Here is a 104,518-nt window from a genome sequence, read left to right as displayed (position 1 = left end):
TTTTGGGTGTGTGACTCTGTCCAGAGTCACCTAACCAGGGTGTGTGGTGTGAGCCACCTAACCATTGGTCTGTGGTGTGAGCCATGGGCTGCTGAAAGAGTAGTGTGGCTTTGCAGCCCAAATTTGGTCATCAATACCTTAATGGACCATTTCCTGACCAAGTTTACATAAGTTACGCTGAATTCATTTAAATATCTAAGTACTTCTTAATTGGGATCGGAAATCCCGTATTTCCAGGGGGGAAATAAAACAAGGGCAGTATCTCTAACATCCTGGCAAGGAGCACAGAGCAACACTACAGCACAGAAGAAAGACTTAATCTTTCTTAAGAAGAAACACACTCACCTATGTGGTGCCTGTTAGGAGCTTTCCTGAGCTGTTTCAGTTTTGGAGAGTTGCCTGACCTACTGAGCCCAGCTCCATTCGGACCCTCTGCCACCTCTCCATTGCAAACACACAATCCCTTGAAAAATAACCAGACACCTTTCTCTTGGAGCATTCACACTCCAGAATAAAATCAGCTACCACAAGCTGGTTTATAAAGAATAGAGGAGCAGGGAAGAGCAGAGCAGTAAAGCCCAGCCCAGGCAGCGGTTGAGGGGCAGAGATGTGGCTGCTCCACAGAGTCCCAGGGCTGTCCCTGCCTCCCCTCTCACCACAGGCAAACAGGCAGCATCAGATCTGCATGGGAGGAGAAGAGGAAGAATTTGTGCAAATATGTATATATGTATTTTTAACTCCCACAAAAATACCAGCCATGAAAACTCCGGGAGCAGCATTTTTTATCTTGGCACGAAAGCTAGAGTGTATCTGGAAAGCTTTCAGCTGATTTGTGAGGTACAAAAGTTGTTATTCAACACTTCTGTTTCTGGACATTCAACTGATTACATTAAAAGCCAATAAAGCCTCTATTTTTTTTTGTCTAGAGATCCAGGTAGTAGATGTGCTCAGTGCTGGGAAGCACCTGTCTTACCTGCCCTCCATTTACTGCTGAGAATGTTTCAGTCTTACTTAAATGTATGTAGTTCAACACCCACAACTGCTGCTATTCTCACATGGCTGTCGAAAACAGATAAGTAAATAAAACAAGTAATCATCCCAGAAAATGCCTAACAGAATCCTCTTGCCCACTCACAGGTGCTAGTTGAAAAATTACCAATTACCAGTGAAACCCCAAAAAATAATGCTTCAGTCTTGTAGCTGCAAATCTTTTTAATAGAATCTGGCTATTTCATGCCTTTCATCATAAATCAGTGCCCCTGATGAGTGGGCTCTGAATGGCTGGACAAAAATAATTAATCAAGATTAAATCAAAAGCAGCAGGATGCATGCAAAGGTAGTCTTAGCCAGGATGCATTTCTAGGAACAAAATCACTCAGAAATGGCCCATAAATCTGGGGCATGGCTGAGTTTAATGTGAGGAAATGTGACTGGTATGGATTTTCAGGTTTTATGCTGCATAGATATTGCATATGATTAAGCTTTGCTGCTGCTGCAACAGCATCAGATTTCAGGCCATGTATACTTTGTACCTTTATCTACCAAACAAAATAGGTGACCATAGTGGGCTGAAGAACCACTCTCATACCCCTCCTAGAATCATGCAGTCATAGAAACATAGAATATGCTGAGTTGGAAGGGACCCATCAGGATCCTCAAGTCCAAATCCTGGCCTGCAGCAGTGTCTGATTAATAGCAGCAGAAATACAGGAGGGCCACAAACAACAGAAAGAAATCTGGTGAGATCAGACACTACTGGTGATTTTACTGAGTAGATGAACGACTTGCAAAATCTAGAAACGTCAGCCTTGCTAGGATAATTTTGTGTCATTTTATCTGATGCTCTCACTTGTGGTGTCTGAACTTGGCCTCACGTATGTTCTCAAGCAAATTGGAAGTGACAGTGTTCTAAATAGCTACAATGCTGACAACTGGCCCAATCATTGAGGCTTTATCTGGTTTTTCTCTTGTATTTATTGACCGTTAATGAATCAGAAATTATTCCTCAGAGAGACTGAGCTAAAGATGCATCTCTGATGCAACCAGGAGTAATAATCAGAAATACAAGATATCAACAGGAAAATTAAACAGACATCAGAGATGGTCTAAGTACCTAATGCAAAATAATGCCCTATTTCAAATTCATCCTTAATATCCTCTCTTTAAACTGGTCTAATACATTTTTAACATGTAACATTCCTGTCTGGAATATTTTCTATCTTATTTCTCCAGCTCTTCTCCAGGGGAGCAAAGATTTGCACATTAGGTCAAAAAAGCCAGCTGAGGATATACTACATGGAAATTTTGTAAAAGAGACTCATCCCTGTGTTGGTTTTGCACAGCCTGGTTTTTGCTGGAAGCTTCCACCATGTCCGGCAGAGCCAATCTCTGATGGCTCTGAAGATGGACATGCTGCTGGCCCAATTAGAGAAACTGGTAATGCCTCTGTGATGACATATTTAAGAAGGAAATCAAAACAGCGCGCGCGCAGTTTTCTTTCCAGGACTGGCGAGGTGTTGCCAGCGCAGCCCACAGTGTTGCACAGCTGCTGCCATCTCAGCACAGCCCGTGGCAAGCCTTGCCTGCCTGGCTGCCCCAGCCAGCCATGAGCAGAAGGGCAGGGGCAGTAGCGGCGGCTTCTCCTTCCCTGCACCCTGCATGAGGAGAAGCCTTAAACAGCAGTGGCACCACAGCAGCTGCCACTGCCCACACAGTGGCAGCAGGACCGCATGGCCGACAGCAGAAACACGGCAAGCGATTTCCCAAGGCAGAACCTAGACAAGATCAAGCTCTCAGTGCTGCGGGATGCAAGAATCTTTGAATTAGTGGAACTTGTTGGCAACAGTACATATGAGCAGCAATTTTTCTTCTAGATAGAGAAGAGGAGGAAGTGAGGACAGGTAAGAGAGAACAACGTGGCAGCAGCCAGGTTAGTGGAGAAAGAGGAGAAGGAGGTGCTCCAAGAGTCGGAGCCAAAATTCCTCTGCAAGCCATGGTGAGGACCATGGTGAAACTGTCACCCTGTAATTCATGAAGTCCACGGGGGATGCAGAGATCCACTCACAGCCCATGAGAAGAGTGCTCACGCCGGAGCGAGTGGATGCCAGAGGAAGCTGTGATCCAGTGGGAGACCCAAATAGAGAGAGAGAGGGCCCCTTCTCCAAGAAATAGAGAAAGAGGGCCCTTGCTTCCAAACTAAAGCAGCCTATCCTTAAAAGACTACACCCTGTGGACAAGTGACCCACGCCACAGCAGTTTTGGGAAAACTGTTTTGCCTGTGGGAGGGACTCATGGCATAACAGAGGAAAGACTCCTTTCCCTGAGCGAACTGAAAAAGATCTCAGGTGACAAACTGACCAAAACCCCCCCACGCCCTGTCTGCCTGTGCTGTCGGTGGGAGAGAGGGAGGGGCTGGGGAGAAAAAAGGTCTTTTAAAGGCTTATTTTACTTCTCATTATCCTCTTCTGACTCTGTTAATAGCAAATTTACTTTGTACCTTTAAATTTGAACCTGTTGTGCCCTTAGAGTGTTTTTGTCCCAGTCCTCATCTCAACTCATGAGCCCTTTGTTATTTTTTTTTCTGAGCAAATGGCTTTCTTGGGTTCCCGGTGTTTGGCCAGTGTCAAATCACGGCAATCCCCTGTCTGTGAAGGGGAACCAGGCTCAGAGAAGTTTTACAAAGGCACCAAAAGCCAGACAATACCCAGAGGTTCTGCTTGATACCAACAGTGCCCGGCAGGAAACATGAACGCACTGAATAGTTAATAGAACCTATCACATAAAGCAGACAGTGCCAGGGCAGTATAAAATTTCCCCAGAAGAATGATAAGGTGGTTCCCAAAAAGTGATTATTATTTATAAGCTCACAGAAAGGGCAAGGCTGGGGCTAAATGTCCCAGCATGGCTGAGTCACCTTTAATGTAGTAGTTGAACACCTACTACTCGGTAACAGGGCACACCTTGTTACCCACAATTCCCATCTCTCATCATAGGTAAAAATTTATGTTTCTGGATAATTTTTAACTGTAAAATATTGAATACTATACATTTTCATGGAATTCCACCTTTCAGCAAAAGAACAGTAAGTTCAACTTTTTTAATAGCTTTCATCATTCAAGCCAAGAAGTAACGAAATGCTCACAGCTTGCTCAGTCATTCAGCTCACCGTTCAGTGCCTTGGAAAGCCCCGAGCTGCCTAGAGAGACAGCACAGGCAATACAGCAACTCAGTAGCTCCGAAAAGCGGCAAGTGATAGCTGCAAAACTAATATCAAGAGCAGAAGCAAAGAGGTAGCAATACAGCTCTTGCTCTATGCTTTAATCCTGCCAGTAGATTGCTCTTATCCCAAGACAGAGAGATGCAGAAGCTGCTAGCAGAAGGTAGCAGAGCCAAAGAGGGCAGGCCACCCTGGGCTCTTTCTTTTATTCCAGGGAAGGGAGAGGGGAAGGCAGAGGGCAGACCAGGGGTAAGTGACCAATTGGCCACTGCTCCGGAGAGTCAGTGCTTTTTTCAACTTTTACCCAAGCTGGGAACAAAGGAGGTCTCAGAGCACATGGCAGAGACAGGTCCTGACCTGCCTGGGCAGGTCCTGGGGTGGGGAGGGCAGCCCCTTCAGGCAGGCAGCAACAAAGAAGATTAATAGTAACAGCCATATTTTATTATTTTTATAGCAGGTTGTAGAGGAAATGATTTTTGGTTTCTGTGTCAAGTGAAGGTCTCTCCGACCACCACTTGTTCTAGGGCAACTTCTGTGCAACTGGTTCTGTAGTCCAACCTTAGCAAACATCATTACTGAAGAAGGGGAAAAAACAGCCTTAAAAATTCAGTGCACAAAAAAAATCTGTAGTGCCCAAACAAAATCAATAGCACAGTATGAAAAATAGCATAGGAAGTAAAGTAGCTGATCTACTAGCTGTTTGAGAAATGCTTCATTCTGACCTGAAGTTTCAGCTAAAAAAATTACAGGTTTTGCCCCTAAACTTGTGTTCATGTGACCAAAAAGGGCCAATGTCTGGGCCTCATTTTGAGGCAGTTGCTCACACTAAGCATCTGTGAAGGCTTTTGAGGTAGTTTTACTTCCCCCTGTGTATATAATCATTTAGGTGGAAAAAGACCCTTAAGATCATCAAGTCCAACCCTTAACCCAGTGTAGCCAAGCCACCATTAAACCATGTCCCCAGGTACCACATGTACATATCTTTTAAATCTTTCAGGGCATAGTGACTTCACCACTTCCCTGGGCATGCAACCTTATGAGCAGACTACTGTGGTTTTTGTCTTAGTTTGTTCTGAAAATGTGCTTTTGCAGCCTGAGTCAGCCTGACTCCTCAGCTGAAGACAAGCTGCTTGAATTAATTCCTCTCCCAAAACCATCAGTTGCACCAGCTGCTGAGAAGAAAAGGGGCCACAGGAGATTCTCATGAGTGCCCAGTGACCACATGTTCTTCCCAGCCTGATCATTAGCTTTTAAATAGAACAAGAAAGAAAGGAGGTGGATGTAATTCCCTCACTCTGAAGATGCTAGGGAGGAAGTGAGAACGTGCTTTGTACTGCCAGCATCATCTTCTCAGCAGGATGGTGAGTGAAGGCTGTTGGTTGTGCAGCCCTTCCTTTGTACCCCAGTACCAGATCAGCTTGAATTGTGTTGAACTTCATCCGAGATTAAACCAGGAAGTTTGTTGCTGCCAACTTTGGGTTGTGTTCCATAAACATATCTTCCCTTATCAGGTATGGTTTGTCTATCCTGCTGCCAATTAGCATTTTTATAATAGAGCCTGCTGAATCATAGGCAATATGAAAACAATGTAGTGGTCATGCAAGTATAGAAATGATCTTTAAAATATGTTGGGGTGAAACAAGGATTGGAAGAGGATAGCAACTGTCTCTTTGTCTGAAAGAGTTTTCCCCATCCAGGATCAAAATCCTGCCTTTTTTCAAAAATAAAGGCTATCTTATATCCAAAACACTTCAGAGTTATTTCATCTCTTGTTTAACTCCAGGCTAATAATTTCATCTTTCATTTCCTCCTATTGTTCACCCTGGCATGTATCCCATCTATTATAAGTCCCAGATATCAGAAAGTAATTATTTAAGATTTAGGGAGAGAGAAGTAAGAGTCAGCTGGTTTGAAGTAAGGTTTTTATAGCAGCACAAATTCTGAAAGTGTTGTGCAGAGACTGGTATTAAAGAAATAGCTCCATGGGACAAAACTGGAGTGAGGAGACAAAGCTTTCTGTAAGAGCTGTATTACTGCCAAAGCAGGGGTAATTGCTTCTATTTAGGACTCTAATACAAAATGGTGTTTTGCAGACACTGAGGAGAGATCTGAAGTTTTCACAGGCATGAAGTAGCCACTAGATAAACACTCACGGGAGCTGGCCTTTTCTGAAAATCTCCAGCTAATTACTGCACTGAAGTAGTTGTTTGCAAAGAAGCCTTTTAAGAAAATTAAAATGTTTGTAAATATGGCTTTTGGCTCTGTGTCTGCACACACAGAGACACAAACTGCAGAGTCCATCAACTGGCCTAGACGACATGTCTCGCATCAGGGGCTCAGCCCGTTGCATCTCTGGTGCTGTGCTGCTTCCACACCTTCCTTTTTTCTGCTGAGAGAGGCTGCTTTATGTTCCTTTTGCCTCGTGAAGGTGGGTCAGATTCCCAAAAATATTAGCAAAGCCTGGGCTAGAAGTCATGTCTGAGAGTGCTGGGTGTAGCCTTGCAGCTCTGGTAATGAACCCATCTGCATCTCTTTTCCCTCCTACACCCATACCAGAATGCTTTGCCTACGAGAATGCACAAAGGTGTGTGAGTGCTCTTTGGCCATTTAAGCAGGGCAGGTTGATGGCGCTTTCTGGAAGACACATAAAACTGATCCTTCTGGCAAATCTATTGAGGACGTGGCTAAAGGAACAGAAGGTGTAAATATTGACGTTTTCTTTGCACTGGTGGTCCTCGTTCAGTTCAGAAACAAAATATAAGGCATGTGGGGAATGGGATAGTACATCACAAAATTGTTCAAGGAGTCCCAAATCATAAGAGAGACTCTACAGATTAGATTAGGAGCAGGATATCTGGTTGTTGTCCTGGACTGGCAGAGCTGTCTCATTCACTGACTTTTCTTTCCTTGCCCTGAAATGTAAGGGATGCCTTCTAATCTGTCATGCTCATAGCTGGTTATGCTTTGATGTGTAGAACTCAAGGTTAATATTCCTCTAAATCACAGCTTTTCACTAAACTCTTCATCTCCCCTCCCTCAGGTTCCAGAAGGAAGGACTGATGCTTTACAGGCATCTCCTGCTGTTGCGGGTTTGAATATTATAAGAGCAATTCTGCCAGTCCCAGAGAGCCTAATGTTGTTCTTAAGGGTATCTCTCACAGGTCACCCTGCCTCTTGCACCAAAGGCGGCCATGGCAGGAACTGAAGGTCAAAAAATTTTAGTCTGCTTTTTCTGAAGACTTTTTTTATGGAAAGGCTGTAGGAGAGCTGCTAAGTTTAAAAAGGGAATAAGGACAATAAGGATAGGCAGTGGCTCTACCAAGTCAGTGCAAGATCCAGCTCATTTGAATGTGGGATATCAATACCAGAGAAAAAGATAAAGGTATCAGAAAAAGATGGAAGGTGCCTCAGAAAGAGTTAGGAAATAAATAACCCATGATGTGTGTTTGCCAGTAGCTAGTCCACTGTGGTGCCCAGTGAGCCAGTGGTACAAGGGACAAAGAGAGTCTGCAGGTGAGACAGTCCCTGGTATCAGAGATCCTCCCCAGGTTAGGGTGAACAGAAAAGGCTTCCCCTAGGATGCTTTGCCCTGTTATGTTAATGAACCCCAGCTCCGTTTTCCTGGTTGGCCTGTGGCCCTTCTGGCCCCTTGCTACCTTGGATGTTCCATGCCTTAAAAGGTTCTCCAGTCCAGGTTCCCCCCTTGGCCCTTGTCCCTCACCACTCCCCCAGAGCTTCCCCACTGGCTCCCATTCCCTAATCCTGCCTTTGTGCCACCCTCATGCCCTCAGATCATTGGTCTCTGATGCTCACCCCGCTCCCTTACTTAAACCCGAACCCTCTGTTGTCTTTTGTCTTTGTCTCTGGATCCCTTTATGGTGTGGCTGTAATAAACCTCTGTCCATGGAACTCTATACAGAGACCCTTCCTGCCTCTTTGCCGTCAACCCATATTACTGAAGCTATCCTTGTGTGTGTGCATAGCAATAGTCCACAACACAAATCTTTCTCTCATCAGTCCCAAATATTGACAATGAATTGAACCCTGTTGCAACTTTGTTTAAATGTATGTTTTCATACAGAACTACCACGGGGATAAACGTTCTCTTCTCCCTGAAGGATTATTAGAGCTAATAATCTCTTTAGAGGAGGCGTGACAACTGTTTTGCACCAGTTGTCTGAACCTCTTTGAGGGGATACAGGAATAAGTTTTCTTGTGGCACATGCTATGGCAACTTGCAGATTGATGGTTCATTGTGCTAATGCACTGCACGTTATTAATGACCTCTATTTCCAGCAGCTCCCTAGGACTTGCACTCACTGCACGGTTCAGGTGTAATACAAAATCTTCCAGCACTTCCAGTGACTCTGGTGTGCTTAAGATTGTTCTGGATTAATTACTGTTCACCTGTAGCTGTGTTTTGGATTTGATGAACATTTATGATGATAGCCAGGTTCTCACCCTTTATGGAAAGGCAGCACTTCATAAATACTGAACTGTGCTCTTTCTACGTTGGTGCTGGTTTCCTACAAGCCTGGAAATGAAATTACGTGGCTGTTGTCTTGAGTGTAACTATTGAACAGCTATTATGAAGAGGTCATTCCGAAATACATAAATAAGGAAAGGAATTCCATATGGTCCAGAAAAACAAACAATTGCTACATGGTGTTTCTGAAGAGGAAGAGTGTATTTTCTTTTTTTCTTGCAGTATAAAGACAGAGCAGTGCCTGGTGAGAGAAGCAAGAACTGGTGTAATATCCCCAACTGGGGCTCCCTAAAGAACCTTGGGATCAGAGAAGATATGGATATGCTGGTCTGAAGGTTCACTGAAGCTGTTACACAGCTCTAAATGGTAGTGCAAAGAAGTCACTGCTAAACAGGTAGAGACCCAGAAAGGTGACCAGAACTCAATATTCTCCTTCAACTCTTCTGTTAGTAGTCTGTTATAAAGAAGTGGCTGGTCTGAGGCAGCAAAGAGTTAAAAACTACAACAAAAACTCTAGACAGATTAAACATTAAATTATTCTGACACTGATTATATTAAACAGTTAATTATTTACTAGTGGCACTAGAGAGAGTACATGAATTCTCTAGATCAGAACAAATGCAATGATGCAGTCCAGGCTATTTTTAATAGCAGAGCCTGGGACACAGTGTGCTGAATCTGCTGTGTCCCGTCACTGTGTGCATCATTGAAAGCTTTTATAAACAGCCATGTTTTTTCAGGAGTCAGACATTAGGCAAGCACTCAAGCAGCATCACGGAGGAGTGACATAGCAGTGTCATAAACATTCATAGATATCCAAGCAGGGCCTTGAGATGGCTAAATGTTTGAGAAAACAGATTATCTGGGGTGGATGGGTTGTTATGGGACTTGGAAGGCTTCACTGGCTGTGCCAGCAGTGTGTAAAAAGTAAATTCTCTCAAGCTTCCAAATTCCCGGAATCCTTCCGAGGTCTGTGCCATTGAAAATAGCAGCAGTTTGCTGGAGAACCCTTTCAGCAAAGGGCAATGTATTTCTTCTGCTCCTTGCATGAACACACTAATAGCAGAGGAAAGTCCTGTGAGTATCAGGAGGCAGCTGTACAAGGCAGGATGCCACTTCTTCCTCTATCCCAAGCTGGCTGTGTGGAGATGAGTGGAACTTCCAAGTTCATGGACTTCCTCTCTCCTGCAAGGCTGCTGCATTCAAATTGTGCATGCAGGATTGATGGCATGAAAATCTTGTCAGAGTTGTAGAGGGAGTGATTTTAACTTACAGAGTGTTCTAGTGCAGGCAACTCTGTTTTTTAAGTAGCTGCACCTCTTGTGTAACAGCAGTACAGCTCAGAACCCATTTCCTTGGAAACATTTCACTGCCAGCAGCTGCTTGGTGCTTTCCTGGTATAGAAAGGGGTGTGGGTAATTGGGAAGTATGGTGGTGGCTTAGGTTCCCTATTTTTCTTCTTAAATGTGAGCTCTGGAGCTGACCTGCAATACAAAGATGAGCTGTAAGGAATTAGTGCAGCTGATGTGGGACCCTGTATATGTACTATAGTGACCTGCTTTTTGGGAATCTAACTGCTGGGGATCCTTGGAGGGGAGGAGCTGGTGTGTCCTGTAGGGAGGCAGTGCATCAAATGAGGGAGGAGTATTTTGTGTATGAATGAGACATAACCACCCTGTTACCTCTGTGCCCGCTGCAAACCCTTTACAGCTGGGATGGGTTTTGGCTGGTTTGAATGCAGTGGCTAGTGGAGTGGACCCTTATCCCTACCTGAATTAGAGAGACAAACTGAATATGAGTAACATCAGGAAATGTGTTATCTAACTGACCTTCAAATGGTATTATTTAACAGCAGTGACAAATGCACTGACAAACCTTTGGGAAAAAACCCTAAAACATAAGCAGTAACCGTATTACTTAAACACAAAAGGGAAATGCAGAACTGATGTTCAGAGTCTGTTCCCTGTGCTGTACACACGTCCAACTGATGCAATTCCCATGGACATCTTGGCAGTACTTGTTACATCCTACCCCAAGGGAGATGACCCTTGCTTCACTGAGAGGGGAATAAAACGTCCTTCCCAGAATTCAACAGCGCAGTTCCAGTTTGACCGTGTACTTTCTAATGACTTGCTGAGGTCTTATGCGTTTACTTACCCAATTCCTGCGTAATAAAACTTTGCAAACTTCTTTGGAGAGAGCCCATGACTCTGCACTTACTGAGCAGCATCAGACTGCTGAGCAGTGCCTCTTGTTTTGACAGCTCACATGATGCTGTGAGTTATTTCCACATGCTAGAGCCAAGAGAGATCTAAGGCAGAGAGGCCCAAATGGAACAGGGAGAAGCTGCTACCTCTTGCCATGAAAAGCCATCCTAAACAATTTTTGTGGGATTAGAAAGGTCACATTTTGGAGTAAGTGGAGTCATTGCTGACAGCAGTTCTTTCCTACCAGCACAAAGGAAGAGAACATGTGTTCTTGAAGCCTGTGTCATCATTAGTAAGGGATTTTTTGGTGAAAAGTGGGGTTTATAAGTGCTGCCTTGCAAAATGTAAAGATCAAAAATATGGGGAGAGAGTGAGAGATTGTTGTTGCTATCTCAGTCTGTTGAGAACACTGATAATAGAGTAAGGAGAAGGAAAAAAAATCTGAAATTTGACTCTGAATATTAGCACAGAAATCAGAACTTTTATAAATTTTCTTAATGCTTTTTCCCAGATGAAAGTTACAGAGAACTTTAAATGAAAACAACTGAAATATGGTGTAACTAAAACTTCTTTCATGTACTGCTCTCCAAATAGAGCACTGCACAATGTCACAGGGCCATGCCTCTATCTTCTTTCTAATGACTTTTTAAGCATATATAGTGTGAAACACCTCTACAAAAGTCAAAATGTGAATGCTGTACCCTGTCATGGCTTCGTTTACACACAAGGAAATAGAAGCTTACACTGAGAGCTCTGCTATTGCCCTCAGTCCTTGAAGCAGCTTTCCCTTCAGCAGGCATCTCTTGCTGCTGCTTGATGAATCACATCAGCTCCATTGGCAGAGAAACTTTTGTAAAAGTATTCAGATATGGAGAGGCAAATGGATAATAGGGTAGGCTCAGAGCACCTGAGGAGGCTGGCTTAGTTTTAGGAGCCACACAAATATTTGCACCTCTTAGAGCTTTAAATAATGTGTCTTTTCTATGGTGCAATGTGTGTATGGTGCACTGTGGCAGTGTTTCAGAGGGATCCAACGGAATGAGCAGCCCTCAAGACTGGGATCACTGAGGGCATGGCAGTGGGATTTGGGTGCTGCCCCAATGAAGCTGCTGGTGTAGGGGGGGCTGGTTCATCATGGGGTGCTGTCACCTCGGTGTAGAAGTGCCAAATGACAAAGGGGGTCTGTCTTGCAGCATCCAGCAAAAAGAGCATGAGGACAGGAGAGTGATGGAGCAGTAAGGCAGAAAAGGGAAAACACAGAAGGCCCACAGGAAAAGCAAGTGAGGTATTTTCTGTCTGGATATACACTGTGGTAACTGGCAGCAGCCCTTTTGAGATTTAATAAATCCAAATAGTGAGTGTGATAGAAGTTTTGAGCTCTCTCTTGTCTTAAAATAAAACTGTTGATTTTTTTTTTAATGAAACCCTCTATTATAAAAACAGGCTTTTGCTTGCCCTGCCTCTGGGATATCTGCTGATATACTGAACCTGGGACACAGCAAAGGACTTGCATCTCATTAAAAAATGCTAGATGGGAGATGAACATAACAGAACGCAGGTTTGCTCAAAACCCAGAGCACTCAAAAATGCAGCATGTCGTCTGTTTGCCTATCCTCCCTGTTTTGATATTCATCCAGAGCTCTATATTCCCTACTGGTTTCATTTTGCCAAATTTAAAAACTTTGGCATTGCAAAACTACCAATGATGCACTAGGACTCTAAAATGAATCATTATTTTTTGGCTGCTCTGGAAAGACCATAAACTAAACTCGATTCTTTCTCCATATATTAAGCTCAGCTGCTGCTTCCCTTTCTGATCTAATCTGCAATAGGTGGTTTTTATATCCTGAATACTTCTCCACCTGGATCTATCCGTGGTTTCCTGAAAGTCAGGCATTCTTACAGGAGAAATGCAATATGCACATAAATCCAGCATACTATTCTTTACAGAAGGCTGAATCCTTTATCATCCGTCCCATGACAAAGCCTGAGTGGTTACAGCAATGTTCCCTCACAGATTGCATCTCCAGAATATAAGCATAACAAACTTTGTGCTTTCTGGAATAAACACCACAGTTAAAATGTGAATATATTTCTGCAGATGCTGCAGTGTCACTGCAGTGAAAAACAAGCAGTTACTGATTCAGCTGAAATGCTTCTTGCAGAGCAAGCATCAAAGCAAGGCTGTTTTATCAGTTTACATACTTTGAGCAGAGAGTTTATTTCTATTGTAATTCTCCCTTAGGCACTCCAGTGGCTGAGCAGAACCCTTGCAGAAGCGTCCACTTCCTGCTCTGTAAATGTAATTTCTTCTCCCTTCCCTCTGTTTTTTGGCCAACTTCTGTGAGTTCTTTGGATGTGCTGTTGCTGAATCTGAGAGAGCTCTGTTTTATGAAGAAAACATGGATTTGGAATTTTAAAGGATTCCTGGCTTTAGATAAAAATGGCTGATTTGCTTTGAGATAGCCTTATCTCACTGGGAAGGTGAGCTGAAACAAACAGGCTGGAACAAGGGCTGATTTTTTTTCCTTGTGCAGGGATCACACCAGGACTGAAAGCTGTGTGTTGCTCAGCTGCAGGTCTGCAGCATTGCACTTGAGCCATCTGTTCCTCAGGCCCTCTGGTTGTGAGAGTGCCTTGGTGAAATCAATGAGCTGTGGGCAGTGTGAGATAGGTTGGTCTCTATACCAGGCAGAATTGACTTTAAATAGTGCACTTTAATGCAGGGCTCCTGCCGTACATATCCTTGGAGAATTCTTCTGTTTTTGTGCTCTCCTCCTGGTATTAAGATGAACATCTTGTAAAGGTAACTTACACTCTGAACCAATAGTGAGGACTATAAAAAGCAGCTTATTAGTTATATTTTTTCATTAATTCCAGCTCAGGGAATCTTCCTTGTGTGAACTTCACGGGAGACCAAGAAAAAGATAAAACTGTTTTAGGATGTGGGTAAGATGGGTTCATAGCTCTCAAGGGTGAGATACCTGTCTTGGGTGGGAAGCCCATTGCAGTTCCAGCAGAGCAGGTGTTTAGTGTTTAAAGGCCTTTCCCCTGGTAATATTCATAGGGCATGGAATGGCTGGATGTTTCTGCTGCTTATAGTAAAACCTGGGCAGTGCAGATCGAGTCATGCTAAGAGATGTGCTTCAGCACCAAGCAGTGTCTGTCTCCTGTTGTTTCCTATCCCCGTGCCCTGCTTCCAAAATGAGGTTGAGGTTCCCCTTTGGATGTTTTGGTTTACACACAATTAATGTAGTGGCTTTCAGGTAATAATGATGCTGCCTAAACTGGGAAATAGTGTGAGACCCACTATTAACTTGATTTCCTACTTGTATTGAAGTAAGACTTGTGTTTGATGGTTGGTCTTGTTGATTTTAAAGGTCTTTTTCAACCTTAAAAATTGTAAGAAACCCATGGCTTTGGTTGCTGTGGGACTGAATCATCATCACGCTCCAGTGGTGATGCACTCAATGGGAAGTGTCCTTCATTCCCTTTCTTGGTCTGGGGTCTGTTTTCACCTCTGCTGTTCTTCTCACCCCTACTCCCACCTGTGCTATTTCTCTTCCAAATGAAGCTGCCAACATCAGCTTTTGTCGTGCCAGCTAAGCCGATGTGGCAGTTTTGAATTTTGAAAAAAAATTCTTTTTTTGAGACACTTTGTTCCTAAGCACAGGAAGTTGTAAAATTGCTGATAATGAGTTAGTTCATTCATAGCTGATGCCAGAAATGACTACCTTCTGTCAAGGCAATGCCTTAGTGAAAAGGAGTTGTGATTGAGTAAAGCAGGGAGTTGTCAGTTCTCTTTCAGTTACAGTGGATGCTTTTTTTTTGCCTAGAAGTCTGTTATCTTCAACCATTTCCCTTAGAGGAAAGCGTTTATCAATGTTGGCTGTTATTTTTAGTAATTAACAATGCTTTTCCAGTGCCATTTCTCTGTTGTGGTTTCTACTGACTAAATGCTAAAGGTTATTTCCTGAGCTGTTGTAAATCGTTGACATTTCAGCTCCTGTATTGTTACTGAGATCTTTTGAGAATTATTTTCTAGATGTATTTCCCAACACCACACTAATGGTATATTTACTTCTAGAGATGCAAGAAGGTATGTTAGTCCACAGAAGAAAACATCCCAAGACTGAAACATGATTCCTGGAACTAAATAGCCGTGCTACTTTTATGCTTATAGTTTAAATCAAATGAAGTTATGGACGAGTGACAGGATGTCTCTTGTTTCAGTGAAAACCCATTTTGTGGTTTTTTTTGCATTTGGCATAGAAATACAAGGATTAATTTTGTTGACGAGTTTCCTATTTAATGTTCTTCACATACTTGTGGAAAACAAATTATCTAGGGGGGTGGATTTTGGTATTAATTCCATTCTCCTGGTTTTGGTTCTACCCAATATCTCTGTAACATCAGGAAATATGTCATGACTGCAGGGAGGATGGTTCATGGCTGTTTCTGGTTGCAGTCATGTCCAGGAATTCAGACACGATTACAGGACATGCTGGAGCACAGATTATTTGCAGCAAGGGTTCATTGACCCAAACATTGGTTTTTGTTACCCCTTTTATTTTTTGTGGGCATTTTTCAGGTGTGACCTTGACTATAAAATGCTGCTAGTTCATTCCCCCTCTGGTTTGTGGCTTTCCTCCTGAGACTTGCACTGAGGGTTGTAATTATATTGGCTGAAAGACTAACATAGGGCAGATGTCATAAGGAGGTGGCTCTGTGAGTCAGTCTCCTTTCCAGGGTTCTGTGTCCTCTTTCCACGAGGTATCACCTAAAGTTTCATGGAAGTAGGAAGCATCTTGTGCAATGCATAACCGTGACTCTAAATGCTACTACTTTTCTATTCACCTACACCTGTTGGGAAGAGGGCTTAGGGGACTTGAGGGCAAAATCATTGCAGACACTCATTCTGGTAGTCTCCTTGCTGCGTTAAAGGGCCCTGGCTCAGCTGTGAGAGGAGTGCAACTTGTTGTGACTGTCCCCTATATCTCGTCCCGTCTGTCTTTCTACAATTGGTTTTGGATTGTGTTGGGGAGGATGAAAGTTTGGTAAGAAAGTTTCACAGTATGTAGGCTTGGCAGAAAGATCACTGAATGTAGAAACTGAGGATGAGATAGAAATGAAAGCAAGTTTTGATACAGAGTAAAAGATGTTTTGCTGAAACACTGATCACTGAATAACTGAGAAGGCAAAGGTTGGAGATGAGTTGGAAGGAGATTTTTATTAATAGGACAAAGGTATGTGACTACAAACAAAGAGATGTTTTTCACCAAGTAAATAGTCTCAAGAAGAGCATAAGTAAATAGAAAACATGTCTTTACCAAAAAGAGAGATATGGCAGGCAAACAAGTAATGTCAATGTAAGAAGAAGAAGAGAGGTCTGAGAATTTTCCACTGTAAGCTTAAATTGTAACTTACTTACTCTTGTGATTGGATAATAATGACTATAATTTGGTCATGGTAGTAGTTATGATAGGCTATAGGCAAATGTAAAGGTATTGTGTATGGTGCTTATTGGTTGTTATGTGTTAAGATACTCTGCAAAGAAAAGTATAAAATGCTTTGTAACTTGAACAGAAAGGGGCTTCAGGTATGCCTACAGCTGGAGCTGGCAGCTGTAGGGCTGGCTCTGGATACCCATTCCCTGAAATGCTGTAACTTTGCCTATGCAATAAACAGCTTTCAAGAGAGCCACCTGAAGTCCAGACAGCCTTCGTGAAACTTTCTCCTGTAGATTGATAAAGAATTGTTCTTCAAGGCAGATATCCTGAATAAAGGTTTTTCAGCCAGAGCAAAAAAAATTATAGTCTTCCCAAACAGGCTAAGGTTCTTGCTGGCCCAGATTTGCTGTTGCAACAATTCTATTTACCACTCTGTCTTTGGGATGATAAATGGCAATGAAATTGTAATGGCTACTTTAAATTGTGCCATGTTGATTTGGTAAACACAATGTATGTAACTCTACCCAGGGCTGTACTTGATGTTATACAATCTAGAGATTCAGTCTAGGGATTCAACCATAATGGTTTGGCATCTTTGTTCTTATCCCTTTTTATTTAAGTAGGAGCTTTAGAAGACGATTCTTAAAATAAATATCTGTGGCTCTTTGTGTTATTGAGATAGAAGGGTTAGAGGATTTCTTCAGTTTAAAAGAAGTTGTAGTATTCTTGGCTCCTCTGGGGAATCTGAAGCTGGGGTCTGCTCTAGTTCTCTGTGGGGAAACACAAAAGGTGGAAAAGATTTCAGGTGTGAGAAATAAAAGCAGGTTTCAGAAAATAAGGCAAAAAAGAAGTTAGGATTTAGCTCTGGCTGTGAAAAGATAGAAGAAGATACAGTTATACAGCAAGCAAGGACATTAAAAACAATGGTTAGAGTTTCTAGGTTTGGCCTAGATAGATTTTGAAGTTGCAAAAAAAATATGCTTAGCAAGATAGGTAAGTATAAGCTTAATAATGGAATATTGTGTATTGTTCTATAAAAGGCATAACAAGGGAGCATTGTGCATAGCAGAAGTACGTGCACTGATTGGGGACTGGTTAAGACAGCTGTTTGTAACTTTTAGAAGCACGCTATTGGCTAAAAAGCTTTTAAGAATGCTCTGTAACCAGGAAGCCTTTAGATGCCCTTGACGGTGTGAGCTCTGTACCATCTCTGTCTTAACTCTGTGAGACTGATAACGGAATAAAATAATAAAAGGCTCCTGGAGAGCCTGTCCAGGCTCCCTGTCCTGTTTGTCGCCAAAAACACCGACATACTTCTAAAGCACAGCCAGCCACTGGGGGAGAGGGAAATCTGCTGTCACTCCAGCAAACTCTGAGAGACTCTGGGTCCTCCTACAAGCTCTTACTGGGTCCCTGAAGTTGGTTTATACTTCTAAACAGAAATATCCAGCTATGTGCCAAGAAGTGAATGGGTCTTCACCCTTAACAGTCTACACAGATAAGGACTGTTTGCTACCAGAGACCCTGTTTTCCCAAGGAATGAAGTAAAGCCAACAGGATTGGTGATAAGGGCTTCCTTTTCCTAGACAGGATTCTTCCCAGGAGAGCATGGTGCACAGTAGTCAAGAGCTCTAACACTGCTGCAGTAGAATAACCCTTCGTCTGAGGTACTTCCTGGCCTGTGAGTACTACAGAGATTTTTTCTGTAGCCCCTAGGAATGATTTTTAGATGGAGTCATTAGATGTGGTGCAAGTAATTTAATGGTAAAATTTTAGTAGTGTGTGTGCATGCTATTACTCTAGTTGAGAAAGGGATACAATCCTTATAATAGCACAGGGAGTTGAAATCCTCCTAAATGTGCCTTGCATATGTTTTTAAGAAAATTAAATCGCAGGACTGGATTTTCCCATGGAGAACATTGCTCAGAAAACAAATCGGGGTGTAATGTTACACATACTGTAGGCCTTGTGTATGTCGAGTTTGTGCCTCTCGTGACAAGCCTGTTCAGTTATGGGCAGCTTTCTGCATAAATCTCACTGTGTGTGCCACCACAGCCACATGCTTCTGCGGTTTTAGTTGCTGGGTTTTGCTGATATAAATGTAAGCAGGATTTGTCCATGTAAAAAGAAAATGTGTGCGTATCTAATCAAATTCCACCTTGTTTTATACTCCTGTTCAGCTCTAGTGATTCCTGCAAAGCTATGACTAACATCAGCTTTGGCTTTGCTGAGTGGTTTTGCAGTAGGTTTCAGCAGAGTAAGAATCTTCCATTACTCACTGCAGAACTTCCGTCACTGGTAAAAGATTTTATATTCATGAAGGGAAAGGCTTCAGTTAGAAGCTGGTTGTGTTCCTGTTGGTTATTTTTGTTTTCCGTGATGTTCAGAGCAGCACAGTTCACAGAATTAACTGTCCCCCTTTAATGGAATGTGAGTGTGAAGCTGCTGAAAGCAGCTGAAGGACCAGGATAGCTGGGAAATCTGCAGCCTATTGGCTGCACGAACAGTGCTGAGAAACATCTGCCCTGCCAGTCCCTCAATTCTGCTGGTTTCGCTTCATTATTTAGAGCAGAACGAACACTTGAGTCCGGGTTTTTTTTCTTCCTCAGAGAGTGGCTGCAGTAACATTTTTCCTGGTGATTTGTACAGATAAGGTAGTGATTCCAAGTGTGTTTCATGATGCAAGAATTGCTTTTGGAGACTTTCAGATAATTAAGTGAAGAACACAAAATTGTCTTGTTATTTCATCAATCAGTGTAAAATGCTGCCTGTGATTAACATCTCCATTAAAAGTAATCTCTTGAACTGCTCAAAAAAAACGTTTCAAGTGTGACATATTGGTATATTAAAAATAAAGTACTGAGCCGTGCAGTGTAGTGCCACAGTCAGTTTGCAGGTTTGATGGTTACAATGTAGATCAGGCTGGGGATAGTGCTGAACACCAGAACTACTTTTTTCTCTAAAGAAGCAAGCATGTAGAAAATAGTATATTTTTCTGGTTATAACAACCCCTATATTTGTAGACTTTGTGCAGTGGAAACTAAAGCTGTTTGTCCGACTGAAACACAATGAATAATGAAACACATACAGCTGAGAGTAGCATGACATTCTATAATAATTTATTAAATATTTCCAATAAGCCATATACAGATGCATAACATCCATTAGAGGGCAGGAGCTTCAGGGTTTTTATTCCCAGACTGGGCACTTACCTTCTTTTTGCTTGGAATAAATCTTTTGAATTTTCCATTGTGTTATTGCCTCTAGGGGTCACTTTCTTTCCTGACACTACTGTTGTAAAGGCCACTCAGTGTCAGTCTGTAGAGTTAATTAAGGAACAAAGCTACCACAGAAGACGGGAATCAGGTACAAACAAGTGTTTATATGTTGTATATTTGAAGCACAGCACATTAAACTGTGCTGAAGTGTCATCAATCACACAATTTTGCACGTCCCCCAGAATGGCACTTGGAGGTCAGCCTGTATTGCTCCAGGAAAGCACTGACCTGACCAGGTTACAAATATAATCTGCTCAAAGTGAATCATGTGACAAGAAACATGGCCATGGTAGAAATGACAGAATAAAAAGAAAACTTTGTACTCAATTGCTCCAATTTCATCTTTGAGAACAATCAGCTATAGATTGTCTGCCAGTGTGCTCTCCTGCTCTTCTTCAAAGCAGCAGCTGCCCTGTGTTGATGTGCTCTGGTTGGAGGATGTGACTAGTCATTATTTCCTGGAGTTTGGGATGAGGAAACCCTTGGGGCCATTGCATCTTCCCATTAAGTACAAAGTACCATGCTCCTGACTGACTCCTCTGAAATCACCCATGTCCTAGGCTGGTTCTTCAACAGCTGAACAAGCTCTTCATGCCTATATTGGGGCATCCATAAGGACAAAATGCTGATAGTTTGGAAAATTTAGCACAGGATGACAAAATAAATGGTGGGTGTAGTTATTTTGAGCATCATGACAAGTTTATCTCATCTGAAGGCCTAGTTCAGAGCCTGATGGCACCAACAATGCAATGTCATGAATGTACTCCAACTTTGCTTGTTGGTTCATAATAATGTGCTGAATCTTCGCTGAATGAGCTGTGCCATCCCTTGGATTTGTTAATCTAATGCAGCATGATGTTTGTTTTACAAAGAAAATGCAGGTGAGGCTTTGTCTAACTGACTTTAATAATTGAATGTTGGAGGGAACATTTCTGGCTGGAGTGTCCCCCTGAGGTGTCAATGAGAGAAAACATAACATATTTCATACAAAAGGCTATAGTTACAAATAACCATGGAAATGGTATCATTTGAGCCTGCCAGATGGTGCTAACAGGCTCCCCCCATCTTGCATTATCACAGCCCCTGTGTGGTGGGAGGAAAGCAGGGGACCAGGCCACAGGACACCTGTGGGGTGTGAAGGAGCTCAGTTCTGTGAAGCAAAGGAAGTGCTCCATGGCATTGCTGTTCCTTCTGCATCCAGACTGTCGAATGGGCCATGCCCAGAGGATTAAGGCCATTTTTCCAGCAGCAGCAGAGAGAGGGGGTGTGATTACATCACTCAGGGATGTTCACTACTATCCAGGCTTGCAGGGATGGTTTATCCAAAACCCACGTATGGGAGCAAGTGCTGGAGGGGGAAAGAAAGCAATTTGAATGTCCTGAGCATTATTAGATGAGTAAAAGGGACTCCATTTCTCATTTGCCTGGTCCTGTTAATAAAGTGTATTATCAGATAACCTGAGGATCTCCTAACCCATTCACTGGAAAAAAGTTCTCATTAAATCTGCAATCAATTACAGAAGTGCCAAGGACGTTGAAAATTAATTTCACTGGGGGTTGACCTTCAAATTTTCTTCTTTGCCTTGAAGGAGAATGGATCAGGGAAGAGTAGGGTAATAACTCTATAGAAAAGAAACTATTACAAATTAATTAAGGTACAGCTCTCCTCAGGTATAGGATAGCTGACCAATTAAATGGGAAGAACACACACAGTCATGAAGCCATCAGGAGAGCTGAAGAATAGGAGGATACTTTAGAGGATGGACACCAAAGGTACATGGAGATGTCTTTGGGAAGGTATGTAATTCAGGAGAAGAGCCTAGATGGGATATGTTAGGGAACCACTCAGGTTTCAGGCAAGACAACAAGAGCAGGTACTGGTGAGGTAGCTTAATGTCACCAGTGGAGAGATGTGGTATGAAATGCCTACCAAGAGGAAGAGTTCTGTTGCTCACCCAAGCTCTTTTCTAAGCAGCAAATTTAGTGAAATTTAGTTATACTTGCTTGGTTTCCAGGTAAATTTTTGTGTTTGAGTATGGGAAAAAGAATAGTGTTGGTTCCAGGCTCTATTTGCTCCCCTGCTAGTCTTCCATGCACACATTTCCTCCTGCAAGTGAAGGCTTTGGGAGGCTTTCTCCTAACGTCCCATAGTCTTTGGGTTTCTCTATAATTTACAAGCTTGTCTTGTCTTAGGGGCTTGCACATCAGCCTTTGCAACATTAAGCCAATGACTCCAGCTCAGGTAGAAACATCCCACTGCATTGGTTCCAAACATTGTAAGAGGCTAACTCCAAAGTGCTTAAAAAGGGCAAATTTATAAATAGCTGGACCTGGGAAAGGTCTACAGGGACAGAAGGGAGAAAGGCATTTAAGGAAAGAGCTGTTAAAGTAAGATCTCAATTTCTCTGTTTAGAAGAAACCAAAATTTCAAGAGGGAATTGATTTTGAAATGTTTTGGAGTAGACTTTGTTTCTGATTAATCTGTTCCTTGATAGCTATGTCCAGAAAAAAAAAATTCTGTTTAAATCTTTTGAGTGATATTAGAAAATAAACATTTCAATTTGATTTGAAGGAATTAAACAATGTGGTCACACTTGAAGACACAATATTAAAGTGCTGACAGATATCCAGGTCCACTTTCCTCCATAATGAAAGCCCTACTTGAATAAAACCTGAAAGGTTGTTGCCAGATCTCTTCTTTCAGCCTTCTTTCATTACATTTGAGGTTCAGGTTTTGTATAAACCTTGGCAGAAACTTGAGAACCACAGTGAAATCCAGACTGTATTTAACAAATAGAAATGAGCATGGCTGGGCACTTGTGGCTGAGTGCATTTTGGAGTTTTATGACTCTTTGCAATGGAGACTTCAGTCACCAGTTGTGGTATTCTTTGAAAATTAGTTTGTCTCTCTTTTTGTCCCCGAAATTAGGATGTTTGCAATCTAAAATTCAAATATTTTTATTTCTGTTGCAATATTGTACCCAAAGCTTTCAACACAAATATTCTACTTCCTTCATATGGTTCTCACTCAAAAGTGGGAACTTTTTGCTATATTTACTTCAAAGCACTGGTTTTGAAGTAAAATCTTGGTTATTTTGTTACAGATGCTCATTCTAACAGCATGGTCAAGCTGATATGCTTTGTTCATGACCACACTTCATAAGGTCCCACAAAGAAATCTATGTCTTCTACTGTAGCTAGAATCTGTCACACTTTTTCTGCTGTATGGCTTTGTACCAAGATCTTATCAGCCAAAGCTGTGTTCTTCTATGGCTATTATCTTCCATGAAACCCCTGACTGAGGTTTATTGATCCCTGACTCCTGTTCCAACTCTGTCAGAAGCAGGGCCTCCATTTATTTGGAGTGCTCCCAGAACTTCCCAGGGGAAGAGGTGGGTCTGGGGAACTGTTCCTAAGCAGTTACAATGCTGTGTGTTAAATTAGCTGTGACATCCTAAGTTTTTGCAGTGAGTGAAAGGTATTTGCAATGCTTCTTTCTGCAAGTGTAGATTAGGTACCTCATACATGCTCTGTTCCTTGGGGAATGCAGATGACATGTCATCTTTGGAAGGCAAGGTAATAATCACTGAAGTCAGGTAGAAACTTGTTTTATCTGCTGAACACCCTGAAGAAGGGTGTCTCAATGACTTTGTTGCTGCTAAATACCCCAAGCACAAGAACCACAGGCAGAGTGCTTTGGCAGTGTAGGGAAAGCAGCTGAGAAGCAGACTAGCATTTTTCCGTGATCCAAAAAAAAAACTTCAGGCATTTGTGATCTGTCTGAGAGTACACAATTCTAAAAATATTGCTGGGATGGACTGGGGGTCCTTGCTGTGATACTGCACCAAATCACTGTGGGATATCTGCAGTACGTGATTATCTCTGTGTCACCTTTTATTAAGACTGCAGAGTCTCTACTCTTCTGAGATGAAATTTTCCCCTGGCTGTCTCAAAAGGCTTAAGCATGAAGCAGGCTGGGTTGAACACTTTATCCTGAAGTGAACTGTGCTCTTAGGAAACACCCTGTAATTGTACCCAGCCTGCGCTGGTTTTTGTCCTATTGCAGTGATGTGTGTCTATGTTTTAGTGTAACTGGGTGAGGGCTGTAAGATGTGTAAAAGTTGGTAACTGAACACTTATGGGGGGGGGATTGCAATTATTTAGCAGTTTTGGGAATCTGATTTGCTTGCTGACAGATATTCATTTGCTACATTTGAAAGAGAACTATTTCTGCTAGAAATTGTTGTGTTATATAGTTATTTTAATGCCTGCGCTTTCTTAGTACTTTTAGAGAGAAGGGACGTAATCTTTTCTTACTCTTCATTCATTAAAACCTTTCTTCTAATTGTGGAAGAGTGCTTGTATCATGAACAGGTTGGGGCTACTCCAATACAGTATCACCTTGACAGCTGAATATCTACAAGTCTACACATTTTCTGCAAATCCATCCACGGGAATCCTAATAAATGAGGCTGTGTCTAAAAACTCTTGATTCCTGACTGTAAAGGGAACAAACCCAACTGTCAGTCAATACACATAGAAAAGAAATATTGACAAAAGCAGGGCATTAAGCAGAAGCAAATTTCAGAATTTCAAAATTCAGAAATGTGGATGCTCGTGTGAGGGAAAGGGATTCCCAGCTCAATGAGGCTGATGGCATGTGGGGGGGATACATGCCTTGGAAAAAGAGCAGTGCAGACATCTGGAACCCAGAAATGGGATCCAAACTGTGGAAAGAACAGAGTATGAATGAGTTTTGACACCTCAATACTTGGGGTTATGGACTGGTGCTGGTAGGGAGCACCTGCAGGCATTTATGCAAGAAGCTGTTATGATGAGTAATTAAATAAAAACTCAGTGTTTATTCCTAACACATTTCAGTTAGACTTTATCTCATACTGTTATTTTGGAAATAACATAAACCATGCTTGAAGTTGTTCTAAACTTAAAGACACAAACCCCCAAAAATACTTGATGGCAGTGCATTATCTAAATTTACTCTTGTGTTGAGCATTTTAAATTTTTTTTTTTAGCTTTATTGCAGCTTCATTGCAGTTTTATTTTTAGTTCGTTCCTAGTGAGAATGAATAAATAGAAGGCCATATCCAAGATTTCTACATAGGTTATCTTAGACATAATTTTTTTCTTTGCTGCTTGTAATAACTCGTAAGTAATGCTGTAGGTACTGCAGAAAATAAATAGTGCATGTTTAATTTTAGAGGAATTATGTAAATATGGCAAAATAACCAGAAAGCAGCAGGGGAAAAAAGGTTGCTGGTTCAAATGTTGAAGGCAGGATAGGTGAGAGACTCCCTGAGCAGGGAGGCAAAGCCCAACAGCTCACCTAGAACAGGGTTTGTAGGGCATGACTTTAAACCATTTTTTGGACCTAGGCTGTCCAGGCAGAAGCTAGGCTGAGCCTAATTCTCTTCTCTGGGGGAATGCTTAGCTGCTGTAGGGCATCCTGCAGGCTGTTCTGGTAATCCTGCTTTCTGAGAGGAGCAAACATTTTGCAGACATGCCAAACTTAGCTATGTAGGTCTCCTTTCAGGAAAACGAAAACCCACAGTTACCACGTATTTAAATTCCCGATCTGAAACCTCAGATACCATTCAAATTTTTCCTTTCATTTTAATTTAGGCAATCTTCATGTTGCAAATAGAATCTATTAAATCTCTGCACAACAGGAGCATCTAAGATTGAAGTTTCTTCTGGTCTGTCCCAGCTGCAGAAAAAAAGCCAACCCATACTGGAAGGTTATTTTCGAAGCTCCTGTGAGTGAAGGAAATAATGCAAAGGGTTTGTGGAGTTCTTAGAGTCCAAAGTATTGGGAAGCTGGAGAGCCTCACTTGCTTTAAAATGGTCATCTTTCACTGCACAGACCTCCTGACGTGTGGAGTAGTATCAGCTTCAAATGTAGTGTCAGAATTCGTCAGGCTTTCTCTTTTTGTGTGCACTGCTTTTGTGTCACTCCTGTATCATATTTTTTCTTGGCACCCTATGGTTTTTATACTGCTGCAAATGCTTTGTGGATGTCTATTCTCAGTGCTTCTTTTGACTTTTTTTTTTAACTTACGTCTGCATGGCAAAGCTCTGTTTTTGAGGTTAAACCGATTCTACTGGTCACTTCATGGGAATTCATGAAAAAGAGTCTGTTGTAAGTCAAACAACGAATTTGTTCTCTGATGCTATGATTATGTTCCTGTTCAAAAACTTTTGCAACTTTCTTGATGACACTGGTCTGAATTTTCTTTACAGATGACTCAGGGCTTTGCTGTAAAACTATTACAGATCTAATTGGATAATTTACAGACTGTTCTTCTGGAATAAACTGGAGTCACTTGGCCTTTGGGGGTTTATGCTGGGAAAATGATTTACGTATTTGTTTGTAGGGCTTCAGATTAGAGGCAGTGCTGAACTTTGGTAGATGTGGAAATAGTTTTTTGAATGTTTTACTATGTGTTTCAATACTGCAGTGGGAAGCTACTCACAGCTTCTGTAAGAAATGAAAGAAAAAGGTTTTTCCATAATGGGATTCATTGCCTTTTATAAACTCATGTGCTGAAAATTTCTCTCTCTGCAGTGGAGCAGGGGCACAGATTGCCATTTTGCAGTAAAAGACTTGCATTTAGATGGCTGAAGGTAGGGGGATTCCTCTCTGCCCCTGCTGCTTCTGGGTGGAAGAAGGATTTCAATTGCAAAGGAAGAATGATGCTCAACAGGATGAAGAAGGGTAGCATTAGGGCCTAGAGTATATTCTGGACTGATTATTGAAAGCCACAGGGATAAAATTCTGGTGATTTTAATAAGGCAATGTTCTCCTTTTAAGACTGGCTAACTTAAGCTGAACCTAAGAAGGTCATCTTCCAGCAAGATAATGTCTGTGAAAGGGAAATGGTGCCCTGAAGTGGAGGGAAAAGATCATTACCTTGAATAAATAAGCAATACGTAGGACTAGGAGTGCCCTACAACTGACTACAGACTTTTCATGTGTGCAGCAGACAGTAGAAGCTGAGCCAAAGTTTGCTCAGGGCAGGCACACATTTGAGAGGTAAGCCAGGATTTAACAATGATGAAGATTGAACACCAGTGCCTCTCACTTTCTTCTGTCACAGCATGATGAAGTCTACACATAATCTGCTCTTTCTGTGATTTAAAACCAGCTTCCTCCAACTCTCCTCCCTCCTCTCTGCTGTCAGCGATAGCATTTTCCAGATCCCTTCCCAGGACTTAACTCACATTCTGAGCCTGAGCAGTCCTGGCTCTTGGGCCTTGGATGGAGATGTTGTACAGTAGTCTGTTTTATTTACAGGAATGTGTCTGTAATGAGGAATGCCCTCTAGAATTTCCCTCAAAGAATAGTCTGGCTGTTGATGCTTCCTGTTCTCTGGGAGACCCATGGACAGGGCATACGGATTTTTCACTGCCTTGAGTGAAAAATATTCCTGTGAATGTAAATTTCTTCTGAAGTTATTAGGTATATTGGGATCTGTGGTCATTTTGTTTGGAGTGCTGCTCTGCTCTTTGTCCTCTGGAAGAGGGAGTTGTGATTCATAGTGGTTCTTTGTGAGAAATGGTAATGTGTAATTTATAATGGTACTCAGCACACAACAATTATTTCCCAAATGCTCATTTAAGAAAAAAACCCTAGAAGTGCAGGGAGATGCTCATGCTGCCTGATAGGTTCAAGACAGTCTTCATTGTGCCCAAAATAATCTGTGGGTACTGGTGGGAAGGTCTGAAAGAGAGACATAGCTTTCTACTGCAAAATTTGACAGAGGCACCCTATAAGCAGCCCAAAAATCCTTAGGAAAAGCTACAACCCTTTATGCACCCTCCTGAAAGGGCTGGGCAGGCTGTTGGCCTTCCCCCTACCTTGCCCTCCCTAACTGTGGGGAGTGCCTGTGAAATTCAAACCTGGATTCACAGCACCTGTGCCCTGAGCAGTGGGTTTGATCCAGCCTTTGCCTGTGGAAGCTGCAGCTCTTGCTCAGGTCAGACAAAAACAGTGGAGGAGCTGGCCCATAACACTTGAGCAGTCTGAATGCGTTATGTACTGTGACTTCAGAATGCATGCCCTTCTGCATTTGGATAAAACCAGGTGTCTTCTTAGGTCCGTGATAGCTTTGCATCTGACTGCCAGATCAAATGCTTTGGGAGCCTCTGGACACTGCTTGGGTGTGGGAAGAGCTGTTGCACACTGTCATTTTGGTGTTGATCAGTAATTTCCTTCATCTTGCATTTCGGATAAGATCTCTTTCTCTTTTCACTTAATCCCCTTCCCTTGGTGTGTGAGCTAGTGTCAGAATAAAAATGTATAGGTGCCCTTTAATCTGTCTCTTTTCTGAAAGCTCAATTGGTGCTAACACCTTGTCTGAGAGAAACAGACCCCTCGGGGTGAATAAATACTTTTTTAATAAAGGGAAAAAATACTTCACTCTCCCTGATGCCAAAGGGCTGTGCTTGCAACAGCAGCAGGCAGTCCCCGCCTGATTCTCTGCCAGCACCTCCTTAGCCCAGGGTTTCCTAGAGGGGAGCTTTTGGCTTCAGTGATGTATTACTTGCAAAAATAAGGAATTGTGGCCTTTACTGACTAAGCATAGCAAGTTTCTCTTGTTAAGAATATTTCATTAAAACTTCATTCCCATGTGCTGCAAACTGCTCTTGTCGGAGCAGTGTCCAGATGTGTATTTAAAGTTGTCTGTATCTATTGGTTTTGATAACCTCCTCTGGCAACTTATCCTCTGTGCTGAACACTCTATTCATTATCATGAGAAGTTCTGCTTGAGTGCCTGGGTCTCTCCTGGTGTGGTTTTTACTCTGTTTTGGTCTGTTTTTTTTTTTAGTGAGACGCTCAATAAACTCAAATTTATTCCATGTTGGCGAAGGCTTTAGAGTTACTGTTCTCTGGTTGGAGACCAAACAAGTTAAAACAAACCCCAGTCATTTTGCCTTATCTCGCTGATGAAACTGTCTGCAGGAGGTGAATTCATCCTCTTGTTTCTGCTGGTTTAGCTGTTTGTTGTTCCCCCTGCCTTTTCCATTCAATGCATCCCAGCCTCCCAGCACAGCACAGCTCTTCTTTCCCATGCTTTGATTGAAACTTCCTCCCATTTCAGCTGTGCTTTACCAAGAGTACTTTGTCCCGGGCAGTAAAGGAAAGATGCAGCTCCTCGATGCTGCCTTGTGAAACCCATGCTGGGAATTCTTGTTCCCATACAATACCAGCCTTCCCAAGGAAGGCAGTGGGAATGGCAGGCACATGTCATCTGTGCCCTGGCAGGCAATGGCATTACTAGGGCTGGGATGATGTCCTTTGTTTGTGCACCCTCTGGACCTATTTGCATTCATGCATATGCTGGGAAATTGTAAGGACTTCATGAGAGCTATAACTAATAACATTTCTCAGGAGGAGGTTCCAGGGAGGTCAATGTTCTTTCCGATTTGGGAGGTTTGCATTTTGTCTTTTTGCTTGCAAATACTTTACATCAGTCTTGCATTTTTGGTTTTTGTTCTGTTAAGAAGGCATATTTTGAATTCTCAGCAGGATTTTTCTTTATGGTACTCAAGAGTCACAGCCACAGATAAAGTAAACTTTGAATCTTCAGTTTTTAAGTTATCAGTAATCTTTAGTATCTTATTTTCCTTTTCTCCCTAATGATGTATAAATCTATAAAAAGGGCTTTTCCTGATTTTTCACTTACAATCTTTCACCAGTGGTTGCTACTGCTTTTGGCCACTTGCATCATCCTGCATGTGAGACTCTTTTTTGCGAGGATATTGGTTTGCATGACCTGGATGCTGACATCCCTCTGGTATGGGAAGAGCTGGACTTAAAACCACAATCTGTCTCAGTAATGACACTCATCAGTTCCAGGGGAGTCCTTAAATTGGCAGCTTTGGCATCTTTGTCACCTCACATCTGTGGCTTGCAGCTGTGCCAAGGAGAACTAAGTTCAGCAAACCACATGCTTTACTTCATCCTTGTGTATCTGGAGAAGTAGTTTTTTGGATGTTCTTGTGTCCTACTCTGCTTCTCTGACTAAGTCTTCCTCTTGCAAATCTATTTATGATGCAAGTGATACCCTCTTGCATGTGTTCTTGAATATTTTTCCATCATTGATTTTCAGTTTTATCCAATGCCAGGCCTATTGCTGAAAATTCAATGCCTAGAGATGTAAAATAAGTGAATGTGGAGGTTTTAATAGGGACTTATAGCATAAATCCTTGAATTCACTTTGTTTTTTATCTTCTGTGGCAAGAAAAGGTGACATTATGTAGGAGTAGAATTAAGGGGTTACGGTTCTGGCTTGCTTGATGTATGGAAGATAAGAATTTCAGAGCTTCCCAGATTCCATTATTCTCCAGTCTATCATTTGTCATTTCAAATGGATCAGCATCCTGTCAATGATGCAGTTTTGCTCTATTATTGCAAGAACAGCATGAGTCAATATGAGTTCAAGCAGATAAGCAACACTTCAGTAATGTCAGCAGACAGAAACAGCAAGTGCTGCCTGTGTCAGTCCAAGGCTTGGCTGAAGACCTGCTCAGTGCTGCTCGTTCCAGCCTCTTGCTGTCCTGAAAACCAGACTGACCCTTTTCATGGGTACCTGAAGTGCTGCCAATGTCCAGAAATGACCAAAGTACTGATTTCTATCAAATTTTTGTCATCACCAGAAAAACTGTTTTGTTACCTATGGAAAGATTGCAAGTTAAAGAATGGACTACCCGTAGTTGTGGTCTTGCCTTTGTTATGTGAAGTAATTTTCTAGTTTCTTGTAGTTTTATTTACTTTATTTCCAACTGCAGTGGAATTAAAAGTGGGTTTAAAAAAAACCAAAACACTTTTGTTTTCTGATGATTACAGTATAACCATTGCATAATACTCTAAAATTTCCCCTGGAGTAAATGGTGCTGTTGCTGTGAGGCAAATGTCTTATACTCTGGAGTGAACCTTCAACTATCCAGCACAGGAGAGTCCCAGTAACCTCACAGAGCAGGGAAGAGGAAAACTGGGAAGATAAATCCTTGGGCTGCCCATGCTAATGGCCTCTATCTTCTGCATGCCTTGCAAAATGGGTAAAATGTGTGCATCCTTTTTTCTAAATGACAAAAGAATCTGACTCTTTCATCCTCTTTCTCTAATTACCTTACATCTTTACCTTGCTTGATTTCAGTCTTAATGCAGCAAAGCTTTTTAAGCCTGTTAAATAGTCTTCCTTAATCAGATCCTTGGGTTCTAATTCAAATACTCCCAGACACCTTCTTTTTCTGGTTTGGACAGTGTTTCCACATTTCCAGACAGAAGCAAAACATGGTAAAATTTTTGCCTACTTGGCGTGACTCATAGAAACCTCTTATCAGTGTTTGAAAGTATTTGGGCTGTTTTTCTGTAAGTAGTGGCAATAAGATTGGTCTGATATGTAGGTACAGTCAGGACAGGCCTTTCCATAGGGCTCAGGAGCTGCTGCTCACACTGCTGAGAGTGCACCAGGGTGAGCACTAGACATGCAGCTGTGTCCCACTGCCTATCCTCCCTGCTGGGGGGCTCCCCAGGGCTCTCCACATCCTACTGCCTGTGAACTGGCAGTGCCTTGCATATGCAGCCACCTCCCTTTCTTCCTCTTCCAAGGCAAAGGACTTGGAATTTGACTATGTGCTTTAGTTTTCATGGCACTTCAAAGCTACTGCAGGAAGTTGATTTGCTGTTTTACCACCCAAAGTTCGTTCCCACCATCCTCCTATGACTGTACCAGCAAATGGTAGCCCTTCTCCTGTTCTGCAGCACCTCCAATTTATATTTGGTGCCAGACTGGGTTCTGATAGACTTTGTGTGGTACAGTTAGTTCTCACTGCAGGCAAGTGACAAGCACATTTGGCCTGTTCTGCCCATGTGTATGACCCTCCCATGCCCCTGCCCTTCCTCATCATCTCTTTTCCTGGTCTCCTTCTCCAGCTAATTTGCTCCTAAGACTTGCACCCATCCACACACAAGAATCCCAGACAGGACGCACAGGTCTCCTGGTACTTCCAAACAGTTTCTGTATTGCCTCTGCCACTGAGCAACTTTCCTGCTATCTTCATCTCTGTCTTCTCTACTGTGGCAGCAGAGCAGAGATCCCATCTCTCTTTTCAAAGATGATTGTGGTTTTGACTGAGCCCTGCAGGCTTCTGCATAATACAGAATAATATTTGTTTTAATTAATTTAACTATTAGTATTCTCTTGATGTGATGCAGTCTACACTGAAATTTTTGTGTTTCTATTGCCAAACAACCTGGTGGTACTGAGGAGCAGCCCCATACCTGTTAAGAGGGGTAGTTCAGGCAATGTGGAAGAGCGTGTCATGATGTGCAGCATATTCCTTCTACGGTAAATCTGGATCATTTATATGCCTATAGAACCCCCTCTATGAGAGTCTGTGTGCTTTTAAAGGGAGCTTTATGATTCCGCTCAGGTTTTATAGAATTGTTGTCCATGTTCAAAATTTTATTGGTCATCTTCATTGTGACAGAAAATTGAGTTTCACTTTTATTGGTGTATAATGGTGGCTGGTATATGTCACACCACTCACAGTAAAAGGAAAAAAAAACAAAGTCTACTTTGAAGCAGGAGACTGCTGTATTTCATATTTCCACTGCCCCAAGGAAATAGCTTAACATTGCCTTACTGCTTTAGAAAGAAGAATGTTCTGGCTGGATTGGGGACTGAATTGGATTGTTGTATCCCTAGTTCACATAAAAGAAGCTAAACTGTAAGGAAGAGCTGCTTCTATGCTTGTCACAAATCTGTGGCAGAGCACCACAGGTTATGAAGTGCAGATGAATACTGACAAAGTCTCTCTCTAATAAAAAGTGTGGAACCAATTTCACCACCTCTTTGTCCATAGAATGGCCAGTGGGCATACAAGACAAAAGGCATCCTGAGATAATTGATACAGGTGAAAAGAGCACCCGGAGTGACAGTGGCATGGCAGTCATGCCCCACATCTGAGAGACACGGTACATACCCAGATTTGCAGGCTGAAGCTTCAGAGAGCAATTCTTATTTTTCCCCTCATGTTCATATTCCCTTGTTCACCTTGGGTCCTGTTTCAGCTTGTGCTGAAGTTGAGAGCAAAGTCCTGGCTGAAGGCCTCAGGGCAGGTTTCATCCTTTACCTTCCCAGCCATTGGCCTCTGGGGTTGAATGAAGGGGCTGGCTTTTTCCCACTAGTCTCCTCTTTTCTAGAATGCAGCAGGCACTCTGGAAGCCAGGCAGGCTTGGGTTTTCCATATGTTTATGGTATTTAACCTGTCAGCTCTGCATCTCAACTGGAAATTTGAGGTGTTACTGTGATATTATCATAATTATCACAGGTAAATGGGCAAAGGATTCTTGGCTCAGTAGAGGTTTCCTCTTGGGTTTGGCCACTGGCATCCCCTACACATGTTCTGTTGGCATAATCTTGTCTGAGCATATCACAAGTCTGCCCAGAGTTTACTTTTGGGATTCATAAAATTACTTTGTCAGGTTAATTGAAGGAGCTACACAAGTTCAGGTGTTAGGATGGAGCTGAGTGTTAATCCCCTTGGTGTGTTCTGAAAGCTCCTCTCAAAATCAATAAGTATGCAGTTATTTTCTCCTTTTAAATAAATATTGCCACAAAGGGCCCTGTCCTTTCAGGTGTAGACAGTGCTTCTTGGGCAGTTGTGTGAAGATATCTTTTGGAGGAGGACACAAAAGGACAAACAATACACTCAAAAAAACCACTTTTATAGAGCAATAACTGGAGCTTCTGGCTATTTAAAGGATGTGATCCAATAACATCCCTGAGCAAAAGACTTGCTTTTGGGAATTTTAACGCTTTAAAATCACCCCTCTCTGATGACCAGTATTTGTGACAAGAGTCAGTGTAAGATGGCCAGGACAGAGGATGTGTGATGTCTCTCTCCTTAGATGGAGACACCATGATGCAAGTGAGAGTGAACATGGAAATGCCAGAACTGACTGTTCTCTTGGATCCATCTCCCCGCAGTCAAGTGTTTGCACAGCCCTAGAAGAATCCAGGGTTGGACAAAGTGCTTTAAAGTTGATTCATTTGCTTTTTAAACAAAATCCTTTGGAGGTCTTGCTTCAGCTGCAAATCTATTGGGTGTCTCTTCTTCCACTCCCAGCTGTGGTATTTGGTGTGAGGTGCAGGACCAGACTCAGTCTCTAAGTGCTGCAATAATCTAACTTCCCAAAGCAAAGGTATTGATGATCAGACATCACTTTAAGCCTACTCTGCCTCCATGGCAGCAAATGAATGGGACTGTGGCTGGCAGATTGTCAAATTAAAACACTCTGACACCCAATATTTTATCAAGAAGGAAGGGATGAGATTGATCAGTCTGGGTAATCTGAATGCAGAGACTGTTTAACTGAGCAGTAGGAAAAAGAAGGCTTCCATGTTTCTGATAAGGTCTTAAAAGAGGCTTTGCAGATCCTGAGGAATCATTGATATCTGGCTGGAGAGAAGCTGAGAAAAATTAATTGCTGCTGTGTGAAGGGAGGCCCTTTCACTACCAGCAGTGTGCAGCATGCTGCCTCTGAGAAAGAGTGAGTGAAGAAGGAAACAAAGCATGTGGGTGAGATGCACAACAAATTAAACCTCTGGATAACCCCATGTCAGTAAATCACTTGCCTCAAACACCAGTACTTCATTCCTCAACATGCCGTGAAATCGTGTAAAAGCAGGGCTTCACATCCTGTGTATTTGAAGCTGAAGCTTTACTTAAATGCAGAAAATAGCAGATCTTGGGAAAACTCTGCAGGGTCATTCCATACCACAGGGTGTACCTGAAAGTGGTGTTGGAGTCAAAACATCCCATGGTTAAGGTGGAAGTGGGGAAATACCTTTGCTATGGTATTTGGGTACATGGTAATTTGGGCAGGTTATATTGAATCTCTACAGAAAGTCAAACCAAGCTCCATCCACAGGGGACCAGCCTCAGTTCTGTACATTTGTGGCAAGCTGGAACCTTTCTGTGCAATGTAAGGTCCCTTTCCAGACCCTCATACACAAAAAAATATGTCTAATTCTAAAAAAACTCCCATTAGTTACTAAATAACCAAGATAACTATTGCCATACAGTGGCTATGGGTAATACAGAATTCCCAATTAAATTATACATGTGCTGGAATTGGGCCAGAAAGAGCACTTTGGGCAATCTTTCCTCTGCCTCCCTGCGCTGTCCCCACTGCGCAGCCCCCCAGAGAGCCCAGGCCAGATGCAGCCCATGTGTTTGGATAGATTTGCTCCTTTGCACTTCCTTTGGTAGGCAGGGCAGAAGTAGAGAGGATCTCTGTGTGTGCATATGTGTATTTCCAGGCACATGAAGGAATTCAATGTCTTTATTAATGCTGTTTTATTAGAGGACTTAAAACACACTGACGAGCTCTTGAATGGGCTCAAAAATGCAAATTCTTCTGCCTCTTGCATCTTTTTGTGATAGTGGTTGCTCAGAAATCCTGTGATTAAGGCAGTAAAATGTGGCTTCCAGCTGAAGCTGAATTGTGGTGTAATACTGCTGCAGACTCCTGGGTGCTGCTGCATGGAAACGCAGTTCTAGGTAATTGCATGTGTTTTCCAAATGGTGTTAAATTTCAAATCCAGATGCAAATTCTGGTAATGCCCACTGTCCTTTAGGCATTAACAGAACCACCAGGTCCAGCCAACTGTGGCCACACATAAAAGAAAATCGTGCAAATAGCTGTGTTATGTATTGCTTCTTGTATGAAATGTTGACATTTGGATGTGTTTATGATGCACGGATGCTGGTAGGAAGGAAAAGGGGTGAAGTGGGTGGGTGGGCACAGTGTTGGACAGCTGCCCCTGCACAACTGACTGCACTCAAGTGTGACCCATTGTAGGCAAGAGGAGTTGAGCAGAGGGATATCCCCACTGTGAATTCAAGGAAACTGTGCTTTGGATTTGCTTTATTTCAGAATGAAAGTTTGGTTGTAAACTGGATAAAGTCCACTTTGTGTTTTACCAGTAGCATCCCTGAATCTGCAGGGACAAGGCAAATGGGGGAAAAACAAGCATACAGAGGGCTTTCTCTTAACAGAGGTTGTAGATCAGCAGTAAACAAGTGCAAACTGTTTTGGAGGGTCTGCTTTTGTGCACCAGAGGCAAGCTCTCATCCCTGGATGTCCCTGCGAAGCTGAATGCTGAGAGCTCAGAGCTGCTTCTCTGGAGGGTCCTTGAGCAGCCTTCCACCAGGAGTAGCTGGTTGGGGCTATGCCTGGAGAGCTCTGAGTCTCCTGACCTTCAGCTCAGCTCTAGGGTTTAATCTCCTCTCTACTGTGGAAGAAGCTTTGTCTGGTTTGTTTTACTCAGCACAGAAATGTGCACATCTCTTTCTTCCAGCCTGAGACTGTTCTCATCTTTAAGTCTTGCTGAACAAATGAGCTATTGTTCACTAGTTCTGAGAGCTGTTTGTTAGTTAAGAAAAATAAAAAATCTCCTTTTTCTCTTGTAGCAGAGAAAGTTAATTGTAGTAACAACTGGGTTTACACTATCTTGTTTAAAAAAAATTCTAATAAATGTTTAACACTTTAACAAAGTTCAATACACGCTCCAGCGGCATTGCATCTGTTTCCTATGCTCTTTTTTTAAGCTTGGCATACAAAGTACCATTTAAAGACCATGGTGAAAAGGGCAAGCATTCGATTTAATGCCTTTGAAATAATTCTGGAATTAAATCCTGGGCAATGTATCTCAGTCGAGCAGTATTGCATGTAGCCACATGCAGCTAATGAGCCATCAAAAGCAAGGCTTTAAATCCCTTTATTTCTGCTGTCATAACACAAATCATGAACCTTGATTCTAAATCAAACACAGGTAAAAGAAAAAAAGGGAAAAATAAAATGAGGAAAAAGGAGGGAGTAGTTTCGTGGCTAATTGGAAAGAAATTTGAAACAGTGGGGGCTTCTTTCAACACTATTAATCACCTCTGCTGGAACATCCTTCACAAACCAAGCTTTTCTTGTCCCTGTTGCTATTTTCCCTCTTTAACACGGTACAAAATGTACATAATCATTGTTGTTCTTGAAAGCCATTTCTCTCATGCTGTGGTGGAAGGGCTCAGAGTACAGGCCTGTCACAGATCCCTTTGGGCTTGGTGAGGGCTACAGGTTTCCTGCCTTCACCTGGTGCCCTGAACTCACCAGTAAGGACATGGCTGCTCCTGCCTCGTGGCCTGTGGGGGAAAGATGCTGATGTTTTTTACACAGTCCAGCACAGCACAGCTGAGACACCAACGAGGTAATGCAGTGAATGTAAGAATCTGGAATGGGAGGTGGGGGGAAGAGGATATTTGTGTACAGAGTCAAGACCTGGGTTCTGCCAGCACTTCTCCTACCTTGTTTTCCCCTTGGCAAGGTAAACATATGCAGCAGCTTTAGATCCATGCTGGTTGCCTCCAGGCAGCTTAATGGCCAGTGTAAAATGAGTGATGGATGTTAGCCAGCTCCATAACCATGAGCATTCACCTTGCTAAAATCCTTGAGATACTTGGAAGGAGGAGAAGTCTCTGCTGAGGGCTGTCCAGGGCTCCTGCTGCCCTCGAGCAGAGGATCAGCACTGGCAATGTATGGATAGCACCAGTGACCTTGGCCACCTTGATTTTCACAGGGACTATAGGGACATCAAAGTATTCCCACCCTGTTTTCCACTTGGTTAAGCTACTTGCTGGCAAAACAGCTGGATGGGTACTCAGTGTGTATAATTACTACTATTACTACTAGTAGTAGTATTTTAAAGGAGAGAAGTCACTGCACCTAAGCAGGCTAGTAGCTGTGAAGTGAGGGGCTGTGTACTCCACATATGCCATTCCCAGTGTCCTTTCTTAGCTGGTTTATGTTTTGAACAGCTTCATGGGGAGGGGTTTTAATGACTCATGTCAGAGATCCTTTAATTGCATGATGCTGATGGAAGCTGGAAAATGAGCAGCTGTAACAAGCACCATTGTGTTGGGTGAAAGGGGTTTGAAGGATTACAGACAGTGCTTGCCTTAAAACGCCCAAAGTAAAAAATGGGGGAGCAGGGAAAGGTTGTTACTGCTGGTACAGCTGCATCAGTGGGGCACAGAGGAATTAACCTCTGCTGAGATGTCATGCAGGGGATCAGTCCTGGAGTTGTGTTGGAATGTTGTGGCTCAGCATCCCCACACTGCTCCCACATGCACAAAGCCACGTGCACATGTGGATCACAGTCACATGTGGAAAGGTGCTCCTTTGCAGTATTCTCAAGTGGTGAGTGAAGAAGCCTGAGTAGGAATTTGTAACTACAATAATCCTTTCAAAAATAACTCATAATCTAGTAAGCAATAATGAAAAATACTTAGGAGAGTGGAGGAGAGATCTGTATAAGTCCTTCAGGCTGCTGTGTTAACCAGGGTATTCCCAAACTCTTATTGTTTATCTTTGTAATGTAATTTTTGAGCAAAACAATGCTTTTACATTCTTATTTAAATGTTATCATCAGCTCTCACTAATGGAGTGGTTAAGAGGTTATAGCATTTTACCAGGATTTACCAGAGTTTTCTCTGGTTTTGATCCTCAGGCAATATGACTCAGATTTTTGTGAGATGCTTAACTTCCTGGCAAAAGAGGTATAGAAAATAAATCAAGCTTTACCATTGTAATTAAAATAGTATTTTCAACTTTAAAGTGTTTTTGTCTATGTGTTTATACAGCATACACAAATTCTGCTGGCTTTTTCCTACGGTGGAAATTCTATTCATGTCTTAAAAAAAAAACCTGGTCCTCTGTATTGAGCATACATTAATATGATCAATAGAGATATTTTTCACATTCCATTGCAAATATTTATAAACTACGCACCACTGCAATTTACTCTAAAATGTATTTTCTCTCACAAGGGTTTCCTGTTTGTCATGGTATTTATCCAACTGGAAAACACTGAAAAACGGGAATGTGTTAACAGAACAAGCTAGAAGGATACAAATCATCCTCTTTCTTCCCCTCTGTGGGAATAATGTGAATATTTATAGATCTGGAAAGCTTACAGGAGTCTGTAATAAGTAAGAGCAGAGCCAGTCTTTGTGCTGATGTAATTTCTTGCTTTGACCTGAACATCCATCAGTTAGGAGCTGTAGCACCAAGGAGACCGAATCAAATCAGTCATTTGCACTTAAGCCAAATTTGTGGGTGTGTTTTCCATTAAAATTGCAGTAGAGCAGGAAAAAGTTACAGAGCCCCACAAGGATAACGCTGTTTGCAGCACAAGGCAAAAAAGACACTTGAATGCCATTGTCCTGGGGAGGGGGAAGAAAGTGGCTGCTTGTTTTTAGACATTGCTGTGAAGTTGCCTGGGTCAAACACAAGACCTATCTGACAGGCTTGTCTGGGGCAGCTAGCGGTGCTCCCGTGTGGAATTTAGCAGGGTTCCCAGGCCTTGGAAGCCGTCATCTTTTGCCAAACTGTTCTATGTGCAAGGTGGGTAGGATTTTATGAGAAGTGAGAGCATGCTGATAACACAAAAGAGGAGGTTCCAGTGAGCTCCTCTCACTTATTGAAGCCAACTGATGGAGCGGGGAAAGGAGGAGGGTTAGCACAATCCAGTGGGAAAGCAGAGAGCAGAAAAAGCACTTCAAAGCAAAGGCTGAGCAGGGGTCAGGAGCAGTGTCAGGTCCAAAGAGAAATGGAGAGGGGAAAACCTGAACTCCCTGCAACTTCCCTGACAATGAGAGCAGTGTCGGGTACTAAAGGGAAGAGGGGAGGCTGGCTAAAACGGATACACCACAGGGAAAACATTAGAGAAATCTGAAAGAAAGAAAACTTATTGTGATTTTAAAAGTAGGGAAAGGAAAAAAAGACAAGCAGGGTATCTCACAAAAAAAAAAGCCAGTGAAAGCTGTCGTGTTGTCTTGTCTTTTCTGAGTTTCCAGGAAGCAGGTAGGAGCAGGGCTCCTGAAAGTGAGTGGGAATGTGCATGTGTCTTGTAAGAGGAGATGCAAGGTTGGGGTTTAGCATAGCTCATTCTTCATACAACTCTGTCATGCAAAGGTTACACTGGAGTTTGTTGTTGTTGGCTTTAGGACTGAAAGCCTAATTCTGACTGGGACAAAAGTCACTCTTTCTGTAATATGAGAACAGCCCAAGTTAAAGCTGCAGGATAGCTCCTCAGTTCCTTGTTCATATATAGCCAAAACTAATCAATAAAATATATTTAAAGACTCACTTGGGATCATAGATCTTATAAAACCTTTCTAGAATGTTTAGCTTTTACCGAAGTGTATTGCCTGAGGATGTTCTGTGGGCATGAAGCAACTGCATCCTACAGCAGCAGGTCATAGAAGAATTGGGAAGCTATCTGTTATAAAATGTCCTTAGTAAAATAATGTATTGTCTCAGGATGGAGGCAAAGCAGCCTCAAGCAAAGAACATAGGGCAGGAGTAATGGATTGTGTTAAATCTGGCTTTGGAAGGGGAGACAAAATAAGTGTCGAGCGTGACACAAGATGCACTGGGGTCACATCCCCACAACTGACTGCTGTGTCCACATGCAAGGGCTGATAGGAACTGGGGTATAGGGCATGTATGTGGCCACACATGCAGGAATGACAAGCATTCCCTTCAGGAGAAGTCTGACTAGCTGATACCAAAGCAGAGAGGAGGTTCCTACTGACTTGTACCAAAGCACTGGTCCTTTGCCTGGCTGCTGGCAAGCTGCTTGGCAAGCTCTCAGGGAGTCTGGGTTTCCAGGGCCTGCTGGCTCGGTGCCTCTCAGCCATTCAGACTGCTCCTGGCTCTAGTATACAGAGGTTTAGATAGATGTGTGTCCCAGCAGCTGCCTGGGTTGAGGGTACCCAGCTCCATGGTTTCCATTTGGAGAAGCCAGCAGTCTGGCAACCTCTGCTGTGCCCTTCTGACAGCCTGGGGACAGGCTTGAGGACACCTGGCTCCCTCTTGGGCTACTGGAGAGAAAAGATGAGTGCCTGGCAGCTCAAGGGACCAAAAAATAGGAATCTCAGCCATTCTCTAATTTGGAAAAACTTAATATTGTTTTGATGGGTTTTCTTTCTCATTTCCTATCTATAAAGAATGCTCTAATTTCTGGTCTTCTCTCCAAAACAGAATGATGATAATTTTATTCCAAACTTCCCATGGACTAAATTTCAGTCATTCTACCCTCCAGATTAATCAGATTCTCTTTTGCATGTCTGTTGTCCAGACCACAGTCTCTGTTTTTCTGTGCTTGTCCAACTGATCCCTCTGGCCGAGAACAACCCCAAAATACAATAAGATCTTATGGTTAAGAGAAAATTCCAAGTTACGGAGCAAATTGACACAGAAAAATTCAGTGTCTGAGAGCATCAGTTATGTTAATAATTATCGAAGGAGGAAGAATCAGTATGGGAGATTGTGGCTTCCCCTCTCATTGTGATGATTTCTGAGCCAGAATCTCAATGATGAGGTCATACTGTCCCCAATGAAAAGGTGAAATACATAAAAATTTAAGAGAATGGCTGTGCACCAGTGTTCTGCAGTGTGGTGATGCGATGTTGTTACTGTATTTTTGTATGTTTGCACACTAATGGTTCATCCCTACCTTCCCCACTTTGATTCCCAGTTGGTTTGCCCCAGATCCAAGCCTCTCCCCCAGTGCTCCCAGTATGGTTATCCCCTCCCTTTGTTCTGGCTCCTTCCCTCCCAATTGCCCAAACCTCTCGTGGAGTTCTGGATTGTTCTGTGTCTGTCACCCGAGCCCTCCCTAATTACCCTAATATGGTCCCCGTCAATCCCCCAAGACCCTGCTCCCTCGGATACCTCCCCTCTTGAAAATCCCCTAAACCTTGACGCCCCATTGGGGCTTTTGACCCCTCTCCCTCCACCCACCAAGACCATTGGACCAGATGTGAGTCCTTCCCTCCACCATCCCTCCCTCCTGATCCGCCTATTGGTCCCTGGTTGGGTTACTCCCCTTGTTCAACCCTCCTTATGGTCGCTCTGCAACTGTTGCTTGTTTACCATGGATCCCCTTCAATAAACCTGGACTACCTCCCGGGGCAAGCCTCCCTGCTACTTTTTGTCTTTCCCTTGGTGGAGGGCTGCTGATTGCCACAGTGCCTGGAGCCCTAGCTCCCCCGGGTAGAGCGGAGGCTTCAGAGGAGCAGCTTTAAAGCTCCGTGCCTCCAGCTGCTCCCCACTCCTGCCGCACACCGCTGGAGCCGGCCTGGGCAGTGGACAGCAGCGGTCACTGCGACACTGCAGTGTATTGGTTGTTAAGAAATCTTCAGCTACAAGGGAGTCAGGAACGACTATCTTGGTTTGTTTTAATGTTGTGGACTGCTAGATACCTGCAGGAGGAAAACATGCTGTGTGTTCAGAGCAAATGCATGGACCTTGGAGATTGCTGGGTGTCTTGACCCTGGAAATAACACCTGGGATGGTAGTTCATCACTCCTGTGCAGACAATAGCCTTGTCCAAAATCTTCAGTTTTCCCCATGCTAGTGTGGGTGTCCTGACTCAATTCTCTCTGCCTTTCCTTGCTACCAGGGGAAGTGGTAACATGCTCAAGAATCTCATCTGTGTCCTGGCTGACATGCCTTGTCCTGGGATTGCCAGTCTGGTGCCTGCAATAACTCACAGCAATCTTAATCTGTGGCTTTTGGGAGCTGATGAGGTTTGCACCTTAGACAGGCAGCACCTTAGACATGACAGGATGTTCTAGAGAGTCTATGCTGTATCAAAAAAAGAAAGGATCCAAAAATGCTCCTCCACATTAAGAAGTTCAATTATTAAAGGCTCTCCATTTCAGGGGATCTGTGATAGAGCTTTTGGGAATTTAAGTTAGTAGGTCAGGTTGACATGTCATGAGTGCCCCTTCTCACACTGCAGTATTATTTTTAATCAAACTGTTAAAAAATAATGCTTTTAAAAGAAACAAAAGCCACTTCAGGAGAACATTGTGTTCTGAAGTACCCCAAATAATAATGCTGCTCCAAATTCCTGCTCGGTGAGGAGACCAGGACAAGCTTGGGACTTCCTGTTATGAGACCTGAGCCACCGCCACTGATGAGAAATGGATGGGAGTCTGTAACAACACAGGCAAGGCTGCTCTCTAAAACTGGCCCTTTACATAACCTGGGGTGTCAGCAATACCTTTGCTGGGGTTTGTTTTAATAGCTCTCAGTAGATAGGACTGATTGGCAGTGGCGGGGCTCACACCCTGCCTTGGAGGAGTAGTCTGGAGCGGGCAGTGGCACTGTGAACCTCCACACCCTGCCACCAGCATGCCCAGGCCTGCCACCAGCACGCCCAGCCCCGAGGAGACCACATTCCACTCATCCCCCATGCCCTTTGGCTCCTGCTCTGCCTGCTGAGCCTGGCAAAAAGGCCTCCAATTACTTCTAATTGCAGTGACGGTTTTGCACGAGGTCGGACACCGTCCACTGCGGCTGGGAAGGAGCAGCCACCTCATTAGGCCACTGCTGCCTGTCAGTGGTGGCTGCTCTGTCACAGCTAATGGGGCTCTGTGCTGCACAGATCTGCATCCCCACGACAGCTGCATGGAGACCATCATACAGAGGTGGTCAGAGACCTTTGGGTGGCCCCACTGCACCCACATGCTCCTCAATCCTGAGGTTTCTTTTCTTTACGGGGCGCAGCGCTGTATAAAATTGAGTGGTCCAAGGACAGATCCACTACAAGCCAAATTAAGTTGTAACCTCTGACGTGGTGAAGAAGCAGTCCCCTTTCCATTTTTATGTTGTACCTGCAAAAAAGGCTTGTGAACAATATAGTACAGCTTGAGTTTGTTCAGGTTAGAAGAAATCTGGGGATTGGTGGGTTGTCTGAGGGATGGATACATACACAAGCAAACAAGGGTTGTGGAAAGGTGGGAAGCTGGAAGAGGAGTAAAATCATGTGTGGAGGAGAGCTGGCCTGATCTCCCACCCCCAAGAGAAAGAACAGTTCTCTAGTCCCTAGAATTACTTCACCTAAAATCATGGCTAAATAGTCTCAGAGGAGCTGGGAGAAGGAGCCAGAGAAGTGTAAATTACCATTGCTTCAAAAAGCCATGGTTCTAGAAAGAAAAGCATGTTCTACAGAGAATGGCAGCACTGAGAACAGCTCTCTTACTTTTGTGCAGCATAACTACACAGGGATGATTTTTGTGCTGTAGGATTTTGAGTCACTTGCTGAAGTTTGAGGTGTCCAAAAGTGAATGGGGTTTATGCATCTGATTTCAGGAACAGGATTTTGCACTCCCTAAGATCAGACATTCATTTCAGAAATGGTTACTCAGGGAAAGTATGATTGCACACCTTGTTGTTGCAGAAATTTTAGTTGCATGTCAGTTAAAAGTTGCAGAATGCAAACACAGCTTTGGGGTACCCTGCTATGGGCTCTGTGTGTCTCAACACACAGGGAGATGTTAATCCCATTTCTAATGGCCTCTAAGCAACTGTGTGCCTGCTAGCAGCAGCTTCCTAAAATGTAGTCACAGAGATGTTTCAGGCGTCTTCCCTATTCTTCTGAGGCATTGGATAACACAAATGCCTCTTACAATGGTATTTAATAGCTCACTGCTTTGCAATTCAAAAGCAGGCAGTAATAAAACACCCCTAGAATGTAGAAGCTCTTTCTCCACCCTGCCAATAAACTCTTGAATTACTTGCACATCACATTTAATTCTTTTATTGTAGCAAAAAGAAAGTTCAGCTGATGTGCTCATTTAAGCAAGATGTTGGTGCCACTCTTTTCTACCCCTTGGTGCTGCATCCATCCTTAGTCTCTAGGAATGTGTTTTTCGATGCAATTGGATTTAGGTTGTTCACTGGTTGGTTTTTATGACCTTCCTTCTACTCCAGCAATTTGGTTCCTGGGGGCAGCAGGTTTCCTCTGGAGACAGGTCCTTACGACATTCTGTTGGTTCCCTTCTCCCTTCTGTCATTGCCGTCTGCTCCCTCTCCTGTTACTTCTTCCTTTGTAATGGCTGTTAAAGGAGGAAGGGGCCATACAATACACTGGACCCTCAGCCTGGATTGTTGCTCTTAATTTTGTAGAATTGTTGTGTAATGCTGAAAGAATGTGAGCAATATTTATGGTATTGTGTATTACAATAGCAGCCAGAGGCCCAAAGCAAACACAAGGGCCTTTGTGCTTCCCATCATGCAAACAGAAGTCCTACACCATGAAACATCAAAATGTACAAGACAAGCATTGAGCTGGGGAATGTCCAGTCACTGGGAGTTTCCCACTTCTTAAGCACTCACATTTTGAGACTGAGATGCTCTCTGTAGAGCTGGAATAATAATTTCCTCTGTCCATGTTGTGTTGAAATCTTTGTTATATGTTAAAAGTTTGTCTGTTCTGGTGTTGAGCAACAATAAACAACACTTCATTTTACTTTTCCTTTTAATATCCCCTTTTCTCTGAGACTATGTTTGCATACATTCACTTTCTCCTCACCTCCCTCTCTTGTTTAAGCACAGATCCACAGCAAATCCATCAATCCCAAACCAGCCATTATACCTTTTTTCCTCTTGAGGAATGCATTTATGTGTGTAGCAAGGTTCACCAAGCTCACTAAAGCTTAAAAATCTGTGTGATTGCTCACATTTACATAACCAGATGTAAAACTGGCTGAACACCTTTCAAAACAGCGCTAGAAACCTGTGCTTTACCTTCTGTTTTGTTTAGGGAAACCAGACTTAAAAGAGTGTGTTGTCTTCCTTTGGAAAGGTTTTGCCTTTTATGTTGATCTAAGCTGAGGTGTCTTGAGGGTAGGTTAATGCACTGCAGGACTTGGGACAGCCCAAAGCTCTGGGGGTCTGGAAAAGTCAAGCATGGACTCATGAATTCTACCTCTAAAAAAACCTGCTTAATGCTCAACAGACTCAAATAAGAAGTATTTTATACTGTAGAACTTAGACCACAGGAGCAGAGAGTGAAAGATTAAGGGTTGGTTCAGTCTTGGAGAGACTGTCCTAAGCAGAAAGAGACAGGAGATCACAGAAATTAAAGGATGGCTCTAATGGGGTTTTAGTCAGCCTCCCCTGCACATTCTGACTCTTCAGCTGCCAAAAGCTCAGGAAGCTGAGAGTATTCCCATCCTGAGGAACCGAACTGTAATGCAAAAAAATCACTATCCTTAACAGAGAAATTCGCAACTCTTACATTAATCATATTCTGTATTATATTATGAGGCCTTTGCATCTCACAGCTGTATCAGGGTGACCACAATGAAACAGTTGAAGTGTAATGATGCTTTACAGTTCATTTGGTAAGTCAGAGTTGTGTTATCAGCTTAGCAAAAACTGATAAAGCAAAAAAGGTAAAACATTGTCTTTCTTTTCTGAAGAGACCAGTTTTGCATTTTAAAAAAATAAAGAAATCTTGCAATTAAAGTAGATGACTGAAGGCACTGTAGTACTTGCAGATATTGGGGTCATGTGCTGCCCTGTGTAAGAGAAGGACCCTCTTGCCCTGAGAACTGGGCAAAGCCTACCAGTAGTGCATATTTGACCTGTATCTTTCTGGAGACCAAAGATGACAAGGGGTACTCAGAGTTCCCATTCCAAGCACAGCCTTGTTCAAGACTCTGTGGGTGAACATGAGCCCTAATTGGTGTTTTTACCCGTAAAACAGCTCAGGTGAAGAGCAGATTCTTGGCTTGGCTTTCTCCCAGCTTATGGGGTACAGTTCACTTGAGGTAAAGAACGTCAGTCATTGTTCTCTGCTGGCAGAATGCCTGGGAAACAGGGTACACCTGGTTACCAGAAACCTTTGATGGATCTTTTCCATCAGTTAAAGACTACATGAAGAGCTGCATTTTTCTAAATCTGGTGTAGAAAGTGTATGGAAAACATTTGAAGAAGGCTACCTGGCAGTTAATGCTGGTAAATGTTATTTTAAAGCCTTTGATAAGGACTCCAATGTTGCATTAGTAACAGATGTCATGAGGACAAAACCAAATGTCAACAGGTTCTCAGAGTAAGGCAGTAAAGCCTTAGGTACATTCTGTTACCTTAAGATGAATTTTTGTCTTTGTGGCACTCTTGTACTAACCGGAAAGTCAGCTTTTGAATAGGATGTGATGCTCATATTAAAAAAAAAGAAGAAACCAGCATCTACAGCAGATACAACAAGTGAAATGTTTTTCCATTTCTGCATTTTTGTTGCTGAAACTGTGGGGTTTTTGTTGGGATTTTTTTTTTTTTTGGCAAAAACATAGTAAGAGAATGTTTGGCACAAAACTAAGTAGTCTTGTACCCTAAACATACATGATGGGCTCCAATAAGCTGTGGATGTATTTGACTGGGAGTAAGGTTGCAGGGTGTGCCCCATAAGAAAGCAACATATTTTGGACAAAAGCAATATTTAGAAATGGAACTTTCAAGGTCCTTCTGAGCTTCTAAATCTTTTTGTCTCTGACAGGTGTGTTGACACAGAACGTGCTTTTTGAGCTCTTGCAAGGTGGAACAATATTTAATATTCATCAGGGTTTTGTAGAAAAATATTATATTGCTGCCTGACAATTGGTATAGAAATATTTATTCCTTATATAGTAACATGATTAAAAATGGTACGTCAGGAAATGATGAAAACTCCTCCTTACCATGTTTTTCCATGGCTGCCGTTTCATTTCAGATTGAACATAGGAAGAACCCACAGCTACGGTTACCTACTGGTGCCAGAAGAGCACAATCCTCTTTCACCTTTTCTTGCACTGTTAATGGTCAAGTATGAATCACAGTTACTGCTGGGTACACCTTTATAATGATGTATGGTGTTCGGACGTGCATATCTGTAATTAATGAGAGGGAGTTGCATGGCTAATTCCCTGTACACTGCTGACATCCTGTCTGCAGCTTTGTCCCTGATCTTTTACTTACGTGCCTCCAACAGCCGGTTATTGCATTACATCCTTGTATTATATAAATAAAGCCTTGACCTTTGTCCTTTGCAATATTGGTTCAGTGCAGTCTTAATTCAATTTAGAAAAGAAGCCTGAGCATTAAAACCATTTGAATCTCCTTACACACCTCAAACGTTGATGGGACTATTTCTACTTAACAGAAAGCACTAAGGCTAAGAAATGCCTTCTAGCTTTTTGTCATTGACAAATGAGTGTGTGTTCCTTCACATTGAAACTATGCAGGAAGCCCTCTCTGGGCAGGGAGTACACGTCCTCCTCCGCATTGCAAGGCAGCATGGGTCTACAGAAACTGTTAGCAATGCAGTATTTTGTTTATTATTTCATCAAACAATTCTGAAACAATAACCCTTTTGAGGCAAGTTCCTCTCCCTGCTGCAGGCAAATCTCCAGTGCTTTTCTTATTTTTCCCCATTACCACATTCTATAGCTTATTTAAGGCTTATGTGTCTGCATCCTCCCTGATAAAGCCGGGCTGACACTAGAAATATTGCAGTGCATTAAGACAGACAGCTCGTGGGTATACTGGTTTTGGAAGCTCAGGTCCTCTCCAGGAAAGGTCTGATCTCTTTTCCCTGTCACTATCCATGTGGTTGTGTTGGGTTTTTTTGCAATGTGTGTGTTAAAAGCGGAGGTAAACAGGGTGCTTATGTCTCTGGGTGTCTAAACCCTGTTACTGTTGAGCTTCAGCTCCCCACTGATTGAAAATGGGTATAAAGGTGTTTAATTATCTTCTGTGGATATTTTGGGATAAATTCATTAAAGATTTATTAGAGTATTAGAGCTAGACACAATATGGCTTTTATTAAAATCATCATGATTGTAATGCTGTTAGTACCTCCATGCAAATCCTAGCAAAAGTAATTTTTTTATAATGAGGAGAAACAGATCCTCTAATTATCCAGAAAAACTCAAATTAGCACCACAAATAACTGCTAAAAGTTGAGACTGCATGATGTGAAGTGTAATTGATTTTTAATATGGTAGGGCACAGCTGCTGTTAAGTGATGTACAGTGTCATTTTCTCCTGTTGGATGTTTAGTAATGTTTTGAAGAAACCTGCATGTGATTTATACCATTGCTAGAGATTTGGGGGAGCAGAAGCCCGAGAGAAACAAGAAAAGGAAAACAAACAGTTTGCTTGAATTTTTCATCCATTGCCACTTCCACTTTTTCTTGTTTAGTAAGAATTGGCTTTAAATCAGTTTTATATTATTTGTAGATTTTAAACTGAATGCAGTTACAAAATCAGAACTAAGAATTTTTATTTTTATTTTATTTTTCATTTCAGATTTTTACCCTTAGTAGAGGAAAAAAGGATTCCTAGCAAACCTCTACTTCTCCTTTGGGAGAAATAAAATAAACCTTGAGCACTGATAAGCTGATTTACTCCATTTAGGTTCCCCCTGCCCTTCACTTTTGGGACAGTTATGTGTAAGCAGTGATTACATGAAGCTGCCTGGATTCCATGTAAATGATACATCTCTGGCATATGGGAGTTTTTGTAAATCACTTAAAGCAAGGCATTCTTCTATGCTTGGCAGAGGAAGGATACAGAGAGTTTTTGTACCTCAGTTGCATCAAATTGAATATTTCTTTAATCACGTTGGAGAAGAATGCACTTGATTGCATTCTGTGAGTTGTGCAGTTATTGGTTTTGGGTAGACCAGGTGGGTAGTGCATGACCTGACTCCTCACTGCCGCTACCCAGCCACCTCCTTGAATCTACCAGCTCTTCTCCCTTGGGCAAGACCTGCTCCACTGGAGTAGTAATTGTGCAACAGTCAAAAGAAAAGAATGTGAGGGAATAGCCATTAATAAAAAAGTTGGCAGCCTCCTGTGAGGAGAGCTATTTTCACATGAAAATCTTCTCCACAGTAATGAAGCCTTGCTTCACTTGAAGTCTTAACAGGTAATTGCTCAGAAGGTGATTTCCAGGTAAAGATTTTTTTTTTTCTCCTGAATGAAGGGTGAATACTCTCTATTTAAAAACAGACCAAAAGCACAGACTGTCAAAGAATTAGTACCTAGTGCAGAAGTTTAATGCTTGCAGTTTTTCCCTAATAAGATGGTAAAAAGACAGTAACTCTTATATAACAGATTATTAATCCTCCAGAAGAGAGAAACTGATGAAAACTTGTGACTGTTTCTGCATATGGCTATGTGGTGACATATTTAATTTTGAAGTCTACCAAATCTGAACCTTCCCTCCCCTTTTTCATTTACAGAAAACAGTGAAGGTAAGGCCAGAACTAGAAAAGAGATATTGCGCTGTCATCAACTTAGACATTTTCCTGGGAAATACTATGAAAAATATTAAGGGAAAAAAATGCATTTCACCATTTTAGTATGCTCAGTTTTCACTCATAAGCTCAAAGATTAAAGTAGTCACTTTAATTAATCCATTCTCAATCCCCAGTCAAAAACAGTGGAGTGGAGCCCTGTTCTGCTGGGGTATTAAATTGACAGAGTACCAGAAAGCTCAGAGCAATCACAATCCTTGGCCTCAGTTTATGAGCTACTTACCAATTTGACAAATGTAATGCCAATTTGACAAATGTAACTTTTTCAGTGAAGGACTCATTCTGATGTAATTGTGTTTTCTGATAGTGGGGAGAAAGGAGTTAAAATGCTGCTGCTGCTTTCCCTCTGAAGAAGGAGCAGTGGTGCATCTGCAGCCAGCCTTACCCTGGTGCTTTGGCGCACTGTGCTCAGCATAGAAGGGATAAGCCTCTCCCAGGAGGCAGACAGGGTAATGCTATTAATTGGGAGCAAGAAATACTCATCCCATGTTTGGAGTGACTAAAGCAATGCGTGACATCCTAAACCAACAGGATGAACACATCTCATTCCTACTGAGCTCTACAAGCGTGTTGGGGCAGAGCTTTGCCCATCCTATTTTCATTGAATCCACATGTTAGAGGCTTTATTTTCACCATGGTCAGCAAAATCTCTGGATATACATGTCTGCACAACACAGGTGCAAGCATTTGGTTTATCATCCCCATCTGGAAGTGTGGCAGCCTGGGCTGGGAGCCGCGCTTTGTGTGCTGAGGAGTGGAACTTGGCCTGGGTGACACAAACAAAAATGGACTTCCCAGCTGCAAGCACTTCACATCTGGTGGGACCCAAGCAAGTGCGTGGCTGCCTCTGCCCATGTGTGTAGATATATCACATGTAAACATGAATCCAGTTAATTTTCACACACTTGTTACAGCTTCCCGTGTCTCAGCAGAGGGCTCTGAGAGCCCTCCTCCTTCCTGATCTTGCTGAGAAAGCCTGGATTTATGACAACTTAGACTGTTCCTTGGACACACACTGGGACAGATAAAGCCAGAGGTGGGACAGTGGCTTTATCGCAGCAAGAGAGCGAGATGAGCCAGGCTGGGGGCAGATTCAGCCTCATCAATCCATATTGTCATCTTAATTTATCAGCCACTGCCACAGAGAACAGGGAGCCAGACTGATAGAAGGGAAAGGCTTTTTTAAAGAAAGACCAAGGATGTCATAAAATGTCTTAAATTGGGAGGAAGGGCTTAGTTGTCAATCAGTGCTTTCCTGCTCACAGTGTTCCTGGCATGGCTTTCTAGATAAGCACATCCCTAAATACAGTATCTGGGACAGGAGGTGATTTGTCTCCCCAGTTTGATGCTTGCTCTTTTAACCAGAACCATGGAAGAGGAAAACATCTATGATTTCTCATATGTGATTTTTTTTTGTTGTTTTTCCTGTGAGTATCTGGGGTCCATTGGAAGCAGCAGCAGTGCTCTGCTAGTGCAGCAGGTAGCCAAACGTCAGGAGAGGAAAGCAAAGAAGGAAAAAGTTGCTCGGCTGTGCGTGGGGATCTGTGAGTCCTGCCAAGGTTCGGGATGCCAGGGTGTGGTGCTCTGCCGGGGTGGTGGCCCTGGGTGCTGGGACCAGGCTCTCCTTCCTGTTAGTGGGGGTGTGGGGCAATGGCCCCGACCTGGCCAGTGAATCAGAGCCCGGACTCGCCCTGCAATCAGCACCACGGCGCTCGGGAAATGAGCCACCTGTCCCACTTCCTCTCATTTAATGGGTTTATCTTTAAGTGGAAAAGGCTATGATATTTGTTCCTTTTTCTCAGGGACTTCATGTGCTCTGGAGATCCCTGAAGGATGGGGTGAGGTAAGAACAGCCTCAGGGACCTTCCTTTGGGAACCACGTCCTGGTATCTTCACTCAGCACCAGGCACCAAAGCTGAGGCTGTTCATGGGATACACATGAACCAAACTACTGAGAGCATGGCAGAATCTCCTGATGCTATCTGAGCTTCCTTTCACCACGTTCCCAAAGAGAGCAGTGGAAACTGCTGCTGAACAAAAAAACCCCATCCTCTTTTTTTTTTTTTTTTCCAGGTCAGAATAGCTTTGGGAGGTGGTTCTTTAACTCTCACTGAACTTTTGCCAAACCAGTAGTGTTCTCAGAGAGGAATGTCGAGTGCTTAACTACAATAAATTTTAGTCAGAAAGAGAATAAATAGCACACCACCACATGTGCCAGAACAAAACCTGTCTGTGTGGTGTTTGGGTAGGTTTTAACCATAGCTCCACTTAAAGGATGTGTACATTATACTGCTTTCTGTGGGGAAGGGAGGGAAAGGAGACTCTCCCAAAACTGGAAATGATGCACACAATTTCATTTCACCTCTACATAGGTGAGTGTAGGTAACTGGAGAGATTGGTCTTACCTGCATGTCCTTCATTTTACCTGCTTATCACTGTTTGCAAAGCTCTGAAGATACAGAAGTAAAGACAAAATGGACTGAACCTAAAATACCAAATGTTGTCACTTCTGTGATCTCAGAAGCATGGGAGGGTTTGGGTTGGAATGGACCTGGAGACCATCGCATTCCAACCCCCTGCCATGGGCAGGACATCTTCCACTAGACCAGGTTGCTCAAAGCCCCATCCAACCCAGCCTTGAACACTTCCACGGATGGGGCATCCACAGGTTTTTGGGTTTTCTGGGCAACCTATGCCAGGGCCTCACCACCCTCCCAGTAAAGAATTACCTATCTGCTGTGACTATAATCTTGGTGGGTATTTTTTTCCTTTAAATCCTTTTACAAGGCCTGAAGTTTTAACCAATGAACACAGTAGAGATCTGTAGACACCCATCTAAACTCAAGTTATTCTGGATTTCTGATCTTTCCTCTCTCCACCTTTTCACCCTATTTTTAAATATCCTTATAAATCCTTATTTCAGCCATTGTTCAGGAAGTAACTAACAATATTAACATAAACCATGTAAACAAGGCAGCATTACACAATGGCAATGTCTGACACTATTCATTGATATTTCTAGCTATGATAGTTACCTTCTCCTTGTTGCTGCCTACTCAGAGAGAGCCGCCCCTCCCCGAGACTGGTCAAACAGCCATGTGCTCTGAAACCCCTTTGTTCCAAAGCGGGGGCAAAGCTGAAAGTAACTCAAACTCTGGAGCAGTGTCCGATTGGCCAGTTACCCCACGTCCGCCCCTAGCTCTCCCCTTTCCCTTCTCGTGAATAAAAGAGAGAGCTCAGAGTGGGCCTGCTCTCTTTGGCTCTGCTCCCTTCTGCTAACTTCTCCTGTGTGTCTCTGTCTCTGACTGAAAGCATCTAATTGCAGGATTAAGGCATAAGCCAAGGGCTGTATTTCTACCTCTTTGCTTCTGCTCGTGGTATTGGCTTTGCAGCTACCATTTATTTGCCACTTTCAGAGCTACTGAAGTGCCAGATTGCCTGTGCCATCCCTCTAGATGGCTCAAGGTTTTCTGAGGCACTGAACTGAGAGCTTAGCCAGTTAAATGCTGTATTTCCACATCTCCTTTCTTGAATTTTATTTTGTTTGGACTGTACCCATTCTTTTCTTTCTAATGTTTCAGATTTTTCCAGTTGATGAATGTAGGATTTCATTCTCTGTCTTACAAAATATGGACCAGCCTGGCTTTTCTCATTAACTTCTTTATTAGCATAAGCACCACCACCTGTAACATTCATCATGTGAGCAGCAGCATGATGCTGGGAGCTGGATATAATGGATAACTCATATTCCCTCTTAGAGTTAAATGCCAGGATGGAAAGATATTGCAAGTTCAGCTTTCAGGACAGGGTTTAGGGGTTTTTTTCTTCAATTATTTTGTAGGAGTACAATAAAAAATAGTTAGGGAGCTACTCTTAAGAGGCTGAAATCCAAAGGAGATCAAACTCTGGCTCATTTGGCACAGGGATGCCAAGCAACCATGCAGGACTGGAAACTTCTCATTGGTAAGAACGGTTAGAGTAAAATCAAAAGAAGAGAGTCTTTTATTCAAAGTCATGCAATTTATTACTCCACTATAGGTTCACCAGAAGAATATAATACCTTGCTGTAATAGTAACTAGGAAAATACTTTGAGGTTTTAAAGCAGGATGTGCAGTTCATGCTGGTTACTGAATGATAAATGATACAGGCTGCACAGAAAAACTATACAAACACATTATTTCAGCTAGCACAGCAAAGCACTTCAGATATAAATTAAAAATAACCACAGTCTTGTGGTCCCTGTCAGTTATTTACAAGCCTCTTGAAATAGTTCCTTATCTGCCTTTCTCATAAGAAATTAGGCAATTAGAGTGTAAGTCTGAAGCCAGAGAACATCAAATAGTGAATCATTATGGCATCATTACATGGGAAGTAGGAACAAAGGGAAGGCCAAAAGAAAACACAAAGGTTTTTCATCTTCAGGAAATCTATTTTAAATTAAATTGAAATAAAAGCCTTAAATAAGTTTAACGTAATTCTGAGGAAAAGGCAATTGCACAATGAAGAGGTATTTGCAGTCTGAAATTCAACTTTGTGCTGTTCGGGATATTTCTAAACAGGAAAAAATTTTCCTGTCATTGAACTAGTCACAAATCTTTGTATAGGAGTATCTTTCATGAAAGAGAAAGATAAATGTGTTCCAGAAGTCCGGTGACTCAGGAGTTTCATAAGTTGGGAAAAAAAGGAAATATATCAGTGTATATGCATTCCTTATTAACTCTTAATTGCATAGTAAATGTATGATCAATATTTATGTATTTTTGAAAATGCATTGTGTAACAACTATCAGAAGAAAGTCTTTCAGGACCAATAGAGTTGGGATTTTGAGAGTTGTGGGTATTCTTGTTCTGGTTTGGGTTTTTTTCACAAATTGAATATTGACTTAATTTCTTCTCTTCTGATTCAGCATTGGAGCACATTTCAAGATAATGAATGTGTTTTAGTTTTCTTTTCAGGGTCAAAATTCCAGCTTGGTTAAAAAAGCATTACATTCCCTACAAACCAAATCAGACATTCAAAATATATCCAGCTCCCCTGAGCATCAAAAGCAGGAGGAATCAGCAAGTCTCAGGCTTGATCCTAATTTGACAATTTTAAAGTAACATCTTTTGACATTGTCTGTAACAGATGCAGATAAAATGAGCCACTGGTCTTCAGGAAAGGAGTTGTTGATATCCTCTTCTGCTTGTGCTCTATAAAAGATGAAATCAGAAAACTGATCCTCACACTCACCAAAATTGCAGTCTGACCACGACAGGCAGGACTGATGGCTTTGATTGCTGAACTCTTCACACAGTCCTCCCCTCAGCTGCACTGCTATTCACTGGAGCAATTGGCCATCATACCTGGGCAATATTCTGTCATGTAAAAAAAAAAAAAAAAAAAAAAATTGTCCATTTAAGTTTTTAGTTCAATTATTTCTTCTTTTAAATAAATTGTGTCAAGGCAGGGCAAATTGTGTGGAAAAGACACTATTTGAACAGACTCAGATTTGCTAAAACCTAGTGACTCTTTTAAGGACACCTCTGTATCCTGTATTTAGTATTGGTCAGTCCTAAGAATGTGATTATACTTGAGTTTGCTCTTGAGTACCCACCTGAAGAAAGAGAACCTAATATTTTTTCCTGACCTCAAATGTGCTGTAAGGCAATAAATAGCTGAATTTCATTTTGTGAAGGATGAGAATGCTCTGAGGCAGTTAACGTAGTTCAAAATATGTCATTCTTGATTTGAGAAATGGCAGGGTTGAGAACTGAGTATTTTGGGTAAATTGAGTACTGGGTCACCAGGTCTACATGAAACAGAGGTGAGAAATATATAGGTAATACTGACAGCTGGCAATCACATGCCACTGTTCACAAAGGACAAGCTATAGCAAATTGAGTCAAGAAAAGGAAATCCTTGATGTTACTCTGAAAAAAATTATTAAAAGCAATTTTAGAATATTCAGCTTGGATTCAGAGCAAAACATATTACTTCTAATAAGGATGTGAACATTTTAACAACAGTATTTAACCCACTCTTTGTATGGACTCACACCACTTACAGAAATGGTGAGGAACCTCTCACCATCCTATTGAGAGGTGAAGGCAATAGAGATGCTGAGCAAGATGATTTTTTGCCTTTTCTTTTTATCCCTTTTATATACCTTTTTATAGCTTTTTGTATTTTTAGTGTTTTTTAGCCTACATTCTTAGACTTATTTTGTTAAGCTAGGAGACTAAACATCTTAGAAGCCTCGTAGTTAGGGATCAGAAAGCCCCAGACACCAAGGTCCTCTCCAGAACACATTTTGTAAACTAAGAACCATCCAGGGGGAAGGTTCCTTGGGGAGGGGGGCTCACTCAAGCCTCTCATTGGGGAATCTTTGGTAGACATGCTAATTAGTAAGACCTATAATGTTATACCTGATCTATTGTGTGTGTGCACTGTGGGGTGCATTTCAGCGCATTCCACCTGGATGTGGTGCACCTAAGGATCCTTAAAATAAATACTGAGGTAAAACCCCTTTTTCCCTTCTAACCATCTTTGAGTCTTGATTTTAAGACCAGGAAAAGGCATCAAGGGGACTTGCTGAGCAAATTCATTTTCCAGTTTAGAAATACCAAACAGCTTCTCAGAGCAAGTGTTAGTTATCTCCTTTCTTGTGTTGTGCCTATTTTTGAATCCTTTCCTCTCAATAAACACATGAGCTTCACTGTTTGTTGTGAGGAAAAGTCTAAGTCACGAAATGTGAATACTACTAACTTACACATTTCTAAGGGCCTGAGAGAGAATGAGGATCCATCATGCAAGGTGCTGTCTAAACATGTAACTAGTACTTAGAGTCTGAGTAAATAAAACAGCAACAGAAAAGCAGTAATTCACAACAACCCAGAAGAAGCAGCAAGAGACTGGAGTCAGTCCAGCTGCTCTGAAATCTCGTCCATTGCCTTTTCCACTGGATATTGCTGTACTGACATCTTGGATCGTGCAAAAAGTATAGGATGATATATACGAAATGGGAGGCTTATCACAGTTATCTCTGCAATGTCTGGCACCAGAAGGATTTAAAAAACAGACACTGAATTATAGAGGCATAGCTCTATCCCGAGCATGTCTGTTCAGCACAGTAATGCGTAACTGCTTGATTATCGTCAATGAAATCTTCATGCTGCTACTCATCTCTACCTGTCTCCAAATACATTGAGATCAGTGTCTAGATTTATTTCTTGCTCTTGGTCTCAGGTATAGCAATTAAAGAAATGTTCTGTATTGCTGAGAGCACCAGATGTGTGCAGTGGAGCATCCTATACTGACAAGCATTTTGCTTTTAATATTTCCTTTGGGTACACATCGGCTTCTGGTTTTATTTTTCTGTTTATACTTTGTTTTTCTGTTTTATGGCACTATTTCCTTGATGGAGTTTTCCTGTTTCTTGCCTTGGAGAATGGTTTGGGGTAGCATGGATTATGGCACAGCAGCATTAAGAGTTGTCTCCTGGTTTTGTTTTCAGTTTTTTAAGGTCATTTTAAGTTCTTTATTTGACTGTTCCTGTATGGAATAAACAATGAAAAATATCCACTGATTCTGAAACCTGAATTGTGAATCATGCTGATGTCTTCCTGGACCGTCTTGATATCTCTCTTGTTTTCCTGGACCTGGGACCAGACTTAACATATATATGACAAGATTTCTTTAGGAGCAAGGCTTTTTAGTCACGGAAGTTTCAAGCCTTCTTTTGCCTGCACCCTAGAAATGGTGGGCACCTAGAAGGTGGCAGGTGATTTTCCCTCAAAGTCTGTTTGCAGATTTTGTCCTCCGGTCTAACTTTCAGATGGTTCTTCACTGCAGAGTGGAACAAGATGCTGAGTTGCAGTCTCAGTGCTGGAGTGCAGCAGCAGGCATATTCTAATGATTTAGAGAAATCTGATCTATTTTTCTCTGGGATACTGTTGGGGCTTAGGATTTTTCCTTTTGTTTCTTTTTCTCAGGGAATTTTCTCCCATATGGTGCTAGGAGACAATAACAACCAGGTACTTAAGAGAGACAAAAGAAGTTGCCACAGCTCAGAAGAGGGGTGCAGCTGGTTACTCTCTCTTTACCTGGGGGTTTCTCTGGGAAGGGCAGCAATATGGTGAGATTCAGGCTGGGGGAAAAGGTTGGGTGCAGCGCCAAGTGTTCCCTTGCTCTCTTGTCTTTGGAGGAGGAGGGTCAAGCTGCTGCTTGGTGGGGGAAATCACTGCCACCGCCAGAGCTTAGCCCTGCCGTTTTACCCTGCCACAGGTCAGCCTTTGTTCATGAGAGCAGCCACGGACCTTACTGGCACCTTACTGGCACCCTGCCTCACTGGAAAGGACCCTTGCCATCTGTTCGGGTGCCTCAGGGGAAAAGACTGGGACCCTGACCCGCTCCCCCTTCCCAGAGGGCGTGTCTCCCCGGCTGCGTGCAGCAGCTGCTGCACAGGAGCCCGGCCACCACTGCCCAGCTTTCTGCCACTGCCTTGGGCTTTTTCATTACACTCTAACCCATAACACCCCCCCCTGCCAGGACACCCCACAGCTCCTGCTACAGTTGCAGAGTTTCTGCTGCCTCTTGCTTGCTACCCCGAGTGAGCCCACCCTGCCGTTCCAGCTGCCGCTCTGAGATTCCCGCTGCAGCCCATTTTTGCCATCCAGCCCATCTGCCTTTACCGTGTGAGGGAGACGCGGCTGAGCTTGGGCCAGCGCCCCCTGCAGCCGCGGGGGAACCATCGCACCCACCCTGCCCGGCCGGGAGCCACCGGCGCCCCTGCCGGCTGCGAGCGGAACTGCACCGAGGGGAAAGGGCCTGACAGCCGAGAGAGGCTGGCACCGGGGTCTGGGTCTGTTTGTGGTTGCTGCCGATGTTGTTGTTTGCCTTGTCAGATATATATATACACACTAGTGAAGAACTGTTATTCCTTTCCCCATATCTTTGCCTGAAAGCCCCGTAATTTCAAAGTTCTGATAATTCGGAGGGAAAGGGGTCATATTCTGCATTTCAAGGGAGGTTCCCATCTCCCTTGGCAGACACCTGTCTTTCAAACCAAGACAGATACTTTGTACCAAATTGAGAGTGCCGTGATGGATATGACTAGCTGAGAAGAGCTACAGACTACGTTTATTCCTGTAAGTAGAGCAGAAAGTCTTTTCTGACTTCTCTAAGTGATTATCTTTACTTCCTAAAGAGTGCAATTTGACTAATTTTACTACAGTATGAGCAGTTTTAAATGTTACTTAGTGTGGTGAGTGCTATTTCTTGGAAATTATACAAGCAATCAAAAAAACGGATCTTCACACACTTAGTATTTATAAGGAATATGGGGTGTATCATGACAGCATGACCAATGGTGTCAGGGTCTAATATTGGAACTCCTTATCTCACCAAAACATAATTTATTCAGTTTTTAGAACAACGATTCAGGTGAAACCATGATAAGCAAAAGAGTAAAGCTCTGTCAGATAAAAAGCAGCACTGTACTATTTCAACTATCCTAGTTTTCAAAAGAGAATGAAATATGCAGTAATTCAAACAGACAACATAAATATTGAATAACCATTGCAATGGATTGCACTAATAGATATACAAGATGAGTAAAACCACATTTGATTTAGTACTCTGCTGATGGTGCCAGCAGATTACAAGGACTAACCTGTCTACTGCAATGTTACCCATCAAATAGCTATAATCCAAATCTTTCCTCCCCCCCCCCCCCCCCCCCCCCCCAGAAGAATAGCATAGCCAGGATAAATAACAGCCTTTACATTGTTTTGTTTCTCTGGAGACTGATCCTGATCTTATTGATCCAATTTCATGCACATGAATATTCCTGTTGATTAGGGTAGGAAAGTTTTTCACATCCACAGATCATTGGAATTTGGAGCCATAATGTGTCAAATTAATTCCTGACCTCACTTAGCTACCTGTGCATCCACTTGGCCTGGCACCACATGACAGAATTTGGGCATGAATTTGGTGTGAGAACTCTTGAAGCGCAAATAGGAGCCAGGCTCCCACTGATGGTCCCTTGAGATCAGGCCCCATTACACCCTCTCTCCTCCTGTCTTGTAGGGATGAGCATTTTGAGGGTGGAGGTTAACAGGCATTCCTAACTATGCATGGCATCCTACTCCTTAATGCTGACACTAATGGGCTGTTTCCTAGGAAATAGCTCAAAATAAAATAAATTATTTGAGAGATATTCATAGTAAAAGATTCCACAGAGATCATCTTTATATAAAACTCCTGTTACCAATTAGCTGGCTATAGATCAGGGCTCCAGGATGTGGCAGATATGATCTATTTCCCTCTTCACTGTGTGGCAAAACCTGTGTGTCCAACCCCCAAACCCCTTTCTCCTGTGTCATGCTGCCAGTTGAGTGCTCCAGAGCTCCTGCATTCCTGCCCTTGCTCTTTGGGGCCTCTTGTTCCTCTTTGTACCCTTACAGTAACATCTCCCACAGTCTAAGGATAAGTGTGAGTGATGTTAACTGGAAGATTTCTCTTTCTGTCATCATGGATCCAGGGTGGTGCAGTGTTCAAGGCCCAGAGCCTTGAGGCTACAGTTTGTTATCCCCCCATTGTGCATTTCAGAAGTGATAAATATTCTGCTTTGATTAGCTTTCCTCCACCTCCAGTGGCTTTTCAGATTGCATCTACTGGAAGAATTGCCCATGAGCTGGCATTAGTGGTGTGCCTCTAGGAAATATATTACCCAAATTAAAGTGTTTGAATTCAGAAATCTTTCCCACCTTTTTGTTGCCCTCGTTAGGGAAAAATGCTCCACTTTAACCTCCAGCTAACTGATTACCTGCCAGTTCTGATGCTGTGCTCTGAATTAACGTGGTCCAAAAGCCAACAGAGATGACTTGTGTTTGGGCATGTCACGGGAAAACAGGGAGATGAAAAGCCTTCAGAAAACTTTGACAAACAACTTGGAGTGTTTGACCAGCTATGCACAGCTGCTGCTGAATGGAGAATGCAAGTAACATGCCAAACAGAGACAGAAGGGGATCAGCAGGGAAGGCAGTTTTGGTATCTGAGCTGGACATTTTACTCTCAGGAAAGGAGAGGAAATATGCTGAATTACCTGTAGGAGGTGTGCCTGCTTTTGCTAATAGATGTACATGGTTAATTAATTCCTAACCAACAGATCCTGTACCAATGTATGCTGGAATTCTCTCTGAGGTCAGTGGAGATACATCAATGCACAGCACCTTAATTTGATTGATTGCATGCCACCCATCTAAACATGCCTTAAAGACTTGTTTGCAGAGCCACAATCTCTCTGCCCCCTCCAATTCCCTATTTGAGGTGATAATGTCTCCTCATAAATCCTGGATGCGATAGCACCAGCATGACCCATCACTTCATTACACCAGATCTGTGCAGTGCACTGAGGAGGAGTTTATCTGGAAAGAATGGATCTGGTCCAGGAGCAAATAAAGGAGTGAGGAATCTGATTATTTCTGGGCCAATTCTGTATGAGTTACAGCTTCTCAATTTTCCTGATGTCAGCTAGTTTTACTTGTTTAGTTTTCCTTCCCCACACAGGAGGTGAAATATATAGCTAGCACAGACATCTTGATGAGCTGCTGTTTTCAGGAAAGCCAACCTTAAATTCGGATCAGGTTAGGATGGAATGTACCATATTCAGTGTCATTTGAGCATTGGCTGTTCCGGTGCATGCCTGGCTTGTTCCAAAATCGGGGATCACCTCACTATCAGGATCAGGAGTGTGGTGGTTCCTCAGACACCCCTGTCTGTCTTATCCAGTGCTGCCTGGGAGGAGCAACCTAATTTCCTCATCTTTGTGCAAATGAGGAATCCTTGTACAGAGGCAATTTCCTGATGACCAGATACAGAGGACACAATATAGCATCTTTCACTGTCAGCATGAAGGGATTAAAGGAAAATGATATGTCAGGCTCTAGGCTGCTCTGCACTGCTTCAGACATGAGTGGCGGGGGGAAAGAACTATTTCTTCTGATTTATTCAGTATTTCAAATGTTTCTTTATGATTACTTCCTAGTGATTTCAGAGATAGCTGTTCTTTCTTGGGTTTGCACTAGCTTGTTTAGTCTGATGCTATATATCATTTGTTTATTTCTTCCAAGGCACTGCTTTTTCCATGTATTTACTTAATTGTTTATATTTGCTTAATGCACATCTTTCAGCAAGACATTCAGACTTCCTTCAATGATTGCTGAAATTTCTTATGTGTTCCAAAGCATAAAAATTACAGCTGTGTGTTGAGCCTCCTCTTGCAAAATTCTTCTGTGATTCTCCTGTGCAAGTTTTGCAGAGTTGATGGGCTTAGCAGGCGTAACTCTTGCAGGTGCTCTGAGGTTTTAAAGTATTTAATTGTTCTTGAATGCATAGTGTAGCTCTCCAAATACAGGACTGAGGTATTTACTGATCCCTTTTTTCTATTCTGCACATTTGAGTTATCAAATCCAGGTAGGCTGGCACTTGCACAGAGGAATTGTGAACTATGGTGGTTTTCAGCAGAAAAGGAGACGTTGCTAAGGGGAACTTGTGGGTGTGTCCTTAACTGCAGCACAGTGACAGCACTTCAGTTACTGCTTTTGGCACCTCTTTTTAGCTATGCCTGCTCTGAAGTTTAGAGTAAGCAAAAAATTCTTATTCCACAGAAACACTTATACCCTTTTGTAAAATTTTTGTTTACTTATCAAATTTTCATTTGAATTTTTTTACACTCGGGTTTTCTTTTGATTGGGAAATATTTCTGCAAGGCCTTATGGAAAAGCCAGCTGGGTGTTTTGACCTGCTCCCTCCCAGGTGAGCACCTGCCTATTCCCAGTGTTCCCACACTTTTTGGGTGCACATGTTCCTGTGCTGCATGCTCAGAACTGGTGAAAAGCTAACTTGCTTGCTTATTTAATTTAGTTTCAAATTCTTACCATACTGGGGAATTCATTCTTTTCTAGGAGCTAAAGACCAACACAGAATTCTTCCTGGTATGGGTTAACACCAGTAAGTAAGTAGCAGGTGGCATCTTCAGAAATTAAAACAAATGTCTCTTATTTCAGAAAACTGATTGAAAACAAATATAGGGCTACATGTTCTGGGGGCTGACTAAGGTATGAAGGACTTAATGTAAACACCACATATTTTTGGCCCACAGAACACAATTTCCTAGTGCCAAATAGTGAGAATAGACAGGGGAAAAATTATTACCCAGCTCCAAAGCACATTGTGAGTGCTATGGTGCTGCTGCCCAGAAGTGGAAGTGTGTAGACCCCAGTCCTGTCCTCCTGCCAGCCAGCCTGAGCAGTCAATGTTGCTGCCCTGCCCTGCTGCTGCCAGTGGGGATGGGATTCATAAAATGATTAAGGTTGGAAAAGACTTTCAAGAAAAAAAAAGTATCCAACCTTTAGATTGAGTCCACTGAAACAAGTCACTGCCCTAAGAAACTGTGCTGTAAACTTGCATCAAGTATTTGAGTGGGACAGCTGGCTTACCCAGCAGCCATATGAACTTAGTTAACTAATTTCTAATCAGGTAGAAGTTTAGATAGAATTGAGAATAAGTATTTGGATTAAGAAACAACTCTTTGATTTTAGGACTGTGCCTTTTCTGTCATGTTGTGTGAGAATTATGGTGTGGGGAGAGGAGAGCTCATTGCCCAGAGTTTTCCTTGTGGGAAGGGAAGAACCTCTATCCAGGTGCAAATGGTAAAAATCATACTTTGTCAGTTGAGGGCAGGAGAAAAATCCTCTAAAAAACATTCTACAGTGTTTTTGTCATGTTTCCTTTTAAAATAGATGGCAATTAGTCCATTCACATTCTTGTTTTGTCTGTGGTTCCTTAGTGCCAAGAAATCCGTGTGTGTTTTTATAACACACATTCATTCATCTTTGAATTTTTAAATTAATATTTTTGTCTTCTGAAAATTAAACTTGAAGTCATGCATTCTGGAATGATGACAGCCTAAATTTGTTATGAATGCCTAAAATAAAATTTTATTTTCTTATTAATAACCTCTTTCATAAAAGTAACAGCTGAGTATATATTCATTGCCAAAATTCTGAAGAATGTCAAATCACTAAAGGAAATAAATTACTAACTAGACACCTGGAATTGGAGTTTCTTGAGTAATAAACTAGCTTTTGACAGCTGCAGCCTTTTTTTGCAGGTGCAAAAACATTTTCTTCTTTTTATTTTATCTGCTTTACATCACATAATGACTAGAGTATTCCAAGTTGGTAAAACAACTGGTAGTTGAAAGAACAGGAAAATTTGCTTATCCTTTCCCATTTTATGAGTAAAAGGTGGGGGGGTAGGGGGGAAGATAAGATCAGAGATCAACCAGTTCTGATCTTGAAGAATAAGGAGCCAAGGAAAAAATAGTTCAGCTGATTTATTGCTGTTGATATTTGCACTGTTCAGTACATCAGCTGCCTTGAAATGCAAGGAATATTTTGATAATATTTCCTAAAATATGCAGGACACAATGTAGTTCCACTTAAACAATTGTGTTCTTCTGGATATTTTTGTTCAGAAGCAGCATAACACAAAGCACATATTATAAAGTCAATCAGGTGACTAAAAACTCCATGTCCTGTCTTCTCATAAATCAAACGTAAAAATCAAACCCCAAAATAAATGCTTCAGTATATAGTGACATGTGATACTAGTGTATTCTCTTAGTTAACAAAACCAAATATTAAATATCAGCTCAGAGCTACCTTTCTTTGCAATTAAACATTTTTATTAGTTGTCAGTCTCTGAGAATAACCCTTTGTCATGAATATCTGCTAGAAAGCACAACTCCAATGCAAATTAAATAAATTGTGATTTAAATCACAATTAACAAAACTGATTTAAATCAGTGATATAAATTGGTCCATCCTGCTTTAAAATTAATTAAAGATGTGCTTTGAAAGCATATTCCTATCAGTGCTCTGACTCAGTGGGTTCTCCATATCACTCAAGTTTTAATAAATCAGAGCAAGGGATGGCATTTTTATTTAGTTCAACAATCTCGATCTCTGAATTTAAGGCCACTGAAGAATAGATTAACATTTATAATTGCTAGGTTGATCAATAATGCAAATTAAAAATGGGGATTTCAAAACAAATTAGCCTTTGCAGTACATCAAGTGGAGACAAACAGACAGTGGTATCATTGAAAAGGTTCCCCTCATCCTTGAAGTCACAAATCTCTGTATTGTCCATGGTGCCTTGCTGCTCTGCAGCCTCTGGAGTCTCAATGTCCAAAAAATAAACTGTGATAACTGAAAGAACAACATGGATTCTTTGAGCTGGCAAACCCCTGCATGGGCTATTGCTGCTTTGTGTCACTCCAGGCAGATTTGTATGTTTTGGGACTAAGGCCAAATGTTAGATGTTTAGACTAGGGCCAAATGGGTTTATAATTAGATATGTACCAGCCCCTGACCTGTTAATTGAGGCTTATACCTCCCTCCATCTCCCCTCCACCTGTAATGAGACTGTGTTTTAAAGCAGTCAAGGGAAAATGGGCCTTGTGTACCCACGCATTTTCTGCTTCAATGTGTCTGTGCTGTGCTCTGCTGAGAGCCTTTCTGTCCCTCTTTGAGATATCTGATGAATAGAACAGGACACTGTGTCACTATGATCTGTGCTGTATTTATTTATAAAATTAAGAGCTTAGATCCCATCTGGAGGATACCACCCTAAGTGGTCAGCACCTCTGCATTTGCCATGTTTCTCCTCAGGCAGAAAAGCAGTCATAACTGGAGAAGATGGAGTGGATTTTGATGGCACCATATGGAATCTGAGGAGGTCCAAGACTCTTCCTTCCATGCTAAGACATCTGCAGAGGTAGGAGATGCAGACCCCTGTGGAGTGTTGTGTGGGGAAAGAGTGGGGCAATCTAAGGACAACCATGGATGGAATGGAAAGAGTGATCACCTATGAGAGCAAACAGCTTTGGTCTCTCCTCCTGCAGGTGCATCAGCTCCTGGGAAGTTCTTGCCAATCAATGCAGCTGATGCAGGAACTCCAAGCTTTCTGTGTGGTGGTGTCCCAAGGAGCAGAAGACAAGGTAACCACACTTTGGGTGTAGGCATGTATCATGTGTTTCTGACATGGCTCATAGGCTCCCAGAAAATTGCTGTTTTCACATCTGCAGTGCTTTGCCCAAAATTTAGGTTTCCATGGGCAACCTTTCATACTTTCAATGCACATCACAGAATATGCTGATTTGGAAGGAATACACAAGGATCATTGAGTCCAACTCTTAGCCCTGCACAGGACACCTCAAGAGACACACCAGAGTGCTCTCAGAGCACCTGAGAGAACTGTTCAAACGCTTCTTGAACTCTGCCAGACTTGGGGCTATGATCACTTCCCTGAGGAGCTACCACTGAAAACTGAAGTTGAATGCAGAAAAAAATATTCCCTTTTTCTCATTATCTGTGTGCTTCCACAGTCCTTACCAAAACTGAGCCATTAGAAACTAATGCAGAGCACATGACCCATTAGTCTGACCCTGTGGAAAATATTAGATTATGCAGATGTTAATGCACATCCTTTGTGTAATGGTAGAGCTATTGTGTAACTTGCCTTTTTTTTCTATGAGCAAACTTACACCAGGGGAAGCTGGTAGTACTATCTTCTGATCACAGAGTTCCAGAAGGATATAAATAGGGAATGAAGAATGAACAGTGGTATTAAAAGCTTCCTCTGAACGGCCTTTTTTTTTGTTTTTTTTTGCTAAGCATATAAATAGAAATGAAACCTAAACAACCTAAACTAAACAGACCAGAATAAACACAGAACTGTGGCAGGTATTGTCATCACTGCTCACATGAGAGAATGGTTTTTTGGTTAATGAGAAAGCAAAGCCAGGAAGGAACCTTAAAGATGTCCAAGTCCGAGCAGTGGAAATGCAGACTGTTTTTCTAGGAGGTAGAGCACAGATGAGCAGCCTAAGCTCTGATCTGGTGGCACAGGGTGCCAATGCCTCTAGGTAGGGCTTTGTGGTGCACACACGTGCACAGCATCAGGCGTGGGAGGTGGGGACAGATCTCTCCTTCCTGCCAGGGCCACACCAGCCTCTTCCAGCTGAGATGCTCCTGGCTTCTGTCATCCAGAGGATGGCAAAATGTGGGTGGTAGGTGAAGAAATGCTGATGAGGGGGATATTGATGAGGCTACTGAATAGTCAGCCAAATACCTGGAATATTTTTCAAAACTTTTGGCAGACAGACAGGATTGCAGTCTGGAAGAAAAAGACCTATGTGTCTTGTTTAGTAGATGTTTCCAGCTGCTGGTAATGGTACTGGCAATAGGAGTTAATAACTGGAAAGTTACTGCTTTTTAATGCATGTGTGACTGCCATAGACGTTTAGTTAAACATGCCCTGCTTTGCATGTCTCATTTTTTGTCATCTAAATAAATTGCATGTTGTTGAACAATTTCTCCCTTTCCCAACACTATATTATTTGCTAAACAATTTGCTCCTTTTTTTGTTGTTTTTTTTTTCTTCTAAGAAGAATGAAGTATTGCACATGGCCTTTTTCCAGAATCAAAGTTCTTTAGTATGGTTAGCCTTTCTTGTCTATCTTATTACTGACATTTATACAGATGTACTGGCAAGACCAAATTTATTGCAATATTTATTGGGCTGAATTTGAGGTTATTTATAATGTGGTTAGATGGCTATTTATTAGACATGTCACAGTAGCTATTTTACACTTCTATAGCTGTCTAGCTGGAATTAGGACATAAAACAGAATTTATTGTATATTATCCAGAAAATGTTACAGGAAGAATAAATTCTAAGAAAGACCCAACTGTCAGAGTAATGAAGGGACCAGGAAGAAGAAAGTAGTTTTAAACAGCAATTCTCAGCCAAACTGAAGGAGGGAAATATTTAGGATATGAGGAAGTCCAGGTGCAGATTTTAGGTTCTCTAAAGTGCAGCAGCACTCTGCCTAACAGCTGACCTTTCCCTCATGAAATGGACATTTTTCATTTAGAAAAGGAAATGAGAGTCATCTTCTTTGATTTGTTTTTTGCTGATTAAGTAGAGCTAAAAAGTTCTATGGGACCATTTTCTCAGGGAAACTCCATAAAAATCAAGCATTTCACAGGCAGGTGTTACTTTGGTGTTTTTAATGTGTTGTGTTAAGGTGGTATTGACTAGGGTATTTCACTGTGATCGATTCAAATTATTTTTTTTTCATATTAGTGGGTTTTAACTCTGCACTTCACTGTTGTGAAAGCTTTTTGCCGCATCAGGACAAAAAGCTTTATTTTCTATTAACATCTATTGGGTTTGGATCTTTTTCTTATTTAAAACAGAAAATGAATACATGTATTGGATGTTTCATGAAAAAATGTGGATGAGAATTCCCTCCAAGGAAGAAACTTTTAAGTGCAAAAAAATTTCAAAAGTAGTTATGAATTTCCTTTAAAAACAGTTTCCTGTAGCCTTTAGAAAATGCAGATTCTTTAGGAAAATAAGTCCCCTGTTTTCATATACATAAACAGACCATCTTAAAATACTTCAGCAAAAGAAGTCAGTCTTTCTGTTTAACAAATAAACCCATTTCTGTGGGAGGATGTGGAGGAGAGAGGAAATGAGGCCATGGAAGGGTTTGCAGGTGTGAGGGTGAATCTGGGCAGCCATTGCTTCCCACTGCTTGTGAAGGTGCAGTGGAGGCAGGATGGGGTGAAGGGAGCTGTCCTCCTTTTCCTCACACCTCCTTTTGGCACTTTCTTGGGGCAAAAGAGTGTTTGTGCACAGTGCCACTGTTGTGCAGAAGCAGCAGATCCCATCCCAGCCTTTGCCTTTCCAGCCTAATGCAAGTTGTCCACCCCAAGTCCCATGGGAATACCCTCCCTGCCTATGCCTAATTATCTCATCACAGGATGGCAGCTGTTGTGGAGCAATAAATACATATTTATCCCTTGATTTTTGCAGGTGAAGGAACTCAAATACTCCAGCCTTCAGATACTGCAGCCTTGAATGGCACAGGATGAGATGTTGAGCAACACAGAGGCAGGAGATCATGGGAGGAAACTCTTCGTCCAGATTGCACCTGCATTGAGATAAGTTTTAATGATGATTTTTTAGAGTGTTGCTGCCAGCTAAGCTCAAGCTAATGCTAGTGAGAAACTACAGTAGGTAATTCAAGGAGACTACATTTTCTTAAATTCATTAGCTGCCCATTGAGGGTTGAAGAGAACATAACTAAAAATAATTACTTAAGAATTATGAAGTTCAAATAGAATGTGTTACTTTGCTCACACAAAACTTCAAGGGAGACAAATCAGAGGAGTTTATTAGCATATTCTACTTTTTCAACAAACCTTACAAGGAAGGGAAAACATAAAAATATAAAGGAGTTGAAGATTCATGTTTCCATAATAGCTGTATCTGCACTATCCTACCTGTGGAATTTATTCTCTGTGGGTGGTGATGCTGTTGAATAATTTTTATTTCTCAGCCATCTTTGGTTTTTTTCCCCTGTAAGCAGCTCTTTTGTGTATGTCTATTAACATGCAATCTCTCCTAGCTAGAACTTTCTTCAGCTGCCTTACACCTGAGCCAGGGGTCTTGCAGGGAGCAAAGGGCAGCATGCAAAACTGATCATAAATACACTCCCAACAATTCATTTTTATTTGAGCTCATTCATGCTAATTGTTCTCTTGAGGCTTGAACTGGAGCACAGAGAAATCCAAAGGGGACTCACTGGGCTGTGGGTCAGGTTTTCAGGTCACCAGTACATGGCAAGTGGTGAATAATGAGCACTGCACAGTGCCAGCTCCTTAGGCCTGACCCTGAGGATGGAGGTAAGAATTCAGCCACTGATCTCATCAAGTGCAGTCTCAGGGCTGGAGGAGAGCACAGCCACACACTCCTGCAGCAAAAGGTAGTCACAGACCTTAATGATCAGCAGGCTGGTGTGTCCAAGTAATGTAGTTGACCATGCCCTGATTAACTAGTGCAAACTGTGCCCCTGAACGTTTTCTCTGTGGAATTAGTTCTTTTGTTGATGGCAATGCTCCAAGAAGTTGTTAGAGTCACTGCTGGGACTTGATATGATTACAGATATATTTCCATGTTCACTTATGAGTACCGTGATGACTGATTTGTCCCTTCCACTGGTATAAACAGGTTAGGATTAATACATGTATTTTGCAGACCAAACTACATATATTAAAAACTGTTTAGGGTGGATTTTTTTCTTCTCCTTTTTTTTTTGTTTTGTTTTGGTTTTTTGGTGTGTTTTTTTCTTGTTGGTTGGTTGTTGGTTTTGGGATTTTTTGGGGTTTTTTTGGTTTTGTTGTTGTTGTGGTCTTTTCCTAAACAGAATCCTTTAAGCCAGTTTAAAAAGTTTGTTCTTGCAGACAGAAATGTTCTTTCCTTTAGTCTAGATTAGGTATTTGGATGGGAAATGGAATGTGGAGGTCCTGTGCCAACTTTCTATGCAACCACATGTGAACCACTTCATGCTGTGGCTCCTTGTTTTCCTACCAAACTTTACCCTACTTTGCTTGATTTAAAGTCTGTGGGAGGTGGTTGTCATCTTTTTGTCTTTTTTAGGGATACCAGCATGTATGATCCAAGACTAAGGACTCTGGACATCACCACAGTAATCATGATAAAGGTCTGAGAGCCTCTTGGTCAATTCCAAAACTCCCACCTCTTTACACAGTGTTAGAAACAGGTCCTTGGTGAACTGCCAGCTTTTAGCATTTGTCATCTCTGTCTCCATGGGTGCCCCTTCCTGGTGTCCTATCGCTATCTCCAACTCTGCAGCTTCTGGTCCGGAGTGCAAGGTGTTGCAATCTCTGAAAAGTATCTCCAAAGGGGCTCAGCAGGAGCAGCCACACACTCACACACGCGGATGGCTTCAGTAATATGGATCGACGGCAAAGAGGCAGGAAGGGTCTTTGCATAGATTTCCACAGGAGCAGTTCAGTCCTTCCACACTGCGAAGGGCTCTAGAAGCAAAGACAAGAAGCGATGCAGGGTCGAGATTTAAGTATGGGGGTGGGGCTGAGGGCATGAGGGCGGTGCAAAGGCAGGACTAGGGAATGGGGAACAGTGGGGAAGCTCTGGGGGAGTGGTGAGGGGCAAAGGCCAATGGGGAGAACAGGGAGGGGAAAACCTGCTGAAGTATGAAACATATAAGGTAGCAAGGGGGTGGAGCGGCCACGAGCCAACCAAGGGAGCAGAACTGGGATATGTTAACATAGCGGGGCAAAGTATTCTGGGGGAAGCCTTCTGGTCACCCTAGCCTAGGGAGGATTCTCTGGTACCAGGGACTGTGTCACCAGCAGACTTCCTTTGTGCTTTGTACTGTAGGCACATCAGTCTCCAGGATGTCCTGTTGCTTTCTATACATTGAGTTCTACTGTTGTCACAAAGCATTTGGAAACAGGTGTGTAATTATTAAGTGTAAGGCAGATAACTGCATGGCAAAATATCAAACCTGGAAACAAAAGAGTTAAAATAAAATTAATTTCTCTTTCTCACTTTCCAAAGATGCCAGCCTTTCTATACAAACTCCTCTGTCATTAATCTAATAAAGCTCTACTTTTTTCATAATTTGCTACTCTCTTCAATAAGCCATTCTGATATTTGTGCAGGGCAAGTATATAAATCATTGTTGCCCTTCTCTGCTTTTTTTACTTATCTGGTTCTTTTAAGGTCACTAACCTACCTTACAACTTTCATCTGGTTTAAATATTCAGCTATTGCCTTTTACACCTCTCTTCCTTGTTCATGTCTATTTGAATATCTGCAGCTGTATCTTTTCAAGTAGCTATTGATCCATGTCTCCTTGCTAAAGGTTGCTAACTTTATCAGCAGTAATGATACAAATTACATCTGTTAGGGTTCACTCACACTTCTCTTTTAGAAGGAGAGACTTCTCACTTTGTTGTTATTGGCCATATTTTCTGTCTAGGATATCTAAAACTCAGTGAGAAAAATTATATGCAAAAACATCCTTATATCCTGTGAAACATCCTTATTCTGACACATGTAGGCTTTCGCTGCCCAGGTCATGCAGAGAAGCTAATCAATCCCTACTGACCTCCAGAAGCCTGAAATATAGCTGAGTAAGGCCCCAATCCAGCAATGCACTTAAGGATATGCTTGTGTAAACATAGGATCAGTCCCATTTTCAGTGCGATTTGCTGAGAGGTGCATTTCAGAGCAGAGCATCTCCAGGGGTGCTCCTTCTTGCAAGGGCTGTGCATGATGAGGCTGTACCAGTTGCAAACACAAGCACACTCCAAGGTATCTGGTAATCTTGCACAGGGCAAAATAACTCTCTTTGTCTTGCTTGTGGGGAGGCTGCTGAGGTGCCACTGCTTTGGAATCATAGTGTGCATTTGTGAGTGTGAACCTTTGTCCTCTGCAGAGTTGATGAGCTCTTAGGAGCTTGAGTTTCTTTTGCTGACTCTTTAAGAGAAAATTAAATTATTTAGGATTGGGCAGAATAACCGGGTGCTTCAGGACCTGACAGCTATGCCTGCTGTGTACTGAGAGACCATCCTGTCTTCTGGCTTCATCAGTTCCTTGACCCAATTGTGTTGCTGCCACGAGATTGCCAACTTGTACCAAAAAAACACAGGAGGAATGGAGTTTTATCATTGTCATCTGCCAAGGATTGAGGCTGGAATAGTTACCACCATGGTATAGAAGAAAACAGGGCTAGAAGGGACCTGAGGAGGTGATCTCATCCATCCCCACACAAACCACTCCTGATCCGTTTGTCTGAAGTATTTTTTTAACCCTGTCAGCTGTGAAGATCCCCCAGGCAATCCCCTCCAGTGCCCAATGACCCTTGCAGCAGGGAAGTTATTCTAGTGCTGAACTCAGGTCTCCCTTGCTGAATTTAAACCCATTACTTTTTTTGTGCTTTCCCTGTAGTTGTGGATAACAATCTATTGCCTTCATCTTTGCATAAGCCATTTATATAGTTGAAGACTGTTATCCTGTCTCCTCTCTGTCTTCCGTGTTCTAGACTAAATAGCCCAAATAGGATGAAAGCTGGAATAGGGTGTCAGGGAGAAAGAGTTAGAGGAGGAGATCAGAGAGGGATTAATCCTGATTTAAGTCCCTGCAGAAATGGACTTTTCCTTCTGAAGGATGGGGATGTGGAAGGGGGAAACAGGATTCTCAGTGCTGCTGATTCACTAACACAGATCTGTGAAATGTGTATCTGCCACTGCCTCACAGACTAAGGAAGAGGGGCTTGGACTGACCATCTGCTGAGCTGTGACCCAGATATCCATCATCTGTGCTTGGGAAATGAAGGCTTTAATTTCTTACATTGATGAAGAGCGTATCCAGTTCACGTCAGATCCTGTGAGATGTATCTGGTTGAGCTTCTGTGCCTCACAATAGCTGTTTCCAGGTGCTGTGTGTCTTATACAATCAGGTAACATGGTGTAGCACCACCACCATCCAGACTGCCCACCATGAGCCCTGCCAGGGAGCAGGATTCCTCTCCTCCCCTCTGATGGTAAAATGTTGTTTCTGCTGCCCTCACCTCTGCTCTGTTCTTCCCACCTATGCACAGCATGGGAAACCACTCACCACACACACTGCCTACATGTGTTTCAACTGCCTACATGTTTACAACTTGATTGCTGTTCATAAAACCAGCACGTGGAATAGGCAAACATGGTCTGATCCAGAATGCCCTGGGGTGTGTTATGTCAATGTCACATACATTAAGAAAGTACAGTGAGCGCTCCGAGTGACTTCTCGTATTCGGAACCCTTTTCCATTATTCACATCTGCTGTCAGAGCTGCAGCCCATATGCAGCCATTGCTGTCACAACCTGGAGGAAACAAAAATACTTCCCAGCCTGGAGCCTTCCAAAAGTGCAAGGTAGGGGAAAAAATGTTTTCTTACTACTTAATGCTCCCAAACAGCTTTCGGTGGCAGTTTTGCCTTCTCCAAGCACTCCAAGAGCAGCACGTAAGGTGGAGCTGTTTTCCCTAGACTCCTGGTGACATGGGATCACAGGATTATTTATATCAGAAAAGGGCAGGCCTTGAAGAAAGCAAAATATTAGATGCTGTTTGGGACAGCAAGAAAGTTCATTGCATTTCAAGAGCACTGCAGGCTAGCTCCAGCACTCCCAGTCTCTCTTCCTCCCCCACTGGCTCATCAGCTGGCTGTTAAGATTTTCCAGTTCAGTTTCAGAGTCAAAAAAATCTTGACAAATTGCAATCCAGTTGTTTGGTTGGGGATTTTTGGGAGTTTTTTTTGCTCTCTCCCCCTCCCTTCCTTCTCAGAGTGACTTTGAAGATTACATTTGTATTTCTGAATTAAAACCACATTTGCCCAATACTGCAGAGGGGGGAGGCAGGGGCAGAAGAGAGAAGAAAACCTTTTGTTCTCCTCCTCACAGTGACCCCTCACCTGCCAGGGCCAAGCTCCAAAATAATTTCTAACAGCTGAGGTTAGTCAGGGACACCTAATCCCGGAAAGCTGGCTCTGAATTCCAGCACCAGCACACAGTGCTTGAGTTTCATCAACAGCCATTTACATCTAATTCTCCCAAACCTCTGAAGTGTGAGTATATGTACAGGTGTGTGCCTATTTAATAAAAAATACTTTTTTTTTTTTTCATAAATCTGAGCCCAAATGGCATCAACAGCGGTGACAACACTCATGTTTTTTAAAGCTAAACAAGCTCAGAAACTGTTTTGAGAATGCACTGGGGTCTTCTGAGTGTACCCTAAACAGCTGTGTCTACAGGATGCCCAAGAATTGTGATTCTCAGCCAAAGGGCAGGCTGAGTCCTCTTTCCCTGATTTCCTGTAATGGAAAAGGAGTGCTCTGTGCAAACAGAACTGAAAGCATCTTGCTGAGTGTGCTGAGACCTGTCCTGTGTGTTTACAGAAGGGGCATAAGGAGCATCCTGGCAGCACAGAGAGAACAGAGAGACACTTCCCAGGATTCAGCTGATGAGAGGATGTGACAGCAACAAGCTCACTCTGAAAGAAATGCACCTTCCCAGGCATGAACCAGATGGGATGTGTTGGGTAAAATTGCAATTTTTTCTTCTTTGGAGTCAGTCAGAAGGAGTAATGTGCTATTTTTCTCAGGAGAGTTTTAATTTTTTCAAAGATAATCCCCTGGTTTACCCTAAGTGTTGGTGACCCAGGAATAAAACTCCAGTTCTGTTGCATCCCTTCCCAGAAAGGAAATCTCCAGCAACTTTACTCCTTGTGGTGTTTGCTTTAAGACCATTCACTTTTTATTAAGAAAAAACTTTGGTTTTGTTGTTTAGCCAGTTGAAATGAGTAATGCAAATGTTACTTGCATGGGACAAAGGAAGTGTTTTCTTTGAAATTATCTCATCTTACTACTTGATGATAATGGGACTGCTTGAATGTGTGCAGTGTACAGCATCCAGTCCCTCTGTTAGAGCAGATCTTCAGCCAACCTGATATAAACCATCCTAAAGGAGAAAACAAGAGTAAGAGGTGTTAAGTATTTAAGGCTGACCATCCCATGGATCCAGTTCAGTCTCCACAAGGAAACAATTAGGGTGTCTGAAAAGATGTCCTAAAAATATTGGAAGTTTCTGTGGAAGATTAAACACTACAGAATATTGATAATTAAAAACATAGGCTAGAAATAAAAATTTATCTAGAGAAAACTCCTCCAAGGAATAGGTATTTTCTGTTGTTCAGTGCAGACACCGAGAGCCTGCTAGCATGGAAATTACGTGCTATTGATGAAAAGTAATACTATAAATCCACAGTATGGCTGAATTTAAATCAGAAAGGGAAAAAATTAATATAAAAGATTTAAGTATTACAGCACAATTCCCTCAAGAAGCAAAGGAATCTCATATTTGGAAGTGATTAAAATGTAATAATCTTTAAATATTCATGTTCCTGAAAATGTTTCTTAAATGCTGTTTCCAAAATGTTGTGAGAAAACAATTGTGTCCTGAGTTGATTTCAAAACCATGGAAAATAATGTTGTTTCACATAAACACAGAAGAAAATGTGATATCAACAGAAATTAAGGGGGAAGAAATCGTCCAGGTCTGTGTGTCAAGGATGGTGAAAAAGAGAGAGAAAAGGCTTCAACAGGAAAGCTGGAAAAACCAGTGTGGAGAGGCAATGTCATTCCCAGCTCACCAACACATCCGTGCAGTTTGTGTGGTTATGATCTATTCCCCCTCAGCTCCAGACGCCGCTCTCAATGCTGCCTGCTGCCAAGAAGTAGGTCAGAAACCTATTTTTGTCTCTATTCTTCTGTGGCCACGTCTTGGTCCCTGCACCAGTGAGAAAAGGGAAGGTGTGACTGGCAGCCATGGGTCTGTCCTATGCTGGGCTGAGCAGCGTGCCTGGGGCCCAGCTCCCTCTGTACCCCCTGACAAGGGAGAATAATGATCCCTCCAACAGCAGGGATTGGCCCTGGGGGTGCCCACCTCTCTCTGCTTGCTGGAGAAGGATTTTTAGGGAATTAGAGACAGTCTGTGGTTAAATGCCTAAACTAAACAGGATGAATCTGAGCAAAAGCACATGTAAAGTGCCAGCCCCATCCAGTGACGCTGCACCCAAGCAGTGCAGGAGGTTTTTGTGTTAACTCAGATCTTAGTGGTCTGGGTTAGAGGGGCCTTGCAAACCCTTATGCTGATGTGGCTGAGGTGGAGATGGAGGGGACTCAGGCAGAAGCAGCAAGCTGGGGATGAAGCAGAAGGAATTGTGTTGTGACAGAACATTTGGTGCTCTGGGGTTAAAAGCTGCCTGCTTCTCCTGCTGTCCCCCAGGGCTAGTGATTTTATCACTTCTGCTCCTAACATCCTTCTTTACTTTCCATATATCAGCTGCCCTTTGCCCTGCTCTCCCCCCCTCTGAATTTGTCCAGTTGATTAACATAATTCAGTTAAATTTAGTAATAGTTTTCAACTTTTACGTCCCTTTGAAGTTAGCTAGAAGACGTGTCAGGAAGCTGCTCTGATTTTCCCACAATATCATCTAGAAATTATAAAAACTACAATAAATTAACCTGAAGATACTATCTCTCCTTATGGAGTTGCCTTATTTGTGTCTCTGTGTCATAAGTACCAAACTCCTCCTCTTGTTTCTCACTCCTCTCTTGTCAATGCCAGGCAAAGGCTGCTGGAGAGAGTGGTTTTGCCACCCTGGAGTCCAGTGACCTTTGCAGGACAAGTGGTCCATCTCCCTGTGGGAGATTTGGTGTTTTGCTACTGCTCAACAAAATACTGTCCTCAAGTGAATAGTTTTACAAGTGGCAAACACAATCAAGGCTGCTGCCTCAGGGCCTGGCACAACCCCAAAACTCAAGGGTTTGTCACCACTGAGGTGGTTGCAGGAGATGCCAAGCAGGAGCATTAATTCTAATGTGTCTCTCTCATTATATTTCCTTAAAATATCTGGAGTGCTAAGTCCAATGCTGCACTGTTTTATCTGAGGCAATTGTGTTCCCTCTGACATGAAACAAATTGCAAAGCAGTTGCCTCATCATTCTGCCTCTAGCAGATCTTGAGTCCAGCTTTTAAAACCGATTTTTCCCTTTTCACAGTGCATCTGTCAAGATCCTGCTCTGGAACAGAAGATCAAACAGAGGCTGAGGAGAACAAAAGCTGACCCAAACCTTTGACCTAAATTTAACATAAAGCCAAATGAAACCTTAGAGGTTTGTAAATGTTCGTGAAACATTTCCACCTCCTGCTCCCCTCTCCTTTATCTTTGGTTTCTTTATACTTCTACACTTACTGTTTCTAATTGAAAGTCTAATGTAAAGCTCCCCTAAATTAATGGAAAGTCTCTCACTGATTTTAGTGCCTTCTTATTCAACCTCCCAAAGAAAGGAAATAATTTCTTTAATGAAAGTGTCTTTAAACTTAAGAGACAATAAAATCTGAAAAGAGATAAGGAAAAGCAAAGATCAAATGCAATTTTCCAGCTAGCAGCACATGTCCTTGATCTGAACCACGCCCATAAAATTGCTATGGATATTGTTATTCCAGGAAAACATATCACTGTACAGAAACAGAGAATTGCTGAGACAATGGTGAATTGGTTTAATAAGCTTTAATGTCTTCTATTAAGGAATGGAAAAATTTCTAGTTTTTGCAATCAGGTTGAGCTTTAGAAGCTGACTGCTGGTAATCAGCTGGCATTTGTCACCTGAAATTTCCATTTGTACGTGTGAGACTTTCCTTTTTACCAATATTGCAAAAATGAAACACATTAAAGCTTTATTGGAAAATAACTCTGCTACTTATACAATTTGTAGCCTTCTAGGTGATTCTTTTCAGAAGGAGGTAGTGATTGTTTATGGGGCTTAGTTACACCTGAATTTCCCTAAATGATGGCATTAGATGGTCAGAATAAGCATGTTCTTGTCCAAATTATATTCTGGATTCATGGACGAGGGTCTTGAGGAAGGCTGGCGAAACCAGCCCAAACAAAAATTAAGATGTGGCTCATGCTGTAAGGTTGTTACATTTTCTTTTGGCAGCGACAGGTCCTGGTGGATTGGTGTTGCCAGTTCAGAGCTTGGTCTCTGTAGTACAGACCTGCCTTGAGCTCCCGTTTTGCTCATATAAATTGAGTGGTTTATGTGTGCAGACTGGTATAGCTGCATATTTTACTTGGGAATACATGCACAGCTTATCTAGGGAAGTGTTCCCCAATATCTGTGTAAGAGACGGTTTTGGTGTTCACAGAACAACATGTGCTCCAAAGGTTGTTACTTGGTATTAATGGAAAACACAGATGTGCAAAGTGGTCCTAGGAAGATGCTGTTAATAACAAGCACTGCTTGTTCATAATGTTCCTATAAACAAACATTATTTTAATATTATTAATATGCAAATTTTACACAGCATAGGGCTTTTTCATTCTCTCATTTTCTTTTTATCTCCTATTTGTGTTTTTTCCCCTTACTCCTCCTAGATTTGCTGCTTCTGAATTCCTCCAAAGTTCTCCCCAGTGTTAAGGCTGGACTGTGTGGTGTGTCTAAGTGTAGTTCCTTGGCAGATCCCAGCCACACGGCTGGGAAAATAAACATCTCTCTGAAACATCTATCAAGAATCGGTCTATATATAGATCTCTTTTCCATGGGCCTCGTTGTCTGATAAACGTGTTGCAGTTTCCCCACTGCAACAAATGGTAGATAATGCAGGCAGAGCGATCCTCGATCCCTAAGGACAGCAACTGATTTGTGAGTAAACTCTGGATTTCTCTTCTTGTTTTTGTTTTGCTGTTCCATCTCTAAACTATAGAGGAACCATGGAAAGACTCTTGGCTCTCAGAGCCACATATGGAAATTTATCCTAAACTTGAAAAGATTCTTGAACAATGATTTGTAAATTTTAGCTTAATTCAAGCTGAAAAGGAACTGAAACACTTCCTGGCATGGTTGTTTAAGAAATTTTTCTACGTTTCTTGGGATCTGATTCTTACCAAAGACCTTTGGAACACCGTTTGGACACAGTTAATTTCTGAGTCAAAATGTATGCCGATGGAAGAATATTTTCGTGAACATTATTTAATTACCGAGACTGTTGAGCAATGTCAGCTGTGTCCTGGCGAAGAGAAGCGTGCCTCAGAGTCCGTGCGACGCGGGCCACGTGCAGCGAGCGCTCTGCGAGCAGCAGCGAGGCAGTTCCCGCGCGCGGGCGGAGCGGCGCGAGCTGCAGTGTCGGCGGCGGAGCGATGCACGGCGGGAAAGGCGCAACCCGGCCCCGCCCGCCCGGCCCCGCGCAGCGCGTGGTGGAGCGAGCCCCGTGAGTGCCGACCGAGAGGGGCGGCGCACGAGCGGTGCCGGTGGAGCGGAGCCGCGCCCAGCCGAGATGTGTGCTGGAGCAGGGCGCAGGGGGGTTGTCACTCTTCTCCGTCCCGGCCGAGATGTGGGCGCAGCCCCAGGCAGCGGCAGCGCAGCTGAGAGCAGAGGTGGCAGCACGTGGGGAGCTGAGCGGCCCGGCCCGGCCCGCGCGGCCCCAAATGCGACCCCGGGAAGAGCACACAGGCACGAGCAGCCCTGACAGCCCCAGCAGCCCTGGCAGTTCCAACATGGGAGCGAGCGAAAGTGAAAGAGAAAGCAAAAACGCAGCGAGACAGAAAACAGCAACCACTTGAAAAAGGAAAAAATCACCATAGCTAAGGTTTTAGGAATAGTAAAATGGTATAATGTTAAACAAAATTATGGTTTTGTAACAAGATGTGACAACCAATTTGCTCACAGAACTGGTATTAAAAAGAATAACCCTGAAAAATGCATCCCAAGTTTAGGAGATAAAGAAGTAGTAGAATTCAAAATTGTGCAAGGTAGAAAAGGGTTACAAGCAGCAGAGGTCACTGTGCCTGATGGTGTTTCTGTAAAAGGCAGTATACATGCTAAAAATCGTAGTCATGGTAGACAATATCTCCATTATAAGCCCCCCCTACAGTCTTCCTTTCCTAATCCCACCTTTCCCTTTTACCCTTTTACCCCCAGTGTATTCCCAATCTGTTTTCTCACCCATGGTTTCCCTCACAAAACCATGCCTTTGCCAATTGTTTCCCCAAAAATCCCTTTCCAATGCTGAGTGGGGGATGAAGAGGGGGAGGGAAGAAATTAACTATTGTTGTTTAGAGTTCCAACAGGTACAAATGGAAGAAACCCTCTCCTGCCTCAGTTTCCCCACAAAGCATGCCCAGAGAGTCCTGTCTCCCTTCTGTCAGCCTTAAGATGTTCCAGAGAATCTGTTTGGACATTTAAAGACTCAGGTGGGTGGCTTGTTTTGTTTTGAAACTGTTCTTGTTATGTTTATCCTGTTGTTTCAATGTTAAGTTTTAAATCTCTTTTTGATAAAAATAAACGGGTGAAATGTAGTTCCTCGGCAGATCCCGGCCATGGGGCTGGGGAAAATAAACATCTCTCTGAAACATCTATCAAGAATCGGTCTATATATATGTTTTTTTTCCACAGGCCTTGTTGTTTGATACGTGTGTTGCAGTTTCCCCACTGTAACAGTGTACAGTGTCAGCAGTACACTCGCTGTCCCCCTCCCAGTGCCTGACAGCAGTGATGGCACCTTGTTGGGAGACCTCTGACCAAAATGCCTTCAGAGTATCTGCTGGGTGCCTTTGTCTTTGGAGGTTTGTATAGTCCTGTCCATGTGCTAACCACTATTCAACTCCTGAAAGAAAACAAGAACTGTGACGGAAAGGTGCTGGCTAAGGTCCATGGACCATCCAGTGCAGGGGTAGCAGTGGTGGAGCGAATCCACTGGTCAGAGAAATCAGGCAAAAAGAAATGATCCTATTTGCTTTTTTCAGCCCAAGTTAGAAGGGGAAAATTCTGTGTTGTCCTAGTGACAAATCTATTTTGACTGTCAAAACTTAGAAAACATTTCTTTTTCTCACAACTTGTCTCAGGTCCACTGGTGTGGGTTTTGTAAGTATTTCATCTATCTGTTTCTAGAAACATACAGGGCATGAATTACTGGAAATGAAGCAAAATATACCAGACATAAACTCAGCGCATTCTCTATAGCTCATACTCTCTGAAGACTCATTTGTCCTTCTCCTCCTTTTAGATATTTCCTCTCTTCTCTATGGCCTGTTCTTGCTATTTGTTTCATCAGCCGTTTATTATACAACTCTTGGCAAAATATCAGGAAAGTCTTCCTGTGAACTGGGAAGAGCTTTCTTAAGGGAACAACAACCATTTCTTTACTTGGGAGAGCAGAAAACAAGTTTTGTTGCTGTTACTGTCTTTGCTGAGACAAAGATCATGAGGAGAGTGATGTGCTTTGTTGTACTCAGTGGTGCAGCTGACGAAGCTTGTCCTGTTGGGATTTTCTTTGGTTTTTTAAAAGGTTTAAGGTGTGAATTCTCCCTGTGAAATTCGACTCACTGCTGTGCCAGTGGTCAAGGAGGCAGTGATGGAGGGATGACTGAGCTTCTGTCTGGTGGGAACTGAGCTCCCTGTGTGTGGCTCCGTGGGGGTGGTGGGTCTTCTTATGTAGGGGTGAGGATGCCTTTCTGGCTACAGGCAGCCCAGTCATTAAAACAAGCAAACTGCATGCTTTCATCTTTCCTGAGTCCACAGCTTCCCCAGCCCAGATGAGATGGCTTTAGATCCAGTCTGAGCCTCAAAAAAACTTTTCACTTTTGCAGTTTCACCCAAGGCTTGACTTTGCACTGGGATTGTCCTGAGATTCCTCTGCTTCAGGTCTGTTGGGTTCCTCTCTGTCTCCTCTCCAGCTGAAAATTTATAGCAGAGCTTCACAAGCATGTCCTAAATTCGGAGCAAACTGAAGGAAAGGCAGCTCCAACTGCAGCTCACAGCCTGCCGGAGAGACCCCCCTGGCAAACCTCTGATAAGCCTGTTACTACAAGTTCCAACCAGCAATTCTGGCCAAAGCAAAAGTACATTCATGAAGTACATATTAGTTCAATATTAGCTCACATTGCCAGAAATTCAGTAGCTCCTCCTCAGTGCTTGAATGTCTTTTGAAAAATTTATGTGCACTTGCCATGCAGCCTCTCTGAGAAAGTGATGAAGGTGATCAAGCATTTAGTTTTCCCAAATATCATGGTGCAAGTGAGTTGTGTAATGTCTTCTGGAAAGAATGAAGATTTTAATAACCTAATAACTAATACATAGTTGTCATCTCTGCAAGATACAACAGCATCTAGGTTAGCTTCCAAAGCAGCAAAGGACACAATAAAAGTAGTTTTATACAGTAATTTTCATTTCCACTGTCTGAATCAGTGAGGTCTTACATCTATTGAATAACCCAATATTTATAAAGCCTTTCTTTTAAAAGACTTTCTAATGCTTTGACTGCATGCTTTAAAAATAATTTTGTGTGTTTTAAATGAATTATAACCTATTCAAGAGCACTTTCTCACTCTAAAGCACTCTGTGCCTTACAGTTTCTGTAATACCTTCAGCTGCCACAGAGATCTCACAGAGATGAGGATGTTCATGATAAATAGATTTGGTATTTTGTTCATTTCATTTTGTACATTTGACAAAAGATTTTTGTTTAAAAAAATGAAAATCTATGTCATTCAAATTTTGCAGAAGGGTTGGTTGAAAGATTTCTAATTTAGTTCCTTTTGAGTCACATTTCAGTGGGTTTTTAATGAATGGCAGTATGCAAATTTTCTGTCCTCTCCTGACTTATTATAGGTTAATGAGGATGAATTATTGTGTCACCCTTTGTGCTAGGTGGACAGTGTGTGATCTGGCCTAAGACTAATGAGCCAAACCCAGTCCTCGACTGGACCTGGAGTGATGCAGTGGCTTCTAAGCTCCCCACCCACTACAGCAGTGCAAAAGGTAGTGCTGTATCCAGTGACTGCCCTGGTACCTGCTCACACACTGCTGGGGATGTACTCCCAGTATCTGGAGCAAAGCCCATTTCCATCCTGCTGGAAACGGCTTTGCAAAGAGGAAGCAAAACTCCTGCCCAGTGCTGTGAAGAACAGACAGAGGCTTTGTGGGGGTGTCCATGGGAAGGGGCATTTTCTGGCCCCAGGAATGGGAGGCATGTCCACAGTGGGAGGCAGTGCTCACAGGGTTCCCTGCTCTCACCATTGAGCATTGTTCAGAACAAACGTAGATGCTGTATATGGATGTAAAGCTTAATTTGTGGTTTTTACACCCACCACATTTCTTGGAGTTGACATTTTCTAGAACTTTGGGACTTTTTATCTCCAGGCTGTTGTTTTCTTTGGGTTTTTTTCTTCATTTTATAGGAAGCTAGAAGGCCCATGTTTTTCATAATGAAACATTATGCAAACAAATCAACCCACGCTTTGGCCAAAGCAGCTGTGTAATTCTGTCCTTCCCTCAAAGGTGTACAAATCTGTGGGCAGTGGGGACACATGTTTGGCTGGTAAAATACAGTACAGCTGCACCATGACATTGCTTGGGTGGATGGTGAGAAATCTTTTGGAATTCCCTGGGGAAATGTGGAGTTGGGGGGGCAGAAAAAACCAGCTTCACCCACTGTTCCACTTTGTGCCCAACAATGAGAATAGAGTGACTTATTTTTCAGAAATGCCTCAGGCCAGCTGTGACTGAACAGTCATTTCTTGCTTCTGAAGTACCCAAAATGTTCAGGGCATTTTCCAGGTGAAAGAAAGTTAGAGCTAAAGAGACACGGAAGAAAGAGGGAGAAGATTCCAGACATGGAAGAAAGAGGGAGAAGATTCCATTCAGCAGTTGTTTAGTATAAGTGTAATCACATTCATTCTAAAATTTCAGCCCTTTCTGATGACTTCACAGTTTTAAAGAGAAAAGTAGTTTTGTGCTTTCTTAGGCATGCTGAAAAGCTCCTTGTTCCTCCTGCTCTGTGGCAGAAGTTGATGCATTAGGATTTGTACTAGGCTTTGACATGAGGTATGTAATGCTCACCTCTGAAAATCAAGCTAATATTTTCTCTGAGGATGGAAAAAAGATGGGCCAAGTCACCCTTTCTCTGGGAATTTTCAGCCAAAGTGAGTAGTTATGTATTTTAATTGATTGGTGAGTGGGCAGCAACATGGATTTTTGGAACCTCTTCTTGGGCATGGAGTGAGAGACGTGGAAATGGCAGGACTGCTGTCACTTCCTGCTCTACCCTCATCAGGTGTGTGGCTTCCACAAACATCGCAAATCAAAACCCTGAGGGGTCGTTTCAATCCCTTCTGTACCCTGACCTACCACAATCCTTCTCTCAAAGCTGTCCCTTCCTCCTTTAACAGCCAGAATGGTGGATTTGAGTGCATGAAGAAACAAAATGGGACTGAACTGGCTAGAAAAAAACCTGTAGCCCGAGATAGGTGTTGATGGACATTCTCCATTGGCTGAAAGTTTCTTATCTAGTTTCAAGGACACTTTTATTTTTAAATCTCTTTTCCATTGGATGTGTGCATGTGAAGTCAAGTAGCAGATACAGAGGCTGGCTCAAGAACACCCACAACTTGCCTGATTTCTATTGTATACCATAACTATAGCAGTGTACACTTTGGACTGACAGCATTTTTCAGCAGCAGAGTACTTTAGAAATATTAATTTCACATCAGCTATTTGTGTTGAATATTGGCTTATTCAGCGGGTGATGTGAGCCAATATTATCATAGTTTAATAGACAGCAAAACAGAGAGAAAGAAAGATTAAACGACTCATCTAAGGTCAAGCAGTATGTCCAAGAGAAAACCTAGTTAAACTTGGGGATTACTGCCTCCCAGTGATCGAGAAATGTCTGCAATATTTCTGGGAAACTAATTTATATACACCTACAATAAATTAGAAATTATACTTGCTTAGGTTAGTCATTCACTAGAGTGAAGGACATTTTGATTGCATGGTGTTGCAAAAGCCGACAGACTTGGAGCTTTAGACAGCAACAGCCACATCCTCCAAAATGTCACTGTGCTCCTACATGTGCAAGTCCCACAGACTTCAGTTTCTTAAAGGAGAGCTGAATCTTCAGCAGGTGATTAATATAAGCTGTGATTAGCTTGTGATTTGGCAAAAATGGCCAAAGTTTTGACTCTTTTAACTTTGTCTTCTCATTATTCAGCATTTCCCATTCCATGAGCTGAGAGGGACTCGTACAGATGGGACTGTTTCCCACTTATGGGGATGGGCTACATGATGAGGAAGAGAAGTTGTATGTCCATGCAATTCATACAACATCAAGTCTCAAGGTAACAGCATCTCTTAAATTGAACACTGATGTTGTAGGAATTTTAGGAAACTAATTATCCCATAAATGGTTGAGTAAACTTCAGAAGAAAAAGGTTTACATTAAGAAATTGGCTAATAATAGGGATAATGTAATTGTACATAGGGAGAAAAAAGCCAAGCCTTTTGTTCCTGGACTTTCTTCTCTTACATCACATTATGGATGCCATTCAAGGAAGCAACCTCTGCAGAATAATTCTAAGTGTAATTAATTATGTTTCAACAAAAATGAGCAGGGTCTCAGATTTTTCTTGGCTTGGATACCTAACGCCAAATTGTAAGTTACATAATAAAACAACAGAATCATTCAACATTGATTTACTTGTTTATTTTGCTATAAGAAATGAAATTTTTATTGGAACGAAATTAAACAAAAGTTTATGTGCTTTTATTCCCCATAGCCTTTTATGCAATACTAATACAGTAATAGTCATAAATCATATCAGAGTTTTCAAATTTCCTCAGCAGTGACCTAGACAACAAACGCTTAACAACTTGCTGAGAGACTTTGAAATTACATTCAGCTGTAATATCATCATGACTTATTTATGGCACGTTTGGTTGCTACAAAGATACACTTAAAGAAACTGAAGTACACGGTGGGGATAACATAAAACATGGGTTTAGTATCATGTAGTTATTCTACTAGAAAGATTTATTCTACGTTTTATTACTTTATTGAACATGGCAAACCAGTGTGTTCCTTGGGAGAGAGGAAATCTTAGATAATTAAACATGTAAATACTAGGCCTTCAACCAAGTAAAACGGGGAATGCACTAGATAAGAAATTAAACCTTTATAGCTATTGATGGAGTCTTCTCCTTGACATTTGTTAATATGAACATTCATGTAGACACATGGACTCTCTATATTACTGTGTATCTATAAATATATATGTGCTTATACATGCATACAGCATCCACTTTAGAACAGGCATAAGAGTAAAATATTTAGGTCAACACAGACATTGTCTGGTGCTACTAGAATCATGTTTCTGAATTGTCCAACATCCCTTAAGCCCATTTTTGTCCCACTGCAACTTTTGAACTTCCTGCAAGGCTTGCTATGGCAAATTGGGATTGGTGACAAAGTGCAGCAGTTTGAAAGTATTAGAGGTATTTTATTTTCCTTTTATTTCTTTTACCACACAATGAAAAGGATGGTTTTTGGTTTTTTTCATGGTAATTATATGTCTGACTCCTCAGATTTTATGCAGGCAGAAAACTTCCTCTGAACTCTGTGTGTGTTGGGACCCAGCTTATAGGAGTCTTGCTTTATCCCACTTCAGCACTGGCATCACCTCTTGATTGAAATGTGGATTTTAATTCTGTCCTGGCTGGGTAGGACCAGTGAATCATTTCAGGTAGAAGTTAAGCTAAAAATTTCTTGGTGTATCTTTTCGTGTTCCTATCGATGAAACTTTGATGATACCTAGTTTCTGAAAGTGACCTTCTTCAGGATTTCTTTCCCTTACCTGCCTCTTTTCACCTACACCCAAGAGTCTCACCCACATCTGAGGCACCAAGGGACCAAGCCTCCCAAGATCATCCTCTTCCCAGCCACTGTGTAGTGACATCTTGATGTCAAGATGCAGCTTCCAGGAGCCCCTGTGACAGACCTGAGGTCACTACATCCCAGTGATCCAGAGGACTGGCTTGGTGCCAGCTCATTCCAGGGGTGCCCTCCCAGTACTGCCCATACAGCAACTGGTAAACACATAAAGCCCACAGCAGGTATTCAGTGTGTTCAATATGCCAGGGAGATGAGTCGCAGCTCAACTCATTGCACATGTCCATTGAGTGGGAGAACCACCAGGATTTCTGTAAATCCAGCATGGGAATTTACTCATCCCAGCCTCCAGCAATGGCGAATTACCCTGGTGCAACTTGGAAGCATACACAATCATAATGAGAAAGTACCATGGTTTCCCTAAAAGTAATATAGTGGTTATTGCTGATAGTTACTGCCTTTGTGAAGCATTAACATGCAGTTGTAGTGCAGTCATGTAGCAAAATTATAGGGGCCTCTAGAATGTTACTTAGCAACACTTGCTAATGGTGAGGTGGTAATGAAGGAATGGAGAAAAAGAAGCACAGAGTATATTGGAGTCACAAAATAAACTGTGTTGTGATGTGAGCAAGCTGTTCTGAAGATAAAGGTGTTGTCTCTTTCTCTTTTTGTCGTATGGGTATGGTAGAAAAACTTAAAAGCTGATTTGAAGCAATGTGTTTGAAATATCTAAGTAACAGAAACAAGCACAACATTTTTCTTTTTTCTTTTTATCATTGCTGCTGCTTGGGAAAAGCCTCAGAATTGCTTGGCTTTTGAAGGTCCTCTCCCTGTCCTTTCTAACCAGTTCTGAGGAACTAGCTGAGCAATTAAAACAATCTCTCCTTTGGAAAGCAAGCATTTGTCAGAGTTAAGAATTAAGGCTTTCCTCTACTACATCTATTGTCCCATTAATTCATTTACATAACTACTCCAGCGTTAATCAAGTGCCTGTAGGCATATCTCTAGAAAAGTGTAAGGCCATAAAAATAAAGGCAGACATATCTAGTAATTGATGAACCTTCCACATACTGCAGATCTTTTCTCAGACACTTATCTTGGTTTATCTCCACGTCTTTAAATTGGAAAACTCACAAAAATCCATCTCCTGTGAGATTTCCAAGGTTTCTTGATTTCATTTGGGTCAGAACTGACACAAAAAGATGCATGTCTCAGACCGCTTCTGAGCTGCTGCCAGGAACAGGGAGTGCTGGACTGTGCCACTAAAAAGGAAAAAAAAAAAGTTTTCTTTGAAAAGTCACCAAATTTTATACCCTTTAAAAAATTGTCCTAGTTCAGTCTCGTGTATGATTAAAAGAGCTGCCCTGACTTACTGGTGTCAAACAAAGTATGTTTGGGTAGAACATTACTTTGTAATGGAAAAAGTGTCAGTGGAAGCACTGCCTATCAGCACTGCTTGGGCTGGGTGAGGACTGAGTCTTAAACTGTGTCTCTAACACTGGAGAAAAAGACTATTAAAAAAAGGAAGAATGCTTTACCTAGAAGGCCATCTCTTAGTCTCCCAGATAAAGTTGGCTGTGAAATCAACCTCAGCATCTGGGGTTCTGCTGATCAAATTATCGTAGAAATCATGGAATATACTGAGTTGGAAGGGACCCCAGGATCATCTGGTATTTGCCTGCTTTGTGCCTAACCCTGGCCCTGTAAAGTAAAAGGAAACAAGTTTCTCATTCCCATCCCACCAGAAATGCTAAGGAATGCTAACGGGGTCATGCTTTGGGGAATGTTTTGCAGAAGAAGCTTTCCATATGCATAATTTAATAAAACAATAATATTCTCCAGTTGTTAACATAGTTGCTTCCTGCTGTCCTTTAGTTTTGCACTTTTTCTTTTCTCTTGTAAAAGACAAAGTAATTTTATTTTGAACTGTGTTCTTGTTCTTGAACATTGTCTTACCCAGAGCAATGCTCTATTGGAGCACTGTCACAAGGACATGTCTACCAGGGACTGCCCAGAGACAGATGGAAAATGAAATGTAAGTGATGAAGGGGAGCAAGGTCTGCTGTTAATAACCCAGTCTGCTTCAGACATACTTGTCCCACCATCATCCTTCTGAAGTATTTTTAATAGAACCCCTGTGCAAAGGGAGACCTTACTAAGACACCTACTCCTGCCCTTCCTGAAACCACCATGTTCATTTTTCTTCAAAACATTCAACTGAGATGACTTTTGGCTTTAAATCTGATTTATGATCCTTTGAGATGCCATTGAGGTTATATCTGAGGCCCTTAAACTGGACAAAATTAGTAGCAAATATAAATTTAATTTGGTGAACTTATGATAAAAATGATAAGGAAAAATCAGCACTGACAGGAAAACTCTTACATGAAAAAATATACTGGAATTAGCAGAGTCCTCTGCATCTACACACATTTCTTCTAGCAGATGATCTGCTTGTCCTACTTTTGGGCAGCTACTTTTGATCAAAATGCTCCAAACTAAAAAATGTAGTCCTCATTTTGTAGTGCTTGTTTTGGGTGAACAAAATTTTCTTCTGTCTTAAGATGTTTAATGATTATTTGAAAGCAACTTGATGAATAGAAGACCGTGTACTCCCACTTGGGGCAAATGTATTTTTGGAGTGATTCATAATAATTAATCTTTGTCTAAGTGGAATGCAATAATTTCTCCTACTGGTGGTGTCTGTACTTCTGTTTCTTTTCCTAAGTTAGATGGTTCTGCTCCAGAGGCATATTTGCTGATTAAATTGGACTGCAACCGGTTACTTAGGTTATGTCACTGTTACCCAAATGATCTTTTAAAGAACACAGAGTACTTGTTTTTGCTGCCCTTGCATGCTCCACATTTAATCACAGATCTTTGTAGCTTGTTATTTCTAAAATTCAGATTACTGTGACTTAAAAGCCTCTCTGTCCTTGCCAGTGCTCAGTGACATAAAATAAACCTGCTTATTAAGAAAAGAACCACAAAACTTGTCAAGTTGCACCGAAGGATGGAAAGAAAAACCAAGAATGCTTTACAGAGATCTGGAAATGCCGTCTGCAGCACAGCTAAAAAGGGAAATTCTATAATAAGTTGATATTATCCGTGTAGCCAGAACTGTATTTTTGAGAGTGCTGTTACCCACGACAGTACCCCCGAGGCAGGGGGTCCCTGTCGAGTGTGATGTCCCAGAGCATGGGTGAGACACAGACACACAGCAGGAGTGGGTTCATGCCCTGAAGAACGTGCAAGCGTCACTGGGCGGAAGGAGCAAGAAGGGGAAAACAGAGGGAGAGACTCCCACCAGTCTCCTGCTGCTGCTTGGTGAGACCAGCCAGCAAACCCCCGTGTGCTTCTCCCCACCCTTCTGTGGGCTGGCTAAAACCCTCGGGCTCACTTGTGGCTGGCCCTGAGTCATCAGGGCAGAGCAGGGTGTACATGGCCATTTTCTTCTCACTGCCTCCTCCTCCTGGGACTGCAGCGGGATGCAGACGGACCTGGCACGGCCTCAATGCTTGACAGACTGAAGTGCTCCAAGTTCCTTTTTTAGTAAAATTGCTTTGCCTCAAAACTGCTGCAGAGCAAAGCCTGCTCACCCCGTGCCTCCCTCCTTGCTCTCAGCCTGCTGGAGGTGCCAGGATGATGTGCCAGAAATACTCCTCATCCCCAGAGATGGAACATCCTGGGGTCCTGCAGCCTGTATCCCATACCCCCGGTCAGTGTTAGGTTTCCCCAGGACAAGGGGTCTGTCCTCCAGCCCCAGTAGGTCCCTTTCTGGTGAGGCCTGGTGGCAGCATTGCTCCTTTGTTCTTTTGAAACATGGCATCTAAGGAATGGACAGAAACCAACAACTCTTTTTATTTTCGGCTTGGGATGACGAATAGCTTGCGTGCTGTTGTAAAATATTGCACTTGGGCAGGGTTTCAGTGGCTGCAGGCTGAAGGGCTCTGCACAGCTTCATTAGTTCCTTCCATACCCTGTTTTGCCTTTTCTCTGCTGCTCCTGCACAGCCCATGATGGTGCTGCTGTGTCTTGGTTTGAAAGACAGGTGTCTGCTAAGGAAGGCAGGAGCCTCCCTTGGAATATGCAACCCTCTTTCCCTCCGAATTATTATAATTTTGAAATCAAGGGGCTTACAGGCAAAGATATGGGAAATAGGAATAACAGTTCTTTACTTATATATATATATATATATATAAACAAGGCAGGAAAAAAAAAAGAACAAAACTGATTTAAACTGACAGAGTCAGATATGACCTGACCCTGCTAGTCAGGGTAGCAGTAGCAGTCCGATAAGGTGGTGGCTGCAGTCCTCCTGAAGTGAATGGATGTGGTTCTGTTGAAGCGGTGATCCTGTGTAGAAAGGTCTGGTCTTCCTCAGAAGGTCCAGTGGTAGGTATGTAGCTGTTGTCCTCTGGAAAATCCAATGGGGAAAGGGCTGCTTGTGGTCTTCAAAAATCGCAGTTTATATCCAGGATGGGATGCTTGGTTTCTCCCTCTGGGTGGAGCATCTCACAGTGGAATGGTGAGTCCTGAGACAAGGCACTGATGGGCCATTAACAGGACGTAGTCTTGAGGGGGGAGGCAGGGAGCACTGCCCCACCTGGTTTTAACAGCTCATGAAGATGGTGATAGAATACATGCTTGTGGGCACATCTTACATTGTAACCTAGGACATGCTGGGGCATGGCCAGGGTGCTAGGGAGGAAAATTACACCAAGTGGTGATGGGGGCAACTACCTGTTGCTGAGTTTGGTTGTGCTCCATTCCCAGTTCTGATGCCTTCTGATTTCACACAGGGCTTTGGCCCTAAGTCTTTGGCAGTGTTTCACCACATGAACTATTTCCTTGTCCAGACAAACACCTCTTGCAGGTCAGATGATAGTTCGGGATGGGGATGACTGACATCAAACTGGCCTCAGTGGAGATGCCCAATGAAGACAGTGTGCACAAGAATTGTGAGGAGTGGGTGGATGGACAGCGACCAGAACCAGGTAAAAGGGGCTTTGATTAGAATATGGGAGTTAGGGACATGCTGGGGGGTAATGAGCTGCTAACAAGGCTGATAAGGAAGGTGTGGAGATAAATGCAATGAGGATTAAGCAGGAGAGATGGTTGGAGACTGGGTGTGGGGATCCACAAGGACATAAACAGTGAATATGAAACAGGAATGGAATTAGGGTGAACAGGATAAAGTTGCGTACAAGGTGAGGTTGTAATGAGAGCAGGATATCTGGGGCTGAAGGTAAGAAGGGCCATATTTACATTCAAATGTTTAATGAACTGATATTACCTATCAGAATGTTGTTTTCTTCGGTGTCCGGAGCTCAGTGCTCCTGGTTCAGCTCTGAGCTCTGGCAAAGGGTCCCTACCTCTCCCATTCCAGAGACACCTGCATCTCTGTCAGAATACAGAGCAGGTGCCTGTACACACACAGTCTGTGTGGCTGCATGAGAAGTGGGTGAGAGTGACTCTGGTGTGGGGAAATCATGTGCTGCATAGTGATGCCATCCGTGGTGACGTGACAGGGTACTTCTGGGTGTTGAGGGAGGTTTTGTATTTTTATTTGTATTTTGTTTATTTATTTCTAAATAAGTGGTCTCCTGCCATGCTGGGGGGCTCTGTTCTAGTGCCAGATCTTGGAAGTAATATCTTATCTTCCAGTTTCCTCTTCCCAGGTGATGGGAGGTGAGTGTGGGACTTCAGGGCAAAGCAAGATGTTCCCACGGTTAAGGTCACATGCATTTGAATACCCTCATGATGAATTGGGTTCAGTTTCCTCAGTTACCCAAACTAAAGTCTTTCAGGATTATTGATCCTGTGGTTTTGGCCAAGGATTGGGTTTTTTTGCAGGTGTTGCATATTCCCAGTTGAAACAGATGAGAACTGAGTCTTGCATGCACAGTGTAAAGGCCCTTGTAAAGTTTTCTGAACAGGCTGGACACCCCAAAATTTCTGAAACTTTTAAATTTTATTTTTATTATTTCTCACCCCTCCCTATTCTTGCAACATGTGATTTAGCTGCAGGAATACTTACGTTGGTTTTGGATAATCCACTAATGAGAAGTACAGAAAACCCATGAGGATATGAACAATTTTCTCTTATGTGCTCAAGCAACAGGCAGCAAGTAAGACTTGGTGCAATGCAGTAAACAGCAAGTAGAAAACCAAATGTAAAATCATTAAAATGTATCCTCCACTCTGTGCAAATGAGGGCAGAAAATTCCTAAGAAAATCTCTGGGAATTTAGCTTCTCTTGCTTAGCTCCAGTTAGTGTGAAGATAGTGTTCATGTAAGTCCTTGTACTTTTGTGTAGGTAAGGTCCCATTTGAATCTCTCGTTTGACATTGGATTGTATTTATTCTGACACAAGGTGTTATGTTGCACTGTGAATAAAACAGTCGATTACTGACAGAGTAATTTCTATGTGTGTTGAGGGATGGTGATGTTGCTGGCCTGTGCATTAGAGGCTGACGATGGCTTTTCAGTTTCTACATCTCTGAACCATGCTGGGAACCTGAACTGTTAACCTGAATGCTCATTTTTTTATGTGTTTTCTACTAAAACAGTTTTAAAGCATCTCTGAATTCTTGCTTGTTTGTCATAAAGGAGGGAAAAAAACCACCAACTGGGAATTTTAAAAAGGATTTTCTTTGTGACTTCAGCTCCTCGTTAGGAGGTTTATGATCGGGCTTAGGGAATGCTTTCCTTGAATTATTTTGAGGTTCTAATGATAAAAATCTTGGGGAGGTCATGCACATGGGGGATTTAATACCCATTCAGAACCATCTGGCATTAGATTACATGCAGGGAAAGAACAAAATCTGGCAGTAGTATTTATCTCCATTAACCCAGAGTACAGGCTGATATGATTGTAGTGGAGAAAATACTCTTTCACCAGGAAGAGCTCTTAATAGACCTCGGCTAAATTGGCTTATAAAACCAAAGACTTCTTGAAGCATGGGTCTGCCCTCTCATTGAGTGCATTTGCTTTGGCTTTTAATATGTATTTCATATCTCTTTAACCTTGACAACTAATATGTTAAGGTATAAAATATTGCTAGGTTGAAGGACAGTATTTGCAGCTCCTAACTTACTCTGTGAATGCAGTGTTAGTAATGTAAGCATAATGCTGAAGTACAGCCTGTTCCCGTGTTGCTCCTGCCTCTTCTCTTCACTCCACATTATGGAGTGCACGGCCCCAGTGACATTCTCAGCAAAACTGCCACTGATCTCAGTGGTGACAAGTAACCTTCCCTTGAACTGTTGCTCCAAGACTCTGAACCACCTACATGCTTAAACGTGTGCTTGGCCTGAAGCAAACTGACCAGTGAGTGGTTTGATGCACACTCCCTTGAGAGAGTGAGCAATGCCAGGGAGATGATCCCTTCTCATCCAGATCCAGAACTGCCTTTCACCCCGCCTGCTGGGCAGGCTCTTTTCAGCCTCCTGAGCTGCCCATTACTTCTGCACCATTTTCATCTTGTCAAACTCCATGAGGATCCTCCATGGAGGGTTTCTCTATGCCCTCCAAATTTTTGTTCCCTCTTCCCTCCTTTCCCAGCTTGGCGCAGTCAGATAAGCTGCTCTCTTTCAGATAATGCTATGATTCACTTACTTACATGGAAAGCAAAACCATATGGAAGACAAGATAAAGGCCATTTATCTTGAAGTCTACTGAGATGTGAACATCTCACATTAAGGCTGCAGTTCAGCCAGGCTGTCTTGCACATGTTGCTGTCATCTCTTTCCACCAGAACAGAGACAGACTCCTGCATCAGCCGAAACAATCTTCTTAGCTTGTCATCTGCTTTGTACTTAACATAGCCTTGCATGCAAAACATTCAAAGGAAAAAAGAAAAAATATTCTTGTTATGTCCTTTCCTTTGTTCTGAGAAGCCACTTGTGCCAGCTTTCCCTTTGAAAACTGCTGTTTGGTGAAGGAAATTGCTGTCATCCTGGGATAGGGCTGAGTTTGGTAAATGCTATGTGCATCAAGCTTGGCAAAGGAAAGTTTGTTCTATATTCATTAATTAAACACTTCTCCCTGAGTGGCTGAAAGAGGATCATAGAACAACTTATGTTGGAAGGAACCTAAAGATCATCTTGTTCCACCCCCCCTGCCATGGGTAGGGACACCTTCCACTGAACCAAGTAGATCAAAGCTCCATCTAGCCAGGCCTGGTGTTATTATAATGGATGATATTATTCAATTAATCTTTAAGGAAGGGAGACCATGAGGGTGATGTCCCAATGATGCTGGCTGTGCAGCCAGATGAGGGGCAGCAAGAACAGCATGTGACCCAGGACACTGCTCTGAGGTGCCCCAATGCCTCCTCAGCTGAGGAGGAGCTCAAACATGTAACCAGGTATTTAATGCTCCTGATCTGATACCATCTCCCTGCTTCCTTTCTGCAGGGAGTCCCCACCAACAAATGAAATGTCAGCTCATCTAGTTTGGGGTGAAAGCCTCCATCTTTCACACTTCTGGAGAATTAAGAGATAGGGTTCTGATGGATGTCCCGCACTGTCTGCTGGTACCTTTCTGCTTTTTTCCCATAAATCCATTCACTGATGGATTTATGCTGCAGTTGGAAACCAGAACCCAGGACAGCCTGTTCCCTGGCTTCATGGTATAAACATAAGTAGGTTCACACAGCCATTTGTATCTGGTTCTATCAGCACAAGGGTTTTATTACCTCTCTAAAATGGTGCTGAAGGGGAGCAAAAGACCAGCAGCAGAAGGAAGAGCTGGAACAGGAACACAAAGGAGTGAAGGACAGGAGGCTGCCATGAGACTAGGCAAGCAAGAGCAGGTAATTAATGGCAGATATCACAGGGGCTGTTGGAAACCACTGGTTTTCCTACGAGGGCTCATCTTTTGAGTAAGAGCTGCCACTGGATTGCATCAAGGTCACTCTGGTCTGAAGAGCATTTTTAACAGGGAGAAAACTTTTTCCCATCTTCAGTTTTGAACTTTGCAGAATGAGTTTGCAAATTTAATGACAGGCCTTTAAATTAGCTCGTGTTGTGGAGGAGCAAAGTGAGTAATGTGGAAAAAAGATGCCAGCAATTATGTTTTAAATAAACACCCACCGTGTTATTAGAAACTACCTGAAAAGAGACTTCAGCAGTATAAAATTCATCTTTCAAACATGTTATCCCAGCTGTCCTGTGTGAGAAACTGTGAATCAGAGGGTTTGTGAAGTGTGGGAATCACTGAGTAATTCCATGCAGGCAGTACCAACCTCTCAGCTGCTTTCCCAGACTCCTAATGAAACTCATATTCAGGTCCTGGTTTTGTTGTTACTTTGCCCCAATGTGCTGAGAGTCTTCTGCCTATGCAAGACCCCACATGCTGAACAAGACAAGGCAAATGGGAAGGTGGGCAAGGGGGGAACAAAAAATGATTGAGAGCTATAGCAGACTATCACTCTGCTATCTACTGATTCTGGACTGAGCTGAGAGTAAATGTCTTTCATAGTCAGGGTACTTTACTTGCATAAGCAATGCTATTGCCATCTTTCAATCACTGCTCTTGGAGAACTGCTCAGACTCTCCAGCTGTTCTCTACTCCCTCAGAGATACCATGAGAAAGTAGTTGCTTACACTGAGATTACTTTAGTGATATCAAAGGGTGTGGAGGAAGGTTGCTAATTAGTAGACCCTCAAGGTATGAAGAAATAAATAGTCCTGGAGCAGCGAGAACAGATCCAAACCTGCAGACTAATATTATCTTGGGATGAAAGCATTATGTTTAGGCTGATTCCACTAGAGAAGAGTGATTAAACATTCCTGTTGAGGGCTTGTTTTGATTGATAAAGCTCCTTGCTGGATTGTGCAGCATATTATCAATTAATTATTATTAATTATTATTAATATTATTTATTATTATTTATGATACTATTATCATGATTAATGATAAAATTATTTTTATTATCAGCCACCTGCCAGGGCTGGGCCAGGAGCTGCAATAGCAAAAACTTAGTCTGGGATGAGCTATCATCAGGGAATTTTCTGGCTTGTACTTTTACTTATTCAAATAAAGAAAGAAAGAAATACCTATCTCAATACCCTTTGCCAAAAGCCAAAAATACTTTGAGGGTCCAGCCAAAAGGCAAAAAAATTGTGATAAACAGCTGACATTCATCAGCTGAGCATTTGCTAAAAAAGTGATCTTATCCTACCCAATTTGGTCATGGCAGAGGGGAAATGTCAGGACTGGGAGAGATGGAAACCACAGAATTGCCCGTTCTTGATCTCTTTGCATGCTCAGGAGCCACATCCCTCATCTCACAGCCCTGGTGACAGTTCGTTCTCTCTTCATTCCAGCACAACTACAACCAGCAAACCAGTCAGCTGCTCTTAAATGGCTCTCCTGCATTTTGACATAATTTATGGCACTCCTGCACACTTTCTGTAGGGATTACTTAAGGGGGGTTTTTAGTCTTCTCCACGGAGCGTCTTGAACATTACACAAAGCAGCCACTTGGAGTGGCTTGACAGCACTGTCCCCCTGTGCTAAATGTAGAGATCTTGGGTTTAAAGTGAAGGCTGTCTTAAGGGAAAAGGAGGAAAAACATGTAAACCAAGCTTCCCTTCAAAATACCAGCCCAGCCATAAGTGTGGTCTTACACAGCTGTTCCCAGGAGCAGGATCGGAGCACTGTGCATCAGGAGCACTTCTGCAGTCCTGAAGTTTACTGCTGTTCTTAAATCCCAGCCTCACAACTGGTAAATTCCTGCCAAGCTGTTTGAGATGGTGGTACCTGTGAAGTATTAGATGAGTCTGCCTTGCATCATAAGAACACAATTTGCACTTAATTATGCATATCCCTCCCCCTGAGACAGATGCTGCTGCATCCACAAAGTGAAAAAGAAACACAGATTTCAAGTGGAATCTGACAGCCAGAAGCATAAGAGCAGGCTTCACACAATCCCAGCAATGGAGATCCTCACAGTACTGCACAGTTCAGACCAGTGGATGCTGGTTTTCTCTGTAGCAACAATTCCCATGTATCCCGGTCCAGCGAACATCCTAATTCAAACAGGTTGTCTTGCGCTTCTGCCTCTTTGTGCTGGAATGTTGGTGGAGAGGTCCTGACCTCTCTTTGCTCCCTTGGGCCCTCTCTGTGAGTCTGTCTTTCAGCCAAAAGTCTGGATGTTATCTCCTGCCAGGTGTTCTGGATGGTGCTGATCATAACAGCATTACCCAAAGCATGTTAAGATCCCTTGCCAGGATTACCCTGCCTCTGTGTCTGAGGCAGTAGCTTAATAGGCACCAACTGGGCTAATTAGTCTTCTAAAGCTGACTGGTCTTCCAGGGATGGACAATGGGCAGGCAAGAAAGCCTCCCATCAGTTTTGCTGGCCCACAGTGCAAACTGCAGCATCACCCTGCTGTGTTTGAGCTGAGCAGATGCCCTGTAAACAGACATAGCTGGTAGGTGGACACAGATCCATCAGCAGCCAACACCTGCCTGAATTAAATTCCAGTCTGTTTATTCCTTGGAATGACAGAGGTATTTCTCTTTCATAGGGCAATCCCAGGGCGTACTTAGGACAAATGTGCAAACCAGTCTTTTTTAAGCAATTCATTGAAAGTGTGAGTCTCCAGTGGCATTTCTAACTTGGGCTCATTACTCACAGTCCTGCTCTTCTGTGTACTTAGGGGCTTTACCCTTTCATCCTCCCCTCATTTACAGGTCAAATCCCCCATCCCCTGCCGTGTGATCCAAGACAGGAAATTTCTTTTCTGTTTACATCAGGCCATGGTAATGCAGACACTAATCTGGCACAAGCCTGGGCTGCTGTGTGGGGGTGATGCTTTTCTCACCATCTCCCTCACACTGGCTGTACAATTCATGAGTTTGGGCTTTAATTCTGTAGGTACTTTAAAGAAGTCCCAGAAGGTATGATGGAAAAGTATGTTTATCAGCCATGATATAGCTGAGTGAATAAAGTGAATGGTCCTCTACTCATGAAATGCAAATTCATCAAGGAAACTTTCAGTTTACCTTGTTCAACGATTTTGCAGATAGTGATTATTGCCTTGGTGAGGAGTTCCTCCATATTTTGTCCTGACTGTTCATCTGCTTGGAGCCCCTTGACACAAAGTTTAAGTTCTTGCAGCTGCCTCATCCCTACTTCTCTGCAGGATGGCTTTCTGTACAAAACAGGGTCTCTGCTGCCATTTCACTTTAAAACTTAGTCTGACTAAATCTGTCACTTATTTAGGTACATTCTGGATTTATAAACAGGAGAAGGAAAATACATGTGAGCAAAGTGATGCTTTGACACTCTTCAAAATTTCAAGTGTCTTTTCAGGTGGGTGTGTGAATTCATTCTGCAGATGAATCAACACTTTTTCATATATTTTCATTTTAATATGCATTAGGGCTCCAATAAAATATTGGGATGCTTAAAAATTACCAACAAAACACCACAACAAACACACCCCAACCAAGACTTTAGCTTTCCTGTTTACTTTGGCATGTGGTTTAAACATGTTCTTCTCAATACACCAAGGTTACTTTGTGTCTTGCTTATTTGACACATTCAGAAAATATACATGTCTAGCTTTGCAGCTGAAATGCGAGATATTATTACAATTAACTGTTTATAAGCTGAGAAACACCATGTCTTTATACAACACAAAGCACTGTGTACAATACGTATTAAATACTACATATTATATTAAATACTATATATTCAATGCATATTGAATAATACTGGGTGAAAAAATGTTTCTTTTGCTGTGATCGTAATTATTTTCTTTATAGTTCTAGGAAGTTACCCCACACTCTCAGTTTTAAATGTGTTTCCGATTTTAATGAAGTGTCTGGTTTAATGATGTGTCTGTTTTATGGCATAGGAATCCCGGTCAGAAAGCTTCATTATGTGAAGATGAGAAGAGGGGGGATTTCATCCCAAATCCTGTTCCCCTGTGAGGCAACAGCTCAGGTTTCCTTCTGTTCTGGAAAAAGTACCATGAAGACGATCTCATGGATATCACAGCTTTTCAGCTTTCTCCAGAATATGGTAAACTGGACAGTAGGTGGAAGTTTTCATGATTAAATTCCTTTCAGAACTGGGAAACTGATATTCATTCACATTCAAGGCTTTTGAATCTGGTTGTGTGTCATCTGGCCATTTAATTATTCAATAAGCAGTGCGGGCCAAGGAATGTAAAGTGAAATTGCTGTAAAATAGCTGTGGTATGAGACAGTCCCTATAATTAATGTTGATTTTGCACAAACTTTCTCACAGCTTTTTGGCATTGAATTCATTCTGTTTTTCACATTAGTAGCCAGGTAATATTTAGCAGTGCAAGATCTCTTACCTGTATTATGGATACTTTTCATTGTGAGGAGGAGGACCCGCAGAACTTCAAAGTGAGTTTAATTCAGCTGCTACATGGGCAGGGACTTGCCAGAATGAAAGTTATTTTGGTGACTTGAACAAAAGAAAAGCAATTGAGATTTCGTGGAAAACTGTTTGGATCCTGCTGCAGCTGGGAGGCTGAAAGTGTCTGTCTCTGCAGGACTCTAATGGACGTCCCTTCTGGTTACACATGTGCCTAAGTATTCTGTGGAACCGGGCTCTCAAGCAAGCAGAAACACCCACACGCTTCCCCAGACTATCCAGGGACACATTTTCCAATCTTCCCCAGAAAAACTCGCCTTGTCCTCACCTCACTGAGAAGCCCAACCTCAGCAGCAAAGAGAGCTCTGCCCAGATCACCCAGCACTGCTGGTGTGGGAGGAATAGACCTCTGTGCTTCTGTCAGGGAGCATCTGAGGTGCTGGGTTTTCCTCTGGCTGAAGAATATGCTTCCTGATGCAACTGAAGGATTTCTGGATTCTTGTTTTATTAGTGTTATTCCAGCCAGAATCTGCAGACATCTCATCCCAAACCAGCTGCATACAGCCAGAGCAATGCAAGGATACACTTAGAGGGTATAATCTTTTCTTAAAGCAAGAACAAATGTTAGTCTTCTCTGAGCTAGGAGAAATATTTATTAGATGTCCTTGAGCATGTGTGTTGCTCTAGGATCAGGCAAGAAAATGAACTGTGACTCTTAACTCATGTTGTGGGTATGAGGAAGGATGAACAGCAGCTGACTCCTGCCTGGATACTCTGACTAAACAACAAAATTAGTCAGGTCAGGGTTTTCCTCACTCACGCTCTTTTTGGGTCACTCGGTCAGAGCTGGCCTGCAGCCCTGCTCTCTCCACTGCAGCATCGAGGATGGAAGTGGAGGTTTTGCTACTCTGTGAGGCTCAGTAAACTGGGGATGTTCTTCCTGGCCAGCAGGACAGGAAGTCTTCCATGGCGTAGAGCTGTAGAGCTGCCTGCTGAAAACCTCATCACGAAGCAAAAAGCTTAAAAGATCTTATTAAATTTGTTCTCTCTATTGTGTCAGACAGACAGACTTTGCCTGCAGGCATGAGGAGATGCCTGGAAGGAAGGATGTGCCTCTGACTGCCCAAAGCCCAGGTTTTCTCCATGTGCATGTTCATTTCTGTGTGGCACTGAATTGATGCTGCACTTCCAGCCTGGCCTGAAACCCCTGGTCTCCACTGCTGGGTATGTTGTGAGTGTAGTTCTGCTGAAGCAGATTGGAAGCCTCCCTGAGTGCCAGGCCAGTGGTGCTGCTCCACAGCTGCAGTGCAGGTGCAGCAAAGGCACCACGTTGTGCCAGCCCCAACATTGGTCTCACCGAGCCAGCACAACCTGGACTGGCCAAAAAACTACCTGGCTTTGAGCATTTCCAGGGAGGATTCTGTGCATCCACTGAGTTTCTGCCTGCCTGCTGGCCATTGTAACCTGAAGGTTGATGAATCCAGCCTACATTGACTTGAGTAGGCTTTTTGCCTAAAGTTTGTCAATTTTTTGAGAATACCTGGGTGAAATTTCCTTTTTCCATTTGAAAGAAAAGAAAAATGTGCACATTGAAAGATGCAAAAGGCATTCAAGAAATGCACAGGTCATCAATTCAGGTGTTCTGAGCACTGGGATTGAGTGAAAGCATTTATAGCATCTGTTTTGATATTTGAGTGGTTTTGAATTGTAGAGTTTCACTAAACAATTTTGAGTAAATAAATCTTTCCTAGGCAACTTTTAATGTGTTCCATTGTTTTCTCAGTCAGTATTGCTATCTCTGGTAAATATCAGTGCAGTTGTGTGACTACAGCAAGACACTTTTAGCTAGATAAACCAATGCTTTCTCATAACACTGCAAAAAATGTATACAAATAAATAGATTCAGGGACAATTTGTCCAACAAGAATCTATAGCACAGAGGGGATTCTGCAGTAATCTTCAAAGTATATGTTGATGTTCTTAAAATGACCTATGAACATCTCTCTAGTCTGTAAGGAGTCCAGAGGGGTTTTTGATATAATAGATTTGAGTTACAAAATTACTGTTGGAAATGTGGAGCTGACCTCCAGTGGCAAATATTTCTGTGAAAACATTGGCAAACATTTAATTTGGTGAATTTTCCTCTAGTGTTTCTTTTCTAAAATCAAAATAAACACAAATATATGGGATGGGACAAGAAAACACAATAAGCCTGTTTTCTTGTGTTTTCTGATACACAATACTGTTTAACTGCTAGTAAATACTGGACTACTTTTAGCAGATATACCAAGTCCAAGATGCCTTTGAGCTTGCACATAAAATGTGATGAAATTACCATCCCTTTTGTGCTGATTTAGCCTAGAGCTGGTGAGAAACCTCAGCTCTTCATTGCTCAATGCTGACCGACAGGAATGTGCCGAGTTCGACAGTGCTGGGATGGGAAGGAATCCCTGGGGACAGATTTTTGGCTCAGAGAGGCAGTGAACAGCAGGGGGTGATATGGCAGATGAGCACTCAGACCCATGACACTTCCCTGAAATGAGCCTGGTTTGGAAACCTGCAGGGGCATTTCCATCTCACAGCTGTTCACGCCAACAACCAGATTATACTGGCAGGAGCTCTAATCTGGTGAATGCTTCACTTTTTATACAAATTAAGCAATTCCAGCAGGAGGGAGCCAAAAAAAATCCCCTGTAATGAGCAGAAAAAGGACCTGAACCTGAGCCTCTTGCACGGAGATGAGTATTTGCATCTGTACTTTTTAAATTAAAAAGACTGTTTTATTTTGATGATTAACAAGCCCAGCTCAAAGAGTTCAGGTGATGGATTTCTTGATGCTTTCAGGCTCTTCACAGAGAATTTTGATTAAGTCCTTTAGCAGTGGCCTGAAAAATTAAGGCATTTTCCTTATGACATTTTAAACTTCCAGACTCAGCATGCTATAGTAAAACCTTTGCAGAATCTGTTGCCCTACTCTATGTGACACTTGTTTGACATGAATACCCCATGAGCAGTTTCCCATCTGACAAGCTGAGTTTCTCCTGCATTGCCCAGCTTCTCCAGCAGCTTGTGCTGGAGAAACCCAGTCTGGTAACTGATGCTGTTACCATCTCTGGATCCCTTGGGTCCCCTTTAAGGTAAAATCCTGTATTTGGCATTTTTCCTGGTCAGAAGGGCCCCAAGGCCTAGTTCCTTAAACCTGAAACTTCATGCTAGAGTAGTTACGTGCCTCCAGGCATTTTGTGAGAGCTCATTAACCAGAAAAAAAGAAAAGGAAAAAAGAGTGATAAAAAACTATGGGACACAGGAATAGCAGAGATATGTTTTAAGCACAGGAAATGTTATTTTTAAACAGCTTGAGAGGGTTAAATCAACAAAATCCTAAACTATTCCCAGCAGACCCCATTCCCATCTCCTCAAAAGCACAAGCTCTGGACAGCATCCCCAGGCCAGATCTCAAATCCTGCTTTCAGAGTCCTGGCTCCTCAGCCATGCCTGTGGAGGGGCTGTTGGCAGACTGGCCCCTTTTCACACTCTGTTTCTGGTGTTCAGGCTCAGTCCAAGTGATCCAGCAGAAGTCATAGAATAGAACCATAGAATCATTAAGGCTGGAACAGACCTGTAAGATTGCTGAGTTCAACCATAATTCTTATGCTGTAGTTTGCTATAGTCTTTCCAGTAGGTATCAAACTCTTCAGAAAAAAAAAGTCCTTGATATTTCACATCAGCACAGTGCAACAAAGCCAGAAATATTAATTTTAATGCAAAATACTGATATAAAATAAAAGGGGGTGGACATAAAAGTCTACAAAGCAAAGCTAAGATTACTGTTATTTGTACAGTGTTTCCTACTAATGGGAAATGTTGAGATAATTGTAAAAACAAAATAATAGCACATGACCCAGGTCAGATCCCAGAATCCTGATGTTCCTGATGTGTGGGAAATAGAACTACATGTCTGCCATGCACCCCAGAGTCCTTGTCTTTGCAGCAAGGTAATCAGCAGTTCTGTGGTCATGAATTTAAGCACTACTGCAGATCTAAGCACAATGTATTGACAC

At 42.4% G+C, this 104,518-nt stretch overlaps 1 long non-coding RNA gene across 2 annotated transcripts; it reads left to right on the top strand.

The window, feature by feature from the left end:
- The first annotated feature begins 5,340 nt into the window (after window positions 1-5,340).
- Window positions 5,341-79,553, top strand: LOC138117623 (uncharacterized). 2 transcript variants are annotated; one of them, XR_011154741.1, is made up of 13 exons: window positions 5,341-5,577; window positions 8,925-9,096; window positions 17,946-18,040; window positions 65,597-65,702; window positions 65,830-65,925; window positions 68,811-69,682; window positions 70,437-70,500; window positions 71,202-71,277; window positions 73,086-73,743; window positions 74,764-74,906; window positions 75,895-76,104; window positions 77,428-77,541; window positions 78,807-79,553. It is a non-coding gene; the product is annotated as an uncharacterized lncRNA (long non-coding RNA). The 2 variants fall into 2 exon arrangements; XR_011154742.1 differs by lacking the exons at window positions 17,946-18,040; window positions 65,597-65,702; window positions 65,830-65,925; ... (6 more) ...; window positions 77,428-77,541; window positions 78,807-79,553 and adding an exon at window positions 47,285-47,587 and having other exon boundaries at window positions 5,349-5,577.
- The last annotated feature ends 24,965 nt before the right edge of the window (window positions 79,554-104,518 follow it).

This window comes from Aphelocoma coerulescens, chromosome 12 (genome assembly GCF_041296385.1).
Source record: "Aphelocoma coerulescens isolate FSJ_1873_10779 chromosome 12, UR_Acoe_1.0, whole genome shotgun sequence".
NCBI lineage: Eukaryota > Metazoa > Chordata > Aves > Passeriformes > Corvidae > Aphelocoma > Aphelocoma coerulescens.
The sequence above is the reverse complement of the archived record's forward strand: the minus strand, read 5'-3'. Positions and strand labels throughout refer to the sequence as shown.